The sequence below is a fragment of the Mytilus trossulus genome, chromosome 5 (genome assembly GCF_036588685.1).
Source record: "Mytilus trossulus isolate FHL-02 chromosome 5, PNRI_Mtr1.1.1.hap1, whole genome shotgun sequence".
NCBI lineage: Eukaryota > Metazoa > Mollusca > Bivalvia > Mytilida > Mytilidae > Mytilus > Mytilus trossulus.
In genome coordinates this window covers 6082946-6219576 of record NC_086377.1, presented here as the reverse complement: position 1 = coordinate 6219576, position 136631 = coordinate 6082946, and the positions used below count along the sequence as shown (strand labels likewise).

The 136631-nt window shown below is 32.1% G+C and overlaps 3 protein-coding genes across 3 annotated transcripts in view; 2 read left to right on the top strand and 1 right to left on the bottom strand.

The window, feature by feature from the left end:
- The first annotated feature begins 18087 nt into the window (after positions 1–18087).
- Positions 18088–29050, top strand: LOC134717530 (uncharacterized). The gene is made up of 9 exons (XM_063580020.1): positions 18088–18506; positions 19994–20112; positions 20908–21162; positions 22681–22818; positions 23634–24033; positions 25001–25171; positions 26010–26094; positions 26507–26638; positions 28130–29050. Exons 1-9 carry the CDS (start codon positions 18154–18156, stop codon positions 29048–29050), a joined length of 2574 nt encoding a protein of 857 aa, XP_063436090.1. The 5' UTR covers positions 18088–18153.
- A 13404-nt stretch (positions 29051–42454) lies between these two features.
- Positions 42455–90623, top strand: LOC134717529 (serine/threonine-protein phosphatase 6 regulatory ankyrin repeat subunit C-like). Its single transcript, XM_063580019.1, has 7 exons — positions 42455–42460; positions 42880–42978; positions 50650–50748; positions 68413–68511; positions 80674–80772; positions 87025–87123; positions 90504–90623. Exons 1-7 carry the CDS (start codon positions 42455–42457, stop codon positions 90621–90623), a joined length of 621 nt encoding a protein of 206 aa, XP_063436089.1.
- Positions 90624–135676: 45053 nt separating this feature from the next.
- The window catches only part of LOC134717528 (uncharacterized), a 9239-nt gene continuing 8284 nt past the window's right edge, over positions 135677–136631 (bottom strand). The window contains exon 4 of the mRNA XM_063580017.1: positions 135677–135882. Coding sequence (XP_063436087.1) covers positions 135677–135882 — 206 coding nt within the window. The remainder of the gene's footprint in view (positions 135883–136631) is intronic.

Genomic DNA, 136631 nt, shown 5'->3' with positions numbered 1-136631 from the left:
GGATCTACACCTCTTCATGCAGCAGCGATTCGGGGGAATGTCGAAGTCACAAATCTATTGATCAGAAACAAAACTGATGTTGATGCTCATGACAATGTTGTAAGTTATGAATTGTGTTGAAAATAAGGACATTTGGTCTGAAACTACCAACAGAGTCTCATAATATTGCACATTTATGTTACGGAAGAATCGTATTCAACATGATTAAAGGTTATGATTTTGATAAACATGTGAATAGGAATCATCTATAGAAGTTTGCCTGATAGATTTTAAACCTCAATCATTTATTTGTTTATTTAATTTCGTATGTACCAAGAGAAAAATATTACTTAGGTTTATAGAAAAAAAATCATATAAGTACACTACTAGACGAAAAAAACTGTTCATACCAGCACAATCGTTCTAACACTGAAACTGTGTGTAAAAGTTATAATACTTGTTTAATTTCACTGCTGCAGTTATTTTGTAACTGTACCAACTTTCTACGTGTTTGTCTATTTTAAATCGACTACAACAACGCTTGATATAACTGTCACAGTCATTAAAGGTTCAAAGTTGTTACAGTTGATTTATGAACGTTCGAACTAAAAAACAACGTTGCAACAGTCATACATAAACTAATTAAAAAAATAAAAGGTTGTCACAGTCATCATTTGTAACAGTTATTTGATAATTATCCCAACACGAAAAACGTTAAAACACTCATAAATAAACTGTTTACACGCTGATTAGGTTGTTACAGTAAATATATGATTGTTATACACACACATATAGTTATACCGGGGCCTTGAATGGCTGGCTTCGCTCATTGTTGAAGGCCGAACGGTGACCTACAGTTGTTAATGTATGTGTTTCTTGTGGGCAATTGTCTCATTGGAAATCAAACCCCATCTTCTTTGTATAGCTTATTTATAAGTGTAGTAACTCCCAAGCATTGATCGTCATTAAGACTTAAACGTCACGGATACAAATTTCTGACAGTCAGGGATAGCGTAAAATATTTGTTATTTCATATATTTTACTGTGTGCAATATAAGGTTGTGACAAAGAAACACAACTATCACACTCACTTAATACATTGAGTTATGATAGAAATCGGTTTAAACAAATAGTATTCTGACAAATGGGCCGCTAAACATTTTGATATTCCCCCCTAATTTTTGGAGAGGAATAACTATGTCCATGGTGTCTGACTTTAAAAAATTTAATAAAAAAAAATATATAAGCCGTACGGCAATATTTTTAATTTTGCAAAACAAAAATAAAGCCCAACATTAAAGGTCGACATAACAATGTGAAATAAGCACCGGGAAGAAAAATGCAGTTCAATAGGATAGGTTTAACAAGTGTGCTAATCGGAGTTATCCGCTATAATTACAGTATACTATATCATGTATATTGACCGTTAATAATGTTATTCGTAAAACTACGGGTATTGAAGACAACCTAGTATGCATGACCAATGATGTCACGTCTAATTAATCTAAAAAAATAATCAAACAAGTTTTTTTTAGATAATATTAATAATTGTCAAGTGTTAATACAGTTAAAGATACATTTGATTACAAATATATTGGGTAACCTTTTTCCGATTTATTTGTAAGTAGTTGTACTTGGGACTAAAACTGTTTGAAATAACAGGTATCTATTGCTGATCCTATGTTGTTCTAAGATATGAGAGCGATGGAGTGTTAAATAATTACAGGTTATTTCTTTTGTTCATGTTAATATGAAATACATTGACACTACAGAGAAAAGTTCAAAGAATGAAAAAAAAAAATTAAAATGCACTGTAACTATATAGATGCTTTGACTCTGTCAAGTGCATTTACATTAATAAATAAACCTTTTTTTTTATGTAAATGTAAAATCTTTGTCCTTATGTTAATCAGGAAAATATTAGTTACATCCTTTTAACCCTGCCTGCTAATGTTTTCAATCATTGAGTATACTTTTTCATATTTTTGTTACCCGGTATACTTTTTACTTATTACAGCGTGTATTAAATAAAGCTTTGTAGCTCAGACAACACTTCTTTATTTTATTTTAGTTATTATACTAATTTTATTTTAATAATTCATTACTCAGATTACTTTTACAATAGACATTTTTTTATATCCAGGATAATATTGTATCCTGCTATTTTATATTTTATTTTTTATTATAAATCATTTTGAGGGACAATTATGATTTTTGAACATCATTATAAAATCATTTTTAATATATACCCATGACAGTTTACAATTCATTTCCAATGCAATAAAGTAGCGTGTCTTAATATGTGTATAAGCTTTACAATAGTACACATGACACAACATAGAAAACTAAAGAATAAGCAACACGAACCCCTACAAAGACCAAGGGTGATCTCAGGTGCTCCGAAAGGGTAGGCAGATCCTGCTCCACATGTGACATACGTCGTGTTGCTTACGTGACAACAAATCCGGTAAATAGTCTTATTCGGTAGGTCACATCATGAAAGGGAAGGGGATCAGTGTTACGACGTAAGGAACACATCCGATATTGTAACATGGTTATTCCATAACAGTCAACCAACCCGTGATGACGTCCTTAACATGTATAAAGGTATGATTTAAACTTCACCATTTGGAACTCTTGTTTAATAGCTTCTTTGTGAGCATCAACCCTCTATCAAGAAAATCATGACAGGAAATGCAAGCACGGTGTACCTTTTTTTCTTTTCATTTTTGATTGTCTTCACGAATAACTAGAATTAAACAGTGCAATACGCTTCATAAACGAAAGTACGATTGTCGCTCTTTCTGATATAATCTCTCTTCCTAGAAGTTGATTATCAAAACGTGTAGGTGTTCGGTTTAATTCTATATTGATATTGTAAAAGTTCAAAGTATTGATTGAATTTCTTAAAAGAATTTTTGTTACATTTACAACTGCAAATAACTTTCGATAGACTTTTAAAAGTAAATGGTAAATTCAAATGTTTGATCATTTCCTTATATTGTAGGTCTACTTAACCTAGCATCCGGATGTGTTCATTCAAACATTTACTTAAGTTTCTAAATCAATATCATATCACTTTTGTTACATGTACACATGTTAATGACTTTCTACATATTTAAAAAAAGAAGGTTATTCAAACGAGTCTAGCAAATACAAACTGAGTATATCTTTTCTTAGTTTTGCTGTGACTACTTAAAGACATATACCTTTTTCCTACTTTTTTCTAATGAATACCCTTGCTTGCACTGATTGATTTCATTTATAACACTCTTTGATCAAAGCAATAAAGTTTTCTATCGTTTACTGTTACATAAATACGCAAGATTATACATTTTAGACACGTCCTTTTTATCAATGACACTATTAATTTATTAATTTAATGATACTTTTGCAGGTTATATTTTCTTTTTCGTCAATGCCGAAAATTTAAACTTTTAAAAAAGTTCCCTTATTAAGAAAAAATACCTGTAAGAAAGAGACTTAATAAGATACTTACAGCCAGACTGAGTAACAATTGAATACTGAAACAACATAAGCATTTATGAATATACTACATATCAATTTACAAGATTTAAAAGCACATGCATATACATGTATTGCTATTTTCACATCGTATTGGTAGAAAATTTCGTAATTGTGACCGAATTATGTATGAAACCTCTATTTTTATCTATATGGCTCTTTATAAATCACTTTTTTTAGTAATTCAGCCGGTTAAAAAGAATATATAACATCGTAATGCAACAATTTAGATTATAATTTACACCATAACATGGTGTTAAGGTAAAACCTAGATGCATACAAGTGAAAGATTTAGCTAGCAATTTAACCATATTTATTCAGCCATTTTCTACATAGAAAATGTCTTTGCCAAGTCAGGAATCTGAAATTGTTGTTCATTTGTTTTGATATGTTTGAAATTTTGTTTTGCTATTTCCTGGGGACTTCCGATTGGAATTTTCCTAAGAGCTCATTTTTTGTATTGTTTACTTTTCTATTTTATTTGTTTTTTGTGTGTTACATTTCTATATGAAATTAAAAGGATTCAAGAATGATATACAGACTGTATTCTTTACTGTTCTTTATATGTGCACACATGTATTGATGTTCTTTTTTTTGTTATACATATCCTTGTAATGCTTCGCACTTTTCAATATCTAATTACAATCTTGTTCTTGGTATTCTGTTCCATTATATAAGGATATCACATCATTTGTTAAATATATACACTGATAACTGCTATTGTATATAATTTGTAATTAAGGGAGCTACTCCTCTTTAGAAGGTAACAATGCAAGGAAGTGTTGAGGTCAAGAATATCTTGATTCGCAATAACGCCACAGTCAATGTTACTGACAGTTTTTATAACGTGACTCTGTACTTTTAAAGATCCAGTCAATATGACATTGTTCTATTTTATGTCATTATGATATATTTTTAGTATAAGTTACAAAATACGTTGAATCACAAACGTCAAAATTGTTCAATCGAGTAGTGAAATTAACTATTTGTGGATTTTTATAAATTCTTTATAATTTTTGGACTATTTTGAATCTCGGTCTATTTCTGAAATTTTTTCTTACATACTTTTGATTTTTGAACCCTGTATGCTAACATTGCCTATGTGAAATGTTAGAATTGTTTGTATGCACATTGCATGACATCTACAGGGCATTATTCAATCTTCAACAATAGACAAAATAAAGAAGTAAAGACAATTTTGTTGAGAGTATTCTAATTCTGTCAGATATTTTTCGACCGATTTCGGAATTTTAAACTTTAAGTGAAACATGTACGCTGGAAATGTGAACCGTATATTTAATGGTTTGCTGTTAAACAACTTTTTAAGGTTAAGTCCTCGACATATTCTTTTTTGGACTGTCATGCCGTGGTTTGCGATGGTTTATTCCCTCATACTTTTTTTTTTAAATAAGGCAGTTAAGTTTCTAATTGGAAGTGTTTACATTATTCATGTCATAAACCCATCAAAGATACCAGGACTGTATTTTGTATTTACGTCAGACGCGCATATCGTCTACAAGAGAATCATCAGTGACGCTCGAATAAAAAGAAATAATGTGCTTACGTCTTCGTGATCAACGTTCAGCTGCATAACTTTTTAATTATAACCGGATTCTTCTACAAAAGTTATCGATAGCATAACTAAGAAATAGGTGTTTCAAGAACGGATCATTTTCATGAAATTAGTGAAAACTGTTTCTTAGTCAAGATACACTGATAATTTTATAAAAAAAAAACTGTATTATACTTTACTTTCACTTTCACTTTCCAAAAGCAACGAAAACAGATAACAGTGGTCAGAACAAATTCAAAATATGCACTAATAGTACCCAAAAATTGCACATATGAAATGCTAGTAGATTGTTACATATCACCTGTATATATCAACACCAGAGAGACACGAAGGGAAGATAAAACAAATATCTTAAAAGTCGCATATTTCCTTAAAACAAAATGTCTTCTTACATTAACAGAATATGCCTATTATATTATGTACAATATATCTTGAAAAAGTGTGTTTTGTTTTACATGTTACCTTGAAATAAATTGAATCTAACACTACTTTTATAAGGAACTACAAGTTTAAACGATGACAGGCATCAAGTTTTTTAAAACTATTTCAAGTGTGTAAAATTTCTAGGTTAATATAAAAAAGAAGATGTGGTATGATTGCCAATGAGACAACTATCGAGAAAAGACCAACATGAAACAAACTTTAACAACTATAGGTCACCGTACACAATAAACAAAGCCCATACCGCATAGTCAGCTATCGCATAGTCAGCTAAGTTCTTGATACTTTAAAAATATTTGCTTGGTGTTTGTACTTATTTTTTTACTGAAATTTTACTTTAGCTGAACCTTGGTAACCAATGATAAACTAAAAATCAGTATATCTCTTTAATTCAATCTAGACGATAATTCTAGTCTGACTATGTTCAGATTCAGGACATATGTGCACTCGATTGCACTCGATTGTTTATCAACATAAATACTTGAATACTCATCTGTTGGCTTCTGGGTTAAATGACCATCTATTCTTCTGGAATCAGTTAAATCCAAAGACATACCAGGTTTTTGCTGAAATTAAGCTGACTTCCGCTTTTTTTGAACATCTTGATATATTAAAGGAATCCGGTATACCAACGTTAACGGGGCTGAGGTTTTCAGAAAGGGCAGTTGCTGGATTTTTTGTGTAATATTAGGTACCTCCTTAGCAGAAGCATTTATATAAGTTAAAGATTTATATATTTGACGCCTTGAATTTGCGCATTTTAGAATATGTTTGGCTTTGGTTATTTTGTTTTCATCCCCGGTATCACTTGTAACTAGGTTTGTCTAATATTTCAAGTGGTTTTCAATTTCAACTTTAATTTTGCTAATCTACGAAGCGACAGCTAAACGAGACACCTACACCTCATTAATTTTATTTACGAACTCCTAACGGAGTTAAGAGTTGATATCACCTTGTTGTTTAACAGCTCTCTGAACATGTCCTGTAATAAAACATCTGGAGGTTCTTTAATTGATGTTGGATTATCTGGATCCATGAACAAATTCATATTGGAATTTACTAAGAAAATTTCGAATCTTCAGGTTGTCGCTGTAGTGCTGAATAATTATATAGGCAATAACATACCCCGAAATTTACTTTAAAGCTTGAAAACCTAACGCTCTCTATGCTACATTTAAAAACAAAGATAAATTAATTTCATTCTAATGAAATGCCCGTTTAAACGAATGCAATTACAAGTATTCAAAACAAACGTTAAGTACATGCTGCATAAATATACGGTCGGAATGGTCCACAAAACAAATCATACAATTCATGGTTACCTTCATAAATATGTTAAACTTTAAGAAACAAAGGATGTTCAGAACAAATATATTGATTTGACGACTTTCAGCGAATTCTGCATATGGAATATTTATCTGACTTTTGCACAATGCTCGTTCCTATCATCATTTTCGTGATAAATTATTGCTGTTGATATGGAATATATCTCACATACCATACGTAGTAGTCAAGTCAATGTTATATTGACAAAACCAAATATGCTTGAAGTCATTTAATATGTATGTTACATATGACCACATCATATACTCCCGAATTGTCGCGTAGTTATTGTCGAAGGACGTTACTGGTTCAGAAATCTTCCTGTTCAGTTGACCTTGAGTTGAGCTAAAAAAAAACGTGTTCACAACTACAAAAATTGTATACTTTATGTAAAGCGTTCACTTTAAAAACAACAACAACGTTAGTATATGAATGTTAGCAGTTAAAGGTCAATGTGAAGCCTTCATCACGCAGCTTTGGCTCAAGCTGAACATTATAGAGAGTTAGTCAACAATGTACTTTGACTTTGTTTTTACTCTTTTTGTTCTCGTGTCATTGTATTTAGACTTTCATAAATCAGATACAAAAACAATCGCTGGCTATATATCTGATTTTATGTTAAATTTGCAATTTGCATCATCTGTTTTTTTTTAAAATCAAGTGTTTGTAAAATGTTTAAAATCCTAGTAAATAGATTAAGTTAAAATGTTTTCTCTGTGTGTAAGTATAATTGTAGTTACTATTGTATATCCTTAGGGTGATACGCCTCTGCATAAAGCAATCGACTTATACCAGAGTAACTATAATCATAAGGACATGTTAATTATGGTGGAAAATTTGATTCATCTAGGTGCAGATACGTCAGTCTCCAATAACAAGGTTAGATTTTCAATGCTTTACACATGTATATGTGATAATTTATATTCTCATTTTTTAACTCTTTTTTCGAAATGTGTATGGACATTAACAATACTATGATTATAATACTATATCCTCATCAGTATACGAGTATACATTCTTCGTTTAGAATAAAGTAGTATCACTTAACATCAGTATCAAAAATACAAATAGCAAACATTATACTTGAATAAGAATATAGTGGATTCATTTATTTCGTGGATTGAGTAAAACTTACATTATCGGTGATATTTTATTTCGTGGTTATGAAAAAGTCTGCATATAAGACAATCGAACATTTGTTTTTCAATGAACATTTTATTTCGTGATTCACCTGTAAAATTAAAATCCACAAAGTTTGACATTTACAAGCATAGTAAATCATTCATTTCAAAACAATTCCATGCTGTGGTGAGGTTCTTTTGTTTGCAATAGAGAAATTTAATAAACCTAATTAATTGTGGCTTGCTGTTCGGTATGAACCAATGCTCTTTATTAAAGGCCATACTTTGACCTACAATAATATACTTTTTTTCTTAATTGTGACTTGGATGGAGATTTAGATGAGAGTTGTCTCATTGGCACTCATACCACATTTTCAAATAAATAACCAAGAAAATATTTGTTTAAACAAATTCAGCAATTATTGAAGTAATGCTGCTATATCAAATAGAAACAAATTGCAATCATTCATAACAGAAATATGATTCTTTTTCAGTTGATAATGCGTTAAATAAAAAAGAAGATGTGGTATGATTGTCAATGAGACAACTATCCACATAAGACCAAAATGACACAAACATTAACAATTATAGGTCACTGTACGGTTTTCAACAATGAGCAAAGCCCATACCACATATAGTCAGCTATAAAAGGCCCCGATAAGACAATGTAAAACAATTCAAACGAGAAAACTAACGGCCTTGTTTATGCAAAAAAATGAACGAAAAAAAAAAATGTAACACATAAACAAACGACAACCACTGAATTACAGGCTCCTGACTTGGGACAGGCACATACATTAAGACTGTGGCGGGGTTAAACATGTAATTGGGATCCCAACCCTCCCCCTAACCTGGGACAGTGGTATAACAGTACAACATAAGAACGAACTTTAAAAATCAGTTGAAAAAGGCTTAACTCATCATAAAGACAAAACATACAAGTGGACGTGGCTTTTGTAATCTTGCTTTCATCTTTTTTTCTTTACAACATAATAATATTTATTCATCTAATCTTGCTTGTTACAAGTTTCACCAAGAGTCCAAGCTTCTCTTGATTTACCCTGTTACACTCCACTGATTATGCAGGGAAATAAACAGCTGATCCAACTTATTCAGTTATAAACAATAATATAAAGTTGTATAGTTGTCTTATGCAGAGATTTATCAATGCTAAAACTTCTTTCTAATTGACAATAACATTGAACATCTTGATTTATATGCATCTATTCCTTTATTAAATTCATTTTCTAAAATGCTAAAGACATCAACAGTTTTTGTTCTCTGATCGGATACATAGTATGACTTGTATATAGAAAAAACTTAAATACTGTTAGTATATAATTCAAAAAATAATAATTACTATCTGTGATTTTATATCCAAATACCAGATGTTGCAATTTAATATCAAAATCTAATTTACTTCTTCTAAAGAGTTCAAAGATTGTTTGCCAAGATTTGTTCAAATATCTACACTTAAAAAAATAGTGAGCATACTCTTCTTCTTGCTTATAAAAATTACACTTATCTTTCTAAGTTACTTTCCACTGCAATTACAGATTTTTAGTTGGAACAATATAATGTAATTATTTCCATCTAAACATTTTTAATTTATTTTCAGTCCAAAAACAAATTTGTACAATGAATTCATATTAAGAGTTTCTTGTATTGGTAGGATTTTAAGCCATCTGTTTGTCCCTATTGACGACTCTAGTTTTGTATTTATCAAAGAGTTGTATAACATTTTAATTGTTAATAATGTAGTCTCAATAAAATTATTTTTCCATACGATTTTATTCCTCTTAAAAATTAATTGTAGTTTTGACAGAAATCTCTTTTTGAACAATTTGAATCCATTCTGCTGGTATAGATTTTTTTTTTTAATTTTTGAAATTCGGCGATCCAGTTTATTTTGAACTTTAATTTGTTTAGAATGTAGATTTCCGATAATGACATTTTATCATCTTAGATATCATTTATGTAAATTAGATCACTCATAATCCAGTTCTCAAATATAATTGGTTTATTATCAAATTTTATAGATTTATTTCCCCATATTACTTGCTTTCTAATATCAAAAAAATGGTCTGGGTGTTTTGTTTGCCCCTCGCCAGTCAAATTCCAAGACTTTATTACTTCTTTAAAAAACGCAGGAATATCTTTAAGATATCTTAAAGATTTGATGTCACTAAAATTTTTATTAAATATTGACAAAATATTGTTTGAGACATTTAAGTGTTTAGTCTCAAGTTTACCATTTACCAATCTGTTCACGCATACTTTTTTTAAAGCAACACAATAACTTTTAAAGTCTACCATTCTAAGACCCCCCTTCTCATATGGACCAATCATCATGTTTCTTTTGATCTTGTCTGGTTTCCCATCCCAAATATGTTGATAGCTACTGTTTTCTATTTCTTTTATATAATTTTCTGGGGTTAGACATACGCTTCCCAAGAAAGTAAACAAAGGCAATATTAAAGTCTTTATAATTAGGATTTTTCCTAAAATTGAACGATTTCGCTTTTTTAATATCATATATAATTTATTCGTCTTTTCTATTTAACCATTCCAGTTTAAATTTTTGCATTCATCTTAACACATGAAAGAAACATGTTAAATTACTTGATATACGTTACTCCACCTTTACGTACATCGAAATACAACTACATAGAGTTTATTACTACAAAAACACGTATTGGAAGATTTGTATATGATAATCACATAACGTAAGCAATATTTGCGACAATCACACAATGTATGTATTACATTTTTACTTAGGGAAAGACACCACTAGATTTACTAGAAGATAAATGCAAAACAGCTCACTGGTATATTACAAATGAAGAGGTAGGATGTACATTTGTAATAAAGTAAAACTATATCCCATAAAGTGTAGTTGTATGCTTAATCTACAAAAAACAATAGCATTCCAAATATAACAGAGTTTAAAAACATTCATGTTGTTTAATATTTATAAAAAAGGAATCATAAAAGTTAATGTCTTCTTGTGAATATAGATGTGGGTCAATATGTTATTTAATGTTTTTATTGTAACACTTTTTAACCTATTTCTGCCATTTTGCTTGCAATAAGAATTATTAAGTACTAAGGAATTTGAATGCAAAGTATCACTAGTAGCACGATTTCAGTCTGAAACGGTCATTATGGTCTGATCACATCTTGATTGACTGGATTTACCGCTAGAGGAAATCGTCGAGACTTTTTAGACCGTTCAGACTCCGTTACGATCGATAGCCGCATCAGGTAAATCAGTTCGTTAAGGCATGTCCAGACAGAAAAGACTGAATCGTCTAGCGGGCTGTTTAGACCCGTTAAGACAGTGTCAGACCAACCAGACCATGGATTCAAAATTACGTTAAGATGTTGTCAGACCGTGTTCAGTCGTGTTCCGATTTTATTAATTTGGACAGAAAACGGGTAAAACTTTCCCAGTGTTTATCAGGGGTTGCTCCCCTTTTAAGAATAAAATTAAAATTAAAAAGAAGACGGTTTATGTTAACTGAAAGTCTGCCATGCTTTAATTAAATAAAGAAAATAATCAATTCTAATTCATACCCCTTCCTATTTAATTATTTAACATTTTCTATATTAAAAAAAAAACATAAGTGGTTCAAAGTCATACTGCTGCGCAAACCGTGGTGAATTGAGTTTTAAATCAACAGATTGCCGAAATTATATTTAATGATTATTCATTGAATATAAACATATAAAACTTTATATTTAATGGTTTACAAGTGATTGTAAATAAATATTTATGCAATTACAGACTGGTGCTGTGGGGAAACATGTGTAAACTTGACGTTACAGATAATTTGTATACCCTTAAAAATTACGGATGTCGGGATTAACACTTGAAAACGTAATCTAAATATGTTTAATTTATTAAATTGTTGATGTTACTTTTCTTTAAAATAGTAAATAATATGCATTATCATTTAACTTTTCATGTTTTCTATATAAATTTCATTTAAGTTATTATCATTTAACTTTTCATGTTTTCTATATAAATTTCATTTTAAGTTATTGTAAACTTAAGACAGGAAAAAAACTATAACAGTACTATGTATGTCTTTTGTCGTTTTCTGATTATTGTCATAGCATTGTCCGTTCATTTTTGCCAGACTTGTGCGTTTGATTTCCATTTTTTTTTTATTGTGTCTATAATCCAAAAGCCATTTATAAATTTCTTAAATACCAGATAAAGAAGCGTTCGTAAAAAATAAAGATTTAATATTATTGCAAAAGTCTGTGAATTATTGAAAATATGACGTTCCGAAAACACAAGTCGCTATATTTAATGCGTTACATGTGGTGCGCTCTTTTTTAAATACATTTCTGTTAAATAAAAAAAAGTGTAAAAACAGTTATCGGAATCCAGCTGAAAAAAAGGAAAAACGAATATAGTGACTATCTAACTTAATTTTCAAATATCGAATACACAAATAAATCTCTAACCATCAACGCTTGCAATTTGTTTTTACTGACAGGTGTCTGCTGGCATTCGATTGGATACCAGTTTTATGTAGGCGTAACAATTCATCCCATTTATCCAATCAGCTGTCTTGTGTGCGATCTCATGAGGTCCACATAGTTTAGTTTTTTATACATGTAACAAACGAGAAAACTCACGGCCTTATTTGTATAAAAAAAATTAACGAAAAACAAATTTGCAACACATAAACAAACGACAACCACTAAAGCACAGGCTCTTGACTTGGAACAAAAACACAGCCATAAATAATGTGGCGGGGTTAAACATGTTAGCGGTATCTCAACCCTCCCATATCTTTTTTAAATGATATTTCGTCCTAAATATGCATAAAATTTTGCCACTGGACGTTTTGCAATCAACAATCAATCGATAACATTTTGAACTAAAATATGAATTCAACAATTTAGTTAATTTTCTTAATTCGTTTTTGAGCAGAAATAAATTCCATAGAATAGATTAAGTATGTAAATATATGAAAACAGTATATTGTGGTCTTGTGATATAGTTGATATTATCAAATATTGGTTCCATTGTTTGCAGTTCGTCGCCTCCCCACTTGGCTGTAGTCTGCTCTTTGGTTGTTTTGTTGTCTCTTTCATACATTCCCCGTTTCCATTCTCAATTTCATCTTTTTTTTTAAATTTTTATTGTATATGCCAGAAAATGTATTAGACCAGTTTAAATGAAAATAAAGAGAATAAGGATATTGTTGAAGAGAAATTACATTTCCGTGTGGAATTCGCCTCAGGTGTTTTTTGAAGTTTGATATCCAACTTCTTAATCCGCAATCCACAAATCCTCGACAAACTTGTATATTGTATACCATCATGCTCATGTGACCATCAGGGACTGTGATAAATATGTTATGGTTTAAACTCTGTCAAAACCAAAATGATTGAGTATATATATATCTAATTTAAATTCATTCATGCATGCAGTAATACAACAAAATCATTTCTTTTAATTTATGATAGCTGCAAGTGATAACAATTGTCCAATCTTATAGCCATTGTTCATTATAGATAAGAATATAAAAAATAATAAAAATAGTTACTTTAAGGATGTCTGCTGCTCTAATTTAAAATAACAAGGATTTCATGTGGTTGCTTAAAATGAAAACAACTTTGATATTTAAACTAAATAAAGTAATAAATTCTTTAGTCTCGTGTGTAGTTTTCAAAATACGAGACATTTAAAAAATGGCGGGAAAAGGGTTTTCTTCAGACTTTACTATTTGTTAACATTGGATTTGTTTTTTACCCTTTAAACCAAGAAAAAATAACAAGGATTTCATGCCGCCGGATCACTAAATCTGAAATGATCTATTGAACAGATTTATGAAGACAAAAGTGGGGTGTCGTGTAAAAAAAAATTTAATACATTTGGATGGATAAAACCTGAAAAAATCGAAAATATGACAAGAATTCAAAAACATGACCAGCAGACATCCTTAATATACACATTAATTATTTTTTTTCGTATTCTTATTTATAATATAGTATAGTCTAAAGTAATTTGCTACTCTGGAAAAATATTAATTAAGATTATTATTATTTATAATGTTAATAATCCGAAAAATTTAAATAAAAAGAACTTCGATTTCAACCAATGAAATGTCGTACACCATTCATTCACACCATTCCCGATTGCACGTTACACGATCACACCATTCCTCATACACCATTACACCATTCCCCTTACACCATACACCATAGCACCATACACCTTACACCATTACAACATACACGTTTTTTTGGGGAAGTTTACACCACCTAAGGGCTGAAGTGGTTAGTTCGTATAATAAGTCAACGTTTGGTATAAGCCAGGGACTCATGTTTACACCAGGAACGGTGAAAACTATAGACATCCAAAACCTTTGATTTTAAAAACATGGAACAATTTTATTGCCAATCAGCCAATTATTGTACAACTAAATAATATTTTTGACTTATTGGCACTCATACCACAATGCACAACTTCTTATAAGCGTGATTTTTTATTCAGCGTGCGCCACTCGGCACGTGACCAACGGCTTAATGCAAATTCCCAATCATCACAATAAAAAGGGTGAAACAGCTTGTATACTTTGAGCTTTCAAACTAAATGGTAACCCCAACCCCCAACATAGAATGGTTCAAATTTTGAGTTGGAGCCGTTAGACTGCTCTATAATTTGATATAATTTGTCTCGGTGGATCCAGGGGGGGGGTGGGGTTCCGGGGGTTGACCCCCCTTTTTATGGCCGATCAATGCATTTGAATGGGAGCATATACTAGTACTTGGACCCCCCCCTTTTACTCTGGGTTGGGACCCCTCTTTTTAAAATGTCTGGATCCGCGCCTGATTGCAGTACACTGCACTGTGAGTATTTGTTAGATAATCACGCGCGATTTTATCATTTAAAGGAAATGCTTCACGAAATAACTAAGATCAGTTTATTTGTACTCGTAACAAAAAGGAGAAAAGATGGGACTGCCTCTCTTCAATTGTGTCTATTTACCAAAGTAAAATCAAAATTTAATTCTCTGACAATGCACATGGTGATATATTGTATATGTCATTCCAACACTCACACTTGTTCTTTTATTTGTGTGGCTATTTAATGACCATTTTAATTCAAAGCTTGGATTTGCATCCTTCATTTTCCAGTACTCCAGAATATCTACATACATATCACAGTAAGACATTAAAGTTGTGTGTTAAACGTCAATGCGAAAGCAAAAAATCCATAATTTTTTTTAGAGGGCACATGTGTTTCTTTCGTCTGACAGCAGGTATACATCACAGTTATCGTAAATTATAGAAACATATATAAAAAATCGAAAAAAATCATTATTTTTTTAACACAAAACAAAGAAAAGAACTGATAAGTGCGGGTAATCCATGCGCCTTGCCTCCCTGATGTTTCGATATTTTAAAAATTAATTATTCTTTTATCCATTTTAACACGAGGAAACTACACCAGTGAGGTCCATATATGTCATAAACTTACAGCTGGTCCTGAATATGCATGAAGTATTTGCCACTGGACTTTAAACAACCAACAATCAATAACACTACAACTTATAGTATATATAGTTGCGAAATACAAAACGTATATTATAATTTTACAATTAGCCAAATAAATAGAATACAATGATACACACTACTTTATATAACTGACACAATTTAAAGGAATACTCTCTAAACTATACAAGTAGAGAAGCGAACAGTTTCTTTTGAATATTAAACAAACTTCCGAACAGTACATGTTTTTTAATGGTTTTCTATGCGGGGCTCAAATATTTTGCATGGTCTTTTAGTGTTTAGACATATATGAAATTGTAAGAACCTTTAACGTATAATAGTTTAAAATTCGTTATTTTGCTCAATATAAGAAAAAACAAACACATGTATATTAAAAACTGACGGTCAGAAATCACTAGTACGTATATACACAAATTCATTAATTCTTTATGAACGTTTAGCCCTACGGCACCTTTTTATTAAGAATGATGATGAGAGTAATTGTAAAATATAATAGGCATATACTTTCTTACGTTATGGGTCATTGATTTTGTTACCTGTTGACCCGGTTGATTACTAGCACGTGCCATTGAACTCGACCAGTTTAACTAACACAGATTTTGTTTTAAATGAACGCCATACATATATACTAAGTACTATACACATATTATATGAATTAGAAAATAAATATTATAAGGATACAACATTGTTGAATGGAAATGTTTATACGGTGATACTTTAACACGGTCCCGACAGAGACTGAATGCAGTATCATGATCAGCTTTCGGGATCCGGGAAGTCTTTTTTTTAAATTTCCGGATGTCGAGAATATTTTTTTCCAAGTTTAATAGAGCAACTCGCACGAAAAAAAATAAACATAAAAAAGCAACAGCTTCCACGGTAAACTATGACATATATAAACAGATAACGAATAAAAGCAACTGTAATACTTAAAACAAAAATATGCATGTGTTAATTTGCCTCCGCTGCATTTCTGTGGTTTATCTCATTGGCAATCATACCACACTTCCTTAACTTTTTTAGGTAACGTTTAGGATTTTCCGTTACTTTTTAATCTTCAAATACGAAAAACATTTTCACCGGTGTTCACAACATTTTAAGGTTAAATTTATGGCATACATTTTGGTGTGTATACAATAACATCCGTCCTTGCATTTAATTATCAATATATATTTATATAAACTTAAATTTATTGAAAAATAAACAATTATATAGACGAATAATTTATTAGTTCCTCAACAAAACAAGAAAAGAAATAAAGAATCAACAGAAGATTTAATCTTTATTTATCTTTTTAATTAACCAAAATATACTTCAAATTGTAATATTAAAATAAATATACACATATTAATCTAAAATGCGTTATCGAGTAGAAGGGGCGCAACTCGTGGTATCAAAACCGGTATACTGAACGGATCTAAACAGGGTCTGAAAATTTTGAACGTAATTTTGTATCCATGGTCTGTTTTGGTCTGACACTGTCTTAACGGGTCTAAACAGCCCGCTAGACGATTCAGTCTTTTCCGTCTGGACATGCCTTAACGAACTGATTTACCTGATGCGGCTATCGATCGTAACGGAGTCTGAACGGTCTAAAAAGTCTCGACGATTTCTTCTAGCGGTAAATCCAGTCAATCAAGATGTGATCAGACCAAAATGACCGTTTTAGACTGAAATCGTGCTACTAGTGTATATGGGTCTGCCAAAAAAAAAAAAAAAAAAGGACGAGTATCTTAGAGTTGAAATGTCAAAAGCTGTTGAAGATGTCTTTTATTTTTTAATAATAACATCAATAGCCAAAAATTACATGATACAATTACATGTATGTTTCAAAACAATCTAAACTTTTGATTGGCTGAAAATACTGTATAATCACAAGGCATTCCAATTGAGCGAAAATGATGTTTATAGCGAAAAGTCAAAGTACATGTATAGGCCAATACTTGATCAAAAGGTAATTTATACCTTTTCGTGTATACACCGACACAGACGAATATGATATTCAATTCGCCAAAGATATGTGCATCTAGCCGCTTGACGACTTGCATAGATATTTTATTAAACATTTATTTTCAAATTCGACTGAAATTTATTTAATTAGCTCTAAATAGTGTCAGAGTTGATAGAAATACATGTGAAGTATATGTAACAGATAGTTTTGTTTAAAACAGAATTTAAAAAGACATATAAAGAGAAATTAAGTAATGATCAATTTAAGCCGGTAAGGGCCCAAATTTCAAGTTCATCTAACGAAAGATTGTGGACACTTTCTAAACACTTGAGTGTCTATTTCAAATGATTCAATTACTTTATGTGAAAGATTTTAACTGAAAACTAAAATCGCTCCGATTCAAGCTAAAATAGGGAAAATCTATCAATATGCCAAACAAACGTCTCTTTTCAGATGTTTTTGTCAAAACTGAAAGTGGCCGCATCCATGTTCATCCTCAACTTTTATGTATGTAATGTACATGTATTATCATCAAATACAACTTCCATTTCAATATTATGAATGAACACGAATGCGGCCACTTTCATTTAAGGTAGAGACGGACGGGTATCACATGACCTATTATAGCACGTGCATTTTGCGTAATTAAAATCGGTTCCGATTCTTTTTTTACGCAATCCGTAGACAAGATAAACAACAAAATGGCAGACGACCGCGACCGCCTTCGTGTTCGCGGTCGGTTTATTAGGAAAGACAGATTTAAAAAATCCACAAGGATGGACTCTTTAAATGAGAGTGGTAATTTGATTCAATGGGGAGACCATGAATACGGTTCGAGGGGAGAAATGCCATCGGAACCGACAAAAGAACAGACACCGGTATTAGTTGAAAACATTGCCTCGAATGTTACGGTTTCAACTGATATCGGACAGAGTAAAAACATCTCATGGAATGAAGGCAGGAGGGTTGTTGAGTTGGAAGTTCTAGCGGAACAACTCTTCTGCAACAGATGCAACACCCCACTCCATCTGAAGGATATAGTTGGTGAAATGAGGTAAACAATAATTTTCAGCACCCCTTCATTTTTTACAAAACTATGTAAACCATGTGAAGTTTGTAGGAATATGATTGCAATTCACCTTCAAATATGTCCTGCTGTCAGAAATCATTACAATTTTTCTCTCAATCTAAACCCTTGTACTTTGTAGGAAATACATAATTATTTGGACTAAGGCAAGCTATGAAAAATCAAGTTAGATTTGAAACATTCCTCAGTTCCTGGCATGTTATATAGCTAACCCTCAGTATTAAGATATTAACAAATATAATGCCTACCCATGTTAAAATGAGCATAGAGCATGTCATGAAATAATTCATGTACAGTGCAGTCCGGTGTATCCGTGCACCCAAGACTTACGAATTTACTTCATTCAACTGATAAAACTAATAATTGGATAATATTGTGTGAAGAAATTCATAACATACTTTTATTTCATAAAATCTTCTGTTTGCATGTTTTCATTCTCTAGATTTTGTGTAATGTGTGTCTAAAATTAGGGAAACCCCTGTTCTGAGAGTTTCTCCAATGTCCAGTGAGTTCGTGCATGCCTTCCAAAAATAGCTTATTTTAAATAAAGGGAAGATTTTATACTACGAAATATAGCTGAGTTTGAATCAAATACACTGCCAAGGATGCAGAGAAAAAATTATTTCAATCTGATACAAGTTTGACTTAAATAAAACAAATTTTATCTTATGATGTATTTTTTAAATGGAAAATGGCCAAATATGGCAAATCACAGGATTGCAGTTATTATTTAACTCTTGAACTTATCAATTTTGTTCTTTTTCATCCCTTCGGAAGGCTAAAACAATAACAAGAACGATTTTGTTTGTGTTACTGTGTTGATATGACAAAATCAGCTAATGCGCGATATCACGGACCGCGCGGACACCGGGGACTCCACTGTAATTATTTCTTAATTTTTCTATGCTATATGGGTTTTACTCATTTTTTGTAGGCCCTGGCTGACCTAATATCCTGTAGTTGTTAAATTCTGCATCATTTGGTCTCTTGTTGAGATTTGTGTAGATGGTTGTTTTACTGGAAATCATACCACATCATATATAAATAAAATTTTGTTTCTTTCCTCTTCCCTTATATAATGCAACCTATATATATAACTACCCAACAAAAATGTCCCTACAGACCCTACTCAAAATATTTTGTTTTGACATTCTTAATAGAAATAGTTCTTTTCTTTCAAGTCTATTGATAGACTATGATACATGTAGATAATAAAAATGTAAATTTCTTGACATTTTGGTAAACTTCCCTTCATAAATACAACATAAGTTATTTTTCCTACATGAACCTTCAGGTACATTATTGTATACATGTATGCACCTACCCAGTCCCTGTAAATATATTTTTTGTCTGAAAGGGGAAACAACATATATTTTAAGTTTGGCCTCCCGATAAACCAAAATGATGTAAGCTACTGTTCATTATAATAACTATATCAAATTTTTATCTTACAGGTACGGCTTAGGTAGTCTTTTGGAGGTGGCATGTCAGATATGCTCTGGTATGAAACTGGTATCTACAGGCAAGCGGAATGAGAAAGGAGCATTTGATATTAACTCAAAAGTCGCTCTTGGTAAGTGCAAAAAGCTTTAATATTTTGTACTTCATTTATCATTCTGACATGTAAATGTTTCTAAAGTAGTTTCTTTCAAACCCATAAAAAGGGTAATAGGTGTTGAAATTTTGGTACTGTGTAGTCTTATTTTTTATTTACAGTGTTACTTACACCAATGATTTCTAACATGTCTATAAAGCATCAAATTGACTTATGACTTGTTGTTACATGCATCTTTATTATATTTACAATTGTCTGTATTTGGATCACGCGGCCGCCTCTATTGTGCTATTTCGAATAAACTATTGAATTGAATTGAATAAAGCTTACAGTGTAGCTATTACAAATCACTGCAGTGGCTGTACATATGATATATTGTTCTTTCTTATTAAAAACTTGCCTAACGTAAAACTAAGAAAAATATTTCATCTTTCCCAGGACAACATTTTTTATTCTATTTTTAGAACACTATTTTTTAACTCAGAGGATATTTGGCATCTTTCAGAAAAGAAAATCCTATCTTCATAACCTCACTAGCATGACTAGTTAGTAAACAGCAACCAATAATTTATTTTATGTATGGGCTTAAATTGATTTTAAGTAAGGAAGTTTTTTTTTCTTTGTAATTCTGCTTGAACATTAAAAAAGTCATAATGAATTATGGTATTGAGTTACAAGTAGGTAATAGCGCTATCAATTGTCACCTGCTCTTTTATTGATTTGTAATTGATTTGATTGATAAAGATATGTATATGCAGTATGTACATGTAGGTAGTAAAAATTAATAATTATAGTAAATTATAATGATTTCAGCAATGATGCACTCTGGAATGGGTCCTGATCATGTTGTGAATTTTCTCAGCACATGTAACATACCCCCACCTGATCCTAAGACACTGAAAAAGAAGGAGAAATGCATAGCATTGTCACTTATTGATGAGGCATCTGATTCCTGCATAACTGCTAGTGCAGAAGAAAAAGCTATTTCTCCAAGTGATGAATTAGAATGCAGTTTTGACGCTGGTTGGCAAACAAGAGGCTCTGGTTGGCAATATAACAGTAACACAGGTATCAAGTCAACATCAGCAATATTATACATGTAGAAATAGCAATTGAGGAGTTTATTGATGTGTAAATGCTTCTGAGTTGCTTAGAAACTGAATCAAGTCGGAAGGAAATGATGTAAAACATGTGTGATAATTAATTTTATTATACTTCACGTTAAAATGCCATATTTTGATTGGCTAATACGAGGGTGTCATTCTACTCTATCACATAGCTGAGAGGGTGACAATTTTTTTGAATGTTACCCTCTCGTCTAAACCAATAAAAAATCGACAATTTAAAAAACAATGGATTGAATTTACATCAAGTAGTTCAATACAATGCTTAAGTATGTTTTGGATCAAATTTTATTATTTAACTGTCAAAATAAAAATAAAAACATCTTGTTGTTTATGTCTAATACTCGTAACGTTGTTATGTACGTGACGTCATAGAAAATTCTTTTAAAAGACAAAAACGGTAGGACGTTCAGTATAATAAATTAAATAACACATAGCTGAGAGGGTGATAGAGCAGATTGGTACCCCTTGAAAAAGCATTGTCAGACAATGTTTTCTCGGGGTACCAATCTGCTCTATCACCCTCTCAGCTATGTGTTATTTATATACTGTCACCTTTACACATCAATAAACTTGTCCAAAATAACTATTTAGGTTTCAACTATGAAAATAATTGGTACATATAGGTTTACCACTGTCCCTCTGTATATATGTTTCCTTTCCTCACGATCATGGTTAAGTTTTTTTGTTTAGGGTCATATTCAAACTACTTTACATGGTAGACCAATATACTTGTTCAAAAGATTTTCCATAGGAATAACTAGTAGAACTGTACATTTGGGTTCACTAAAATATAGGCCATTCTATCCTACAGGAATCTGTTTCTGTTAAGTATTAAAAAGAAGATGTGGTATGATTGCAAATGAGACAACTCTCCACAAGAGACAAATCACAAAGAAATTAACAACTATAGGTCACTGTGCAGCCTTCAACAATGAGCAAATCCCATACAACATAGTCCACAAATGGTCAAGAAATGACAGTGTAAAACAATTCAAACCAGAAAACTAACAGCCTAATTTAAGGTCCAATTCTCAGCAACTATTTTATTTCAATGAACTTTGGTAATAAGTTAGATTTTGATATTCTAACAGAAACAGATGTCAGATGTACCCGCTATATTGGAATTTTTAGGTTTATTTGCAACTTACGGCTCAACAGCCAAAAAAGCTAAGCAAAACTCATATTTACATCTGTGTCATATATTTTTTAAAGAAATAATTCATGGGGCTTCAATTAGTTCAATATATCAAGATTTTACCATGGGTTGGCCGGAACTTGGCCCTTATGACCAATATTTTAGCGAGGTGTAAAATGTTGGCGTAAAGGGACAATGCATATGACGTGGGAGTAAAATTTCAGACATTATTCATGTATTTTCATTTTTGAATATAATTATCAGAAACTGTTTTTAACCTTTTCTAATGTGCATAAGAATGACATGGACTTTGTATTTTTGTAGGACATTCCAGTCTAGTTGGTGTAAAGACTGGTAAAGTTCTAGACTATGATGTAAGAAGTAAACTATGCAGTATATGCCAGCATCATTTGGGAAGAAAGGAAACAGTTCCAAATCATCAATGCAACAGTAATTGGCATGGTACACAAACAACATTTTTTTTTAAATGTCTTTTTCAAGCAAAATCCAATAACGATGATTTAGGTTAATCCAGATTTCTGTGAGAAGGTCTCCTTATCCAGGATCTGTTTTAGTTTATGCAAATTCATCATTCCAACAACAATAAGAATATCACAAGGTGTGACCATGACTAGCACCTACAGACAATTTTTTATAGCGAACACTCAAAATGGCAATTGTCCTATAGTATGCCCGCCTCTAACAACTTTTGTCCCCTATATATCTGGAGAATCATTATGATTTCATACATTGGTTTTAGTTGACAATTAATGTCCATAATGGTAAAGATACAAAATATTTTCCACTCATAATTCACAGCAGGCCCACAAAGTTTCATCTGAATGAGTCTAGTTTTAATTATAACAGTTACAAAAAACCCAACTTTTTTTTTTCATTGAAAAAAGGACAATGATATTTAGTTTATGGTTGCATAGTCATAACACCGCCTTATGGCTATGCGCTCACAAACCAAGTATGTATGTTGACCATATCCCAACAGGGGCAGATCCAGCCATTTTAAAAAGGGGTTGGGGGGATTCCCAACCCAGGGCAAAGGGGGGGAGGGGTTCCAACTATATGTCCCCATTCAAATGCATTCATCGTCTAAAAAAATAAGTGGGGTTCAAACACCCTGGATCTGCCACAGTCATAATGTCAAACAACTATATAATTTTTTAAGTTACTTGTAAAAAAAGGGAGATGAAATATGTTTCAGTCATCTTAAATAGTTCTTATGTAAGTAATTGTAGTATTTACAATGTCCTTTTTTGTTACAGGATCAAGTAAAGCCATGGAGCCTGACATGGCTTTATCAATGGTTACTAGGATGGACAACAGAGGGTGCACAGTCGGCATAATTCACGCAGACAATGACTCTACAACATCATCCAGGCTAAAGCAAAAGTTTGCAAACATAAAAAAAAGAGACGATAAAAACCATGTCAAGAAAAATCTGTCGAAACAACTGTATGCAGCAGCAAATAAGTACAAAGAGCTGAAGGGGAAAGGAGTCATTCCATACATACTTAGATGTTATATGTATGCCATAAGTTCAAACCAGTCAAAGGAGAATGATCTTTGTGAAAGATTAGACAGTATAGTTCCTCACCTATTTGGAGACCATTCAGGCTGTTCTGGGGATTGGTGCACATATTCCAAGCAACCAGAAACTTACAGGTTTAAATTTAACTAAATTTAAAGGATGTTATACATATAAAAGAAAGTCTTTTAAATGTTTTTATTATGAGTGATATTATGTCAGAACAAAATTTAAGTTTGGGAGCTGTTCTCATATTGCTATTTCAAATGCTGACAACCAATTTTGTCATAAAACTGCAGAAAAAAACAATATACAATAAAACAAGTACATCCTCTCATTCTATAAAGCAAATAAAATTCCAATAATTTTTTTTTAAATAATGAAAAAAAACCGTTGTTTTCAGGTTAGGGCTGTTCCAGAAAATACTATGCCCCCCCCCCCCCCCACACCCTTTAGTACCCTGTACACCCTTCGGCTCTGCCTCAGGGTGTTAAAATATCCTTACTACAGATATGAACTTAGATAACTTATGGTATAGCATCATTAACTAGGACCTCCTAAATAATTTACAGACAATAAAATGACTTGTAAAGATTTCTTGAAGAACAATTTTTCCTGGAATTAAACAACAATTGTGTTGTATTTGAATATACTAGTATACTTGCTAATGGACTATTCCATCCGTGATATTATTATCACAAAATTAGTTTTCCGGTAACATACATGTAAAAATTGAAGACCAAATATTCAAATACAACACAGTTTTTGTTATGCACATTTACTCTTTATTTTTAAAGAAATTTATATATTTTATAATTTTGAAATGTTATCTGCTGCACAGTGCAAAAAACTTCATCCAACAGGTTCTTCATCAGTTTAACCCCCTGAGGAAAAGGTGAGGTTGTCCAATCAAAATCCTTGTTATAAAAAAATGCATTACAATTCATAATGAATAACACACAGTTCAGCAGCTTAAGGAATATTCAACTATGTAACTAAGTGGTAAATAAAATTGTACAGTTTAGATCTATTTGAAACATTGCCATAAATCAACATACATATAAATGTATGACATTTCAACTATTTTCTTTTTTATCATTTCAGATATAAACATCTCCCAAAAGGTGAACCATTGTCAAATGAAAACCTGCGTAAGCAATTAGAGACAATGACAGAAAATTACAAGAAAAGATCAAGCCAACTTGTAGATTTAGGCTCAACACAGAGCAATGAAAATTTCAACAATATAGTGGCAAGCAAGGCTCCAAAAAATAGGTCAGTAACTAAAAAAAATTGATTATAACCTTTCAGTAACATCCAGCCAAACAAACATAGCAATAAAGAATAGAGGTCTTTCATTTTTGAAGGGAGATGATTGCTGTTTGTCCTTCAAATGAAAATTGACTATTTAAGAATTTTTTATCTAAATTAGCAGAATTCTATTTTTAAACTATGATCAAATGTAAAACAATCCTTCATTTTGATAGCATTGTATAAACAAAAAATAACCAACAGTGCAAACAGTTAAATATAAACTTAAGTTTCATTTTATTAAATTAAATTGTGATATTAGGGGGCAGGGAATGGCAGGTGGCAAACTCCAAAACCTCAAAAGATATAATTTAAAAATTCAAAAACTGATATGAGATCTTATGAAACAAAAGTATACATTTCAAAAATATTTGAAGAGTTATTCCCTCTGAAAAGTTTTATAATAATTATTATACCCCCCCTCCGCTTTGAAAAAAGGGGGTATACTGTTTGAACTCTGTCTGTCCATCAGTTTGTCTGTCCGTCTGTCTGTCAGACCCATGAATATTTTTCGTTACATTTTACTTAGGAGCTACAATACAAGGATTTCTGAAATTTAGTTATAGGTTTTATACAAGTCTGCTATACTGTGTGAGGCGTTTCCAGATTCATCACTTAACAACTTCCTGTTTACCGAACACTTGCATATTTTTACACTATTAAAATTATCCACTTGCAGTGGTGGTATCATCAGTGAGTAGTAGCTCGCAGTTTCACTTGTTTTAGCTAGTTTAAATTTCTGACAGCTGCTTTACAATATTAACTTTAAAATGACTGAAATTTGTGAAATTTCTTTTTGTAGATCATATGGTGGAACCAGCTCATTAAAAGCAAGAGTTTCAGCTGCAGTTCTTCAGAAGAATGAAGGTTATACCTGGGTTAACAAGGTATTGTGTTACAGCTTATATATTATAAATAATGTGTATTTCCTCTTTCATCTTACCCCATGTAACATAAACATAGTATAATGGTTGTGACCTGTCAATTTAGGTTTCTCAACAATAATTTAAAAACTGATACAGTGATTTTTGCCAAATTTGATGCAAAGGTGAATGACCTTACAAAGGTGATCAATTTCAAATTGGAAGTTATTGTATTTTTTTAATCAACTTTTTCTTAGCAATGTTTGTCCACACATACCCTGGTAAATGATGTTAATTTGGTTTTTAATTGTTTGAATATAAAGCAGTGTGTGGTTGACCTTCATGCGACCCGATCTAAAGGTTAAATATAGAATTTAAGGGGATGGTTATGTTTTTTGTCATCTAAAACATTTCTCACTAGTTTACCTTGTTTTAGGTTAACAAGAAAGCATTGTTGTCACCAGGCACAATCTCTGTAAGAGTTGGACAGAGGATTGACAGAAAGAGACTCTGGCAAAAGAAGAATAGCTCCTCAGTTCTTTTCAAACGTGACAGATTTAAAAGAAAGGTAAAACTTCATGGCATATAATTAGTCAAATTAATGACAGCCATATAAATAAAAAACAAAGGATATGGGATATCAAGTACATTTACAACAAAAGACACACAAAGCGAAGGAACAGCTCTTTTATTGCGATTCTTCATCCCAAAGTTACACTAAAGCCTCAACACGGACAAAATTCTCACCTCACTGCAAATTATTTATAATTTGTATACCCCTGCTTTAAAAAAGGGGGGGGGGGTATACTGTTTACCCTCGGTCTGTCCTTCCGTCAATCTGTCAGTCAGTCAGTCCGTCCGTTCCCATGATTATTTTTCGTCGCATTTTTCTCAGGAACTACAATACAAGGATTTCTGAAATTTGGTTTCAGGGTTTATCTAAGTCAGCTTTACCTTGTGATGCGTTTTCAGATTGATCACTTGTCAACTTCCTGTTGACCGAACACTTGTATGATTTTACACATGATAGCCAAGTTGAAAATTTTCATCACATTTTTCTCAGGATCTACAAAACAAGGATTTCTGAAATTTGGTTTCAGGATTTATATAAGTCAACTATACCGTGTGATGCGTTTTCAGATTCATCACTCAACAACTTCCTGTTTCCCGAACACTTGCATATATTTACACTATTAATATTATCCACTTGCAGCAGGGGAATCATCAGTGAGCAGTAGCTCTCAGTTTCACTTGTTAATAATACATACATATATGATTGAATTCTAAAATTGGAGACATATTTAGCCTGTTTCTCAGATATGAAGTGCCTTATTAGGTCATCAAAATTTTTATTTATCAGTGCAGTACCCTCTGCTGTATAAATACAGGTATATCGATCTCGCTTCCACAAAATGTTTTGAAGTGATAATTTCAATGTGGATAGGAAAGAGGGCTAAGAATAGGTGGTGTGTGTCTTTAAAATTGAGTATATCAACTGTTGTACAATTGAAAGCATGATGTGGCATATATAAATATGCACTTGAGTCAATTTCAACATAGTATTCATTGAATAATAATACATTGCTACTATTTTGTTGAGTGTATTTTCTGTGGTATATTATTTTATTTTATTATTTTTATAACACTTGTTATATATCTTTTATTGTGTGTGTATTGCATATGTTATTGTTTATAATAATATTGTCTGTATCATATGCCCTCCTGGGGCCCTAATTTGGAAAATAAATATATTCCATTCTATTCTATAAGAGAAGTTATCTCAATAATGATAACACCATAACTTTAAAATATATAAGCACAGGGACATGGTGAAACTTACGTGAATTTTGTTAAATTGTAAAAAGGGTAAACTATAATATAAATTGACAAAGACAATAGAAATTGCAATTTTGCCAAAAAATAGAAAACAAGATGATGAAAGTTGAAAAGAATGATATGGTTATTAAGAGTTATAACCCATTTATTTTACAAAGTACATGTAACAATACAACCAGGTATAAACAAAAACAAAAAATATGTTCTTTTTGTCTTTTTCTAGAATAAGAAAACCTTTCAACAAATTAAGGCAGCTGTTATAGAAGGAGAAACATATCAACCACAAATTGAAGAAAATGTGTCGGTAAGAGACATTGAAAAAATTCCAACAAAATATTCTTTGGAAGGCATAGACAATTATGTTGTTTTTGATTTAGAAACAACTGGGTTATCAAGAACCTCTGATATTACACAAATATCAGCATATGATGGGACAAACATGCTAAATCTGTATGTGTCTCCACGACAATCTATTTCATCAAAGGCCAGTGATGTTACCGGTATTACTTTCTCTTTTGAAAGAAACCAAATGTATTGCCATGGTGTTCCAGTTGAAAGTGTTTGTATTAGAACAGCCTTACTTCAACTAATTGAAATGATACAAAAAAAATCTCGTCCTGTGCTTGTTGGTCATAACATCCATTCATATGATGTTCCTGTACTAAGAAATTTGTTGCACGAGTTTAATCTGCTGAGTTCTTTTGATGACCTAATTTATGGATGCATTGACACTTTGAAAATTGCAAAACGTGAAATACCAAAAGCTGATGTTCTAAATTATAAGCAGCAAACATTAGTTCAAAAGTTTCTGGAGATTGTTTATGATGCTCATAATTCTGAGGAGGATGTTAGAAGTTTATACAAACTGTTCCATCTGAAGCTGAAACAGACATGTTCTGGAAAGGATTTATTTCCATTTAATTATTTGTCAATTGTAGAGGGTTTTTCTAGTGTCATTGTTAAAAAGATTATTTCTAAAGACACTGCAAGGAAACTGTCCTGCACAGGTCTCAACCTTCATCACCTGGAACTTGCTTACAAAAGAAACAATGACGATGGCGTAAAATCCATCATGCAGGAACATGGTTTGAAAGGGAAAACAGCAAATGTATTCAAGAAGTTTTTTTCTGAAAAAGAGGAATAGACTGTAAATGTGGTTAAAGACTCATAAATTTCATATTTATATGCTATAATTCTATAGAAAAACTGGTTATGCCTATCTAAAAATCTAATCTTTTGAAACAACCCTTGATAATAGTTGATTATGATTAAAGTGAAGTTTTTACTAAATTTTGAGTAACCAAAGAGTAATCACACTTAAAATATATATAAGAATTAGGGATTTGTTATAAAATTGCAGCATCGTTTAATAATTACTCTGTCTGTATGTCTGTCACAGTTTCCTTTTCTGTACAATAAATCAAGTTTGCCTCGACAGAGTGAAAAAAAATAATTCACAACAAGTAAAGTATTTTCCTGTCAGAATAAATATTTTCCATTTAGTCAATAATGGTGGATAACTTCCTGAAGCCTGACGGATTATTTCTCATATAGATTTTTATTTTGATTGACCAATTTTTCATCAGATCATTATGAACTTTTATACAAAAGTAGGTGCTATTGTAACAATATAAGTCCATAGTTATCAAAGTTATCAACTGATTCTTAATAAAGGGGAGATAACTTTAATTTATATACATAAACCAACATAATAAGCATTAGGCTAGGCCATAAATCAGAAATGAGGGGGACTCATAAGGTCTTATAAAAGTAACAATATTGTCAGTTCCAATGCTTTACCATCTTGCCCCATCCCCACCCCACCATTTTTTCCACATTTTTTTTTAAAGATTTGTTGTAGCAATCTGATCTATGGGCAAAACAATTGTTTTATATGAAGTTTTAATGGAATATGTTTTTTTAAAGATTGCAGTTTTCATGAAATTGGACAAACGTTTCAGTGAGTCCCTTGGAAACTGAATCTGCCCCATATTTATTTTTGAGACTAAACACTTTTGCAAGTTTAATCCACATTCTGAATGACATGGATATATATATGTTGATATTATATTATCATACTTCTTATATGATTTGCATAATCATGATAATAGAGAATACTTTTATAAAATTGGTTGAAAGGACCTCCAGTAGTTGTTCATGAAGTTGTTTATTTCTCGATAGAGGACGTTAACCAAACTTCTATTTGTAATCAATGAGGCTAGAGTACATGTAACATAATCTGACTCAATGTTAAAACTATTTATTTGAATACAAACACAAAAAATTCCTTTGATGATCATAATAAGACTTTTAGTGACATGGAGTACATATTTTTGCATGAACCAACAAATTAATTTATGTGCCTGGCCAATTCAATGACACAAATATACTACATGTATTACCCTATTATGGTGATAACGAGTGTGGATTTTTTTTTGTTTTTTTGCCAAAATTAAAGAATAATATTAAGGATTAAACACTTTTTTACAGGAATTTATTGGTTAATAAACTGGACCAAGTCACTCACAAATATATTTTCAGAGAATGCAGTTTTCATGAAATTGGACAAATGTTCTAGTGAGTCCTTTTACAAGAGTCATCCACATTCTCATTCTGGATATGTATTGGAAATTGATGTTATATTATCATAATATTTTGATAAATAATACAGTTGTTTGTTTTATATTATTGAGACATGGTCCGTCTAGATCAAAATCAATTGTTGTCTGTAAAATGTCTGCTCTTGAGTTTTGTTTACATTTATAAATGTGGATGGTAATTACAAAAAAAATATGATGTGAAATAAAATTTATTTTACATATATATTTTCTTTTTTGCTACATCATTAAAATCATGAACAGTGATTTATGTGTATGTTGATTTTTGCACTTCCAAGACTTTCACAGCAATCATTCAGATCAAACATTACACTATTCATATAAAAAAAGAAAGATGTATGATTACCAATGAGACATATCTCCACAAGAGACCATAATGACACAGAAATTTACAACTATAAGTCACCGTATGGCCTTCAACAATGAGCAAAGCCCTTACCAAATAGTCTATATGTTTAGGTGTATTTGTAAAATAAACATCAACAGTCAATTAAAAGATCTAGGTATTTCCAAGCAGTGACCACTCAACAAAACCAATAAACAAGAGCATGAGAATATCAAAAATCATACAATTTAAAATTAAAACATCACGAAAAACACATAATACACTGTAATTATATATATTAATTAGTAGGACAATCCTTTTCACATGAGGTGAAAAAAACAAGGTATGATAAATAGTTATGAATACTTATTGTATGAAAGATTTTTTTTTTTCATCAAGGATTATTAACCATGAAAATGATGTTTATGCTCATAGGTCAACTGTCAACTTCCTGAATATTCAAAACTGATGCAACCTCCTCTCAGCATAAAGAAGGTTAATTGAAAGGATAAAAAAGTATTGCAAAGACATGGAAGCTGCAAAACCAATGATCATTAAAGAAACAATCCCACCTTTAGTTAAGATATTTAAAAAAAAATAATGAAAATTTTGACATTTTTCATGAAATCTGCATAAAAGGGTGTGTGACAGGGTGTCATTCTACCCCCGTAACTTTTTATTTTCCCTGGAAGCATATCTTTATTTTTTTATGACTTGTAGCATGGATACAAAGTATTTTATATTCCAATTTAAAAAAAAAATTCATTGACACAATTTTTTTTTTTTTTACTTTTACAATATTTTTTTGGCAAAATTGTACACAAGACGGTTACAGGCATATTGCAAAAAAGGGTAGCCATTTTGAAAAAAAAAAAAAAATTTAAAATAAATTTTGTCTAAAATATTTTAAAATATTCATTTATCATAATGTTCAGAGAAAAAGTTAAAAAAAAATTATATATGCCGGTTTTGGAAGGAACCTTTATAGCTTAAACAGGCTAAATAATGACATTTTTAGGACTGCAAAGGGAGGTAACTTTTTCAAAAAATATTTCTAAAAATAGCCTGGAAACCTATTCTCAAATTTTGATATTTTGTTAGGTACACCCCAATGAACAATATATGGGAAATTTAAGAAATTTCATTGGCTAGATTTTTTTGGTCGTCAGTGTCCTTCTCTACCTTAAGACGGAAACCGTCTAAATTGTAACTAAAATACTAAAATTGTGAAGATTTCAGTAATTTAGCATGGCTTGATGATGCAAGTACCCGATATATGGGCATTGTATTGTCAAAAACAGCCCATATTTATGTAGTAGAAGAATTCTTCATTCCAGTAAATAACTTAAAGATGACATTTTCACGATTTTGTAAAATTGCTATATTTTGGGGTCAAAAAGGGGTCTTACTGAACCTACTCCTTTGTCAAATTTGGCACTCATAGGGACCCTGTGAAAGGCATGCATATGATCATTTGCCCAAAATATAAAAGAAAAATTAAGATTGAATATTTTCATGATAAAATTGTGAGTGTGTTAATAACAGCGTTCGTGTGATGAGTATCACTAACACAATCGGCACTTCTGTGTTGGCCCGTAGCGGAATTGGCATACAGTGTTACCCTCGTCCGTCAGTCCCATAAACATAAACAAACGATAAACACTGAAGTACAGACTCCTGGCACATACATACAGAGTATTTGGACCTTTTTTCCCAACGTTCTATTTAACACCGCTGTTATGAACATGATTAGTTTTTTTGACGATACATTCTGACTTAACTCAACGAAAGAATACGACTGTTGTACTTCAAGTGGCCATTCTTGTGTCAGTTTATTTATGTATTTTCATAAAACGCTGTTCATTATTCACAAACGTATTTGACACAGAGCCTTCAATATACCTACGATGATGGAATGTAACATTTCCGGTTTGAAATTTAACCTTCTTTTTTGATTTATGTTAAAACAATTAATTACATCTCCCATCATTGGTATTATGAGATTCCTTGGTTACTAATCTTTATTGTTATATACTGTTATTCAGGTAATAATAACATATGGAACAAATAGGAACTAATAGATTTTTTGTCACATGTAGTGATGTACTCATGATCAGATTCGTGTACCTCAACCAAATGGTTTGAAATAATACACAATGGTCACAACACGGTCATCTTTATGTGGAATTTACTCGTGTTTTTTTTTTACCATCAGGAGCATCGGTGCCCATAGATATATTCTACATTTACTTCAATAAACAGCTTATTTACTGTTCATGAGTTATTAAATGTAAGGGCTAGCTTCAAACTAGTCGTAAGAAAATGTGGTACGTATACCAATGATACAAATGTTCAACACAGAGCCTTAAGATAGGAAAAATGCTAAATATGTTGTTTCCAATCTCTGACGTTAGTTGGCCTCAACCAAATGTGTTAAAACAAATACACAGTGTGTATGGTTACAAATGGGTCAAAACTGTATGAATCCTGTATCTATATGTGGAAGTTTGCTAATGATTTTTTTTAAAAACTAGGGCATATGTGGCAAATAGACATAGTCTACCTTTATTTCAGTAAACAGCTAATAACTTCCATTCAACTCTACTTCTAATAGAATTGACTTGTATACTTTTTCAGGATCTCGGTGCAATTTAGCAACCAAAAGTAATATTTTAAGTTGCATGTGAAAAGCATAACAAAGTGTTTCACTAGATTGCGCTCTCTGTCTAAGTGTACTTTAAAGTTTATTTGCACTGACTTCAGTTTATTGATATGCGTATTACGTCTTTGTGAATTTTGAAGATATAAGAACAGACTATCTAAATCTACATGTCCAATGATATCTTAGGTAAAATGATTGAAATATTTTGCATTATCTATTACAACTGGTAGCACATGATGCTTCTGAAGCAGTAAATGTTCTCTAATTTTTCACGGACATTAAATGATTCAGTTTTCCTTTGAACCAAACATTCTTTAAAGTTGAGAATGGAAATGTGGTATGTGGAATGTGTAAAACATACGGTAACATGACAAAAGGACAGAAAGTTGTCGAAGGCCACCAATGGGTCTTCAACAAGGCGAGAAAATCCGTCGCAGTGAGGCGGGCTTCAGATAGCAAACTGTGTACTAGTTCAAGCTCCAAAACATTAAACTGGGCTTGTAATTATACAAGACTAACAAAACAAGTAAAAACTTCTGACTTGAAGTCAAGGTAATCATACCAAGGGATACATCCACTATGCATAGGTCAAGAGTCAAAAAGTCATAGTCTGGTCAAAATTTCCATATCAAATATACACAAAGTAGTCATAACAATGTATTATGAATGTGTAGTACATAACAAATGCAGAAAACCTAATTCAGAGACAGACACACAAGATATATAACTAAACTCAATTGAACGGTACTTGCACTGCAGGTCACTATAAGTTCATTCAGCATAGAACATAAACTCTTGCAAAATTAAAACCATCTTTCACAAAAGTTTGACATGATTTTTTGCAACGATCATCTTACCACAGGTAAAAGAGAATCAAGTCGTGTAGTTATGTCAATACATTAAAACGGCAAAACTCTAAAAACTAGTATTGATAACCTAACCATGTGTAAGTACTATGGTAAACTGAAAGAAACACACGATACAGTCATGAAATTGAAAAATTGCAATAGTACGACCAGAACATTACATCGAAAACAGAGTTATAATCAAATTAAAGTAATGAGACATACGAATTTGTATTCACAAAACACATTATAAGGTACCTAAGTTTTTTTTGTTTTTTTTTTCAACTTTAAGTATTTTTAGTTCACTACTGGTTGTGAACAATGTCCCTAAGCGCTACAACAATGACGCTAAGGTTCCTCCCTGTTTTGTTAATTTGCTAATGAAACCAGGGGACTTGATTAGCAAAATATATCTTATATTGATATCTTGTGTTAGTTGCATTTTACAAAGTATTTATTCGAGCACACAATACATATATATTATTCAGTGTTATTATATATATAAACAATCATATAAGATAGTAATAAAAAGAAGAACACCTAATAACCGAATGTTTGCCCGTCATTTGTTTTGATTATATAAAACTAGTTTAACCGAAAGTAGAATGATCAAGAATGATCAAGCATGGTTGACCTCATGGCCCTCATGGCTTGACAAATAATTTCATGAAATGGTGAGTAATTTATTATTGTCTTCAAGTTACTTATCAAATGTGTAAATTTTTAAACTTATAATAATCGAATATTTCACGTAAGTAAGAATGAAGTATATCGAAGAGATCACAGAAGGAGCTATTGACTCCTGATCTTGATTGATTTGTAAATTATTGATTGATTGATTTTTTTGTTATTTAATTACTGTAATGTTTATATAAGGTCTAATTCACATAAAAAATAAAAATATAATCAAAGTTTTGATATTTTCCTATGAAATTTTCTAAAAAATAGACTATCTGGATGATATAACATTTGTGTTTCAATTTCATTTTTGAGAACTGACAGCATGTTCACAAATTTAGTTCCCTTTTCTGATAAATAAAAACATTTAAAAAACACAAAACAAATCATTATTATGACATGACTAAGTGGATTATATTCAATATCTTCAATTTTATATCCAAGTACAAGATTTTCAAGACAGAAGACATGTTGGTCTATATTAAAATACATTAATATGTCATAAATTATTGACCAATTGACCAATAATTTTTTACCCATTTACATTCAAAGAAAAAATGATTATAGTTATCACATTTGGAACAAATCTCACAATTTGGATTATCAGATATTTCCCAACGAAGCAAGTTATGATTGATTGCTGTAATATTATGCAGTAATTTCCATCTAAACATTTTCATTTCATCTTTTAAAAAATGGAATGTAAAAGTAAGGTTCTTCTTTATGAAATAAATAACGTTATCAAAAGTGAAATGATCTTTCCATACAAAGAATCCTACTGGGAGCTCATTATTAAATTTTATTAACATATTATATATTTCTTTGAATGAAATTTTGTCCAGATTGTAATACAATCCATGGCTATTCATCTTTATATCTGGTTTAAAATTAATTTTAGTATTTGTAGATGTTTTACTCTTTAATTTTTCTTTCCAAGATTTGGGTATAGCTTTACGTAAAATATATGTTTCTGCTATCCAATTTTGTTTCTTTTTAAGCTTGTCTAAAACATTTTGAGACATTTCTCCTTTATCGTCGAGTATGTCATTATATAATATTATATCTTCTTCTATCCAATGTTTGAAATAAAAACTTTTGCCAATTGGTTCTTGATATATTGATTTAACCATATAACTTGTTTCCTGATATCTAAAAAATTCTCAGGGTTTTTTGTCTTCCCGCCACCATTTTTATTCCAGCATTTTAAGATTTCAAAGTAAAAAGTAGGCATTTTTTTTTCTAATGATTTGTGAGAACCCAGATTCATTTTAAATATGAGGTTTCTACCCCAAAACTCACTGAGATAGTAGGTTGGAATAATTTTCCAGTTTGCCCAAGTTTCACCTGTAAGTCTTTTAACCCAATTTATTTTCATTGCTTCTATGTAAGAATCTAGATCTGTCACTTTTATCCCCCCTTCTAAATAATCTTCACTTAGCACTGAGCGTTTAACTTTCTCACTACCACCCTCCCATAAAAAAATATATATCATCTTCTTAAACTTAGATATGATTTCTTTGCACAGATTTATAAGTGATGCAATATATGTTACATTAGGTATGACTAGTGTTTTGATGATATTGATTTTACCAATCATGGTTATTTTCCTTTTTTTCCAATCATTAATTATTTTTTTTCTGATTTATCCAACTGTCTTTCTGTATTAAGTTTTTGATATTCTTTCTTATCAGAGCCAACATAAATACCAAGACTTTTTACGTTATGTTTAAAATAATGTTTTCGAATTTTTCCTTGCAGTGTTTAAGTTTACCTAGCCATATACCTTCTGTTTTGTTTCTATTGAGTTTGAGTCCAGAGAGCGATCCAAAGGTTTCAATTATATTAAGTGCATGCTTTACTTCATTTTTAGTTTAAAAAAAAAATTGTGTCATCTGCTAACTGTGAAATTTTTAGACTATGAGTTTTTTTAATAAATTTTGATTTGTATTCCCTTTATATCATTAGAGTCTCTTATTCTGCAAGCAAGTAATTCAACCGATAAAACAAACAATAAGGCGCTTAAAGGACATCCTTGACGAATTCTGCGCTCAATATTAAAGGTTTCTGAGATCCACCCGTTATTTAAAATACATCCTTTTATGTCTTAATATAGGGTTTTAACCCACTTCTGAAATGATTCATTAAACCCAATGTTCTTTAATGATTCCAACATAAAATCCCATTCCAGTGAATCAAATGCTTTAGAAAAGTCTATAAATAATATAGCTCCTTCAATATTAAAATTTTCAGAGTAATCTATAATGTCTTGAATTTGACGCACATTGACCCCTATGTAGCGATTTTTTATGTATCTATTTTGGTCTCTATGGATTATTAATGGTAATTTTTTGAGCTTTTGAGCTAAATTATATGTTTTTAGTTTAACACATATATCTAATAAAGTTATTGGACGGTAGTTATCCAGGGACAAAGGGTCATTTTTTGGGGGGTATTAGATAAAGATTCTTTATCATAACAAGTATTAGAGACTTTCAAAACTATGTTCTTAAGTTTTGGCCAAAATTGTCTGTAGAACTCTACAGTTAAACCGTCCTTTCCAGGTGTTTTGTTTAGTTTCATTTTAAAAATGGAGGATGTTAACTCTTCTAATGTTAATTTACCATCTACCTGTTTACTTTCAGAAGATGTCAAAGAATGATTTATGTTTGTACCCTCAATATATGATTTTAAGATTTCAGTATCAGGGTTAGAGCTTTTATATAGGACTTTGTAATACTCTTTACACATATTAAGAATTTCACTTTGATCTACAGTTACCTCCCCATTTTGGGAAAATAACTTATTGATAGATTTATTTGATTGCCTGTGTTTTTCTAAAGATAAAAAAGAATTTTTGTATTTTTGTCACCTTCCTCAACCCATTTTATTCTTGACCTAATTTGTGCCCCTTTCGCCTTTAATGAGTATATATGGTCTAGTTCGTTTTCGAATTGTTTAATTTCATTAGAAAAGAATATTATTTGTGTCTGTAGGTAATGTATCTAACCTTTCGTTTAAAGTTTGAATAAAGCTTTCCAAAATATTGATTTCATTTTTTTCTTTCTTTGGCTTTCGAATTACAATATTTAATTGTAGTGTCTCCTGTATCAATTTTGAACAAGTCCCACTGAGTAAGAAGATTTTCAATATTAAATTTATTCTCATACTTATCAATCAATTTATTTAATTTTTTTTTGATATTGAAAGTCAGCTAATATACTATAATTAATTTTAAAGTAACCATTTCCTCGATTACTTGAATAACTATCTAATTTTAAAGAAATAGCTTGGTGGTCTGTACTTGAAATTTTAGCAGGTCTGATGTCAGCTGTTACTGTCAGCATGCGTACTTGTTATAAAAAAAGTCAATCATACTTGCCTCATTTGTAGATTTTTTTCTTTTCCAAGTGTATTGTTGTTTGGTTTTATTTAATAGCCTCCAAATGTCTATCAGTTTATTTATTTTAATTACCTGTTTATGATTATTTACTGTATTTTTTAAAACTTTTTATTAAGATGCTTATTTTTTGTATCTAAACTAGATAGACGGTCATTCATATCTCCTCCTACAATCAATGCACCAAGACTGCGCTCTTCAATTAAAACTTGTACTATTTTAAAGAATGTGTTCCAAGCGTGAACTTCATTTGGTGCATACAAGTTTAATAAAGTAAATATCTTATCTTGAATTTCCAAATTAATTAAAATTATTCTTCCTTTATTGTCACAAAATTCATTTATTAGTTTAAAATCAAGTGTTTTGCTTATAAAGAAAGAAACACCTCTCGAATTTGTTTTGCCTAGTCTGTGGTGGTGTTTTCCATGAAATTCATTATTAATTATCGTTATAATATCTTTAGAGAAATGGGTCTCTTGTGCCATTAAAATGTCACACTTTTGTTGCTGAAACCATGTGTATAGTCTAAAGCGTTTTTCTTTCTTTGCTAACCCTTGACAATTTAATGAACAAATATGAATACACCAGTTTATTTATAGATCTATATATAGCATTGTGAAAGTTTAAATCTATTTTTAGTTTCATTACTGACTTTCCGAAAGTCTCTCTTAATAGGTAATTGAAATGTACCAGATTTAGATAGTTTTGAAGTGTAATTATTTTGATGTTAAAATTGACACTTACGGTATTTATATAAAATATGCTACTTTCTAACTCGTAACAAACTTTCTAATCTTTTTTCAGATTCAACATCAAAGGTTGATGTGTTGACCTTGTATGAATTGACAACTACCTGAATTATATTTACTATCAACATGTGCATGATATGGAATGTAAACAAATGAATAATTCTTGGATTATCGTTTACAGGATTTACATTGCAATATTGTGTGGATACATCATTATATTGTGAAATTGATATTCCAACAGAATTTAACCATTTATGGAAATTTATAAATTGACCTACTAGATGAATATACTTTGACAGTATATCAATCATAAACTTAGAACTATAAAATTGAATTAGTTTGCCGCCTATCTGCAATCCATGTATTCTAAGTGGATTATATTGGACATATCAACAAATTCTTTTAACGTGATGCTGATGCTTTTACAGTTCATGAATACAGTACCAGTTTCAGGCGACTTATAAGCAGTGTTTTTTCCGACAGAGTTTTTGTCCCTTTATTCAAAAAATTGTGTTTACAGTCTAAACAGTCTTCATATAGACTTTTATCTGTTTTGAAATATTTACCATATTTTTAAATAACTCTTTACATGTACTTGTATTTAAATTTTTCTTCTTTGAATGTATTCTATCTGTTATATAGACATCACACTCACAAAGTATGTGTACTGTGGATTCATTTTTATTCGTGGTATACGAATTTTCGTGGGTTTCGTGGGTCACTGTGAACCACGAATTTAAGAATTCAACGAAGAATAATCCCGATAAATGTGTATGGAGTTGGATGTTTATTTCCGGTTATGTTATGCAGTTCTAGTAAAGTGATGACTAGCGATAAACATTGTAACATAACACGTGTTTTTGTATTGAAAGAAGATACAAGTATTTTAATTAAATCAATAATAAATATATCGAATATCAGTGATAATTTACTTTTTAAAATTGATTAAAACATCATGGAAAATAATTGCAAGTTGTAAATTTCCGTGTCATTTTTTTTTTGTTGGTTTGCTAGTGATTGAAAATCAATGGGATTAAGTACGGGGATATTGCCCGTAGGTAATATTGTTTATGACAGGAACATTTTTTTTCACACCTTTTAATTATATGACTGTTTATTTAATCGTGATTAGGGAAATGAGCTTTCAATCATAAAGTTTTGATTGCATTATATAATTCCGACAAGCATTTATAAATTGTAAAACAAACAAATAATTAGTTGTCTTTGTCCATTATTGTAATGGAAGTTTTTAATGAACACTTAAACCTAAAATGACCAAGCGAGGATTTTGACAATTCAAAACTTTTTCAATTAATTCCTTCATTGTAGTTTGTTTTATTATTGATCAAATAAAGGCAACAGTAGTATACCGCTGTTCAAAACTCATAAATCCATGGACAAAAAACAAAATCGGGGTAACAAACTAAAACCGAGGGAAACGCATTAAATATAACAGGAGAACAACGACACAACACCGAAACGGACCAAGCAACAGACAAAACACCACGAGAATAACAAATATAACATCAAAACCAAATACATAAATTTGGGATGGACAAGTACCGTGCCACGTCTTATCTCAATATCTCAAAAATAAGAGAAAACACATACGACTCAACGTTAAAATGCAACACACACAGAAACGAACAATGTTATAACAAGGAGGTTATAGGATCTCCTAAAAGAAATCCTCGAATTACGTATCTGAAATGTCTTTTTTCCTCTATCCACGAAAATTGATACCCACGGAAATAAATGAATCCACAGTATGTTAACATTATAGACAAAGTCTATAGTTACAAGAAAAAATAAACAAAAATATATATACAATTTGAATAAAATTGTAAAAACATATATTATAGAAAATGTTGTTGTTGTTTTTTGAAGTTTTTTTTGAAGTTTTTCTTTTGAGGAATTTAAGAATTTTTTTTTCACATGTTCCTCTCTTGCTTGTAGCTCATCAGTAGGGGTAGTTGCATTTTGTTTGTTGCGTGTTCTTGTCTCATTGTTGGGTTTTTGAGAAGGTGTTCGAAAAGCTTCCTTTAAGATAAGGTCCATACTTTGCTGTTCACTGGAAGAGCGGTGTTGTTTGTCTTTTTTGATTTTTTGTCTTTTAGCCTTTCTAACCTGCCTCTTTTCCTCTGTAGAATTCGTATCAGATGCTTTTGGATTTTCTTTTTATTGATTGTTTTGGTTGTTTTTGTCTTGTTTCTCTACAGTTTCACTCATTTGTTTGTTGAATGTAAATTTGTTTTTTGAATTCGACAAATCTGGTGATTTGGATTTACTATAATTTCCGTTTTCCTGATGCCTAGATTTGTTGTCGGAATCAGCTAGAATCAGATTCTGATTGGCTGTCTTCACTGGAGGAGACAGTTTCAGCATTACAGTATTGGGCTGTATGGCCGGATTTTCCACAAGTTTGACACAACCAGTCATTCGGACAAGTAGTACAGTAGTTATATTTGTGTCCACTGTTTCCACAAGTTCTGCATACCCATTCATTAAGACACTCAAAAAGCTTAGTTTTCATTAAAATTATTTATCTAAAATGTATGCTTGTAAATAAAGGAATAAAAAGATATGGAGTAAATCTTTGTAGTAATAATTCAAAGTAATTTATTTAATCCAGCCTAGTAATAAGAAGTGATTTCAGAATATCATTTACTGCATTAAGTTAAAGATAATTTACTAATTTTTTTTTAAATAGTTTTACCAAACTCAAGTAATCCGGTTTTACTGCAAATATTTGAATGTTGTCTCTTGTGGACAGTTGTCTTATTGGCAATCATACCTCATCTTCTGTTTTATGAGCATTTAGTAATGTATTACGGATTTTCCACAAGGTTGACACAACCAGTCATTCGGACAAGTAGTACAGTAGTTATATTTATGTCCACTGTTTCCACAAGTTATGCATACCCAGTCATTTGGACACTCAAAAAGCTTAGTTTTCATTAAAATTATTTATCTAAAATGTATGCTTGTAAATAAAGGAATAAAATTATATGGAGTAAACCTTTGTAGTAATAGTTCAAAGTAATTTATTTAATCCAGCCTAGTAATAATAATTGATTTCAGAATATCATTTACTGCAATAAGTTAAAGATATTTTATTAATGTTTTTTTAAATAGTTTTACCAAACTCAAGTAATCCGGTTTTACTGCAAATATTTGAATTACTTAAACATGCTGAATCAAAGTAAAATTAAGTAATTGTATCGATTTTTGAACAGCGGTATACTACTGTTGCTTTTATTTTTAGAAGGTTAATATGAATGTAATATAATTACAAAGTACTTTTTGAAAGTGTATACTGGGTCATAAGTCCCCTAATCTGCATTCATGCATAGAATGAGACTTTAATGTGTACGCATCATGTCTCATTACTTGTTACGTTGATGACATTTTCTAAGTTATTTGTCTCCCACCTTAAATTGTATTCTATCATTGAAATGGTTAGATTGAAGCATTTTTAAGCTGTTGTTACAGGCATTTGAAAAAGCAAATTTCCGTAACTTCAATATACACTGTAACTAGATAATATTTCCTGTTGTTTCCTTAGTCTCTTAAGAACGAAGCTTGTTCAACTTATTATAACAGTACACACAAGTAGTTATGTTTAACTTTCGTGATAATTGTCATGCTGAGATAAGATTGTCATGTTATCATGTTAACCCTTATTATTTGTTGTTAAAGGGTAATTCACCTTTGCATCAAGCTGCAAGTAGTGGAAAAGAGAATATGGTTAAAGCGTTGATAGGTCTTGGAGCCAATGTGGCAGCTGTTAATATGGAGGTAATATATTAGTTTTGTTTTAATTTCAAATTGCCATGGAATTGTCTGATTGAGTATTGTTATTATTATTATACTAATTATTCTATATTAACAAAGTGAATGTGTTCTTTTTAGAGTGAAAAGTAGGAAAACATTTTATAAAATTGAATATTATAGGTTAGATTTCAGATAATACCAGTAGTTTTCAATAGTAACTTCTTTACGGTTAAGGTAACACGATACCGAATGACATTACGCCATGAGTTATCGTTCCTGTCGTTATCGTATAACGTTCACACATACATGTATAAGCCAATGCAGCAGGTTTTGCGTGACATTTTTAACAGTAACTTTCCCTAGATGCAGAGTGCCGATAGTTTTGATGCAATATGTAACGGTTATTTGACATAGATTATTTTATCGATTTCCGGCGATCATTCTGCTCATTGTAAATCTTAAAAAATGTTACTTTACTATTTATATATTTTGTCTCTTTGATATTTAAGCATCTGCACGCTTTATCTATATATGTTCTTATGCATAACAGACACAGTGTTATCACTTTAATTTTATTCTTGGTATATATATAGGAAGATGTGGTGTAAGTGCCAATGAGACAACTCTCCATCCAAATAACAATTTATAAAAGTAAACCTTGGTTTATATTGTAATACGTAATTATTCATGATTCACGTCTTATCCCCATGAAATTTTGTTTTAAAAGTAGAAATATAATTAAAGAAGCATAGGATGATGTGTGAAAAAAACGGAAAATTTTACAACTATTTATTCGTAACCATTTTTAAAATGAAATTGAAATTTATTTGGATGAAAATACGGATATAATAAGGGGGAAAAGCACAATACAAGCAGACGTTGGAAATCATACAGAAAACAGTTTGATTGTATGGAATGTAAAAAGTGGTTATTTAGTCGAATACATTTTTCTGTGTTCCATGTGTAAACAGTCTCTGAAGTTCATTGGTCTGTTCATACATTTTTGTAGTAAATTCGATATAGTTTTGGAAATATTTTAAAATACAGTGCCAGCCTTGTAATCGTATAAACCAGGTCTACTTAGGACGGACAACAACATCGGAATGGAGCATTAGAAAGTTAACTAAGGCTGACAAGCACATGGGCATTTGATTCGGAAGAAATGAAATAACAAAATTAAAGTTCTGTTACAGACTGAATAAAGCCAGCCCCGAATATACACTTGCGTCTACAAACAAAAGTTGATAGTCGTGGCTGGCTGTAGTCAGACCGGTTCAGTGTTCCCTGATTCTGTTATAATTTTTATCTCGAAATTAACATGCAAACGACTGACTTTTTATTCAAACGGCAAGAGACTGTAAAAACGCTTGATCTTAAAATCATTTACATTTTATATTCGTGTTAATTTACGCTTGCATGGGTATTCGGTGTTTTTTTTTAGTTTTTAGTTGGAAATAATGTACATGTACAAGTTGGGAGACAAAACGACTGAAAGAAAATTAACAAAGTTACCTTTTATGGCTCTGAGGGGCAAATTGCTCGCACACTAGGCGTTGGAAAAGGCCCAGACAGTTTCTTTCTTAAAATTCGATTTTACAACAAGTATACAAGTATATATATACATGTATAGCGTCAGTTAACATTTTCCAGACCATCATCGCGGATGTCCTGCCTCTATTGCAAAACCTACCTATTGTATTTATTGTTAAGTTGTTCTCGTCCTGAACATGCATGGAATATTGCCCACTGGACGTTAACCAACCAATAGTTAAAACAATCAATCCTACATTTTAAACCCGTCACTTGGAACTTTAGTTGTTAAAATTTAAATCATTGCCTCTAATGTTTTCAAAATATTCGGCAAAGTTTAATCGCAGACCGCGAGGAAGACCAAATTGAACAGTTACGCAAAACTTATTATCTACGTTACCGCTTGCTCATTATGGAAGTGGGAAAACATTAGACTTCATTTGTTAAAGTACAAGTACAAATAAAAAAAAATGTGTACATGTACATGTTATTTGTAAAAAAGTTCGCTGATAGAATGATAAATGGAAATATGTGATATGCAATTTATAAGATAGCAACAGCTGGGCATTAATTAAACGACATCAACACCAAAGACATAAAAAACGTGACTAATTGCTAATTTGAATAGATCTTTACACTTCTAATTTGTAGTTTAAGTAAACGTTGGGAAATTTTGAGTATGTGTAGTATAATTGTAATAGTAATATTTCAGTCCCTTGGTAAATATTAGTTTAAGTCTTGAAACTTTTGCTCTTCTCTAGAAAATTCAAATCATAATGAAATGTAAGGAGATGCGGTAAAATTTCCAATTAATCAAATTTCCACCTAAGACGAAATGACGGAAATGCTATCCTTCTTACATTGCTACTTCATTTCAGATCTCTAAATTACCATTCCATTATATGAACTGCATATTCAAAAATATGCATTGTCACCAAATTACGTTTAGAACACGTATCTTCATATTGTTCAACATTTGTCCTTTCGACCGTTAATCCCGCACTTAGTATATATAGGGTTTATTCGGCTAATTATTTAGGACTACAGTCGTTTATCTTCAGCTTTAAAACTATGTATTTGGTGTTACTACTCATATTATAGGTGCGCATATCGTCTGGATTTTTCTTTTTTGTTTCTTGACATGTTGCTGGATTAGACATTTTGATAAAATAGAAAGGCACACATAGAACAGACTCCGGCTTACATCTGATAGAGGTTGAATTTCAAGCTGAAACCTTTAGATTTCGAAGATGTTTTACTTATATAAAGAATGCATATATGATCTCAAAATTTGTTATGTAAATAATTTTTCACAAATGACAGAATGTTGAAATTTGTGAAATTTTGCATACAGTTTGCTAACCCGAATCATTTAGTCCCTCCCCGTAATCGATCTATCATACTCACTTCATGTTAGTGTAGTTAGCGGAATATAACGACTGAATTATTCGTTAACAATTTGCAAGGTTTGTCCGACTTGCTGAGAAAACAAACAACACATTTACACCACGCAGAGTATACTATACTACATGTATTGTGTGTACCAAGTCAAGAATATGACAACTGTTTATCATTCTTTTGATCTTTTTCAGATTTTGATTTCGTCATTTGATAAGGGATTTGATAAGGGATTTTTTTGTTTTGAATTTTTTTTGGAGTTTTTTTTTTTTTTTTTTTTGAATGTGTATTTAACCTTGTTTGATTGGTGCATCAAATGTGTCTTTTATAAACAACTGTTTTGAAAATTGTATTGTGTCGTCCCGAACATGCATGAACTATTTGCCACTGAACGTTAAACAACCATCAAAACAACTGTTAAATTAATCAATCTGTTTAAAATACTAAATTTCTGCATCATGGGATGCAGTGATGATACCAACATTGTCTAATATGATGAAGTTAAAAATCAGTTATTCGAATGAATCTCACGTGAAATGTTTCGTTTAATTTTTACGTAAACTTAGCAAAAATCAGAAGGTTTTGTTTATGGTGTTAATCAATTTTTGGAACAGATATATTATTTAAATAATTTTATTTCAAATATTTACGTGAATTTAACGTGTACAAAATTCCAGTGATTTATGCATGAACTACTATCATAAGATTTACATGGAACCTATTCACGCAAGTTTCAAGTATAATTATGCTCGTTTGATGTGAAATTAGACGATGTTTGTATTAATTCATATGAGTGAAATTCTATGTTCAGGACTAAATAAATAAATATATTTATTTAATTCAGTAGAATTTTATATTGCATTTCTAGGAACTTTTTGACAGTCGACAGGGGAAATGAAAATAAAATATACTAATTCAGATTACGACAAATATTTTTTTCTCCATTTCTCTGAGAAAGGAATAACGTTATTTTCTGTACACCATAACGTCACACGTTTTTTGGTCAAATTCTAGATCTATCGATCAATTTTGAAGCCATTTATTTCAAAAACAAGGATGGTGACATATGAGTTTCTATACGTGTATGGATTCCCTATGCAATCCTGGATATTAAATTAGTTTTTTGTTTTTTCTCCGTATATAAGAAAATAGGCATCAATTCGAAAATCTAAAAAGGTAAGCCGAAAATAAGGCATTTCCCTTATATACCTAAGTAAATATGTCACCAAAATTGACGTGTTCTAATAAAAATTATAAAAAAACAAAAATGGTGACCCCCATTGTTTAATACAAATTCCGATGTAACTTGATTCAAAGTATACGTATGACAAAAAAAATAGAAATCGGGAAATATGCTATTTGGTATCGTGTTACCTTAAATGTGTTCCACTTATACATATTATAATATGAAGTTTTGACAACATTTATATCCTAGAATGGAAATTTCATATGCACTTCTATTTTTTCAAAGGTAAAAAGATAGGCCTTGGGGGCATACTTTCAACATAAATATGCCTCAAATTTCAAAGAGCTGCAACTTTCACTTAATGTCAAAATGAAACTTAAACATACCAGACGAATGGACAACAAATATCGTGTTTCTGACTTGGTACAGTATTTTCTTATGTAGAATGTATACACTGTTGTGCACAAAGTATAGTTCATCGACGTTTTGTAGCGATGAACGAATCCGTTTGAAGCAACGAATTTATTATCAATAGCGTATAACAAAAAAATGATATGGTGCCTTCTTAACCTGTAATACACACTTTTTCTATATCATTAACATGAATAAGGCGTGTAAATCTTTTTTTTTTCATTTAAAAGAACAACACGTACTTTTTATATCTAATATCGCAATAATTTCTTTAATAAAATTCTAGTAAAATGTAAGAACATGCTATTCAATAAAAAAATGAAGATAGAATAACAAACACAAAGTCAAAATGATGGGAACATGAATAACAAAATTATTCATTTTCAAAAATTTAAAACTGGCTATATCAGGGACGCGCATATGGTTTCCCGAAAGAGGAAGAACGGTGATTGTTCTTATAAAAAAGGTTTTTAATGCATATCTGTTGAGATGACGCTTCGTTTATGTGCATTCGTCATAAAAAGAAATCATTATAGGTCAATGACAGGCCCTCAGCGCTCACACCGAACAATAAGTTATAAAGGGCCCCAACATTACAAGTGTAAAACCATTCAAACGGGAAAACCAACGGTCTATTATAGTATGTCTTGCATTGTCCAACATTTTGTTTTACATACGATGTATCTAATTCCTCTTTTTACAAGTTGTTCAATTCCAATAAAATCAACGGTACCAATTTTGTTGCACCAGATGCGCATTTCGACAATACATGTCTCTTCAGTGATGCTCGTGGCCAAAATATTTGAAATTCAAAGCTTATATAAAAGATGAAGAGCTATAATCCAAAAGGTCCAAAAAGTAAAGCCAAATTCGTGAAAGGAATCAGAGCTTTGCATGAGGGAGATACATTCCTTAATTTATAATAATTTTTAATATTTTGTAACAGAAAATTTTAATAACACAAAAAATCCGCATTTTCATGCCAGTACCGAAGTACTGGCTACTGGGCTGGTGATACCCTTGGGGACTAATAGTCCACCAGCAGAGGCGTCGACCCAGTGGTAGTAATAAAATCAACGGTACCAATTTTGTTGCACCAGATGCGCATTTCGACAATACATGTATCTTCAGTGATGCTCGTGGCCAAAATATTTGAAATCCAAAGCTTATATAAAAGATGAAGAGCTATAATCCAAAAGGTCCAAAAAGTAAAGCCAAATTCGTGAAAGGAATCAGAGCTTTGCATGAGGGAGATACATTCCTTAATTATAACTTTTTTTTAGCTTTTTTTTAGCTCACCTGGCCCAAAGAAAAGAAAAAATAAACAAAAATATATATACAATTTGAATAAAGTTTTTTTTGAAGTTTTTCTTTTGAGGAATTTAAGAAGTTTTTTTTCACAGGTTCCTCTCTTGCATGTAGCTCATCAGTAGAGGTAGTTGTATTTTGTTTGTTGCGTGTTCTTGTCTCATTGTTGGGTTTTTGAGAAGGTGTTCGAAAAGCTTCCTTTAAGATAAGGTCCATACTTTGCTGTTCACTGGAAGAGCGGTGTTGTTTGTCTTTTTTGATTTTTGGTCTTTTAGCCTTTCTAACCTGCCTCTTTTCCTCTGTAGAATTCGTATCAGATGCTTTTGGATTTTCTTTTTATTGATTGTTTTGGTTGTTTTTGTCTTGTTTCTCTACAGTTTCACTCATTTGTTTGTTGAATGTAAATCTGTTTTTTGAATTCGACAAATCTGGTGATTTGGATTTACTATAATTTCCGTTTTCCTGATGCCTAGATTTGTTGTCGGAATCAGAATCAGATTCTGATTGGCTGTCTTCACTGGAGGAAACAGTTTCAGCATTACAGGATTGGGCTGTATGGCCGGATTTTCCACAAGTTTGACACAACCAGTCATTCGGACAAGTAGTACAGTAGTTATATTTATGTCCACTGTTTCCACAAGTTCTGCATACCCAGTCATTTGGACACTCAAAAAGCTTAGTTTTCATTAAAATTATTTATCTAAAATGTATGCTTGTAAATAAAGGAATAACAAGATATGGAGTAAACCTTTGTAGTAATAATTCAAAGTAATTTATTTAATCCCGCCTAGTAATAAGAAGTGATTTCAGAATATCATTTACTGCATTAAGATAAAGATAATTTACTATTTTTTTTTAAATAGTTTTATCAAACTCAAGTAATCCGGTTTTACTGCAAATATTTGAATGTTGTCTCTTGTGGACAGTTGTCTTATTGGCAATCATACCTCATCTTCTGTTTTATGAGCATTTAGTAATGTACTACGGATTTTCCACAAGGTTGACACAACCAGTCATTCGGACAAGTAGTACAGTAGTTATATTTATGTCCACTGTTTCCACAAGTTCTGCATACCCAGTCATTTGGACACTCAAAAAGCTTAGTTTTCATTAAAATTATTTATCTAAAATGTATGCTTGTAAATAAAGGAATAAAATTATATGGAGTAAACCTTTGTAGTAATAATTCAAAGTAATTTATTTAATCCAGCCTAGTAATAATAATTGATTTCAGAATATTATTTACTGCAATAAGTTAAAGATAATTTATTAATTATTTTTTTTAAATAGTTTTACCAAACTCAAGTAATCCTGTTTTACTGCAAATATTTGAATTACTTAAACATGCTGAATCAAAGTAAAATTAAGTAATTGTATCGATTTACGAGTTTTGAACAGCGGTATACTACTGTTGCTTTTATTTTTAGAAGGTTAATATGAATGTAATATAATTACAAAGTACTTTTTGAAAGTGTATACTGGGTCATAAGTCCCCTAATCTGCATTCATGCATAGAATGAGACTTTAATGTGTACGCATCATGTCTCATTACTTGTTACGTTGATGACATTTTCTAAGTTATTTGTCTCCCACCTTAAATTGTATTCTATCATTGAAATGGTTAGATTGAAGCATTTTTAAGCTGTTGTTACAGGCATTTGAAAAAAGCAAATTTCCGTAACTTCAATATACACTGTAACTAGATAATATTTCCTGTTGTTTCCTTAGTCTCTTAAGAACGAAGCTTGTTCAACTTATTATAACAGTACACACAAGTAGTTATGTTTAACTTTCGTGATAATTGTCATGCTGAGATAAGATTGTCATGTTATCATGTTAACCCTTATTATTTTTTGTTAAAGGGTAATTCATCTTTGCATCAAGCTGCAAGTAGTGGAAAAGAGAATGTGGTTAAAGCGTTGATAGGTCTTGGAGCCAATGTGGCAGCTGTTAATATGGAGGTAATATATTAGTTTTGTTTTAATTTCAAATTGCCATGGAATTGTCTGATTGAGTATTGTTATTATTATTATACTAATTATTCTATATTAACAAAGTGAATGTGTTCTTTTTAGAGTGAAAAGTAGGAAAACATTTTATAAAATTGAATATTATAGGTTAGATTTCAGATAATACCAGTAGTTTTCAATAGTAACTTCTTTACGGTTAAGGTAACACGATACCGAATGACATTACGCCATGAGTTATCGTTCCTGTCGTTATCGTATAACGTTCACACATACATGTATAAGCCAATGCAGCAGGTTTTGCGTGACATTTTTAACAGTAACTTTCCCTAGATGCAGAGTGCCGATAGTTTTGATGCAATATGTAACGGTTATTTGACATAGATTATTTTATCGATTTCCGGCGATCATTCTGCTCATTGTAAATCTTAAAAAATGTTACTTTACTTTTTATATATTTTGTCTCTTTGATATTTAAGCATCTGCACGCTTTATCTATATATGTTCTTATGCATAACAGACACAGTGTTATCACTTTAATTTTATTCTTGGTATATATATAGGAAGATGTGGTGTAAGTGCCAATGAGACAACTCTCCATCCAAATAACAATTTATAAAAGTAAACCTTGGTTTATATTGTAATACGTAATTATTCATGATTCACGTCTTATCCCCATGAAATTTTGTTTTACAAGTAGAAATATAATTAAAGAAGCATAGGATGATGTGTGAAAAAAACAGGAAATTTTACAACTATTTATTCGTTACCAGTTTTAAAATGGTCATCAACAACACCGCTCGAACAAAATTGAAATTTATTTGGATGAGAATACGGATATAATAAGGGGGAAACGCACAATACAAGCAGACGTTGGAAATCATACAGAAAACAGTTTGATTGTATGGAATGTAAAAAGTGGTTATTTAGTCGAATACATTTTTCTGTGTTCCATGTGTAAACAGTCTCTGAAGTTCATTGGTCTGTTCATACATTTTTGTAGTAAATTCGATATAGTTTTGGAAATATTTTAAAATACAGTGCCAGCCTTGTAATCGTATAAACTAGGTCTACTTAGGACGGACAACAACATCGGAATGGAGCATTAGAAAGTTAACTAAGGCTGACAAGTACATGGGCATTTGATTCGGATGAAATAAAATAACAAAATTAAAGTTCTGTTACAGACTGAATAAAGCCAGCCCCGAATATACACTTGCGTCTACAAACAAAAGTTGATAGTTGTGGCTGGCTGTAGTCAGACCGGTTCAGTGTTCCCTGATTCTGTTATAATTTTTATCTCGAAATTAACATGCAAACGACTGACTTTTTATTCAAACGGCAAGAGACTGTAAAAACGCTTGATCTTAAAATCATTTAGATTTTATATTCGTGTTAATTTACGCTTGCATGGGTATTCGGTGGTTGTTTTTAGTTGGAAATAATGTACATGTACAAGTTGGGAGACAAAACGACTGAAAGAAAATTAACAAAGTTACCTTTTATGGCTCTGAGGGGCAAATTGCTCGTACACTAGGCGTTGGAAAAGGCCCAGACAGTTTCTTTCTTAACATTCGATTTTACAACAAGTATACAAGTATATATATACATGTATAGCGTCAGTTAAAATTTTCCAGACCATCATCGCGGATGTCCTGCCTCTATTGCAAAACCTACCTATTGTATTTATTGTTAAGTTGTTCTCGTCCTGAACATGCATGGAATATTGCCCACTGGACGTTAACCAACCAATAGTCAAAACAATCAATCCTACATTTTAAACCCGTCACTTGGAACTTTAGTTGTTAAAATTTAAATCATTGCCTCTAATGTTTTCAAAATATTCGGCAAAGTTTAATCGCAGACCGCGAGGAAGACCAAATTGAACAGTTACGCAAAACTTATTATCTACGTTACCGCTTGCTCATTATGGAAGTGGGAAAACATTAGACTTCATTTGTTAAAGTACAAGTACAAATAAAAAAAAATGTGTACATGTACATGTTATTTGTAAAAAAGTTCGCTGATAGAATGATAAATGGAAATATGTGATATGCAATTTATAAGATAGCAACAGCTGGGCATTAATTAAACGACATCAACACCAAAGACATAAAAAACGTGACTAATTGCTAATTTGAATAGATCTTTACACTTCTAATTTGTAGTTTAAGTAAACGTTGGGAAATTTTGAGTATGTGTAGTATAATTGTAATAGTAATATTTCAGTCCCTTGGTAAATATTAGTTTAAGTCTTGAAACTTTTGCTCTTCTCTAGAAAATTCAAATCATAATGAAATGTAAGGAGATGCGGTAAAATTTCCAATTAATCAAATTTCCACCTAAGACGAAATGACGGAAATGCTATCCTTCTTACATTGCTACTTCATTTCAGATCTCTAAATTACCATTCCATTATATGAACTGCATATTCAAAAATATGCATTGTCACCAAATTACGTTTAGAACACGTATCTTCATATTGTTCAACATTTGTCCTTTCGACCGTTAATCCCGCACTTAGTATATATAGGGTTTATTCGGCTAATTATTTAGGACTACAGTCGTTTATCTTCAGCTTTAAAACTATGTATTTGGTGTTACTACTCATATTATAGGTGCGCATATCGTCTGGATTTTTCTTTTTTGTTTCTTGACATGTTGCTGGATTAGACATTTTGATAAAATAGAAAGGCACACATAGAACAGACTCCGGCTTACATCTGATAGAGGTTGAATTTCAAGCTGAAACCTTTAGATTTCGAAGATGTTTTACTTATATAAAGAATGCATATATGATCTCAAAATTTGTTATGTAAATAATTTTTCACAAATGACAGAATGTTGAAATTTGTGAAATTTTGCATACAGTTTGCTAACCCGAATCATTTAGTCCCTCCCCGTAATCGATCTATCATACTCACTTCATGTTAGTGTAGTTAGCGGAATATAACGACTGAATTATTCGTTAACAATTTGCAAGGTTTGTCCGACTTGCTGAGAAAACAAACAACACATTTACACCACGCAGAGTATACTATACTACATGTATTGTGTGTACCAAGTCAAGAATATGACAACTGTTTATCATTCTTTTGATCTTTTTCAGATTTTGATTTCGTCATTTGATAAGGGATTTTTTTGTTTTGAATTTTTTTGGAGTTTTATTATTTTTTTTTGGAATGTGTATTTAACCTTGTTTGATTGGTGCATCACATTAGTCTTTTATAAACAACTGTTTTCAAAATTGTATTGTGTCGTCCCGAACATGCATGAACTTTTTGCCACTGAACGTAAAACAACCATCAAAACGAGCATTTAAACAACTGTTAAATGAATCAATTTGTTTAAAATACTAAATTTCTGCATCATGGGATGCAGTGATGATACCAACATTGTCTAATATGATGGAGTTAAAAATCAGTTATTCGAATGAATCTCACGTGAAATGTTTCGTTTAATTTTTACGTAATCTTAGCAAAAATCAGAAGGTTTTGTTTATGGTGTTAATAAATTTTTGGAACAGATATATTATTTAAATAATTTTATTTCAAATATTTACGTGAATTTAACGTATACACAATTCCAGTGATTTATGCATGAACTACTATCATAAGATTCACATGGAACCTATTCACGCAAGTTTCAAGTATAATTATGCTCGTTTGATGTGAAATTAGACGTTGTTTATATTAATTCATATGAGTGAAATTCTATGTGCAGGACTAAATAAATAAATATATTTATTTAATTCAGTAGAATTTTATATTGCATTTCTAGGAACTTTTTGACAGTCGACAGGGGAAATGAAAATAAAATATACTAATTCAGATTACGACATATTTTTTTTTCCTCCATTTCTCTGAAAAAGGAATAACGTTATTTCCTGTCACACGTTTTTTGGTCAAATTCTAGGTCTATCGATCAATTTTGAAGCCATTTATTTCAAAAACAAGGATGGTGACATATGAGTTTCTATACGTGTATGGATTCACTATGCAATCCTGGATATTAAATTAGTTTTTTGTTTTTCTCCGTATATAAGAAAATAGGCATCAATTCGAAAATCTAAAAAGGTAAGCCGAAAATAAGGCATTTCCCTTATATACCCAAGTAAATATGTCACCAAAATTGACGTGTTCTTATACAAATCATAAAAAAAACAAAAATGGTGACCCCAATTGTTTAATACATATTCCGATCTAACTTGATTCAAAGTATTCGTTTGACAAAAAAAATAGAAATCGGGAGATATGCTATTTGGTATCGTGTTACCTTAAATGTGTTCCCCTTATACATGTTATAATATGAAGTTTTGACAACATTTATATCCTAGAATGGAAATTCCATATGCACTTCTATTTTTTCAAAGGTAAAAATATAGGCCTTGGGGGCATACTTTCAACATAAATATGCCTCAAATTTCAAAGAGCTGCAACTTTCACTTAATGTCAAAATGAAACTTAAACATACCAGACGAATGGACAACAAATGTCGTGTTTCTGACTTAGTACAGTATTTTCTTATGTAGAATGTATACACTGTTGTGCACAAAGTATAGTTCGTCGACGTTTTGTAGCGATGAACGAATCCGTTTGAAGCAACGAATTTATTATCAATAGCGTATAACAAAAAATTGACAAGGTGCCTTCTTAACCTGTACTACACTGTTTTGATATCATATAACATGAATAAGGCGTGTAAACCTTTTTTTTTCATTTAAAAGAACAACACGTACTTTTTATATCTAATATCGCAATAATTTCTTTAATAAAATTCTAGTAAAATGTAAGAACATGCTATTCAATAAAAAAATTAAGATAGAATAACAAACACAAAGACAAAATGATGGGAACATGAAAAACAAAATTATTCATTTTCAAAAAATTAAAAGGGGCTATATCAGGGACGCGCATATGGTTTCCCGAAAGAGGAAGAACGGTGATTGTTCTTAGAAAAAAGGTTGTTAATGCATATCTGTTGAGATAACGGTTAGTTTATGTGCATTCGTCATAAAAAAAATCATTATAGGTCAATGAAAGGCCATCAGTGCTCACACCGAACAATAAGTTATAAAGGGCCCCATCATTACTAGTGTAAAACCATTCAAACGGGAAAACCAACGGTCTATTATAGTATGTCTTGCATTGTCCAGCATTTTGTTTTACATACGATGTATCTAATTCCTCTTTTTACAAGTTGTTTAATTCCAACTTATTACTAGACAATATCATTTGTATAGATTCCTGTTTTACCGCACCAAATAACTACAGATTTATTAGTTGTTGAAAGTTTTAAAATCTATTGTAAAGCCTAAATCTGGAAATTTTTTTTTCTGTGTCAAGTGCGTTTTTGTGTTATACTTTAACATGTTTATGTTAACATTTCGTTTCCCGATTAACCGATAGTCTAATATGACGTGCTTCTTAAGCTTTGTAAAGAAACCATACTTTATTATCCAATAAAATTAGTTTACACATGCGTATATTGACTACGGCAGAAAAATGAATTTTATCAAATTGGTATACGCATTTAATGTATTTCATTAACTTAGGACACTTTCAAACACTTAAATGATACACATTTTGTTACTAATACTCTTACAGTAACTAATGCTTTTACAATGACAACAATGTGTTACAATTCGAAATTGACCTATTTGACCTAGATACTGCCTGGTTCATGTTGGCTGTTCTAACTTCAAAACCCCTCCGTCTGAAAAACACGTTTCATCTATCCTGTTAAAAGGCATGTGCATAATAATTTCCTTGAAACATATGATATGACGATAAAATATAAAATAAAGTATAGGTTAATTATAACTGTTGTACTGAAATGACAAAATTGTTTCATATTTATGATAAAATGGACTGATCCTAGCAGGAAATCGAACACCATTCTCCTATGAAAAAAATAGGCGTAATTACCAATATACCACCAAGGTTTCTAATCCATTTTACAAATGCAACAAGATTGTCACTCAGTATTAGTCTTAATCATCATGTAATAAAGCATTTGAAATCGTAAGATGCACAAAGGCGTGCCCTTTCATCAACTTTACAGGGTGTAGCTACCATGTATAGTCCAAAATTATTATGACGTCTGGCAAGGCTATTTTATTATTTTTTCCGGGACGCCGTCATAGGAAGGCGTCCCAGGAAAAATAATTAGCCTTGCTAGACGTCGTAATTATTTGGACTAACGCAAGTATAAATGATTCTCTGTTAAAGGGCCCGTCCTGCCAAGTCTCGAATATCAGCACATCTTTATCAAGGAATCCTCTATCAGATATGAACATATTTACCAATGCTACAATAACCGGCGAAACATTCACAATTAATTTAGTAAAAAAGATCGACCTACCCTATTCTCTTTGTGTATCCACCGCCACTGACAACTGACTTGAAAATGTGCGTGTCAGAAATTGACCTCAAAGAAAAAGACGTTGAATTTTAACTTTTCTGTTATATCATGTATATTGTGACACAAATAATGTTTAAGTTAATAAATTTGATAATTTCTGTTTTAATTTTGAATTTAAGAAACTTGCAACCATGCGAAACTAAACTAGTTTGAACTAGTTAGATAAAAATTGATAGGGAGGTTGATGGAAGAGCCTACACAAGTACTCTACACTCGAACTCGAACATAGAAATTACCGTAATTGTCCTTTTCAGAATCGAAATAATTGATGTCAGCTATACTTTATTTTAGTTTTAACATGGGTAGGCAATATATTCTTGTTATTTTAGCCCTCGCTATCGCTCTGGCAAAAATATTCACGAATGTAATGCCTACCCATGTTAAAACTAAAATAAAGTATAGCGGTCATCAATTATTTATTAACTAAAATTGCATACATTTATAAAAAAAATAATAAAAAGAAAAATGGACTCCAACAGAAGTACCCGCACAGTAATTCAGCCATAATCTATGTCAGGATTTAATGTATACTTCACATGACAGCAATATTGCAAAACAATAACAAAAAAGTTTGTTCGCACAAATGTAGGGTGCCAGCATGTCCTCCTTTTGTTCAATGTATTAAAATTTAACAACATTTCAGTAGTTTTTATAACTTAGGCAGACTTGTAGAATAACATTATTTGACTAGGCCGCATCGATCAAAACTGATCATATGTGCACTTTAATGTGTAAATATATAGATCCGCATATAAAAATCAGGCATATTCTATGTCAGGATTCCATGAACAATACAAATGACAGCAATATTGCAATTCAATAACAAAAAAAATTGTTTGCATAAATTTAGGGTGCCATCATGTCCTCATTTTATCATGTTTATGCAACATATTGATTTAGATTTCGAAGATGTTTTACTTATATAAAGAATGCATATATGATCTCAAAATTTGTTATGTAAATTTTTTTTCACAAATGACAGAATGTTGAAATTTGTGAAATTTTGTATACAGTTTGCTAACCCGAATCATTTGGTCCCTCCCCGTAATCGATCTCTCCTACTTACTTCATGTTAGTGTAGTTAGCGGAATATAACGACTGAATTATTCGTTAACAATTTGCAAGGTTTGTCCGACTTGCTGAGAAAACAAGCAACACATTTACACCACGCAGAGTATACTATACTACATGTATTGTGTGTACCAAGTCAAGAATATGACAACTGTTTATCATTCTTTTGATCTTTTTCAGATTTTGATTTCGTCATTTGATAAGGGATTTTTTTGTTTTGAATTTTTTTGGAGTTTTATTATTTTTTTTTGGAATGTGTATTTAACCTTGTTTGATTGGTGCATCACATTAGTCTTTTATAAACAACTGTTTTCAAAATTGTATTGTGTCGTCCCGAACATGCCTGAACTTTTTGCCACTGAACGTAAAACAACCATCAAAACGAGCATTTAAACAACTGTTAAATGAATCAATTTGTTTAAAATACTAAATTTCTGCATCATGGGATGCAGTGATGATACCAACATTGTCTAATATGATGGAGTTAAAAATCAGTTATTCGAATGAATCTCACGTGAAATGTTTCGTTTAATTTTTACGTAATCTTAGCAAAAATCAGAAGGTTTTGTTTATGGTGTTAATAAATTTTTGGAACAGATATATTATTTAAATAATTTTATTTCAAATATTTACGTGAATTTAACGTATACACAATTCCAGTGATTTATGCATGAACTACTATCATAAGATTCACATGGAACCTATTCACGCAAGTTTCAAGTATAATTATGCTCGTTTGATGTGAAATTAGACGTTGTTTATATTAATTCATATGAGTGAAATTCTATGTGCAGGACTAAATAAATAAATATATTTATTTAATTCAGTAGAATTTTATATTGCATTTCTAGGAACTTTTTGACAGTCGACAGGGGAAATGAAAATAAAATATACTAATTCAGATTACGACATATTTTTTTTTCCTCCATTTCTCTGAAAAAGGAATAACGTTATTTCCTGTCACACGTTTTTTGGTCAAATTCTAGGTCTATCGATCAATTTTGAAGCCATTTATTTCAAAAACAAGGATGGTGACATATGAGTTTCTATACGTGTATGGATTCACTATGCAATCCTGGATATTAAATTAGTTTTTTGTTTTTCTCCGTATATAAGAAAATAGGCATCAATTCGAAAATCTAAAAAGGTAAGCCGAAAATAAGGCATTTCCCTTATATACCCAAGTAAATATGTCACCAAAATTGACGTGTTCTTATACAAATCATAAAAAAAACAAAAATGGTGACCCCAATTGTTTAATACATATTCCGATCTAACTTGATTCAAAGTATTCGTTTGACAAAAAAAATAGAAATCGGGAGATATGCTATTTGGTATCGTGTTACCTTAAATGTGTTCCCCTTATACATGTTATAATATGAAGTTTTGACAACATTTATATCCTAGAATGGAAATTCCATATGCACTTCTATTTTTTCAAAGGTAAAAATATAGGCCTTGGGGGCATACTTTCAACATAAATATGCCTCAAATTTCAAAGAGCTGCAACTTTCACTTAATGTCAAAATGAAACTTAAACATACCAGACGAATGGACAACAAATGTCGTGTTTCTGACTTAGTACAGTATTTTCTTATGTAGAATGTATACACTGTTGTGCACAAAGTATAGTTCGTCGACGTTTTGTAGCGATGAACGAATCCGTTTGAAGCAACGAATTTATTATCAATAGCGTATAACAAAAAATTGACAAGGTGCCTTCTTAACCTGTACTACACTGTTTTGATATCATATAACATGAATAAGGCGTGTAAACCTTTTTTTTTCATTTAAAAGAACAACACGTACTTTTTATATCTAATATCGCAATAATTTCTTTAATAAAATTCTAGTAAAATGTAAGAACATGCTATTCAATAAAAAAATTAAGATAGAATAACAAACACAAAGACAAAATGATGGGAACATGAAAAACAAAATTATTCATTTTCAAAAAATTAAAAGGGCCAATATCAGGGACGCGCATATGGTTTCCCGAAAGAGGAAGAACGGTGATTGTTCTTAGAAAAAAGGTTGTTAATGCATATCTGTTGAGATAACGGTTAGTTTATGTGCATTCGTCATAAAAAAAAATCATTATAGGTCAATGAAAGGCCATCAGTGCTCACACCGAACAATAAGTTATAAAGGGCCCCATCATTACTAGTGTAAAACCATTCAAACGGGAAAACCAACGGTCTATTATAGTATGTCTTGCATTGTCCAGCATTTTGTTTTACATACGATGTATCTAATTCCTCTTTTTACAAGTTGTTTAATTCCAACTTATTACTAGACAATATCATTTGTATAGATTCCTGTTTTACCGCACCAAATAACTACAGATTTATTAGTTGTTGAAAGTTTTAAAATCTATTGTAAAGCCTAAATCTGGAAATTTTTTTTTCTGTGTCAAGTGCGTTTTTGTGTTATACTTTAACATGTTTATGTTAACATTTCGTTTCCCGATTAACCGATAGTCTAATATGACGTGCTTCTTAAGCTTTGTAAAGAAACCATACTTTATTATCCAATAAAATTAGTTTACACATGCGTATATTGACTACGGCAGAAAAATGAATTTTATCAAATTGGTATACGCATTTAATGTATTTCATTAACTTAGGACACTTTCAAACACTTAAATGATACACATTTTGTTACTAATACTCTTACAGTAACTAATGCTTTTACAATGACAACAATGTGTTACAATTCGAAATTGACCTATTTGACCTAGATACTGCCTGGTTCATGTTGGCTGTTCTAACTTCAAAACCCCTCCGTCTGAAAAACACGTTTCATCTATCCTGTTAAAAGGCATGTGTATAATAATTTCCTTGAAACATATGATATGACGATAAAATATAAAATAAAGTATAGGTTAATTATAACTGTTGTACTGAAATGACAAAATTGTTTCATATTTATGATAAAATGGACTGATCCTAGCAGGAAATCGAACACCATTCTCCTATGAAAAAAATAGGCGTAATTACCAATATACCACCAAGGTTTCTAATCCATTTTACAAATGCAACAAGATTGTCACTCAGTATTAGTCTTAATCATCATGTAATAAAGCATTTGAAATCGTAAGATGCACAAAGGCGTGCCCTTTCATCAACTTTACAGGGTGTAGCTACCATGTATAGTCCAAAATTATTATGACGTCTGGCAAGGCTATTTTATTATTTTTTCCGGGACGCCGTCATAGGAAGGCGTCCCAGGAAAAATAATTAGCCTTGCTAGACGTCGTAATTATTTGGACTAACGCAAGTATAAATGATTCTCTGTTAAAGGGCCCGTCCTGCCAAGTCTCGAATATCAGCACATCTTTATCAAGGAATCCTCTATCAGATATGAACATATTTACCAATGCTACAATAACCGGCGAAACATTCACAATTAATTTAGTAAAAAAGATCGACCTACCCTATTCTCTTTGTGTATCCACCGCCACTGACAACTGACTTGAAAATGTGCGTGTCAGAAATTGACCTCAAAGAAAAAGACGTTGAATTTTAACTTTTCTGTTATATCATGTATATTGTGACACAAATAATGTTTAAGTTAATAAATTTGATAATTTCTGTTTTAATTTTGAATTTAAGAAACTTGCAACCATGCGAAACTAAACTAGTTTGAACTAGTTAGATAAAAATTGATAGGGAGGTTGATGGAAGAGCCTACACAAGTACTCTACACTCGAACTCGAACATAGAAATTACCGTAATTGTCCTTTTCAGAATCGAAATAATTGATGTCAGCTATACTTTATTTTAGTTTTAACATGGGTAGGCAATATATTCTTGTTATTTTAGCCCTCGCTATCGCTCTGGCAAAAATATTCACGAATGTAATGCCTACCCATGTTAAAACTAAAATAAAGTATAGCGGTCATCAATTATTTATTAACTAAAATTGCATACATTTATAAAAAAAATAATAAAAAGAAAAATGGACTCCAACAGAAGTACCCGCACAGTAATTCAGCCATAATCTATGTCAGGATTTAATGTATACTTCACATGACAGCAATATTGCAAAACAATAACAAAAAAGTTTGTTCGCACAAATGTAGGGTGCCAGCATGTCCTCCTTTTGTTCAATGTATTAAAATTTAACAACATTTCAGTAGTTTTTATAACTTAGGCAGACTTGTAGAATAACATTATTTGACTAGGCCGCATCGATCAAAACTGATCATATGTGCACTTTAATGTGTAAATATATAGATCCGCATATAAAAATCAGGCATATTCTATGTCAGGATTCCATGAACAATACAAATGACAGCAATATTGCAATTCAATAACAAAAAAAATTGTTTGCATAAATTTAGGGTGCCATCATGTCCTCATTTTATCATGTTTATGCAACATATTGATACGTAACAGAATTTCAGTAGTTTTAATACCTCAGGCTGACTTGTACAGCAAAATTATTTGACCGTATCGACCAACTTTAATTTGTTAATCTATATACCAGCCTAGTTATAAATCAGCCATTTTTTTTTATGTCAGGATTCAATGCGTAATACAATGGCCAGCAATATTGCTATACAAGAACAACAAAGGAGTAGGCCCGGTAAGGACCGATTTTTGCCTCAAATTTCAGGTTCATCTGACGAAGGATATTGATCACTTTTTAAACACTTAAGGAGGCTCGCGGGTCTAAATCATTTTTTTTAAATTTAATATAGGATTTCGTTTTATTTTTCTATAAATTAACTTTAACTTATACTTAATAGAAAAATGAAATAAAAAAAATGGGGTCACCGTTCATTTACGCTCACAATCTGCCTTCTTAAGAAGCATACATTTTTGTCAATGTCCTTTTTTTCTGTTGAACTAATAGGAGAAAAAGCGGTAATATCGAAATAAAAAAAAGATCTAAATTACAGAAATTGCTTAAAATTTACAATTATTCAGTTTATGTACAGCTTATTCGAAAAAAGCAATAAAATACATAGATCACCGATGAGTTAAAAAAGATATTTCAATTTTAATGCCAAAAAATGACATTTTTGCACCAAAGGGAGATAATTTGGAGCTTTTTCAATGATATCTACATTATTAAAGTCACCTGGGGCCAACATGCATTGAATTTTTGGAATGATTTTTTTTTTCTGAAAATCTTATACCCGCAAGCCTCTTTAAGTGTCTATTTCATTTGATTCAAGTAATTTATGTGAAAGATTTTAACTAATTTAATAATTAAAAACGATTCAATTCAAGCTCAAATATACAAAAATCTACCGAATATGCCAACAATGTCACTTTTCAGATGTTTTTTTGTCAAAAATGACATCCGTGTTCATCCTCAATCTTTATATATGTTATGTGTTATCATCAAATACAACTTTTATTTCAATATTTCTGGATTGTCTTCATATGTAAAAAAAAACATTATTTGCAATGTCTCACAACAGAACTTGGAATAAATAAAACTACTGGTAACCCTACATATTCTTTAACATCATTTAGCAAGGACGCAATTTAACAAAATCATAAATGTGTCCTTTTTTCTTTTTCTATCAACATCAAAGAAAACGAAGAAAACTTACCTTCATTATACTGGATACCTAAATTACACAACACTTAATAAACATATAAAGAACGATACAAAGCTGGGTCTTCAAAATTGTACACAAGAAACTAAAATAAAAATAGTACAAGACTAACAAAGGCCAAGGGCTCCTGACTTGAAACAGGCGCAAAAATGCGGCGGGGTTAAACATGTTCATGAGATATCAACCCTCCCCCTATACCTCTAGCCAATGTAGAATGTACACATGAATCAGGATATACTACTTGCACATTTTGTATTATGAACTGCATTTACTATTTCAAAAGTTCAAAGTATGGATTACATTTGTTATTTTTCTTTGTCCCTTTATTTGATCATTTCCTTATATTGTAGGGCTACATAACCTTGCATCATTGTGTTCATTTTAACATTTACTTAAGTCCTAGGACCAAAATCTAGTTAACTTGAAAAGCAGACTTGATCCTAGGACTGTTTTTATGTCTGTCAAATAGTTAACTTTGAAACAGGTTTGCTTTTGATATAAGTTAACTTGGAACCAGTCCTGTCATAAGTTAACACAAGTTACCTTCGAAACAAGTCCTGCCGTAAGGTAAAAGTCATTAGAAACCTCAAATTAAAAAAAAAATATGCATATATAGATATAGGAAAATGTGGTGTGAGTGCCAATGAGACAACTTTCCATCCAAATAACAATTCAAAAAGTAAACCATTATAGGTTAAAGTACGGCCTTCAACACGGAGCCTTGGCTCACACCGAACAACAATCTATAAAGGGCCCAACATTTACTGGTGTAAAACCATTCAAACGGGAAAACCAACGGTCTAATCTATATAAACAAAACGAGAAACGAGAAACACGTATATATTACATAAACAAACGACAACTACTGTACATCAGATTCCTGATTTAGGACAGGTGCAAACATTTGCTGCGGGATTAAACGTTTTAATGGATCCAAACCTTCTCCCTTTTTCTGAAACAATAGCATAACATCACAACATAGAAAAACACACGATAAAATATCAATTGGCAGACTTAAACTCAATAAAAAAACGTTAGATTACACAATGAACGACACATAGCTGGGTCTTCAAAATGTTCGACTAAACATCTTTCTTAAGTACTGACTACTATTCTTTCTAATGTTAAAGATGGGCTTGATGATATAAATTCTACCAGTGGTGTTAACCAGATGTGGATTCTCAAAAATTCGAAGGATCTACTGCTTAATCTTCGATCACAATCTTTGCAATTTTGCAGCAACATAAAAATGTTTGCTTTCTCTTCGCTATATACTACTATTCCCAATGCTCAGTTGAAAGACCGACCTCACCATCTCATTAAACAGAGCTATTCTATAAAAATTGGAATCGTAGATACACATTTCATGTTTTGGGTAACAATAATTCATATTTTTTTAAGAATCACACTGAATCTTCCACAAAATATACTGAAGATGATATTATCAAAATGCTGGACTGTTTGATCTACAATATATTTGTTGAGTTTGGAGGATTTATATTTCAACAGACAGTCGGTATTCCACATGGGTACTAATTGTGCACCCCTGCTGGCCGATTTGTTTTTGTTCTCGTATGAAGCAGAATTCATTCAGAACCTTCTAAAATACAAAAAGAAAAAGCATCTTGCGAAATTCTTTCATTTTTCTTTCCGATATATTGATGATGTTCTATCATTGAATAACCCATATTTCAGCCAATACTTACATCTCATATATCCCAGTGAACTTGAAATTAAGCATACATCTAATACTAGAAGGACTGCTTCATACATTGATATTTTCCTTAATATTGACGCAGATGGACGTCTTCACACGAAAATCTATGATGAACGGGACGATTTCAACTTCCCAATCATCAATTTCCCATTTCTCAGCAGTACAATACCCTCTGCCCCTTCGTATGGTGTTTACATATCACTATTGATACTTTATGCTCGTGCTTGTTCACACTATACAGACTTCATATACAGAAGTGTGCTTCTTACGCAGAAACTGCTCCAACAAAGTTATGAGGAGTACAGATAAATATTGACACTCCGTAAATTTTATGGACACCATCAAGCATTGGTGGATCCCTACGATGTGTCTTTGACCAAACTAGCTAAGGAAATTTTTACCACATGGTAGATTGTGGTTTATCATTACGTCGTCTAATCTTTTAATTTCCAAACGTGACTTTTTCCTGATTGTGACTGTTTTGCTAAATGTGAATTTGCATTACTATAAGACGTGTTACGGTACTTATATATCTCAAATTCATGAATTTAGTTTAAATGTTTAATGTTATATTCGTAATTCTCAGCGGATTTTGTCAAATGTGTTGACGTCTTTTCTATTATATGCATGTGTTATGGTAAAGAAAACTAATCACCGCCTTCATTTATTAGATTTCATTTTGTTCAACGTCATCTGTACGATGATTTACGTTTGAAGTTAGATTCAAAACAAACCGGACATAGATTTATACTATAGTTAATTGCTACCTTAGTTTGCTATTAATACGTATTGAAATGTGTGTTGTTATTAAATGTAATATCAGTATTTAGTTCATATATAATCTTAAATCAATCCTAATTCTATCTTATTCATTCAAATGTGACGTCATTTTTTTTTCATTTTTATGATGATCTGTTTTACAAATTCAAATGTGACGTCATTTTTTTGTCATTTTTTACAATTTCAAATATGACGGCACTTGGCGTTTAGGCTTTAACTTATTCGGATGTGTCTATGTTTTGTGATGCATTTTGTCGGGTTATGTAATGCATTTCGGTTGTTTCCTGTAGTTAAATGTAGTTAATACTTCAGTTTTATCATATATCTTTTGTATAGTCATTTTATAAAATTTACTGTTTGCAAAAGTATACATTATTTTAAATAAAAGGGATGTTCTGGTACCTAACAGAAAACCCTGGCCGTTTTTGGCACAACATTTTTGAACTTTTGTTCCTCGATGCTGGTCAACTTTGTTCTTTTTTCGGCTTGCAAGCTTTAGGATCTGGGCGTCACTTGTAAGTCTTGTGCGGACAAAATGCACTTCTGACGTATTAAAATTTTAAACGTGTTGCCTTTTGTTAGCTATTATTCGTGTGTTTCTTTGTCAATTGTGTTCTCCTTTTTATTTATATTGTAGTCCAGTAATGTTGTTTTGTCTTTTTAATGTTATATTTCACATGGTCATAAAAGAGGGAAGTTTGGCATGCCGCAAAATCAGGTTCAACCCACAATTATTTCCTTTAAAATATGTCCTGTACCAAGTCAGGAATATGGTCATTGTTATATTATAGTTCGTTTCTGTGTGTGTTACATTTCAACGTTCTATTTCCGTTGTGTCGTTTGTTTTCTCTTATTTTTTATTTTGAATTTACATTACTATAAGACATGTCACGGTACTTATCTATTCCAAATTCATGTATTTGGTTTTGATGTTATATTTGTTATTCTGTTAGGATTTTGTCTAATGCTTAGTCCGTTTCTGTGTGTGTTTCATTTTAATGTTGTGTCGTTGTTCTCTTCTTATATTTAATGCGTTTTCCTCAGTTTAAGTTTGTAACCCCGATTTTGTTTTTTTGTCCATGGATTTATGATTTTTGAACACCGGTATACTACGGTTGCCTTTATTGGATGAACACCAATGCGGCGACTTTTGTTTTACACGGAAACCGTCTTAAATTTAACCAAAAGGCTAGAATTGTGACGATTTCAGTAATTTAGCATGACTTAATGTTGCTAGTACCTGGTATGTGTACATCGTATTGTCAAAAACAACCCATATTTATGTAGCAAAAGCATTCTACTGTCCAATAAATAACTAAAAGTTTACATTTTAAGAATTTTGTAAACTGCTATTTAGAATGTTTGTAAACCATGTAAACTGAGTTTAAAGTTTTCATTCAATTAGAAATACGATTCCGAAAAATAAATAAATAAATAAATAAATATGGAGTAGACTTTTGTAGGAATGATTCTGAGTATTTTATTTAATCCAGCCTAGTAATAAAAAGGGATTTCAGAAAATAATTTTCCTCATTAAGTTAAAAATAATTCAATAAGATATTTTTGGAATAGTTGTACTTAATTAAAGTAATTCGTTTTTACTGCAAACTATGTGAATTACTTAAACAGGCTGAATCTAAGTAAAATCAAGTTACGGTATATTATAGAAGGTTAATATGTTTGTAATTATATAATTTCTTAGTACTTTTTAGAGTGTATACTGGGTCAGAAATCATATAATCTGCACTCATGCATAGAAGTACACTTTACTTTGTCTCTTTACTTGTTAAGTTGATGATATTTTCTAAAGTATTTGTCCTCCACCTTAAATTGTATTCTATCATTGAAATGTTTAGATTGAAGCATTTTCAAGCTATTGTTATAGGTATTTGGAAAAAGCAAATTTCCGTAACTTCAATATACACTGTAACTAGAAAATATTTCCTGTTGTTTCCTCAGTCTCTTAAGAACGAAGATTGTTCAACTAATTATAACAATACAAACAAGTAGTTATGTTTAACTTTCGTGACAGGTGTCATGCTGAGACAAGAAAATCGTGTTATCATTATTAACTCATTTTTTGTTGTTAAAGGGTAATTCACCTTTGCATCAAGCTGCAAGTAGTGGAAAAGAGAATGTGGTTAAAGCGTTGATAGGTCTTGGAGCCAATGTGGCAGCTGTTAATATGGAGGTAATATATTAGTTTTGTTTTAATTTCAAATTGCCATGGAATTGTCTGATTGAGTATTGTTACACACTATACTAATTATTATATTGTGGCACAGTGAATGTGTTTTTTTTAGAGTGAAAAGTAGGAAAACATTAAATTATAGGTTATATTTCAGATAATATCAGCAGTTTTCAATAGTAACTTCTTTTACGGTTAAATGTGTATCTCTTATACATGTTATAATATGAAGTCTTGACAACACTTATAACCTAGACTGAAAATTTCATATGCACTTCTATTTTTTCAAAGTTCAAAATAAAGGACTTGGGGGGGCATACTTTCAACGTAAATATGCCTCAAATTTCAATGAGCTGCAACTTTCACTTAATGTCAAAATGAATAAACTTAAACATACCAGACGAATGGACAACAAATATCGTGTTTCTGACTTAGTACAGTATTTTCTTATGTAGAATGTATACACTGGTGTGCACAAAGTATAGTTCATCGACGTTTTGTAGCGATGAACGAATCCGTTTAAAGCAACGAATTTATTATCAATAGCGTATAACAAAAAAATGACAAGGTGCCTTCTTAACCTGTAATACACACTGTTTTGATATCATATAACATAAATACGCGTGTAAACCTTTTTTTTCATTTAGAAGAACAACACGTACTTTTAATATCTAATGTCGCAATAATTTCTTCTATTAAATTCTAGTAAAATGTTAGAACATGCTATTCAATAAAAAAATTATGATAGACTAACAAATACAAAGAAAAAATGATGGGAACATGAAAAACAACATTATTCATTTTCAAAAATTTAAAAGGGGCTATATCAGGGACGCGCATATGGTTTCCCGAAAGAGGAAGAACGGTGATTTTTCTTAGAAAAAAAGGTTATTAATGCATATCTTTTGAGATAACGGTTAGTGTATGTGCATTCGTCATAAAAAAATCATTATAGGTCAATGAAACGCCATCAATGATCACACCGAACAATAAGTTATAAAGGGCCCCAACATTACTAGTGTAAAACCATTCAAACAGGAAAACCAACGGTCTATTATAGTATGTCTTGCATTGTCCAGCATTTTGTTTTACATACGATGTATCTAATTCCTCTTTTTACAAGTTGTTTAATTCCCACTTATTACTAGACAATATCATTTGTATAGATTCCTGTTTACCGCCCCAAATAATCACAGATTTCAAATTCATTAGTTGTTGAAAGTTTTAAAATCTATTGTAAAGCCTAAATCTGGAAAAAATAGATTTTTTTCTGTTTCAAGTGCTTTTTTGTGTTATACTTTAACATGTTTATGCTAACATTTCGTTTCCCGATTAACCGATATTCTAAAATGACGTGCTTCTTTAGCTTTGTAGAGAAACCATACTTTATTATCCAATAAAATTAGTTTACACATGCGTATTTTGACTACGGCAGAAAAATGAATTTTATCAAATTGGTATACGCATTTAATGTATTTTATAAACTTAGGACACTTTCAAACACTTAAATGATACACATTTTGTTCCTACTACTCTTACAGTTACTAATACTTTTATAATGACAACAATGTGTTACAATTCGAAATTGATATATCTGACCTAGATACTGCATAGTTCATGTTGGCTGTTCTTCAAAATCCCACATTCTGAAAAACATGTTTCATCAATCCTGTTAAAAGCCATGTATATAATAATTTCCTTGAAACATATGATCTGACGATAAAGTATAAAATAAAGTATAGGTTATTTATAACTGTTATACTGAAATGACAAAGTTGTTTCATATTTATGATAAAATGGATGTATCCTAGCAGGAAATCGAACACCATTCTCCTATAAAAAAATAGTCGTAATTACCAATATACCACCAAGGTTTTCAATCCATTTTACAAATGCAACAAGATTGTCACTCAGTATTAATCTTAATCATCATGTAATACAGCATTTACAATCGTTACTTGCACAAAGGCGTGCCCTTTCATCAACTGTACAGGGTGTAGCTACTGCAAGTATAGTCCAAATTATTATGACGTCTGGCAAGCTATTTTATTATTTTTTTCCGGGACGCGGTCATAGGAAGAAAAAAAATAGCCTTGCCAGACGTCGTAATTATATGGACTACCGCAAGTATAAATGAATCTCTGTCAAAGGGCCCGTCCTGCCAAGTCTCAAATGTCAGCAAACCTTTATCATGGCATTATCTATCAGATATGAACTTATTTACAAATGTACAATAACCGGCGAAACATTTACAATTAATTTAGTAAATAAAGATCGACCTACCCTGCATCCACCGCCATTGACAACTGATTTGAAAATGTGCGTGTCAGAAATTGACCTCGAAGAAAAAGACGTTGAATTTTAACTTTTCTGTTATATGGTGACACAAATATTGTTCAGGTTAATAAATTTAATAATTTCTGCTTTACTTTTGAATTTAAGAAATTTACAACCATGCGAAATTAAACTGGTTTTAGTCCGGCGGCTACAAGCATATTTTAGATGAATGGCACATCCTGTTACAAGCATGAAATTTGGCATAGACCTTCCTCAACTATTACTCTTTTATTTCAGATAGGGAGGCATTTGAAAAAAATGTCTCACTTCCGGTAAAATCCAAAATGGCGGACGTCATACTTAAATCAGCCCAATATCGAAGGCTAGCGTGTAAAAATGTGTTAGTATCATGCTACTATCATAATATTTGGTACAGACCTTTTTTTTTTACTTCTTTTGGATAAATTAAATAGATAAAATGTCTTCAGAAACCCAACATCCGGTTTAAATCCAATATGGCTGACATTTTACTTACATAAGCTTTTTTTTAGGGAGGGTAGTTGAAATGTGTTTTAACGTATTGCTACTAGCATTACATTGTGTTGAACCTTTCTTTGGTGTTTCTGGTGGATACAATGCATAAGACATATGTCTTAAAAACCCTTTCTTCCGGTTATATCCAAAATGGCAGACATAGAAATATCCATTTTTTATTCAAATTTTCATTTTTTTCAAAATGTAAAGAAAATGATTTTATTTTGTGCTGGTCATTCAACTTTTAGCTTAAAGTTATCCTCAAAACCACTTATTCTAGCATGTTGTAAATATTTAGATATAAAGTTGACACTTCCGGTAAAAATATGACGTAAATTTCAAAGATGAGTCCTCAATCTATTTCTTCGATGTAGAGTTTTGGATAGATTGATTAAGAAAAAAATCACTATAGTACTAAAAATTATTTTAAATTATTACTATTTGGCCAAGAATACATGTTTATTCACAGTCACTATGACATGCACACATTGCAGTGCACGGGATTCCCGATTTTCCACACTAAAAATGACCGCGGTATCCTTTCTTCCATCCACAATGTATAAGCTTTTGACAAAATGATGAGGCCTCAAAAAGAGTTTTTCAAAAGTCATCCTCTTTGTCCCTGCCTGGAGTGGGTAGCATAAGAGCCAATCCCAAGCTCGTCTTCCTTAACACTCACCTAAGTATATTGCATGAGTAACATGCTGGAAAAGACTAGACCAAGTTGAGGAAATAGCATTAAAAAGCCGTCCCTGTTGCCCAAATAGTTATTTTCTTGCTTCGTTAACAATGTTAAACCAATCTGTTAAGTTTGTGCGAACTTACAGTAAAACCCCGGTGATTTAGTCTGATTAATCATCATTCTTTTTGATAAAGTCACATCTTCAAATGCAATCAATGTCTCCCACATAGTCTTTTGCCCCCTTTCAAGCAAAGAGAGAACCATATCACAACAGGTAAAGACATGGATAACAATAAGTGTTTCAGATCACTCAGATCACTCATTGCCTAGTGCATTTGAAAGGCCATTGATAGATATAAATCCAAAGTCTTTTGCCCTCCCAAACACAATCCATAGTTCGTCTACCCCTGTGTCACGGAATAGCGAAACAGTAGTTACAGCATCATCATTAACGACTGTTCGAATCATGACTCGTTTAAGTGAGTGTTTCACTGCATCAGACACAGGGACCATGATTTTAGTGTCTGCCTCTAAATGTGAACTTGTTGCTGAACTTGAAATACATTACGTGGTGGATAAGATAGAATATCCTGACCATTTGTTGCTATAACTACCATACGCATCCAATACTTCATCCACTCGTATTTCAGTTTCAAGGTATTTTATTTAGGTAAGGACATAATACCCAATCAGCATACTCAGTAGGCCGCAATTCACAATCGGAGAGCTGATTTCCAACATTTACAAACACTGTGGTATTGTTTCTCACATCCATAAATTCTGCAAAAACACAAATTTGCTTCCCTTGTTAACCTAATCTGTTTTTTTTTATCTTCCAACAAAACCACGTATCGTTTTCAATGACATTAAACATCAAATCCATATGTGATGTTGACTGGTCAATCATCATTCTAAATGCTATAGTCACAACTTCAAACTCCATTAATGTCACCAACGCAGTTCCTTTTCCAGCAAAAGTGTTATCTTTTAACGCCTAGTGCATTTGAAAGGTCATTGATTGATATATATCTCATACTTTTCCCCTTCCAAATGCAAACCAAAGTGTGTCTGCCCCCATGTCACGGAATAGCGAAACAGCAATGACATTAGTATCGACTGTTTGAGTCATGACTCAGTTAAGTCTATGTTTCACTGCATCAGACACATCTATCTTGATTCTAGTGTCAGTCTCTTCGTGTAAATATGGTGCTAAACTTGAAACATCATCAAGTGGTGGATAACACTGAACATCCTGAGCATTTGTTGCTTCATCTACCTTGTATTCAAACTGATTGAGCAAGCTTCTGTGAATGAAAACTTAAAAGTTCTTTCTTACTGTCGTCAGCTCTCAGAAAACTTTCCCAATTTTGAGGATATTTTTAATCCTGGGTTCGTCTGTGTATTCCCTTTCCCCTAAATGTTGCCCTTGCTTCTTCTAGCAGCTTTCAAACTACCAGTATTGTCTATGTTCACATCCAACACTACATCCACTGTTGTTACAGTTTCAAGGTGTTTCCTAACGAGTAAGATGATTGGGTATTATGTCCTTACCTTAATAAAATACCTTGAGACTGTAACAAGAGTGGATGAAGTCTTTGATGAGTATGGTAGTTGTAGCAACAAATGCTCAGGATATTCTATCTTATTCACCACGTGATGTATTTTAAGTGTAGCACCATGTTCACATAAAAAGACTGACACTCAAATCTTGGTGCATGTGTCTGATGCAGTGAAACACGCACTTAAACAAGTCATGATTAACAGTCACTGATGATGCTGTCAATAATTTTTCGCTATTCCGTGACATAGGGGCAGACGAACTATGGATTGTATTTGGGGAGGCAAAAATCTTTGGATTAATTTCTATTAATGGCCTTTCAAATGCACTAGGCAATAAGTGATCACACACTTTTATTTCTAACCCATACCTTATGAAGGGTTGTGATACTGTTCTCTCTTTGCTTGAAAAGGAAGAAAAGACTGCGTGGGAGACATTGATGGTATTTGAAGATGTGACTTTAACATAAAGAATGATGATTGATCAGACTAAATCACCGGGGTTGTACTGAAAGATCGCACAAACTTATTAAATCTAACATGATTAACGAAGAAAGAAAGTCAATTTTTGCACGAAAGTGAAAACTCATTTTAAGTGAGGCTATTCCCACGACTTGCTCTAGTCTTTACAAGCATGTAAAACGTGTAATATACTATATATAATATGCAGGTGTTTAGTGAGACGAGCTTTGGATTGACTCTTATGCTATCTAGTCTTGTCACTAATGGATTGCGAAGGAACAAAAAGGGTTCCTTTAAAAAAAAACTCTTTCTGAGACCCCCTTTTTTTTTTAGAAGCCTGTACATTATGGATGTAAGAAAAGATAACGCGGTTATTTTTTATGTGTAAAATCGGGTCTCCCGTGCACTGCCTTGTGTGTATGTCCTAGTGACTGTGAATAAGCATGTATTTTTGGACAAATAGTAGTAATTTTAAATATTTTTTAGTACTATTATTATATATAATAGTGATTTTATTTTGTTTAAATCAATCTATCCAAAACTCTACGTCGAAGAAATAGATTGAGGACTCATCTTTGAAATTTATGTCATATTTTTACCGGAAGTGTCAACTTTATATCTTAGCATTTACAACATGCTAGAATAAGTGGTTTTAAGGATAACTTAAAGCCAAAAGTTTTATGACCAGCACAAAATAAAATGTTTTTCTTTACATTTTGAAAAAAGTTGAAAATTTGAATAAAAAAATGATATTTCTCTGTCCGCCATTTTCGATACTTCCGGGAGTCAGGGTTTTAAAGACATATGTCTTATGCATTGTCTCCATCGAAGCACCAAAGAAAGGTTCATGCACAATGTAATTATAGTAGCAATACGTTAAAACACATTTCAAATACCCTCCCTAAAAATAAGCTTATTTAAGTACAATGTCCGCCATATTGGATTTTAACCGGACGTGGGGTTTCTGAAGACATCTAATCTATTTAATTTATCAAAAAGTAGTAAAACACAAAGGTCTGTACCAAATATTATGATAGTAGCATGATAATAGGACATTTTTACACGCTGGCCTTCGATATTGGGATGGTTTAAGTATGACGTCCGCCATTTTGAATTTTACCGGAAGTGAGACATTTTTTTCAAATGCCTCCCTATCTGAAATAAGAGAGTAATAGTTGAGGAAGGTCTATGCCAAATTTCATGCTTGTAACAGGATGCACACAATTTTTCACAAAGCCGCCGGACTATTTGAACTAGTTGGATAAACATCGATAGGAGGGTAGATGGAAGAGCCTACACAAGTACTGTTCACTTATACACAGCGAACATAGAAATTACCGTAATTGTCCTTATCAGAATCGAAATAATTGATGCCAGCTATATTTTATTTCAGTTTTAACATGGGTTGGCCTTATATTCGTGTTATTTGAGACCTCGCTATCGCTGTGGCAAAAATATTCACGAATGTAATTCCTACCCATGTTAAAACTAAAATAAAGTATAGCGGGCATCAAATATTTCTAAACTAAAATTGCATAAATCTATAAAGAAAATAAAAAAAAAATGGACAGAAGTGAACCCCAGTTCCTCCTTACAATAAGCGAATATATGCATTAAATGTTTTCAAGAAACATTTATAAGTCAGCCAAAAAAGAATGTAGAAAAGAGGAATGTCTATAAATGTGTCTTTATTACATGTATTATGCATGTGTAAATATATGAGGGTCTGGAAAGGGTTTACAAAAAAGAAAATAATGAACCAAAAAGAAAAAGGGGTAAAAGAAAATTTGAAAAAGAAAATTGGTACCATTAATTATATAAATTACATAATGATAATGAATCTATAGTTATTGCAAACACATGTTTATAAAAAATAGTTGCATTGTATGTAAGTTGATTAAGTTAAATCTATTGTCTTTTAAAAAGACAGTAATTATCTCCCCAAAATCAAGTTTTAATAATTCATAGTAAAGGAGATAAATTAACTAAACGCATACATATACTGCTGAGAATAATACATTTTGCCTTTAAGGTGGAACCTAACACTACAGGGAGATAACTCGGTAAAATCAGTTAAACAATTTAATAACGTTGTGTCGTTAAGTGAATATTAAGCTTTTCAATGATTACAATAACTATTTGTCAATCTGCTATATAACCAGTGTAATTTTTTTGATAAAATGGTTGGTTCAAACCATAATGTGAACACTCATCAGATAACACATCAAATAAATAGACACATTTCACATTCCTGACTTGCTGAGACATTTTCATGTAGAAATCAGTATAATCAAGAGTATTATTCAGATACAAGCAGGGAAAACTTATATGTCTTTTATTTGTCACAGTGATAGTACGAAATAATACACTCAGTCTGTATTTGTAAGACTCACTTGAATTAACAATTTACTTTCCAAAGTCTGTCAAAATAAATTTACAGTTGCAAGTGTAACAAAAGTTCTTAAAACAAATGTAGTCAATACTGAAATTTACGATATCAATATAGAATGGAGATAAAACCGAACACCATCACATTTTGATAATTGAATTTTAGAAAGAGAGAGAGAGACAATTTCAGTCAGAGCAGCAATATAAGTTATCTTGGAACCAGTCCTGTCATAAGTTAACACAAGTTACCATCGAAACAAGTCCTGCCGTATAGTAAAAGTCATAAGAAACCTCAAATTAAAAAAAATATGCATATATAGCTATAGGAAGATGTGGTGCCAATGAGACAACTCTCTATCCAAATAACAATTTAAAAAGTAAACCATTATAGGTTAAAGTACGGCCTTCAGCACGAAGCCTTGGCTCACACCGAACAACAAGCTATAAAGGGCCCCAAAATTACTAGTGTAAAACCATTCAAACGGGAAAACCAACGGTCTAATCAATATAATCAAAACGAGAAACGAGAAACGAGAAACACGTATATATTACACAAACAAACGACAACTACTGTACATCAGATTCCTGATTTAGGACAGGTGCAAACATTTGCAGCGGGATTAAACGTTTTAATGGATCTAAACCTTCTCCCTTTTTCTGAAACAATAGCATAACATCACAACATAGGAAAACACACGATAAAATATCAATTGGCAGACTTAACTCAATCAAAAAACGTATGATTACACAATGAACGACACATAGCTGGCTTTAAAATGTTCGACTTAACATCTTTCTTAAGTACTGACTACTATTTTTTTCTGTAGTTAAGGATGGGCTTGATGAGATATATTCTACCAGTGGTGTTAACCAGATGTGGATTCTCAAAAATTCGAAAGATATACTGCTTAATCTTCGATCACAATCTTTGCAATTTTGCAGCAACATAAAAATGTTTGATTTCTCTTCGCTTTATACTACTATTCCCAATGCTCAGTTGAAAGATCGACTTCACCATCTCATAAAACAGAGCTATTCTATAAAAATTGGAATCGTAGATACACATTTCATTTTTTGGGTAACAATAATTCATATTTTTTTATGAATCACACTGAATCTTCCACAAAATATACTGAAGATGATATTATCAAAATGCTGGACTGTTTGATCTACAATATATTTGTTGAGTTTGGAGGATTTATATTTCAACAGATAGTCGGTATTCCACATGGGTACTAATTGTGCACCCCTGCTGGCCGATTTGTTTTTGTTCTCCTATGAAACAGAATTCATTCAGAACCTTCTAAAAGACAAAAAGAAAAAGCATCTTGCGAAATTCTTTAATTTTTCTTTCCGATATATTGATGATGTTCTATCATTGAATTACCCATATTTCAGCCAATACTTACATCTCATATATCCCAGTGAACTTGAAATTAAGAATACATCTGATACTAGAAGGACTGATTCATACATTGATAGTTTCCTCAATATTGACGCAGATGGACGTCTTCACACGAAAATATATGATAAACGGGACGATTTCAACTTCCCAATCATCAATTTCCCATTTCTCAGCAGTAACATACCATCTGCCCCTTCGTATGGTGTAAACATATCACTATTGATACGTTATGCTCGTGCTTGTTCACACTATACGGACTTCATATACAGGAGTGTGCTCCTTACGCAGAAACTGCTCCATCAAAGTTATGAGGAGTACAGATAAATAGTGAGACTCCGTAAATTGTATGGACACCATCACGCATTGGTGGATCCCTACGATGTATCTTTGACCAAACTAGCTAAGGAAATTTTCTACCACATGGTAGATTGTGGTTTATCATTACGTCGCCTAATCTTTAAATTTCCAAACGTGACTTTTTCCCGATTGTGACTGTTTTGATAAGTGTGAATTTGCATTACTATAAGACGTGTTACGGTACTTATATATCTCAAATTCATGAACTTAGTTTAAATGTTTAATGTTATATTTGTAATTCTCATCGGATTTTGTCAAATGTGTTGCCGTCTTTTTCTATTATATGCATGTGTTTTGGTAAAGAAAATTAATCACCGCCTTCATTTATTAGATTTCATTTTGTTCAACGTAATCTGTACGATGATTTACGTTTGAAGTTAGATTCAAAACAAACCGGACATAGCTATATAATATAGTTAATTGCTACCTTAGTTTGCTATTAATACGTATTGAAATGTGCATTGTTATTAAATGTAATATCAGTATTTAGTTAAAATATAATCTTAAATCAATCCTACTTCTATCTTATTCATTCAAATGTGACGTAATTTTTTTTTCATTTTTATGATGATCTTTTTTACAAATTCAAATGTGACGTCATTTTTTTGTAATTTTTTACAATTTCAAATATGACGGCACTTGGCGTTGAGGTTTTAACTTATTCGGATGTGTCTATGTTTTGTGATGCATTTTGTCGGGTTATGTAATGCATTTCGGTTGTTTCCTGTAGTTAGTTAATACTTCAGTTTTATCATATATCTTTTGTATAGTCATTTTATAAAATTTACTGTTTGCAAAAGTATAAATTATTTTAAATAAAAGGGATGTTCTGGTACCTAACAGAAAACCCTGGCCGTTTTTGGCACAACATTTTTGAACTATTGGTTCTCGATGCTGGTCAACTTTGTTCTTTTTTCGGCTTGCAAGCTTTTGTATCTGGGCGTCACTAGTAAGTCTTGTGTGGACAAAATGCACTTCTGGCGCATTAAAATTTTAAACGTGTTGCCTTTTGTTAGCTATTATTCGTGTGTTTCTTTGTCAATTGTGTTCTCCTATTTTTTTATTTTGTAGTCCAGTAATGTTATTTTGTCATTTTAATGTTATATTTCACATGGCCATAAAAGAGGGAGGTTTGTCATGCCACAAAATCAGGTTCAACCCACAATTGTTGCCTTTAAAAAATGTCCTGTACCAAGTCAGGGATATGGCCATTGTTATATTATAGTTCGTTTCTGTGTGTGTTACATTTCAACGTTCTATTTCCGTTGTGTAGTTTGTTTTCTCTTATTTTTTATTTTGAATTTACATTACTATAAGACATGTCACGGTACTTATCTATTCCAAATTCATGTATTTGGTTTTGATGTTATATTTGTTATTCTGATAGGATTTTCTCTAATGCTTAGTCCGTTTCTGTGTGTGTTTCATTTTAATGTTGTGTCGTTGTTCTCTTCTTATATTTAATGCATTTTCGTCAGTTTTAGTTTGTTACTCCGATTTTGTTTTTTTTCCATGGATTTATGACTACTGTTGCCTTTATTGGATGAACACCAATGCGGCGACTTTTGTTTTACACGGAAACCGTCTTAAATTTAACCAAAAGGCTAGAATTGTGACGATTTTAGTAATTTAGCATGACTTAATGTTGCTAGTGCTTGGTATGTGTACATCGTATTGTCAAAAACAACCCATTTTTATGTAGCAAAAGCATTCTACTGTCCAACAAATAACTAAAAGTTTACTTTTTAACAATTTTGTAAAACTGCTATTTAGAATGTTTGTAAACCATGTACACTGAGTTTAAAGTGTTCAATCAATTAGAAATACGATTCCGAAAAATAAATAAAGGAATAAATAAATATGGAGTAGACTTTTGTAGTAATGATTCTAAGTATTTTATTTAATCCAGCCTAGTAATAAAAAGGGATTTCAGAAAATAATGTTCCTCATTAAGTTAAAAATAATTCAATAAGATATTTTTGGAATAGTTTTACTTAATTAAAGTAATTCGTTTTTACTGCAAACTATGTGAATTACTTAAACAGGCTGAATCTAAGTAAAATCAAGTTACGGTATATTATAGAAGGTTAATATGTTTGTAATTATATAATTAGTACTTTTTAGAGTGTATACTGGGTCAGAAATCATATAATCTGCACTCATGCATAGAAGTACACTTTACTTTGTCTCTTTACTTGTTAAGTTGATGATAGTTTCTAAATTATTTGTCTTCCACCTTAAATTGTATTCTATCATTGAAATGGTTAGATTGAAGCATTTTCAAGCTATTGTTACAGGCATTTGGAAAAAGCAAATTTCCGTAACTTCAATATACACTGTAACTAGATAATTTTTCCTGTTGTTTCCCTAGTCTCTTAAGAACGAAGCTTGTTCAACTAATTATAACAGTACAAACAAGTAGTTATGTTTAACTTCGTGACAGTTGTCATGCTGAGACAAGACAATCGTGTTATCATTATTGACTCTTTTTTTGTTGTTAAAGGGTAATTCACCTTTGCATCAAGCTGCAAGTAGTGGAAAAGAGAATGTGGTTAAAGCGTTGATAGGTCTTGGAGCCAATGTGGCAGCTGTTAATATGGAGGTAATATATTAGTTTTGTTTTAATTTCAAATTGCCATGGAATTGTCTGATTGAGTATTGTTACACACTATACTAATTATTATATTGTGGCACAGTGAATGTGTTCTTTTTAGAGTGAACAGTAGGAAAACATTAAATTATAGGTTAGATTTCAGATAATATCAGCAGTTTTCAATAGTAACTTCGTTTACGGTTAAATGTGTACCCCTTATACATGTTATAATATGAAGTCTTGACAACACTTATAACCTAGACTGGAACTTGCATATGCACTTCTATTTTTTCAAAGGTCAAAATAAAGGACTTGGGGGCATACTTTCAACGTAAATATGCCTCAAATTTCAATGAGCTGCAACTTTCACTTACTGTCAAAATGAATAAACTTAAACATACCAGACGAATGGACAACAAATGTCGTGTTTCTGACTTAGTACAGTATTTTCTTATGTAGAATGTATACACTATTGTGCACAAAGTATAGTTCATCGACGTTTTGTAGCGATGAACGAATCCGTTTAAAGCAACGAATTTATTATCAATAGCGTATACCTAAAATCTGACCAGGTGCCTTCTTAACCTGTAATACACACTGTTTTGATATCATATCACATAAATACGGCGTGTAAACTTTTTTTTTCATTGAGAAGAACAACACGTACTTTTAATATCTAATATCGCAATAATTTCTTCTATTAAATTCTAGTAAAATGTTAGAACATGCTATTCAATAAAATAATTAAGATAGAATAACAAATACAAAGAAAAAATTATTGGAACATGAAAAACAACATTATTCATTTTCAAAAATTTAAAAGGGGCTATATCAGGGAAGCGCATATGGTTTCCCGAAAGAGGAAGAACGGTGATTTTTCTTAGAAAAAAAAGGTTATTAATGCATATCTGTTGAGATAACGGTTAGTGTATGTGCATTCGTCATAAAAAAATCATTATAGGTCAATGAAACGTCATCAATACTCACACCGAACAATAAGTTATAAAGGGCCCCAACATAACTAGTGTAAAACCATTCAAACAGGAAAACCAACGGTCTATGATAGTATGTCTTGCATTGTTCAGCATTTTGTTTTACATACGATGTATCTAATTCCTCTTTTTACAAGTTGTTTAATTCCAACTTATAACTAGACAATATCATTTGTATAGATTCCTGTTTACCGCCCCAAATAATCACAGATTTCAAATTCATTAGTTGTTGACTGTCCCTTTGGTATATTTCGTCCCTCTTTTTTTAACATGTGTATGCTAACATTTCGTTTCCCGATTTACCGATATTCTAATATGACGTGCTTCTTTAGCTTGCAAAGAAACCATACTTTATTATCCAATAAAATTAGTTTACACATGCGTATTTTGACTACGGCAGAAAAAATGAATTTTATCAAATTGGTATACGCATTTAATGTATTTTATAAACTTAGGACACTTTCAAACACTTAAATGATACACATTTTGTTCCTAATACTCTTACAGTTACTAATACTTTTACAATGACAACAATGTATTACAATTCAAAATTGATATATCTGAACTAGATACTGCATAGTTCATGTTGACTGTTCTTACCTCAAAATCCCACATTCTGAAATACATGTTTCATATATCCTGTTAAAAGGCATGTATATAATTATTTCCTTGAAACATATGATCTGACGATAAGAATTTCATATTTATTATAAAATGGACTGATCCCAGAAGGAAATCGAACACCATTATCCTGTAAAAAAAAATAGGCGTATATACCAATATACCACCAAGGTTTCTAATCCATTTTACAAATGCAACAAGATTGTCACTCAGTATTAATCTTAATCATCATGTACTACAGCATTTGAAATTGTTACATGCACAAAGGCGCGCCCTGTCATCAACATTACAGGGTGTAGCTACTGCAAGTATAGTCCAAATTATTATGACGTCTGGCAAGCTATTTTATTATTTTTGTCCGGGACGCGGTCATAGGAAGGTGTCCCAGAAAAAAAAGCCTTGCCAGACAACGTAATTATATGGACTATCGCAAGTATAAATGAATCTCTGTCAAAGGGCCCGTCCTGCCAAGTCTCAAATGTCAGCATACCTTTATCATGGCATTATCTATCAGATATGAACTTATTTACCAATGTACAATAACCGGCGAAACATTTACAATTAATTTAGTAAATAAAGATCGACATACCCTGCATCCACCGCCATTGACAACTGATTTGAAAATGTGCGTGTCAGAAATTGACCTCGAAGAAAAAGACGTTGAATTTTAACTTTTCTGTTATATTGTGACACAAATATTGTTCAAGTTAATAAATTTGATAATTTCTGCTTTAATTTTGAATTTAAGAAATTTACAACTATGCGAAATTAAACTTGTTTGAACTAGTTGGACAACAATCGATAGGGAGGTTGATGGAAAAGCCTACACAAGTACTGAACACTTATACACAGCGAACATAGAAATTACCGTAATTGTCCTAACCAGAATCGATATAATTGATGCCATCTATATTTTATTTTAGTTTTAACATGGGTCGGCATTATATTCGTGTTGTTTGTGCCCTCGCTATCGCTGTGGCAAAAATATTCACGATTGTAATGCCTACCCGTTTTAAAACTAAAATAAAGTATAGCGGGCATCAAATATTTCTTAACTAAAATTGCATAAATCTATAAAGAAAAGAAAAAAAGAAAAATGGACTCCTACAGAAGTGAACCCCAGTTCCTCCTTACAATAAGCGAATATATGCATCAACCATAATGTGAACACTCATCAGATAACACATCAAATAAATAGACACATTTCACATTCCTGACTTGCTGAGACATTTGCATGTAGAAATCAGTATAATAAAGAGTATTATTCAGATACAAGCAGGGAAAGCTTATATGTCTTTTATTTGTCACAGTAATAGTACGAAAGAATACACTCAGTCTGTATTTGTAAGACTCACTTGAATTAACAATTTACTGTCCAAAGTCTGTCAAAATAAATTTACAGTTGCAAGTGTAACAAAAGACTCTTTGATTAATGCAATATAGTTTTCTATCGCCCATCGTAACATAAGTGGACAACATCATACATTTTAGATGTTAAATCATTTTCTTCATTTCCATTTTTTATGTAGTATTTCAATGATACTTTTGAAGGTTCTAATTTGTTTATAGTATTTGCCCTAACTTTGAATCTTTGTAAAAGTGCCTCCATTAAACAAATTCCTGTAAAACGTGACTTAAAGTAACAACAGACTTAGTTGATCCAATTGTAATAGAAGGATAAGCAGATTCAATACGTAAAAAGAACGTAAGCATTGAGGGATACACTACATGATAATTTACAAGAATTAAGACTACAAACAAGATATTGCTATGTTTACACCGTATAGGATAACAGTTTCGCGATGGTGACCTAATTGTGTATAACGGTAAATATAATTATATTTTGTTTAGCTATTTCCATTGGACTTTCGATTGGAATTTTCCTCGGAATTCAGTATTTTTTTGTGCATCAAAACAGCTGATCATGTACACATGAATCAGGATATACTACTTGCACATTTAGTATTATAAATTGTATTAACTATTTCAAAAGTTCAAAGTATTGATTACATTCGCTATTTTTCTTTGTCTCTTTATTTGATCATTTCCTTACATTGTATGGCTACTTAACCAAGCATCCGGATGTGTTTATTTTAACATTTACTGAAGTTTCGAAACAATTTCATATAAGAACTTTTGTAACATGTATAACTGTGGTTAACATTCGACAAATTTTAATAAGAAAATTGTAAATTCAAACGAGTCTAACAAATACAGACTGAGTTCATAATTTCTCAGTATTGCTGTGACTAATTAAAGACATATACCTTTTTCCTACTTGTATCTGAGGAATACCCTTGCTTGCACTAATTGATTACATTTAGAGCACTCTTTGGTCAAGGCAATATAGTTTTCAATCGTTTACCCATAACATAGATGTGCAACAGTATACATTTTAGATAAGTCCTTTTTGTCAATGACACTTTTATCTATTAATTTAATGATACTTTTGCCGGTTATAATTTGTTTTCAGTTAATGCCTAATAATTAAACCTGTAAGAAATTGCCCCTATTAAGAAAATACCTGTAAAATGACATAAGAAGATACTAACCGAAGTATGTATGGGAGCTCTATTTTAAACTGTATGACTCTTTATGAATCTGATTTTAAGTAATTCGGTCGTTAAACGTGAAAATACAACATCGTAATGCAGGAATGTGAAAGTTATTGTCCATTTGTTTGATGTGCTTGATTATTATTTTTTTTTTTATCAAACAAATATAAAAATACAACATTACTATTATCAAATAGGAATACAATTGAGAAAGGAAATGGTGAATATGTCAAAGCGACAACCACCCGGTCATAGAGCAGACAACAACCGAAGGCAACCAAAGGGTCTTCAATGTAGCGAAAATTCCCGCACCCGTAGGTGTCCTTCAGCTGACCCCTAAAAATATTCATACTAGTACAGTGATAATGGACGTCATTCTAAACTCCGAATTATACACAAGAAACTAAATTTAAAATCATACAAGACTAACAAAGGCCAGAGGCTCTTGACTTGGGACAGGCGCAAAAATGAGGCGGGTTTAAACATGTTTGTGAGATCTCAACCCTCTTTTATACCTCTAGCCAATGTAGAAAAGTAAACGCATAACAATACGCACATTAACATTCAGTTCAAGAGAAGTCCGTGTCTGATGTCAGAAGATGTACCCAAAGGAAATAAACAAAATGACAATAATACATGAACAACAGCAGACTACTAGCAGTTTACTGACATGCCAGCTCCAGACCTCAATTAAACTGATTGAAAGACTATGTCGTCATCATATGAATATCAGGCACAATCCTTCCCGTTAGGGGTTTAGTATCATACTATCATAAAATATATGAGAAGAACATAACCCGTGTCATGCCAACAACTGTTTTTTTTCTTCAGAAAAACATGTTTTTAGTTCCGATGCAAAGAAGTTCATATATAGAAATGTAATATAATAAACTTATCAGAAAATGTATAGAACTTGAAAATAACATGTTGTTTGGATTTTATAATGGTATCTAATTAAAAAGGACACAAAAAATATAGAAAATTAATTAATAAAAAAAAGGAAAGATGATTCAGAAAAAGAAAACAAAACAAAAACAAAATGAACCAAAAACAAAACATAAATTATGTTCATGTCTGCTACTTTTGTATAGATGCTAATTCATCAAATTATTCTGTAAAGCCTCTTGGTAAATGTACCTAGATTGATAAACATTTATTTTTAATTGATATCTTTTTCTCCAAAATATAATGATGTTTTATTTTTTCAATCAAAGCTGTTAAACTTAATTCTCCTTTAAAATATATTGTATTTTATATATATTGTTTAATCCAGAGAAAAATATTGTGTTGAGGGCCACCTTTGTACATTTGTGATACATTTCCAAACAAAAAAAATGTTTGTGTAAAAGGTATACTAATACCATTCTGTGTAAACCACAAGTCAGTGCTACAAATTAACTTTTTAATAATGAAACATTAACATATCCTACTATTTTGCCGATAAAACACCAATGTCTAAAATCATTGGATGAATACAAGCAAATCATACAACCATTGATTGTGGTTTTGTGTTCTAATGTTTACACCGAGTGGGGAAACCCTCAAAGTAAAAAGAAAAAAAAGAAAAAAGCTGTTTCATTCACAAAATTTGGTACTTTGAATCTTAACCCAAAACAAAGATAAAGACATAATTCTCTTGTCGATCTGTTGTAATCCGGTTCTCTTCAATCAAGATTACAAAGTATAAGCTAAAGTTTTTGTGGAAAACAATCAATTATTTCTTCCAAAACTTATAAATCTGGACCAGAGGGGATATTTTGTTGATAGATACATTGGTGAAAATCTGAGACTCATTGCTGAAATTATAAGTGTTACCACAAAACATAATTATCTAGTTATCATATTACTTGTCGATTTTTAAACGGCCTTAGATACGCTAGAATCAAACGCTTCATAAATAAACATAATTAAACAATGCAATACAGTTTGACTTTTTTGTATTTCTTATTTATATAGGTAGGTACGATTGTTCCAAATGTCTTTCTTTTAAGTATTAAAAAAAATTGGTGTTGGATTTTTATCTTTATTCTATATTGATATCGCATCCTTTGTTTATACATTTTTCATTAGTATCTTATTCATCTCATTTAAAGGGACGAACTCCTCTTCATGATGCAGTAATAAAAGGAAATATAAATCTCACAGATCTTCTGATCAGGAATAACGCTGATGTGAAGGCTACTGACAATATGGTATGTTATTACATAAATTGAGAAATACACTTGTTTGGCAACAAAACAGATGATCATGTACACATGGATCATAATTAACTGCTTGCACATCTTATATAATGAATTACGTAAATTATTTTAAAAGTTCAAAGTATTGATTACATTCGTTATTTTTCTTTGCACCTTTATTTGATCATTTCCTTATAGTGTTGGGCAACCTAGCATCCGGTTGTGTTCGTTTTAACATTAAATTCAGTTTCCTTAGCAATATCATATACGAACTTTTGTTACAAAGATATTGGAAGATGTGGTGTGAGTGCCAATGAGACATCTCTCCTTCCAATTTTGTACATAACTTTCTACAGATTTTAATAAGAAAATTGTAAATTCAAATGAGTATAACACATATAAACTGAGTATTAATGTAAGACTCAAATCGATGTCCGATCCTTCATTGACGTCTGTTCCTCAAATTGACGTTCAATTCTGATGTCACAATAACATAACTTTACAATTCGACGGCCAATTTTATGTCCGTCTAATCGACTTTATTTAGAATATAACATTTCCTATGATTAGTTGCATTGCTGTTTGTTTATAACGAAGAAATTCATTATTCAATGCAATACAATTCAATTCAGAGTTTCATTTACAGTCGATATTCAATAAACTTCAAAAACACAAGCTCTAGTAAGCTTTTCAAATATGGCTTAATAGCAAAATACAATACACATATACACAAGTAATGAAAATAATTCAATGTTAAACATATAGTGCACAGTAAGTAACAATAAATGACATATATAAGTTAAAAGCATAGTACACCTAAAACATATCACAATTTAATGATAGGATTGCACAAATCAAATAGTCACACAAAACCAAACAGGCATGCACACTATCTGCATGCACTGCACTGGCACGAGGTGTTACTTTGATCCAATGTTTTTTACCAAATTTATTAATTGGTCAAAAGATGTTTCCATTGGACAATGGTGCGGTAATGCATTCCAGAATTGTGCAGAATTATATCAAAACTATCTTAAGCCATACTTATTCGGTAGTTGTTCTTACTCTTGGGAGTATTGCTGAATCTTAATATCTTAAATCATACTTTTTTTATGTTAATCAAATCATGAAGGTAGCTAAATGTTTCTATTGCAATTTGTTTTTTATTCTTCTTATTTTTAAAGATTGTAATTTAGAATTGTCTAGCAGTTTTAGTATTGACTATCATAATATTCATGTATGAATCTAAGAGCTCTGTCTTGATTTTTTTTCCATTTTAAAGGAATTGTTATCGCTACAGTAGTACCAAATTACTGGATAATAGTTAAAATTCGTAAGAATAAATTAAAAGTATGCTGTAACCTACCAACCCTGTTTAAATATTTACTTATACGATTTAGAACATTTCATTGTCTTGATGCTTTTTTACATATTTAAGATATATGATTGTTAAATCTATAGTTTCAGAATCTGACCTTATGCCCCCAATTTAAGTAAAAGTAAATCGTGTTGTTAACAATCAAATGCTTTAGATAGATCAATCAAAATTGTACCAATATATTTGTTTTCGTCCAAAGCATTTTCAAGTCCTCTATTATTTTAAAAAGTGCAGTTTGGCAACCAAAACCTGACCTAAATGTCGACAGAAGCGGATGGAAAGGTTTATTTAATAATTTAATAAATTGGCCATGTATAGCGCTGCATTAATTTCAGAAATATATGATAATACACTTACAGGTCTACAGTTCTCTTTATCAAGAAATTTATTTAAAGTGGGGAAACTTAAGCAGCTTTAATATTATCAGCAAAAAATGAGCTTTCATTTGATTTATTTACTTAAATCTTAATAGCATTTGATATTAATAACGTTTGATGAAATATTGTCATATTTAGTAGCTTTTCTGATCTGTAACCTATTTATTTGTGAACTCATAAACTCTCATGTACAAGTTTGTAAACTCATTATAATCAGTTTTATTTTCTTCTTTTTTTTATTGTCTATATTTATTTTTTCATCCTATATCTTTAGCTAGATTGATGAAAAATGAATTGAACATTTCTGATACCTCTTTAAGATCTCTGAAACTTGTTTTATTTTCATATATAATTAAGTTTATATAAAGGTCAAGTCATAATCACTTTTGTTTGCTCATCCTACATCTCATGTTAGTCATCATTCATATAACTAATTATCACAGCAAAACAGTAAAGGCGACGATGATGTTCAAACGATAGAACAATAAAATTGAAACAGGAGTTCGCAGTGCAACTTTAAATCCCTATTAAAGACGCAAAAAAAACATGTTGGGAAAGTGGTTCGGAAACTTAAGGGCAGTTTAACATTAAAATTAACTGAATGTATTGCAATTCCCAATATATAGACAATAGGTAACTGACAATAATTGGTGGTTAAAACTGTGTAACAAAGCGCATCATATCAAGTTTTAGTTGCATAATCTTCTGCTGGGATATAAAACAAGTGCTGTAAAACAAACAGTTAGGTTTTAAATTTTAGGATATGCGTAGTTGTTTTAGCCTAAGTGTCCACACGCCCCTAAATATGTCAAAAGGGTGTTGATTTGTCGTTTTTTTTTAAGAATCTATTTTGTGCAGTACAGATGAATATTTGAGTCAGAAAACACTTATTATATTTCCTTTTATCAAGATCTAAAGATGTTTTCTTAAAGAAATGCATTTCACAAAATAAACTATGAAACAATTAAACATAAACAGGCTGTTTTGGTACATTGCTGAAATTCTAAGTGTTACCAGTTAACATACTTATCCAGCTCTTATATTACTTGTCGATTTTGAAACAGCCTTTGATACTCTAGAATCAAACGCTTCATAAATAAACATAGACGACCAGTTCTGATGTCATAATACAATAACTTTACAATTCGACGGCAAATTGTATGTCCTTCTAATTGACGTCCAATTTTTTTATACTTGGTCTGTGGTCTCGTGTTCGCATGCTTGGATCAAGTGCGGAATGTCTAACAAAAACATCCTAACATCTTTTTTTTCTTTTTTTTTTGTTGCTGTGGAACTGCTGCAATTAGTATTCGGAGGAACAAGCAGATATCTGTTATAGAAATTGGGGACAGTGAATAAAGATTTCACTGTTTGCTGATGAAACCAATTTTTCTGAAAGATGTATTTTCTGTGCAATTTGTAATGGAATGAGATGATGGCAATGAACTGTTTTTACCTACCGATAATTAAGAAAAGAAAATAAGAATGATCTCTTTTATCCTAAATTTTGTTTTTCAGTTTTCCGTTTGAATTATAAATATCAAGACCCATGAATCGTCAGTGATCATTATAAGTATCAGATATCGCATCTTCTGTTAATACATTTTTCATTGATAACTTATGAATCTTATTTAAAGGGAAGAACTCCTCTTCATGATGCAGCAATGAAAGGAAATGCACAACTCATAGATCTTTTGATCAGGAATAACGCTGAAGTGAATGCTACTGACAATGTGGTATGTTATTACATACATTGAGAAATATATTTGTTTGGCAGCAAAACAGATGATCATGTAAACATAAAACAGGATATACTGCTTGCACATGTTGTATAATGAATTGCAGAAAACATTTTAAAAGTTCAAAAAGTTAATCACATTCGTATTTTTTCTTTGCCCCTTTTTGGGATCATTTGCTTACATTGTAGGGCTACTTAACCTAGCCTGCGGATGTGTATATTTTAACATTTCCCAAAGTTGCTAAGTTTGTAAATAAAATATCATATAATAACTTTTGTTACATAATAACTTTCGACAGATTTTCAAATCGACATCCAGTTCTGATGTCACAATGCAATAACTTTACAATTCGACGGTAAATTTTATGTCCTTCTAATCGACGTCCAATTTTTGGATTCTTTACCCTTTTTTTCTGAATAACGCCACGGTTAATGTTACTCACAATGATGAAGTAACACAAATGGTTAGAATAATTTAATCAATAAAAGTAAGTTTTGTCATTTTAGTGGTCTTTTGTGGATAGTTGTGTCATTGGCAATCATACCACGTCTTCTTTTTTTTTTATACTTACAACAAGTGTCTGTGACCTCGTGTTCGCATGCTTGAATCAAGTGCGGAATGTCTATCAAAAACAGGCAGACTTCAAATTATGTTTTTTACGACAACAAAGACATATCCAGTTCTTATACTACTTGTTGATTTTGAAAGGGCGTTTTATACGCTATAAAGGTGTAACACCACTATTTCGGGCCCAGCCAGAAAGCTCATAGTAAGTAATACATTTTTAACATAAAATAGTTCCTACGCATGAGTGTAACTTTCAAAATATGTAGGATATTTAGATATATTTTGGCATCACATGAAAGCTGGTGATCATCGAAAAACACTTATGGACTTTAAATTTTGAATATAAAATTAACTGCACCAAATTTAAAAACGAGGGTACATTTTGTCTGTTTGTCAGACCTGAAGTACCTGTTTTGGTACATCTGAAGTCCGGGAGCCAGTTCTTTCTTATATGTCACTAAAGGTATGTTGATTTTTTCAGTACAAGACACCATAAAGTATTGCTTTGACATGCAATAATTGCCACTTTATTTTAACTTAAAATAAAAGAGGTGTGTCTGCTCGAAATGGATAATCTTAACATAGAAAGCAATGGGACCATGCATTAGTGGTGTACTTCCTAAAGGAAATTCATCCAAAAAATATCGTTTGTTTTAATTTTGGTAACGGGTTTTGAAAATGGGTCTAAGCCTTATACACAAATATATCTAGTCTTGCCGTTAGTACTGGAGTTACTTCTATTTAATTCAAAATAGAGAGAAGAGTTTGGCAATTGTGACTTTTGATCTTTTTTTTGTGCTGTGGAACTGCGGTAATTAGTATTCGAAAGAACAATCAGATATATGTTGTAGAAACTGGGGACAGTGCATAAAGATTTCACAGTTTGCTGATGAAACCAATTTTTCTGAAATATGTATTTTCTGTGCAAATTGTAATTGAATAATATGATGGCAATGGTCTGTTTTTATCTATCGATAATTAAGAAAAGATCATAAGACTAATCTCTTTTATCATCAATTTTGGTTTTCAGTTATCCGTATAATTATTAATATCAAGACCCATGAATCGTCAGTTATCAGTTGTCAGTATCAGATTTATTTAAAGGCAGTTCACCAGAATTAATCAATTAGTGTATAGTCGTTTCTGAGAGTCACAATATCATAGGAATAGCTAAAACTACAATTACATTTTTGTCTCAGATAATGAGTCTAAGCTGTTTGTAGTCATTAATTGTTAGTCTGATTTTTTGTGAATTCCGTACAACACTCGTTCCAATTAATAGTTGACCGGGGATGATATTTAGGTCGTTTACAGATGAATGTTATCTCGAATATGAAAAATGTTTATGTGTCCTCTTATACAATGGGAAGTTGGATTATACATATAAGTTTAACTGACACAAATCTATGAATATTATTTACACTTAGGGAAAGACACCACTAGTTTTACTTGAAGAAAATTGTCAAATAGTACACCAATACAAGAAAGACGACAAGGTATGATGTACTTTTATACTCGAATAAATATGTATCACAATCAATTTCCAGTTGAATATGTAATGTTAAGATAAAATTAAATACACTTGTCATCACGTTAAACGACTATGAATGTTATTCAATTATAAAGTTGTCGTATTTGATGAATGGTGGTCTTATAAGGCCATCAGTTAAATAGAATAATGCACACTAGCTCATAACTATGTAATCATGAGGCACAAGTTTGAGTTCTTAAATGGTCTGTTTAGCATATAAATATATGAACTGTAGATAACATGCTGTAAACATTCGTAACATCGCTATGTTGATGTGACTACAATTACGATGAAACGTCAACATGCCAACATTCGGTGTCGCTCAGTCATATACAAACATAGCTTGTTTAACTGATCATTTTAGAAAAAAATATAGTTGATATTGTTTTACACTTTCGTGAATGTTATAGTGCTAACAAAAGACAGTTCCTCATTAATGATATTAAAGTCATTGTTGAAGGGTGAGTCCGGCTTGCATCAATCAGCAAGCAAAGGGGAAGACATCGTTGCTAAAGATTATGTGAGTCTTGGAGCCGATGTATCAGCTGTTGATAATAAGGTATGTCATGATTTCATTATACCAAGCAGTTAATATGGAAAACCATTCCGTTCTACATGTATCTGACAACTCTTTCTTAAACACATATTTTGTTTATTTGTAAATATTTTTTTTTTGAGTGGACAATACCTTAGTAACAGTCCTAATTTTAGTTCCTAGTTATTTTTGATAATTTTCTAAATATTTGAAATTTGACAAAAAAAAAAAAAAAAAAATAATTAGTATTCTTTAAACAATTTGACACACATTTCCAATTATCTATGTCTGTATATTTCTTTAAGCTTCTTAAGTGTAAGAGAAAACAGCTATACTTTTTAAATAGTTATCAGACGTCGTTCCAATCGACAGTGAGTGTAGACGATACTGTCTGTTCAGTAATATCTGGACACAAATCAACCCGGATTGTTCTCCCCATTATTGATGGATTCGGCAGAGCCATGCACAGCCTTTTGCATGGTTTTTATATGTAAAAGCTTATGTCTGTTTTCAAATATTTTGTTTATGGAAATATTCTTTATAGAGCACAAAGGTGTCAGTATTCACCTCAGAAACTAACAAAACCTTTGAATAGACTTATTAAGAAGGGATATAGTTATAATACTGTTGTCAGGTCATAAAAGATTGCATATTTTGGCGTTAATATTGATTCACTTATAGGGTCTTTGCATCGGAACTTAACACATTTATTCCAAAAACAGTTATTGGCATAACACGGGTTATATTCTTCTCATATATGTTATGATGGTTTGACACTAAACCCCTAACGAGAAGGATTGTGCCTGATGTTAATATGATGAAATCATAATCTTTCAGTCAGTTTTATTTAAATCTGGAGCTGGCATGTCAGTTAACTGCTAGTAGTCTGTTGTTATTTATGTATTATTGTCATTTTGTTTATTTTCTTTGGTTACATCTTTTGACCTCAGACTTCTCTTGAACTGAATTTTAATGTGCGTATTGGTATGCGTTTACTTCTCTACATTGGCTAGAGGTATAGGGGAGGGTTGAGATCTCACAAACATGTTTAACCCCGCCGCATGTTTGCGCCTGTCCCAAGTCAGGAGCCTCTGGCATTAGTTAGTCTTGTATTGTTTTAATTTTGGTTTCTTGTGTACAATGTGGAAATAAGTATGGCGTTCATTGTCACTGAACTAGCATATATTTGTTGAGGGGCCAGCTGAAGGACGCCTCCGGGTGCGGGATTTTCTTGCTACATTGAAGACCTGTTGGTGACCTGCTGCTGTTGTTTTTTTTCTTTGGTCGAGTTGTTGTCTCTTTGACATATTCCGCATTTCCATTCTCAATTTTATTTTGGAATACTAGTTTATTCGTATGATGAAGCAACCATATGCCAAGGACCACGACGTTCGTTTGATGTAAAATCTATCCATAGGACATCCCCTTTTTATAATTAAAAGGGTGATGATCTTTCCCTTGAGATTAATTTATCCAGTTCTTCTGCGTTATAACGTCAGACTCCTAAGTAAGAAAAATGTCGTGTCAGAATTGTCAATATTGGCCGATGCTTATCTGATAAACTCGTAATGGTTAATCACAATTGTGCTTGGTGCAGACCGAATTACTTACCCTTAGTGATATGTGGAGATTATCTGGTCGTTGGGAGGTCTGTGCATTGTTTATAGCACATCGAAATGATGTTTAGCGAGACATTTTTTTCACAGGACAAACGAATTATCTTTCCGCCAGTCGGGCATTATTGTCCTTAGAATGAGTTTAACAAACAACAAAAAAACACGCATTTTCGAAACAGAATTTTTCACCATATGGTGAAAAAAACCTTCCAATTAACAAATAAATCATTCTAACTTGGATATGGTCAGGTGTAGTCAACAACTTGTGACGGCTTAAGAAGATAGACAGTCGCAGGTTTGACAGCTGGACGTATGAAGCGTCCACTGGGGAGTGTTGGACTTTAATAGTTTTATTGTCTCTACATTCAAGGTTCATGAATTATTTGGGATAAACTAGATATACGACATGTAAGAGGCAGTGTCGCAGTACATTGTATGGCAAAATATTGAAAAATTGATCTCATCGTTTGGGAATAAAATTCAGTATTTTTGGTGATTTCACTTCTTATTGAACCATATGTTGACTCCGAAAAAAAAGTTGACACAAGGGGTAAAAAAACGGACCAACGTATAATTATCGGATATCAACACTATCGAATACGATATTATTCAAAAAGCTCGTAAAAAGAAGACCTTATATCGATGTAAAAATGTGACGCATATATATCGTGAAGACCGCAAATACTTGTACAACTCTTGTGATGACCACTGCTCAAGTGGGAAACATTTAGACAATCTAGTTTTCCCACTTGAGCAAGCTATCAGTAATGAAATCGCAAAAGCACGTTTTGGTAAAAATAGAAGTAAAATGAAATAAAACAACACTTGCACTCAATGTTGTCATGTTTGAGTGAAATTGGCTTTGCAAAAATAATTCCCGAAAAATAAACTTCAATTTGGGTTTAACTGACCATGTAATTTATTTCTACGGTTTGATGTGTAAACGTTTAATCATTTTATTTAACTTTGATTTTAGTATCCTTAGATATAGTCATTATGTGTAGACAATGTCCTAATTGGAATGTGTATATCACGCCTTATTTGTTTTTTTTAAATATATTTATTGTATATAAACAATAATAAATCAGTATAGTAAATAGAGTACAGGTCATTGGGAAGTAAGGAAATGACTTAGTGTAGTTGAAAAAGGCAAACATTAGTGTGTATTTTTTATTTGAGACTATACTTAGTTTTCATTCGTTATATATAAACAATTAAGATTTTGATAGTATATCTGATGTAATATATTAGGAATGTACACAAAATTACCAATGTGAATATATCTAGAATAGAATAAAACAAATGCAGTTACCATGGTTACGCACTTACGTTTTAATCTCTAAAATCACAAAAAATACTGAACTCTGTATTTTGATCATGAAATGGATTTCAGAATTAAGCATCGTCTAATATGTTTTTATGTGCTTTATCCATACAAAACTATCGTTGTTTGAAAGATTTTGTACAGTCGTCCTTCAGCTGGCCCCTCAATAGATCTTTATACTATTTCAGTGATAATGAACGCCATGGACGTCTGTGGAAAATGTTAATAAGACAAACCCGTAAACATATCGAACGAATGAATGAAAACTGATATATACCTCACTTGTATTTCTTTATGTAGAAAATGGTGAATTTAACTTGGTTTATCAGCAGGCTTAACATCTCAATTGCATGACAGTCGCATGCAATTCCAATGTTGTTACAACGATACGTGAACAAAACTTGCAGACTTCATAAGTAAAAATGTCAAAAAAAGGGGTACATCAGTCAACATTGTATTATACTGTTAATCGTTATAAAAAAAAAACATACAAATATGTAACAAAGAAGCATAGAGAGACATCTATCAAATTTGACAACCTTATTCATTGCTTATGATTACATTAACTCTGACGTTATATCGCGCGTTTGACATACATCATTTGATCAGCATGGAAACGTCACATCGGTAGATATAAACTAATTGTGTCGTCCATAGTATGAAAAAAATCAAGAAAAATCGTAAACAAATAAAAATGTGTATAGCCTGTGTTATGATATTGTAATTATTGTATTTATTTATGCTGGCCTAATTTGTGTTGTATGGCCTGATAGGTGTTTACCAAATAATCCTATAACTGTGCAGTTTAGAATTCACTGGAACAATCACAGATACTTACAAAAATGTATGGAATGATTGGAACTTTCTATTTGACGATTCTAGAATGATCCTTATAAAAGATACGTAATTTAAACTTCTACATTTTTCCAGAAACTTCCGTTATCCTTCTCTAGAACTTTCCATTTATATAATGTTCTAGAGATTTCCGTGGCAACTATATATATATATACAGACACTAAAGTTAAACTCTCATAATTAGGATTAGATTTAGACTTAGACATCGATAGACATTAGTATTCACAGCATTTGGATTGACAGTTTTATTCTACAAATAACATCATACTGGATTGTGACATTAGTAGTGAATGTAATATTCAAATTGGATTCCGAAAGATTTCCGGATACAGATAAAGATAAAAGATTGGATTCATATTTTGACAGTTGACAATAATATTTGTGTAATACCTTTTGTAAACTTTTGTATATTAAATATTGTTAAATTTTACTATTGATTTGTGTCTTCTGTTTGCTACAATTTATAGGCGATTTCTGGCCGTAGCAGAAATTGGGGACTCGTCCGGGATCTTAAAAATATTTATTCAAAATTTGTTTAGTATTTTTATCATAACTAGCCAACAAAATTCTACAAAATGGCATTTGATGCTTGTCAATTTTTGAAAACGCCAGACCTAGAGAGTTTTGATAATTTAAAGAAAGAGGAATTATTGTTGCTTGCTAAACAACTGAAATTAGTTTTTAAAGTATATATGAGAAAACAAATTATAAAAAATATATGTTATAGACAAATTAGTTGACGCAGAAATTATAGGTGAAGAGACTCTTGATCTTAAGGTCGAAAATGTTGATGCTATCAAATTAAAACAGCTTGCATTAGAACATGAACTCAAATTAAAAGAACTGGAAATGAAGGAAAGGTTGGAGATGGAGAAAATTAAAGAAAAAGAAGATGAGTTCAAATTAAAACAAGATGAACTTAAAATTAAACAGGCAGAGCTGGAAATGAAGGAAAGGTTGGAAATGGGTAAACAAAAATAGGAGATGAATTTAAATTAAAAGAACTTGAAATGAGAAAAGGGCTAGAGATGGAAAAACTGAAAATTGTAATGGTCAAAGAAGAAAGCAAGACTAAAGTCCAGTCAAAATCAGAATATTTTGATGCAGCAAAAAATAAACGTTTGGTTCCAAAATTTAGTGAAAAAACAGTCGATAAATATTTTCCACAGTTTGAGAAAATTGCTAATAATTTGAAATGGCCAGTGCCGTATTGGACTACGATGCTACAAAGTGTTTTTGAGGGTAAGACCGCTGAAATATATTCCGCACTTCCATTAGAAAAAAGTTCTGATTATGACACGGTCAAACAGGAAGCTTTGAAAGCCTATGAGCTAGTACCAGAAGCTTATAGACAGAAATTTAGATCATATAAAAAGTTTGATTCACAAACCTATGTGGAATTTGCTTGAGAAAAAGAAGATATATTTGATAAATGGCTTACGTCAAAGAAAACAGATAACAATTGTGATAACATAAGGCAATTGATATTATTAGAAGAGTTCAAACAATGTGTTAATTTGGACTTAAAACACATTTAGACGACAAAACTGTTGAGTCAAAACATGATGCAGCTGTTATTTCAGATAATTATACTCTTTCACATAAAAGAAGTTTCAAGGGTCAAAATGTTAATACCTCCAGCGGAAATTACTAAAATCAAAGCACTGAGCGTAATATGTCTCGTTCAAAATTTGATGCTTTTCAGAAAAAGTCACTGATTTGTGCTTATTGTAAGAAGAATGGTCACCTGATGGCTGATTGTTTTAGACTCCTAAAGAAGAATGAACGAGGTAATAAGCCGAAGACCAGTGCATGCACGATACCTTACATTTCCAGTGCGTTGGAATGTCCTGCGAGTCTGGCTTTTAAGTCCAGTTTTTGTGATTACATGGAAGAATATAAACTCTTTGTGTCTGATGGGTTTGTTTCTATTGTTGATGATACCACTCTTCAGCCTATTAAGATTTTACGGGACACTGGAGCTGCTCGGTCTTTTTTGTTAGAAAGTGTGTTGCCTTTGATCGAGAAGACTTCTGTTGGTGCCTCCGTTTTGTTACAAGGTGTAGAGTTAGGTTGTATAGATGTTCCCCTCCATCGTATTTATCTGAAGTTAGATTTGATAACTGGACCAGTTATTGTGGATGTTCGTCCTAATCTCCCTCTTGTGGGTGTTACATTATTACAAGGAAATAATCTAGCTAGGACCAAAGTGGTTGCTGAACCAATTATTACCAGTGAACCGGTGGTGGATGTTAAATCACCTGAAGATGATGCTGAATTATATCCAGATTGTGTTGTTACTAGGGCGATGCCTAGAAAACAAGAAGAAGAGAATTTGCAAGAAGACAAATTTTATTACATGGACCTTTCTGACACTTTCAGAGCTGACATTGAAGGTCCTGGTAGCTCAGAAAAGACCATAGTAAGACAACCTAGTGTCAACAAGAATGTTATTATGCCATGGTCAGACGTAAACAGCCATTCATTAAACAGAAAGAATATTTTCGAAGAACAAAATAAAGACATTGAAGTTCTTCAGCTCCTCAAGAGGGCTCAACCACAGGAGGAAGCAAAAAAAGTGGCTGAATACTATTTCCATCAGGACGGCATTTTAATGAGGAAGTGGAGGCCTCCTGATGCTACCCCAGAGGAGGAATGGAATGGAGAGTGGTATACCAAGTGCTGGTGTCTAAAGTTTATCGGCAAGAAATTATTGGTCTTGCCCATGACACCCCTTGGCTGGACACTTAGGTATAAGGAAGACTTGCCTAAAAATCTTGCAGCATTTCTATTGGCCAAGACTTAGAAATGATGTCGCACAATATTGTGTTTTTACTTTTTACAATACTGCAAAGCATGCCATATATGCCAGGTTGTTGGAAAGCCTAACCAGAAAATACCACCAGCACCTCTTCTGCCTATTCCAGCCTTTGACGAACCTTTCAGCAGAGTTCTAATTGAAGTCGTGGTCGTCCAATGGTGGAGCGAGCTCTGCATAATTATTGTCTAGGATCTTACTCACAAATGTAAGAAAGTGTTCCCGCTTAACTGGGTTTCTATTCAGACTGGTGTCTAACATATCAGCACGATCAAGAGCTTGTTGTCTATTGCTTGGCAAGGGCTGTCTTGGCACTCGGAACGGCAACGGTGCTACCCAACTTCCTTCCGAGTCTCTCACAAATTCGTTGTCCATCTGCTTTATGAACATTTTGTCCTCATATGACTGTCCAGGCTTATCATCGTCTCTTGTTTTTTTCAAAGAGTGGCGTTTGTAAATCTTTCGTTACAGGGTCTGCGTAGTTATCTCGGATGTCAAACTTGCTTGTGCATGGTTGAAAGGTTGAAGGTTGTCCCGTAGGTACATTGTAAACTGTTGGTTATTTTGACATTTAACTCGAGAGGCACATGCTGCAGGTTTCTCCTATCACTACCCATCCCAGTTTCAATTGTTGTGCATATGGAGTTCTTGGTGGCCCTATGCGCTGGTCGAGGACATGGTGTGCCTCTATAAAGTCTCTGCACATTAAGAGAAGAATTTGGCAATTTTCCTCTATTGGTGGAATGCTATCCCTAAGTTCTTTTAAATGAGGGTGATTGTTACTTCAGGGGTAGGTATTTCGTCTCTTTTATTGGGAATATGATCACATTCAATCAGTACAGGAAGATCAAACTTGTCATTACCATTGATTGATTCCATGACAAAACCTCTCCCTCTTTTCCCGGAAGTAATCACTTTGCCGGAGCATGTTGATAAAGTATAGTTCTCCAGTTTATCTTTGACGTCGAAAAGATGAAAGAACTCGGGCGATGCAAGTGACCGGTTGCTTTGGTCATCAATGATGGCGTACATGCAAATAACTTTGTCCTGGTTATCTTTGTGATAAACATTCACAGGAAGTATTTTAGCACAAGATTTCCCACTATATGTATATTTGTAGATCTCAGTACAGGTAGAGTTAACTGAGGTTGCCTTAGTTTCAGCCGATTCTATAAGCTCCCCGCCGTAGGCTTGCTTAGGCGAGCTAGACTGTGAACTTGCAGGTTGCTGTGGTCCAATGACGTGAAGTGCGGTAGTATGTTGTTTACTTCCACATTCTTTACAACTAATGCGTGCATTGCATTCCCGGCTCATATGTGTGGTAGAATCACAACACTTGTAACATACATTGTTTTCTTTTAAGAGACCTTTGCGCTCCTCTATTGACTTGGCTCGGAACGCTCGACATTCATTTAAGGAATGCTTTGTATTGTGCAGAGTACAAACACCTTGTTTGCTGGCGTCTCCAGATTGCTGCTCAAGTGCTGTTTTATGAGCACCAACTTTAGTCTTAGGGTAAGACGAAGACCTTGGCGCAGCACCTTTTGTATTTGGTGTGGCTTTTGCCCAAAGATGAACCCATGATCGTTCTTTGTTTTGCTTATTTCCCTGATGAAGGCAGAAAATTCTGTGAAAGGTGGAAAGGCAACTTCATATTTGGACTTGTATCTTGTAGCCCTTGTGGTCCACTTTTCTTGGAGTCTGTACGGTAATTTTTCAACAATAGGATTAATCCCGGATGAGGAGTCGAAATATCCTAGCAAACATCCCAGCTTGGGATTTTCCTTGTGATATTCTATTTCTGATAGAATGTCAGATAGTTCGTAGAGACATGTGTTGTCCTTATTTGTTAAGGTAGGGAATTTGGCAAGTTTACTCATGAGAGAGGCTTCCAACATTTCTGGAGCACCATACTGCTCGTCAAGCCTCTTCCATTATCTCTGTATCCCTATGGTAGGTTTATTGGCGTTCGACGCTCTCATGCTAATGGCGTGTTTAGCAGACTCTGGACCGAGCCACTTGATCAGTAAATCGATCTGTTCTGAGTCAGAGACTTGTAACTCATCAGTCACATTCTTGAAGCTTGCTTTCCAAGTATGGAAGGATTCTGCCCGATCGTAAAAGCTTGTTAAGCAGGAGAAAAGCAGGTCCTCACGTAACAGGAATCAGGCTATCTCTGATGTGAGGTTGATTTGTTGCTGGTGTGCAACAGGGATCTCTTCTATTACGCCTTGTTTTGGTGTGAAACAGGGATCTTTTCTATAAAGTCTTGTTTTGGGCGTAATACAGGGATTACTTCTTTAACACCCTGTTTTTGGTGTTCAGTAGGGCTCTCATCTGAAAGGCCTAGTCTTTGTATGCCGGTTACTAACCCCAGATCTGGGATAAAGGTAACTTCCGGTGACTTAGTATCGGAGGGTAAGACAGCAGATGTTTGTGACAGCAAGTTCAGTGCCACGGACGACACGAACGCTGGTGCTTCGTGGCTCAGCTCGGTCTTAACAGGAATTTGTTTTTTTCTGTTGATGTCCTGTTACTTCCATTACAACAGTTGATACAGGAAGTTTATTGACAAAATCTTGCACACGCTGGAGCGGGTCTTCCTTTTCGTCAGGTAGTTGGCTAATGGCTTGGCTGCCGTCGTATTCCAGGACACGAGCCTTGGCTTCTGCGGCGGCAGCTTCTTTTTGTACTTCTAGAATGTTCATAGCAGCTTTAATTTCGGCTTTTTCCCGTGTTGCACGTGCAGCCTCCTGTTCCATTAAAGTTTTCTGCGTATGGCCTCACGTTTCATTTCAGCTTTCTTGTGTGCAGCCTCGGCTTGTCTGTTTGTGGCTTCTTGATCTGCTCTGATAACTTCTTGTTCCGCCTCGGCATTAATTTCACTTTGCTTGAAAAGAGTCTGTTGTGCTATCATTACCTCCTGTTTTAGGAGCAAGGCCTTTTTTTCAGCACAGGCTATCTGAGTTCTGGCAGCCTCTGCTTTGGCACGCTTCTTCCGTGCAAGACTTGACATGTCAGAGACATTAGAATTACCGCTGTGCGAGCTTTTCTTACCCTTTGAGGTCTTTGTTTTTGTAGATTTAGCCTTTGTAAGGGCAAGACGATGCTCATGTTAGGTTTCAATGACTAACTCCACTCGGGACAGACGAAAATCCAATGAATGATTACACGCGTCTATGTCTTTTTGACTCTCGAATGTCCTGGGCCTTTTCAGAAAGTCCAGATATTCGTCTGTGAGTCTACGATAATTCGTACAGGCTTTTATGAGTTTATCCTGTAATGTTAGAAGTTGTTGGAGTTCTTTTGGAGGCTTGGTGGTCTCCAATAACTGTGATTCTATATCTGACCAAAGGGTCTATATTTCCTGACATAACTTGTCACGTTTCTCTGTGAAAACTCCTTTACCTTTATATGTGAGGTCACGCACTCGCCTAGTTTCGACATTTTCATCTGAAAGTGTTGTGTTAGACAGATTTTATAATAGTTCTAGATCTGGAACATTTTCCTCTGGGGGCTGTGATTCTTCTTTCTGTTCCGCGTGACTGGGATCCATGATGAAAATCAATAAAATGTAGGCAGTGTTTGTTCAACGTTGTTGGTTTGCTGCCTAGGACGCACAAGTTGTGTTACGTAGTGTCAAGGTAACAGCTACGAACGATGCTCCGTTGTATTTCCTGTTCAAGAGATGTGTAGACAAGTTGTAGTCAATTTACTATGCTGAGCCGGACTCAACTAGTTTAACCAGGTGACTGTATTGCAATCTCGGCAAATATATAAAGAACACAACTTGTTTTGTAAATTGTAATTAAAATGTTCCACCAGAAAGGTTTACAAAGTAGTCAGTAGATTGGTAAACTGAAAGAAATAAAAATACAATATTTTACAATGTGTACGAATAAAAATGGAAGTTAAATACAAGATTATTAATCGAGTCAAAAACGAAAGTAGAATTTACAGTTCATTTCTCGGAAATAAATAACTTACAGTTCGTATGTATTTATAAATCACTTATCCAAAAGTATCGGAGTTAAAAAGAATAATTTATCACAGTTTATGAATGAATTAAACGTACTAGACAGTGGTATGTCTCGATTTCGTCAGAAAGTAGAAATGTCGTCCATTTTCCATATGTTGTTGCAATATTGATGCGGATCGACGGTGTCACATAAATTAAAGGTGGTCGATAAATACGGTGATTTAAGAAATCGGTCCAGGTGATTTAAGAAATCGGTCCAGTTCAATTTGTTCCGGATAATATGGAAAACATGTAATAAATATTGAATGTTGAACAGAATAGTTATGCTTATATTGATGATCTTATTGAATGTACTGATAGCTGGGAACAGCATATAACACATTTGTATGATACTTTTGATAGATTGTCAAAATCAAATTTGACTGTTAATTTTGGTACAATTTAATTTTGTCAGGCCACTGTTGATTATTTAGGGCAAACAGTTGGTCAAGGTAAAGTAAATCTATTTTGGCTAAAGTGGAAGCTATTTCAAAATATCCACCTCCTACAAATATAAAACAACTTATGAGATATTTAGGGATGATTGGATTTTACAGGAAATTCTGTTCAAATTTTGCCACTGTTGTTCAACCATTGACTCATCTTTTACGAACAGATTCTAAATTTATCTGGAGTGAAAATTGTCAAAACGTTTTGGAAAATAGTAAATCACTTATAACTAATAGTCCAGTTCTGATTACTCCAGACTTTGAAAAACAATTTAAATTTGCCGTTGATGCAAGCGATGTAGGCATTGGAGTTGTTTTATATCAAGAGACAGATGATAATGTCGAGAAACCTATATCATACTTTTCTAAGCAATTAGACAAACATGAGAAACATTCTTCAACTATTGAAAAAGAGTGTTTTGCAATGTTGTCAGCACTTCAACATTTTGATGTATATTTGAAATTCTGTGCATCCTATTCTTGTTTATACTGATCATAATCCTCTCACCTTCATGCATAACATGAGAAACAAGAATCAGAGGTTGACTAGGTGGAGTTATTGTTACAGGAATATGCTGTAATTGTAAAACATATTAAGGGTAAAGATGATGTAATAGCAGATGCTTCATCTAAAGCTTATTCAATCAATTTGTATATATTATATATATTTGTTCATATTATTCATGATAAGTTTTTGTTACACTAAAACTTCTTTCAAGGGAGGAGGTGTTATGATATTGTAATTATTGTATTTATTTATTTTGACCTAATTTGTGTTGTATGGCCTGATAGTCAGGATAGTTGTTTACCAAATAATCCTATAACTGTGCAGTTTAGAATTCACTGGAACAATTACAGATACTTATGGACTGATTGGAACTTTCTATTTGACGATTCTAGAATGATCCTTATAAAAGATGCGTAATTTAAACTTCTACATTTTTCCAGAAACTTCCGTTATCCTTCTCTAAAACTTTCCATTTATAAAATGTTCTAGAGATGTCCGTGACAACTATATATATATACAGACACTAAAGGTAAACTCTCATAATTAGGATTAGATTTAGACATCGATAAACATTAGTATTCACAACATTTGGATTGACAGTTTTATTCTACAAATAACATCCTACCTGATTGTGACATTAATAGTGAAAGTTATATTCAAATTGGATTCCGAAAGATTTCTGGATACAGATAAAGATAAAAGATTGGATTCATATTTTGACAGTTGACAATAATATTTGTGTAATACCTTTTGTAAACTTTTGTATATTAAATATTGTTAAATTTTACTATTGATTTGTGTCTTTTGTTGGCTACAATTGATAGGCGATTTCTGGCCGTAACACCTGCAACTATGCCTTTATCAAACTGCAGGGGTACGTTTTCGCTCTTCGGTGATCTGTTTAGCACAAATATATGAACGCTAGGTAACGTTCGATAAACATATTGACGGCAATCGAACTTAGGTTGATGTGACTACAAATGCGATTAAACGTCAACATGTCCACATTTTAATTTCGCTCAGTCTTATAAAAAAGAGCTTTTTCAACTGATCTTGTTAAATTAGTAAAAATAGTTGATATTGTGTAACACTTTTGTGACAGTTGTAATGCTAAGAAAAGATGATCAACTTCTCATGAATGATTCTAACCTTATTGTTTAAGGGTGATTCCCGTTTGCATCAAGCAGCAAGCAAAGGGCAAGACAACGTGGTTAAATATTTGGTGAATCTTGGAGACGACGTATCTGCTGTTAATAATGAGGTAGGTAATTTTTTTAATATATTTATATGGAATTCACATATTTTTCATTTATCTGATGGTAATTTTTAAAACACATTTTTTGTTTATTTGAAATAATGTACATGTTTTTATTTTAGAGTGGAAAAAGAATTACACAACATTCTCACTATTAGTTTTCAATTATTTTTGAACATATGAAATAATTGTGTCTTTAAAACAAAAAAAACAAAAAAATAAGTAAAAAATTACAAGAAAAAAATAGATACACATTTAACAGTCTTCTCTATACCTTATATTCCTAACATAGCAACACTTCTACCAATAAACAACTAAAACTCAAACGTATGTTTGTCGACTAGCTTGAATTTCTGCTTGTGTATATTCTGAGCTGCCGGATTTTATTAAATACATATGTACAAACATGTCACATCAATACACATACAAAAATGTGGCAATCATAATGACTTCTAATATCTACTACTAATATCCAATGTTTCGTGGCCGTCCAGGAAAACCTACTTTTATAAACCTGTGTTCGTTTGCCAGATGCCAGGCGCAACCCCAAGTGTTGGACCGCACTTGATATAAGAATATTTAAAAAAACATTTAAGAAAACATTTAAAAAAAAATCTGCTTTCAGTCAAAAGACTGCAACTAAATAAAAAATAATTTGAAGACGGAAATAAGTCTGAAATAACCAAATCCGATTACGTTTGTATAGTCATACCACCAATATATATAACGAAAATTTTTAATTTTTACATGACTGTTAAATGCTAATTTGAACATACTTATACATGTATATAAAAATATTTAAAAAACGTTTCTAAACGTACAGCTTAAAAAATTTGATGTTCACTCAAGTAAAGCAGGGCTAGAAATGACCATATATACACCTATCATTTACCACAATAATGTTTCCCGCCCAAAAAATGCATACGCTTTCGAACTACTACGTGAGAAGACAATTAATTCCAAAACATGTCCACTTCCAAGTTATTAAAAAATTGCATGTGTATTGAAAATGACAGAAAAGTCTCGACCAACCGAGGGGAACGGGGGAATACATGAGAATAAGTATTACATTCCTTTATGTTACTAATTTAAATTTAAGTTTATTGTCGACGTTCTCAACAGAAAATTCAAAATGCTGCTATACTAATGTCTACCATTTTTCATTTTAAGAGTCTGACTAAACTCGAGTTCAGTTTTCACTTCGATTATGCAGGGTGGTGCACATGCTCATTAATAACTCCAGTGTAAACCCCGCGGCCATCTATTCAGCAACACATAGGTCAAAAGATTTTGGAACTCGAATAAATACTAAAGCATTTGGCACAACCGTTGTAAAATTTGTAACTTGTTATATCTCACATGAGAGCAATTTAGCCGATAATTTATTTAACAAAAAATAAAAATAAATACATGTGTTGTCATTGTAAGAGATTGAAAAAATACACGGAGGGAGAAATAAAGTATTACAAATCGAGCAGTCCCATTAGTCTGAAGTCCCATTAGTCCGACACCCAAATCGTCCGATACCCCAAACAAACAGTACGACATGCAATAACTAAACATATTTTTTTAAATAGATAATTTATTTTCAAGAGAATTATCCCATCAGTTAAAATAATTCCTGCTGAGAGTCCTCACAATATTGATACTTGTAACATATCATAAAGTACTTACACTATTATGATTTTGCATGATGACCAGTGGCAAATATAACTGACATGCATGTTCAGGCCGAGAACAATACGTTGACAGTAATATTATTTGATAGGCCCTGTAAAAGATGCCTTCCAGTATCAAGGTGAAAAGAGGATGTGTTGGTTGCTATAGTAATTTTCGTGTCAAATTCGAGCTTGAGTTGTTTAAAATAGAACCAATAAGTTGTAATTGAAAGATGCAGCAAAGTACACAAATATAAATAACTACTTGACGTATTATAGACAAAAAATATAAGGAACAAATGAATATGCAAATACAAATAGTATTGAATTAGATTTCACGGTCCATGGAACATGCAAAAGGTAAATGCGAGTGGGGCATCCGTGTACTTTGGACACATTCTTGTTTGTTTTTGCTATACTTAGTGGCAAATCAGAATAGAATCAATATGCCAAATTTTCTAAAATTGTGATTGTATGTAAGAGTGTTTGTGATAAAAATAAAACAAAAAAGTGTGTGTGGTGTAGTGTTTTTGAGCTTGTGTTTGAAAACAGTTTATTGTTTAGTGATAGTGCTTGTGTCTGTATTGTAATAGCGTATGCGTACATCAATTCCTATGCAAGTAGTAATATATACATAGATTTTTATTTATTGATTTTTTGTTGTGGTATTAAAAATGTATTAGATGGCCATTACATAAAATTGAGAAAGGAAATGGTGAATATGTCAAAGCGACAACACCCCGACCATAGAGCAAACAACAGCCGAAGGCAACCAATGGGTCTTCAATGTAGCGAGAATTCCCGCACCAGTAGGTGTCCTTCAGCTGGCCCCTAAAATAAGCATAATAGTACAGTGATAATGGACGACATACTAAACTCCGAATTATACACAAGAAACTAACATTTGAAATCATACAAGACTAATAAAGGCCAGAGGCTCCTGACTTGGGACAGGCGCAAAACTGCATGTATGTTGCAACCTATCAATATAAACACAAATTCTTTGGAACAACTTAAACCTTTATCAGGAATATGTGACAGAAGAGCACAACAGATTATTAACAAAAGAGAAGAGAAAGGTTCCCCTCTTATTTTGGAAGACCTAAAACTTATGACGGATATTCCTAATACCATATGGGATCCACTGCTGAAGACTGGGGTTATGATATTGGAATCATCCGAAGAAATCCAAGAAGGAATCCAATAAAATGTTAGGGGAAAGCAGAGGAAAATACCAAACAAATTAAGAAGAAATCAAAAACAAGTTTTTCAAATGCAGAGAAAGACAAAGCACTAATTAAAGCAGATTATGACAGATGAAAAACAGAGAACACGATTACGAACAACAGTATGATAACCGTGCCAAGAGACATAAGGAAGAAATGGAAGAATTGATTAACAAATTTAACGAGAGAGAGCTGAAATTAAATCAATCTATAGAAGAACGAGACAAACAGATGAAAAAAAATACAGATGACTATGAAGACGGATACATATGATAAATCGAAGTTACAGGAGATGATTGAAAAAATGGTCATTACCAAAAGAGAAGCCTAGCATTAAAATGGCCGAAACTAAAGATAAACCTATAAAAAAGAAGATGTGGTATGATTGCCAATGAGACAACTATTCACAAAAGACCAAAATGACACAGACATTAACAACTATAGGTAACCGTACGGCCTTCAACAATGAACAAAGCCCATACCGTATAGTCAGCTATAATAGACCCCGATAAGACAATGTAAAACAATTCACTAGTTGAAACACAAAAACCAATACACACACACAAAACAGGGCAGTAAACGACAAGATGGTCCATTGCCACATAAGATGAGCACATATGATGGTAGGAGTGACTGGCGACCGTACCTTGTTAAATTCAATCATAATACCAAAAGATATAACTGGACGAATCAAGACTGGACAAGCTTATTGAATATTTGAGAGACAGAGAGCTAAAGTTTTTTACCACATTGCCAAAGTCAGTCCAGGAAGTATTCCAAGCTGTTTGTAAAAAGATGGAAGACAGATTGGAAAGAAAGGTCTTATGATTGTATTCAGATAGTTGCCACTGATGCATTTCTGAACGGATGCATGGGCAAAAAGGCAGCTTTAACAGCAATGTATAAGGATCCTGATAGTTTGGACAAAGAGCTTAAGTATGTGAAGAGTGCTGTTACCAATCACAAAGTTATTTTTGGAAATAAAAAGCCTAAGGTTAAAAGAGTGACATTCCACGAAGCAGAAACAGGCGTGTATGATTCACATGGGGATCATGAATCTACACAAAGTGAAAGAGCTTTGTACAGAAAAGGAGCAAGTGATACTGATGTAATTAGCAGATTTGAGTCAAGACTTAAAAAGACAGAAGAAGATGTTCAGGACACAAAGTCAATCATCAAACAGACATTGGACATCTTGAAAAGGGGTAATTCAACCAATAGATTCGGTTAATCACACAGATTATCAAGTCCAAGAAGAAGTCATATGAGAGATAATAAATGCGTTAATTGTGGTGAAGAAGGACATTTTATTGCACAATGTGAAAAAACAAAGAGTAGATCGCCACAAATATATGGAAACAGGTCATGGTCATCCTCACCAAATGTAAACAGAGAGTCTTTAAACTCCAACGCGTTGAAGCAGTAGGCCGACCATCATCCCATCCAGGTGATACCGGAAGGCCACCAACTCTCTTTTTAGACTACCAAACTGATATCAATCTATATGAGACAAATATCCAAGACTCAGACACCAACACATTATATATGCCTGTAGTGGTGAACAGTAAGCAAACGTTCAGAGTAATACACACAGCCGTACAGGTGTCGGTTATAAGTAAGACATTCTTTGACCAGTTAGCTTCCAAACCCAAACTCAAAGGTAACATCGTACTTAAAGGGGCTGGAGCTTATTCAGAAATAATGCAGGAATAGCAGACAATGTAAACTTGAACATAGGCAGTCCACAGTAAATTGGAATATGGTTGTAGCTGAAATGACCAATAATATCATTATAGGTATAGATTTTCTCGAGAGCCAAAAAGTAATTATTGACTTAACATACTTTTCTATCAAACTTAAAGGTGAAAAAATTCCATTCTTCATGAATTCAAACAGACAGGACCAGCAATTGAAAATATACAGAATAAAGATAAAAAAAAGACAGTCATACCACCTGGCTCTAATAAAGTCGCCAGTGTTGAGTTAGATGAATGATATTGTAATTCAACCAACCAATTTCATGAAGGGACTGTTGGTTCCAAATATGCTCTGTATGGGTAAAAAACCAAAATCCTGTAATGCTAAGAAATCTTACAGAGCAATTTAAAACTCTGAAAAAGGATTTTCAGATGGATATAGGATTGGAGATTAATGCTGTAATGGAGAAAACAGACGAAAATAGCTTAAAGTTGAATAAAACAGATATTGATCCAAAACAGTCTTTTTTGGATGGAGAGTTGTCTCATTGGCACTCACACCACATCTTCCTATATCTATTTTGACCTGAACCAGCTACGAGAGAAGCTACCAACACATTTAAAAGAACTGTTCAACCGATCATTTGCAAATTTGAACAACCAACAGTCATTGCACCTAAGGATGACCTGGATGCTTGACTTTTCAATGGAGATATCCAACATAAGATTGATACTGGAAATTCCCATCCTATTAAACAGAAAATGCACAGAACACCCCTGGGATATTAGAAAGAAAAAAAAATAACATTTCAAACAATTGGTCGATAAAGGAATTCTAGAACCATCTACATCAGAATGGGCATCGCCATCAGTTTTAGCAAGGAAGAAGGACGAAAGGCTCAGATTCTGCATATACTTCCGGAAGTTGAATGACTTCACTGTAAAAGGCGAGTTCCCGATTTCGAATATAGACCCATGTTAAGACACATTGAAAAGAACTGTTTTCATGTCAACGCTTGATATGGCCTTTTGGTATTATCAGGTGAACTTAGACGAAAATGTCAGTCACAAGACAGCATTTATTACTATATACGGTCTATTTCAGTACACATAACTTCCATTTGGTCTATGTAATAGTCCTGCAACATTCAACTGAGTAATTCAGCTTGTTCTTCATGGCCTTACCTTGATAGCATGTTTAGCATATCTTGACGATGTAATTGTTTTAGGCAAAGATTTTGATGACCATATCTGTAGTGTTTTCGAGGTTCCAGAAGTACAAAATCATACCACGTCTTCTTTTTCATATTAAAGTTAAAACCGAGCAAATGTCTGTTGCTGCACACACAAGTGAAGTTCTTGGGGAAAATAGTAAGCGCCGATGGAGTTGCGGTGAAATCCGACAGTATAGGATCTGTAAAGAAATGGCAAACACCAAGGCACAGAAAAGAAGCAGAATCCTTTTTAGGGTTTGTTAACTATCGTCGTGATCACATAGAACAATTTGCTGAAATTGCGGAACCTTACATTGATTTACTGGTCCAAAGGCAGAATTTGCATGGAAGGAAGAACAAACACAGCCTTTTCAAAGTCTTAGAGAGGCTTTGATAAATTCAATGATATTAAGTTATCCAACACCTGATGACCTATTTGTTTTAGAAACAGATGCTTCACAAACATCTATAGGGGCAAAATTAAGCCAGATACAAGATAGAATGGAAAGAACAGTAAGCTTTGCAATTAAAGTTTTAACACCGGCTCAGCGGATTTAGTGTACAACTAGAAAGGAATGTTTGGCCATTATATGTTTTACAATTTCGTCAATATCTATTAGGTCGGACTTTTGTGATAAGATCAGACCACAAGAGTTTAACCTGGTTACTAAATTTTAAAAATATTGAAGGATAACTGGCAAGATGGATAGAAGAACTGGCTCAGTATAACATGATTATCCAACACAGATCTGGAAAGAAACACATTAACGCAGATGGATTGTCAAGAACACCTGATGACATTGAAGCATGCCGTAACTACAGACCCGATGTCAATTTAGAAGAGTTACCTTGTGGAGGTTGCAAGTTTTGCTCAAGGGAACGACAACAGTGGCAAGCATTTGAGAAAGAAGTCGATTGTGTCGTTTCCTAAAGCATAAGGAGACTTGTTGACGACAGCTCATATAATCCGTCATACTCTCCAGTAGAACTTCATAAGGAACAAATACAAGATTTTGATCTAAAAACTTTAAAGAGATGGACCGAGGATAAATATTAGCCAACTAAAGCAATACTCAAACTGTGTAGTGAAGTAGTCCGGCATGTTTGGTCATTATGATAACAAATACACATAAAAGACAATATTTACTTTACAAATGGGAAGAACCTAAAACTTATGAATGAATGTCATCATGTCAAAATTAAACAAGGGGCATGACATCGCTAGGGATAATTTAAAGGCTTCACAGGAAAGACAAAAAGGCATATATGATTTGAAATATAACCAGAATATGTAAAATGCCGGATATGTCGTTTATAAACCCAGTTGATATTAAAATGTGGGACAGTCTGCGAAATTGAATTTCCGTGGAAAGAATATTTGATAACAGCTTGGCGTTTTCCTGTATTATACCAGATTAAGGATAGGAAAATACAATCTTGAATTCATCCTGACAGAAATAAACTTTGCGAAGACACATAACTTCCAATCTGGATAAAAAGGATGAGGAATCAAATTATGGATCAATCGAAGGATGAAGAAACCAACGAGAATGACGAATGCACAATTTCATTGCAAGATATAATTAAAGAAAAAAACAGTGTCATGAGTTTGTCAGATCCTCTGATGTCTCATTTTATTAGTGATGCTGCTATTGTGAGTACGCCAGAGACTGGTTTCTCACACAGTCAGCAATTCCAATTCTAAAAGCTCTAACCGACATGTGTGAGAAGAATACCAATGAGGATCTTCATGTTCATGAAATGGACGCATCTGCTGTTGAATCCGATATGTTAAGTAGGAGGAGGCAAAAGAAAAAAACCTGCTAACTTATCAGACTATGTCAAAGATAAATGGTTATGTTGCAGATAATCATTATTTATGTATAATATTGTAATATAGTTTGTTGTCCACTATTGTTACTTAGAAATGAAATTTTAAGCCAAAGTGTAACATATTTTAAAGCTTTACTACATGTATTTTTATGTGTGCCCAATTTTTGCTTATAATGTTTGCTTATAAAGAAACTGAATAAATTTTGATATTTTTCTATGTTATCGTGTATGTCTCATCTCAATGTTTTACTTATTCCTACAATATGCATGACGATGATGAATTTGAGCCAGACTATGGACCTTTTGATAATGAACTACCGAAAAATGATGCAATGTAAATTCGTGCGAGTACAAACATATACAATAAGAAAAGAAAGTGTCCGACGTGTGCGGGAATTTTCACTAATGTCAGCAGACATGTGTTAAGAACGCATCTACCTTGGTATGTTGCCGCGCGAACTGCTTGTTGTCAGTGCAAAATACAATTAGCCCAGAACAGTGTTTTAGATGCTCATATTGCAGAATTTCAATCTGACATTGAGAATACAGATATAAAATTCTCGAAAGACAAATATGAACGTTGGGTTAACCTTATGACTGGTATGTTGGATGTTGTTTCTGAAGAACTGGAATGTGATACGCTACAAGATCTCTATAATTTAGTTGACAAGACCTGTGTTTATCCCAATCATTCAGAGCCCATTTTTCATGAAAAGGATTTAAAACTGGTATCCATATTAAAGCAACGAATGAATATGTATTTCAATTTAAGAGTTAAAATATTATAGTTCAACCTCCATACAGTATACCGTTCTTGTTGCATTGGCGAAAATTAGTTTGAGGATTTTGGCTCACCGTTGATGATAATGGATAGCTGTGAAAAATTGGAAAACATTTTCTTTTGAAGCGTAACCAATATTACGACCAAGAACGCTACAGATGTCTACAATATCATTTAAGTCATGGCAGATATTTTGTATATAGTACCCATTTTGTACATAGTTATTGTACATAGTTTTTTTTGTGATCATTGTGTGACATTCCGGCGTAATAGCTACATGCATCTACTTCAATTTACAGACGACTGTATTCTAAATTAAGGATTTATTTCCCTGCATCAAACTTCAAACCGTGTGTATCATTTAGTGTTAAGATATAACAGGAATATCTATAACTTTATTCTACATAACGGGTTTGTTTTTACGAAAGTGGGAGGAATGTCAAGACTATGGTTTTATACCAGCAGTTTATTCGGAACTAAAATGTACTTGGCTTTATCGTTATCCATTTACACTACTACGCCATACAAAGGAATTCCGGGATACCCCATGGATTATTTGGCAGTCATATCAAAATTGTTATCCTGATCGGAAGTCCCCATCTAATGAGCGGTCTAAAAGATAACCATTTATTCAAGTCTAGGATTGTGATATTATAGGTAATATATTACATCCGTATAAATTCATTACAGCACTGTTCTGTAATTTATGTCTCCCATGTAATCTTAATGTATGGTTTTATCCACAATATTATGTGTAATGTGTGTCCAAAATTAGGCCTGGAAACTCCGGTTTTCGAATGTCAAATGTTTTCGTTCATGCCTTATAAAAGCTGTTAATTTTGGAAGACGGATTTTTTACATAGAAACACAGTTAAGTTTGAACAAAGCTTCAAAGGATGTTTTTCTTCAGTTAAATCATAGAATGTCGGATCACCGGCTGTACGAACCTCTTAGTCCGACAAATCATCGAGTTGAGAACGCGATATTTTTTTGGCTGATTTTAAGGTACAAGTAGTCCAAGCACCTGTATTGCATTTATTTCAAATGTGCAATTAAGGACTTTATTCAAATTAAATTTAATAGTGAGTTAATATACGTTAATAAAATGTTGTACAACGCCAGTAATAGACTATTAAATGTAAGTGTACTTTTAATAGACTATTAACTTTAATAGACGTTTGTGCAACCCTGGTACATAATAGTTTGATTCATTTGATTTCGAATACATTCAAATATAGGCCTGAAAACTGTCTTATATTTATTTTAATTGTCAATCCCCTTTATTGTATAATATACTGTATGCATACAACAGCAAATAGAGAATATTATATGTAAACAATTGTATATTTTGAATAGTGAAGTAGAGGTGATTTGGTCCAGTTTAAAAAGGCAAACATAATTATATGTATGTATTTCGTTCGTGACTATACTTGTTTGCATCCGTTGGATAGAACCAATTGAGCTTTTGACAAAGTATCTGACGACATCAGCTATGTACGAACAATAATTAGTTTACCAATGTAAATATTTCTAGAAAAGACTATACAATTAAATGTGTCATTTTGGTCTATTGTTAACAGTTGTCTCATTGGCAATCATACCACACCTTCATTTTCATATGAACAATTAAATTTACTCACTTATATTTTAAAAACTTTTTAAAATGATCGGTGATGATCGGAAGGTTTTCCTGTTTGATAAACCTATATAATACTACTCATTTTAGAACAGTCGTGTTAAGTACATATACATAGTTTTACATAATAACAGCGTATACTTATTTTGTTTCATACAGGATAATTCACCTTTACATATGGCAGTGATATATAAAAAGGAGAACATTGTGACAACTTTAATTACATTAGGTGCCGATCCATCGGCGAGAAATAATGAGGTTAGCTTTTCTAGAAGAGTCATCTTTTTCTGATTCTTATATCATGATTGTTTCAAATGCCCCCATACATGCTTAACAGGAACTACTTACCATAATGACGTTTACGATATCACTTCTCATTGAACTTTTTACTTGATATTTTGGAATTGTTTATTTACTCAAAATCTAAAATAGATTAAATAATTTTATGTAAATGTTATCTATAATTTTAAATTGTCGACAGGACAATTCTTGAAGGTTTAACGTTATGAATATTTGTGTATTCTTATATTGCGTTGTAATTTTGACCACATTAATACATGATATAAACTTTTTTGAACACGTACTTTTTCTGTTGTTTATTGTATTAAATAATCAAAATCGTTTTGTTACAGGGTAAAACACCTATCGATATAGCTGAAGATATATATGCACAAAAAAAGAATGGTATACATGAGTATAAATGTCGAATGATGCTGAATGTACTAAAGGTATTCACCATACGTTTTTATCCATAACATATATTGTTATGTTACAGTTTATATTTTGGTTCATATGTTACCCACGAAATCAACATTATACATTTTTGTTGTTTTTCAGGAAACCACATATAATGTCTTTTTGTGTTGCAATTATGATAAAAAAATAGCTAAAAACTATAAAGATATGATAAAAAAAAAACAGTTTACGATAAGGGAAACAATGTGTAAAGGATATTATAGCACAGCTGAACATTTGTACTTTCTTTTGTGAATGAAAGTTATTAAAGGTACCAGGATTATAATGTATTACGCCAGACGCGCGTTTCGTCTACATAAAACTCATCAGTGACGGTCATATCAAATTATTTGTAATTTATTAAGCCAAACACGTACAAAATTAAAGAGCATTGATGATCCTAAATACTAAAAAGTTGTGCCAAATACGGCTAAGGTAATCAATGCCTGGGATACAAAATCCTTAGTTTTTCGAAAAAATTCTATGCTTTGTAAACAGGAAATTTATTGTCATGACCACATTACTGATATTCTTGTCAACACCAAATTGTTGACTACTGGGCTGGTGATACCCTCGGTGACGAAACATCCACCAGCAGTGGCATCAACCTAGTGATGTAAATAGTTATCAAAGGTACCATGCTTATAATTTAGTACGCCTTACGCGTAGGAAATAAACTCATCATAGCTACCAGGACTAAATTTAGTATATACGCCAGACGCGCGTTTCATCTACAAAAACTCATCAGTGACGCTCGAATCCAAAAGAGTTAAAAAAGCCTAGTAAAGTACGAAGTTGAAGAGCATTGAGAACCAAAATTCCTAAAATGTTTGCCAAATACAGCTAAGGTGATCTATGCTTGAGGTAGAAAAGCCTTAGTATTTCAAAATATTCAAAAATTTGTAAACAGTAAATTTATAAATATAACCATGGTAATGACAATTCATGTCAGCACAAAGAGTGCTGACTACTGGTCTTGCGATACCCTCGGGGAAATAAATCTCCACCAGCAGTGGCATCGACCCAGTGGTGGTAAATAAACTCATCATAGATACCAGGACTAAATTTAGTATATACGCCAGACGCGCGTTTCATCTACAAAAGACTCTTCAGTGACGCTTGAATCCAAAAGAATGATATTAAATATGACGCTAGAATCCAAAAGAAATGATATTAAAAAGCAATATCATCAAAATCAAAAATCTGAAGCATGTCTAGTTGTATTTAAAAGCCAACAGTTATTTAACTCAATTGTTGGCATACACTATTTGTATGTGTTTTAGGAAAACTATCATAACTTGGATAGAACAAGACAACAGTCCCGTGTCATCGCCAACACAAAAGCACCAACTAAGGAAACAATGGCGTCACCAACTACCATGCAGTCAAAAAAGTCAGAAGGTCCATATATGTATAGCAATTATGTTTAGTTAGGTCTAAATTTACCGAAAAAATCAATATCAATAACAAAAGAAAACAACAATATCAAAATATTAATTGATGACCATCAAGAATGATATAATTGATAATGAAAAGGAAGAATGTGTCTTACAGACAACAACCCGCGCAATGGGCAGAAAAGAGCATAAGATCACAATAAGTCTTTAACACAGCGATCTTAATTTAGTTTTAGTAAAAGGACTATCGGCTACTTTTATATCTCCGGTCAATATTCAAACGGTATTCAGGGGAGATAATTAGCTGTTCCGAACCGGTACATGTTGGCTGCAACAAAACTAATTTTACAAAAAAAGACTCATTTATTTATATCGGAAGTAAATTCATGAAGTTTTGTAATTGACGATCATCTGTATAGGGTTTGTAATTGCTTCATATATTAAACAAGAAATTGTTTTAAAAGTTGTATTCAAACATATAGATTTCCTTCCTAATGTTGTAGAACTACAATTTAATGTTATTTTAATGCTGGAAAAATATCATAGATAAATATTCAATTAATGAAATGTCATTCAATTAGTCGGTTTTCTTAGCCAAATAGCAACTGTTAATTGTATATATCAGTCTGAGTACTGTTTAACTATCATTTAAGTTGAACATATTTATAAAATTGAGAATGGAAATGGGGAATGTGAACCAGATGATCAAATTTTAAACTATTTACAGCTTTTAAGTTTACAACTGTTTTTTGTGTTCGACAATCTATAATCTTTGAAAAATCTTATTGATAATTGTTTGTTTCAAATTTAGTTTTACTCCTTTGTTTTTTTTAATTTCTATCTAGAAAAGGACATTCAACTCCCTTGGTTGGTTGATGGTGAAGAATTCCAACGCATGCTTTCCCAAGGAACATTTTTATCTTACGAGAACCGTTTGAGTCTAGGTAGTATAGTTATTAAAGATAAAGAAGATTCAAAAAGTAAAAAAAAAATGCAGAAACGAAGATTTAGGAAACTGGTTTTACATGTGTCATTCTTTATTGGTATGTCATATGTACCATAGTATATAGATATCGTCAATAATTTCTGGGATATGTTTTGTATATTTTTAGTTGATGGATATAAGACACTGTCGTGTAGATCACAAAAGACACACGAAGATGTGGTATGCGTGCCAATGCGATAACTCTCCATCTAAGTCACAATTCATAAAAAAATAAACCATTATAGGTCAACGTACGGACGTCAAAACGGACCATTGGCTCACCCCGAACAACAACCTAGAAAGGGCCCTTAAAAAACAGGGAAAACCATTCAAAAGTATAACCAGCGATCAAATCTATATAAATAGGAAACTTACCAACCACATCAACAATAGACAACTACTGAACATTAGATGCCTGACTTAGGACAGGTACAAACAATTGCAGCAGGTGTAAATATTTCAATGGTATTTAATCACCATTATCTGGAATAAGAGTGTAACATCTCAACATTGAAAGACAAACTATATCATATCAACTAAAATGGCTAAACCCAATCAAAAGACATATTAACACAAATGAGCATACACTGAAGAAAGTCATTTGATAAATTATAAATTTAAATACAAAAGCATATTTCTTTAAACAAGTGTTATTTACCTTAAGTTAAAAGTAGATAAATAATATCATAACAAATCTAATTGTATTGCATTCTACAATGTTAAGTCATGTTAGGCGTGTTTAAGTATCTTAAACGCTTTTCTTAAATCAGCTAGGCAAGCAAAAACCCGCACATTTTTGTATGTTTTTTCCTGTATTTTTATTATATCAATATATGTTTTGTCTGATAGGTGGCCCATGTAGAGCAGGAAAAAGTACCCTAGCAAGTGTGCTTATTGGTGAGAAAATTCCCCTTAAATGGAATTCTACAGATGGACTGGTCATATACTTTGGTAGAAATGGTATTGATATTTGCCAGAAAAAAATGGTTCCGCTTAAAAAAGGTATGTTTAAGATAAAGGAACAAATGCATCTTGTCTTTTTTACACTCAATTAGCACGCCGTTTGTATTTTAAAAAACTTTGTTACTTATGTCTTTTTTTTATTTTGGTCTATATTTTTTAATGAATATCAATTATATTATATCATATTCAACTTTTTCATAGCAGTAACATATAATTGATGTCGTTCTAACGCTTTTAGTACACACCCGTGGTAAAAAATGAATATATTGCCCAGGCTGTAACGAACGTACTCCCACGTCTTATGTTTTTTATTTATGAACGAGCATCTCGACGTCATAGAACAATGACGTAAAAATGTAAGAATTTTAAATTACACGCTTGTGAAACCGAAAATCATCACAACAACAAAACGTTATCAAACAATGATGTAATGTGTTATAAGCCATATTTTGTTATACATTTAAGACAAGTCATATAAGGACATTATTATTGAAATTCGTCCTAAACTATCCATCTACATTATTGTATAAAATTGAAAATGGAAATGGAGAATTATTGTGAATAGTTTAAGCAAGTGACTAATTCAGTTTGCTTCATTCTTTTACGTCAATTTTATAATGCGTTTATTTAGTGGAAAGGCAAATATTAATCTCCAACCAAAGCGCTTCAAACCAAAATGATTGCCGTATTTTCATATTAAAATCAAATTAATTCATGCGATCTTGTATATATCGTGGTTTTACCACGAGTTTTCCCTTGCTATCGTTATTGGTAAAATATTTTGCATAAAGGGCCATTCCGTGATAAAATCACGATATATTCAAGCCACCATGCATTATTTCCTAATCAATCAATGGAACAATCTAACACGCGTTGTGTTGATTTCTTTCCCAAACTCGGAAGACTTGGTAATTATTCGGATAACTTATTAAAATAAATAAAATAAAACTTATTCATGTTATTACTATAAATTTCATAGGTGACAGGGGTCATGATGTTTTGGCTAAAATTCTCAGAGGGAAACCAGATGTTTTTAACAAATCAAAACCGAGAGAATTAGATCAAAGGGAAACACTGGTCAGCAGAAACACTTCAAAGAATCAAAATGAAAACAACACCTCCAAATCATTGAACACAGATATGCCAATGCAATATTCAGTTACCAGGACAATAACAAACGAATTGTCAAATCAGACGCATACTTCCGTTGCTAAATCTGATCTGCAGGCTGAAGGTACAGAAGCGCCGGGCAAAAAAATATCTAAAGTAAGAAATGACATCCTAACGTTAGAATGTCAGAGGCTGAAACTTCAATCAGATATTTTGGACGAAGTTAGGACTGGACAATATAAAATAGAAATAGCCCCATCAGACCTGATTGATTTTGGTGGACAGAAATCATATGATATGACCCACCAACTGTTCATACAACACAAAGGATCATTTTTGTTGATGTTTGATGGTAGATTTGGTTTACATAATCAGTTGGAGGATTATCCCGAGGGAGTTAATGCTGCGTGTAAGTAAACTCATCATGGATACCAGGATAAGTATATAAGGATTGCACAACACTAAGTATGCTGAGTATACTGCCTTTGTTAACTATTGGTGATCAACTTTTTTTTTCTACAGGCTTAAAGCTCCATGAGATTGTATATATCATAATGTCGAATTGATGGTTTATTTAGACTCAACATGCTATGGTATTAAAATTCTTTAACATATTCTCTTATCATTCAAAACTGTGCCTTTTTCTCGTCAATTATAAATTGACAATGGTTGTAAAGTTTTAGCTTCCTTTATTTGGTATTTCATAAAATGATGTATGCTTATCCTAAGATATTACTAGAAATATAATATCATTCATGACTCTTTTTCTAACAAATTGTGAAACAACTTTTATATTGTGATTGTAAGTTGTTCGATTGAATCGTAATGGAGATAGGATCTTTGATTGGCTTTAAACAAACAGTGGACAACATAACAATTGTGATATTTGTATATTGTACAAAATTAAATGACTTACTTTTTTTCAGCTATACTGAAACATTGGGTTGATTCAATTTTGACGTACACTGCAGATACGGATGAAATAATGCCAATGATATTGTTTGCAGCAACACATAGAGATATGTGCGGGGTATATATATATATTGAATATTATTCAACAAACGTAAAATACATCTATCACTGGATAGGGAAAGAACGTCAAAAACTTTACATTATCAAGATGCCTTTTGTCTTGATTACATCGTATTTTTTTTTACATTTTGAACACATGATTGAGACAGAAAACATTTATTGTCGAGGTCCTTAGAGCTACAGCTAAAAGTGAAGTTATATATTAGGAATGATACTGTCATTTATTGAGGACAGTGGTAAAGGAGGTATGCTTGCACGGAAAAATTGTGAAATAAGACATATCACCCTCATTGAGTAGTCGTTATGGTATACATATGTATCATCTGATGGTAGATATGTCCTATTGTTGTATTCCAAATCACGTGTTCATTTTTGAATGTGAACTCACCAATCGAGACATATTACACATGTATGAACACCATTGATAATTACTATCTCGTTTAACGTCTGTCTTCAAACAACACAATAATGAATTCACGCAACAATTCTTCAACCTAATATATATATCCAATGAAATTAATCAGTCAAGTCGTTCTCTCAAGTCACATCGCTCTCTCAAGTCACATCAAAGAGCCAATGCCGTACCATTACCTTATATTAAAAATCTGTACTTACACTTTTTAGGGAGATACAACAAAGATGAAGGAATGCTTTTTAGCAGATATTAAAGAGATGTTTTCCAGTCACGAGAAAAAGAAACACATACATCTGGACACGCTATACTTTATTAATGGAGTAGATAAAAACGATGTCGACATACAAAGAATGACAGATCAAATTGTCATATTTGCGATGAGGCAGACGTCTTGGGGTCAAAGACGACCCATGCAATGGGTTCCTTTAGAGCTACAAATCTCCACCATGAAAATGAAGAACGTTAATATCTTAACAAAGGAAAACCTCCAACAGGTCAATGAGCTAAATGCAGACCTCGCTTTGACTGAAAGTCAAATGGATGACTTTCTTTTAGTTCAACACTCGCTCGGAAAGCTTATGTATTACAACCTCCCCGGGTTGGACAAGTTCATCATAATCCATCCTCCTGCATTGGTGAATATACTTAGGTCCTTCGTGACAGACGAACAATTTTGGCCGGCAGAAATGGACCTGAGATACATACTTGAAACAATGACCAAAACGGGAAGAATCTACAAGAGAGATCTTTTAAAGATTTGGGAACAACCCCAATTCAATCAGTATATGCAAGACGATGCAATCAAAGAGTTCGTTTTAAAGCTTCTTGTCAACTTGGACATATTAATAGTTCCTAAAGCGTTTAAACAATCATCAGCAGATGTGTACCTCGTACCATGTATGATCAAAGCAATACGACCTGATTTCAACAGACTCGGAAGTCTAACCGATAAAACGATTTGCCTGCAATACACACTAGCGCATAGTTCTATACCTAGTGCATTAGCTTTCAAAGTTATTGGAGCTGCAGTTATCGCTTGGCCATTGAAAGAGGAAGACAACAAACCATGTCTTTATCACAAAGCTGCAGTGTTGAACGTAAGTGAAGATGAAGAACTCCAAATATGGGTAGAAAACAATCGCGTGAATGTTTATCTGACAAACAAGAAATCATTACTCTCTATCTCACCGGATGTTGCAGCAAGCATACAAGAATGTTTGACCAAGAATATTGAGTCGTCCCTCCTTTTTTATCATAGGAGCTCCGGTAATAAAATCAAACTTACAAATGTTTTCGAACTGTACACGCTTGCAGTAGGCGTTCCATGTGGGAATGACGTTTGCTTGATACCTGTACAAGAGGTCAATGACGATGATTTTTGGAAATGTGACAAAGGCATGATACATGACACTAGATATTTACGGTACTGGATCTTTAATAAGGTAAGGTTATTGAATAATACATTTACAAAACACTATAAGTTATATATAATACCAGTTATGATTTAAACCACATCATGTAAAGGCATTTCCCTAGTTCTTATAATTCATCATGTTAAGTACTTACTTCAATGAAGTCAGATAGAACAGTGACGGTATCATATGCTGGGCGTTGAACTTGAGTCAAAGGCAATTGACACATATAACATCCGTAAGATTCCGATACGCAAATTAGATAAATTTGCAACTTTCAATACATGCTGTCTATGGAATTGACATGTACACATTGAATTTCTTGCATTTTGCGTAGTCCTGCATAAACCTCCAAAACGGATTTATTTTATGATATTATTATTACTATTCTAAAACGACTTTAGGCTTAACCTAAAACATGTGTACCAATATGTTATATTGTGTTCAATATACTTACTTATTAAGGCCTGAACTCAGCTCTAATTTTATCCAAACTATGTTTAAACTTACTAGATTAGGTAAAAACACTTTTAAGGACATAGGATATAGTATCGACTATAATCGATAACGTTGATACCGTTATCAGTTTTTATTTTAATGTGACCAAATGATTGATCCCATCCTACAATGCATATAGCAAGTTTAGTGTACCAAAACAACATATCATTAACTAACGAGATATATTAATGAAACTCTACGAAATAAATAAATATTTTAGTTATACGTATTAGATACTGGATCATTTTGCCTTCCAATCATTATTTTTTTCGTAATAACAGTCGTTTTTTCAGCACATTAAAGGTTAAGCAAAAGACAATGTAAATAATGCAGTCGTCTTACCAAAAACAACCGTTTACCAAATTATAAAACTATACTACATTTATGGTATATACTTTGTAAGTGCCAATTGTTTTCTTTTATTAAATTGTATCAATCAAAAATATCTGTTGTCGTATATAAACGACTAGTTTCATTTTTTTGTTGCAGTTGTTATAAATAACATATAATATATATTTACAGAAGCAACAGATGTGTCCAACTGGGTGTACAGGTAACTGACAAAAGAATATAGTTAGACAGGCCTTCGCGTTTAAAAAGATTAAAAAAAAAACCGACAATGTAATTCAAATCAACAAATATTAAACAAGGTTGCATATCAATTGAATTCCTTCAGGTTGGTGACGATTTTTTTTTCTACCAACGTATATTCAAATTTTTATAGTGCAAAAATATCAAAACAGTGAAAACAATTTAAGTTAAATATGCTTTTTGTAAATGATAAAAGAAAACATCATATACAGTAGCATAACATATTGGTTTATTGCATTTATTAGAAAGGAGAGGTTATGTGGCAAATTATGCGTATTTCTTAAGAGAAGAAGGCAAAGACTTTATTACTGGAATTTGTGTTATACCATTTCAATCTGATTTGCGTGTTTGTCAATGTTGTATTAGCGATAACTTTTTTTTGGCAAAACGTCTTAACGAAACTTTCAAACCAAAACGAACGTTTCGCCTTAGTCGAATACATCATATCAGGTGTACTTGAATAGGTCCACCTGTACTTGTTTGTTTGTTTTTAACTTTTTTCTGAAACGTGTATAAAAGAATGTCTAGCAAGCAAAACATGCAGTAACCAACCATTTATCTTCTTCATACACAACTACCAAATTTAACAGTACACGGGGGAAAGTTGGGTAGTATCTATAAAATGCATATTTTCATGATTGAAACGAAAAAAGGGTATCTAATCATTACTTGTAAAGAATTACATACATATCAAAACTACAACTGAATACAATTACCATAACGGTTGAAAATTCCTAATCAAAATGTATGGATTTAATGGTTGACTTTTATAAATTGTTATTTAGATGGAGAGTTGTCTCATTGGCACTCACTCCACATCTTCCAATATCGATATGCAGCATGCATCATATACATAATGGGTAGTAAACGAAGTTTATTCTTAGTAAAGAACAACTTTTTTCTGCAATTTTTATATTACTAATTATGTAATCACTAAAACTGTTATAAAGTATAATTTATCAAAGTATAAAAACAATCGTTGATTGGCAGTAAAAAAACACACGTTTGAACGATAACATTAAAAAACTATCTCATCGATCAATTTCGTTAAGTTAAACATAAAATATCTTGCATATTTTTTTTTTCTTTCTGAAAGACTCTTGATAATGCTCATTACAGTAATAATATTTGTTTAGGTCTTAGAAGCAACGAATTAGGAACAAAACCAAGCGATAAGCATCTAGTTCGTTTGGCATCTCGAATTGGAATACATTCATTTAGAGAGATTTTCATACTCTTGGGAATGACAACAGTGAACTGGGAGAACATCGTTGACATGTATGGTGGCCAGAATCGTGAAGGAATAATTGCAATGGCTTTAGTTAAATGGAAGGAGTCAAAAATCTCAAACCTTGAGGAGCCGACATTGAATGATCTTTCATATGCCTTGACAGAAGCAAATTTTGATAAACACACTATTTGCCAGGTACATCATAATTCTATAATGACTCTATGTATCACCAATAAATATGACTCAATCAACCTTAAACAGAGTTAATGAATTTAAAAACCGTGATTTAAATAAAAAATAAACTTATTAAACTATTCTTTAACTAATTATGTGAAGTTTTGATTTGTTGATATATACGACTGCTAAATACTTGGATTGTTTATAAATCATCACAAAGTATTTTCATGAAAATAAAAAGGTAAAAGTTGTAAAGCAATAAGCATACTAAGTTATTTTCTTGTATAAAACAAATATGACGAAATACTTCATATGTATTTTCAAATGCTGAACATAAGTCATAAATAACATACAAATGCGTTTGAAATGTATGCAACTAACTACCACCATCAATGTTGAATCTGGAACGGTAATTTTGATATAAGCAGTCCAAAAATTACCTTTAAATCAGCAATTCAGTCTTAACTAGTTATGCTTTATAACTTCAGACTTGTAAAGACAAAATCAATAATATATATCACCGTAAAGTGGGCTAAATTTGGCAGTTTGTTAACTCATTTGATTTGTTTTTACATTGTCATGTCTCGGCTATTCATAACTGACTATGCGGTATTTGTTTTGCTCATTGTTGAAGGCCGTACGGTAATCTATAGTTGATAATGTCTGTGTTATTGGAATATCTTATAAATATAAAATGAAGGAACAGCAAAAATGTAATTGATTTCGGGAAGTTTGACAAGAAGTTTACATGTGTTTGATACTAAATTTGTTTACAATTTTACAGATTTTCAGAGAAGAAACGAAATTACTTGGTAAGAACAAATTTGAAACAAATCTACATACTAGGCTTATTCTCTGATACTTTAATACAGTGTTCATAATGTTACTATAGTATATTTGTTTAATATATCGAATAATTCATACTATCTCAATCCGTGTTGTTATTTCATTATTTGTGGAAGTTACAAAACATATCTAAGCAAACACAATAAGCAACATTATTAAAATTGAAGAGTTGGGTCAACTAAAGTCTTCTTGTGTGTAGAAATTTTGTGGTTTGAAAATTTACTTGTTTGAAAAAAAGACAAAACGTATTAACCTTGTCTACTCTGCATTTGTCTCCTAAGATATGCGGCATACAGTCTTGTGATTGTTAACTAATCCTTATATTTTGTATTATAATAAACATTTGTATCGCTGTTTTTCTTTGATTTTTTTTTTGTGATAATTTTTCGTATCATGGTACTCGCTTGAACATTATCGCTAGAAACTAAGCAGGCACGTTGCGTTGGTAACAAAATTAATATTAAATTGAGAACGTCGTCCTAAGTAAGAAAGCGATATACATATTAGCATTGGTCATCTCAACTCGATTGCATTCTTACTTTAGTCATGCTGGCTCAAGCGAGAAAAGTAATCTCGTTGAGATGATAAACGATAATCTATAAGTACATTACAATAGCATTTACAATACAGATAACATTTTTGGCAAATATTTTTGGAATTTTGGTCATTGATGCTCTTTAACTTCGTAATTTATTTGGCAAATTTCAACTTTTTGGGTTCGAGCGCTACTGATGATTCTTTTGTAGACGAAACGCGCATCTGGCGTATATACAAAATTTAGTCCTGGTATCTATGATGAGTTTATTTACATATTATATGTGTAATTTATATTACAGTTATTATCAAATTAGTGTATGCATAGTCATTTATTGACATTACAGCATATGATAATAATGCGACTTAGTTGTTTATCGATGTGTGCTTACTATTTATTATTATGTAGACAATTAAAGTATGAGCTGAGTGCATAGACTGTACTATACAGAGGATACATTATATTTCGTCATTTATTTATAATTATATGTTCGGTTAACACAATAAATCTATCAATGCGTTATTTAAATTAACATATTCTATTAGACATTGCAGATTTCAAACTCCAGGAAACCCCACGTGACGATGTGTTAAAGGAGTTATCCCACCGTATAGGAAATTGTGCTATGCAATTAGGGATAGAACTAGGAATAAGCTTTAATGAAATTGAACGAAGCTTTGTGAAATATCCAAAAGACTTGTTTGGTTTGGTAGAAGATATATTGAATACATGGAAAACTACTTCAAAAGTAAAGACAATCCATAGCTTGATGATGGCACTTCAACGCGTTAATGGAGGTGGAGTGGATTATCTATACGAAATGTCAAAATGACATGTTCAGTTTATGTTCCGTTTTAGGATGACTCATCGGCTTTGACTTTATTTTTCTAATTTTGTAAAAGAATCATAGTGTGTCTTTTATTAACACGATAAGCTGATGGAAACCATCATACATTTTAGAAACGGGACATATTCTTTATTTATTCTTAATTAATTTCATTATGATCCATCAATTGATTATCATTTCGGTCTTCCAAACATATGAAGACGCATGTTAAACTATTAGTAAAATTATGAACTAAAACATATGCACACGTTAATGTGTTTGAGTCTTGCAAAGAGCAATATGGCATGTTAAGGTACAAATCATACGTATAAGGTTTTATTTTATCTACGAATACTAGGAACTTGAAAATCTGATATAAGTAAAAGAACTATTGTTAATTTTATAGGTACATTTTGAAAGGATTTTCAGCATGAAAAACACACATGTATGTTCCTGAAGTGACTTTTCGAAACATTTGTAGGCATATGCAAATACCATGATAAAGACAGAATATTTCAGTCAGTCTGGAGCTCGCATACATTTATACCAGTAACTGCTAGTAGTCCTTTGTTAATTTACGAACTATTGCAATTTTGCTTTTTTTTTCTGTTACCTATTCTGACATCGGATTCGAACTTCTTTGAATTGAGTTTTAATGTGCGTAATGCTATGTGATTCGTCAGCCTACAGGGGTTAGATGTATAGGATTCAGATTTCAAAAAAACATGGTTAAGACCGCCACATTTGTGTGTCTTTCCCAAGTCAGGAGCCAATGGCCTTTGTTATTCTTGTAGTTTTTTTTAATTTATATTAATTCATATGTTTTTTGGGTTTAGTGTGATGTCCATTTTCACTTAATTATGTTTTAACAAGACGTGTTGATGTAGATTTTTTGTTGAATGTACATCTAAAAATAACAAGTAGAATACCATTATGCTCAGATAAGTCCGTATGATATAAAGTATTTGAAATTTCAGCATTGGACATGTTTAGATTTAGAAATGTCTATAGATATAGATATGTGTATGCCCCACCTACGATAGTAGAGGGGCATTATGTTTTCTGGTCTGTGCGTCCATGCGTCCGTTTGTCCGTCCGTTCGTCCGTCCATTCGTCCGTCCGTTCGTCCGTCTGTCCCGCGTCAGGTTAAAGTTTTTGGTCAAGGTAGTTTTTGATGAAGTTGAAGTTCAATCGACTTCAAACTTAGTACACATGTTGCCTATGATATGATCTTTTTTATTTAAATGCCAAATAAGAGATTTTACCCCAATTTCACGGTCCACTTAACATAGAAAATGATTATTCGAGTGGGGCATTTGTGTACTGAGGACACATTCTTGTTTTCTACTATAACTTTGTTAAAAACTTTCAGATATTTGAATCAAGATAAAAAGGGTTCATTTTTGTATATAGTTATCAAAGGTACCAGGATTATAATTTAGTACGCCAGACGCGCGTTTCGTCTACATAAGACTCATCAGTGACGCTCAAATCAAAAATATTTATAAACCCAAAAAAGTACAAAGTTGAAGAGCATATAATTGACATTCTACATATTTTTTATAAGCATAACAAATTGTATGTATCAAAACTAACAAAAAATAACCGCTGTATAAATATGTTATTTTCTAATATTAACCAGGCCGGAATAAGATACAAAATTCAAAATTTAATAGCCCAGAAATCCAAACTGTTTTTTTCTACTTTCTGTATAATGTTTTTACTAGGTCGCACCACTTTTAGTAAACATGATATTAATAGAAATATATGATTTAATTACACCTTAATCTTTTAACATGTTTAATCCAATAACAAAGAACATTTAGAATGTTTTGTTCACTCCATGTTTTAACATGCACCGGAAACGGCAGTTGTAATACAATACTAGTACCTATATGGCATGTTACCTTTTTGGTTAAGATTGCTTTTATGAGTTTGCCTATTTAGTTAGATAATCAATATAACTGTCATCATATTACTATTACTATATATATGGAATGTCTTCATAACCAGTGTTCTTTTTTTAATAGTTTTAATGTGGTAAGACTAGACATAGTTTATAGAAATAAAAGTAATGCACATTTGATAGTTTTCTTATGTTATGTTAAGTTTTACTTCGTCGAACTAGGTTTGCAAGAAATCAACATGATATAAGAAGAAGTGGTATGAGTGCCAATTTGACAATTATCAAATCAAATCACAGTTTGTTAAAGTTTTAAAACAGTTATAGGCCAAAGTACGTCAACAAAAACTTAAAATTTAGGGGCACAACGATGCAGAATTTGTTCTTGATGATACTTATTTCTGTCCGAAAAAAATCTACATTTATTTACATTTATTTTTAGGGAGACATATGCTCGTGTTACTAAGTGTATTATGTAAAGTATGCTTTTTTGTAATAATTTCCCTTTACATTTACCAATTTTAACAAGATGAAACAATACAAAATAGTATAAAAAAAGATGAAACTTATACGAATCGTTTGTTTTATACTAGGTCAACCGTAAATTTATATTCCATTTACTCGTTTTGGTGTAACATGCCAACTGTTTTGTTTAGGAAAAGTGTGCCCAAAATTAGATCTATGACTATTGTTTTTAATCGTTCTGTCAATTAACTAAAACAAATTGTGCCGTTTTTGCATGTCATTTCATGGCAAATTAAGAACACACTTAAAATGCCTTGGCTAAATACAAAAATAAGTTATACAGTCTATCAACTTGAAATAAATGATATCGACAAAGCTGATCTTGATTGCCGATTTTTACTGCACATACACCGAGTTTTGCAACTATTATCAGTGTGAATAATGCAAACACTTAAACAGGTTGTACTCACCTTTGAAACACATTTAAAATAAAAATGAGTAAAAGGAAAAATGAAACTGAAATCTGAATCAAAATAAAGTGACTATTAGTAAGGTTTTGAATAGCATGATAAACCAATATACGTTCATGACGTTTGGTATGCCAGTACAGTATTCCCTATGAAATGTCTAAGATAACACCATACATACATTTAAAGACATTTGTACTTAATACAGACACCTTTAAATAGACGTATCTGTATGTGTATGCACCTGTCCTAAGTCAGAAACTTTTTCTTCAGTAGTTGTCTTTGCTTTTGTGGTTTTTAGGTTTCTTGCTCGGTTCTCTTTTTGAAATGATTTGTACATGTTGTACAACTTATTGTTTGGCAATTTATAGCTTGCAGTTCGGTGTGAACCATAACTCCGTGTTTAAGATCGTAATATGACTGAAGAAAGGGTGTGTATTTTATTCGCTTGAGCGTATCGTGACAAATATTATTCTTATCCAAATATTTTGTTCAAATTCTGTTAAAAAAATAACATAAAGTATGGGGGAAATCAGCATTCAAACTTTATTTTCCTCAATAACATTGTGGCTTGAATGAAAAATGTTCATGTGAGCACTCATATCCAACCTTGATATACAAAGTCCCAAAACTGAAAAAGATTAAGCAAACAATGAGAACATCAAAAACGGCGGAAAAACCACAAAAATAGCATATAACATAACAAACTAATAATATATGCACATTAACAAAAATCATCTATTCCTAAAACATAAGGTGGAGTCAGTTTCGGGAAGGATGAACATTACCTGCTTCTTAGTGAACAGGAACAAAATCATCAAGAGAACTAACGAACGTACAGTAAAACATTATTGTCGAAAAGTTTTACGTTTGTACCAACTAGAACAAAATTAGACTTCAAAAATAATAGCCGATCTGATAATATGGAGAAAGAAGAATACTTCTTCGCAAACATTTTTTCGAAGAAAACGAAGAAAAAAAATGTTGCCAAACGAGTATTATAAACTCAAAAAAATTAAATTTCACATCCAACGATGGTTAGACGAGTATATTAAGATCGTAATATATAAAATTTTAAGTAGATTGAGCCGAACATTCAAAATGAATATGACTATAGAAGAAGAAAAGACAATACAGGAACTGTTGCAAGCATCGGGATACTACCTAGCCATAAATCCACCGGCCTTGTAATAATGATCACAGAAGATTATAAACTACAGGAAGACAAAGAATTCTAATGCAATTTGTAAGTAATTTTTTTTTTCATTGGCTAAAAGTTGCTGTCAAATCTACAGTTAACTAGGCGTTACTAAGGATGGACCCGCCATTTTGAGTTGTTGAATCGATAAATGTTGGATTACTACAATATAATCGAAAATAAAACAACACCTACCTCGAATTCGCCGTTTTAATGTATTTTATCCGAATTTGAATCGTACAGCAGGTAACGTAACAATCTCAACTTTGTAAGTTTTCATTTGTATGACGTCATGTTTAGCCATGACGTCTTTGTGCCAAAATCATTCATGAAGTTTCGCAGATTTTTTTTATTTGTAAAAATTAAGACCTTTTTCTCAAGTTTTATCGTATTATTTCCTTTTATAAGCATAAGAATCGGAATAAAATTTAGATTTGACGGTCGCAAATCTCCGTTTTACTGTCTCCGCTACGCGTCGCCAGTAAAACTGCATTTGCGACCGTCAAATCTACAATTGACAGTGGCAACTCTTCAATTACAGTAATGTTATTCCTTAATTAGATAACAACGATACGTGCAAAGCAATGTATAAGAATACCATACAGAACAAATAAAATAAAGTATAAAAAACTTATGGAGAATTTATGCAAAATTAAACAAAAAATCATTCAGTTATAGCTTTTATTAATGGGCGGAACCATATAACAGAAAAATTCGAGGAAAAAGTGGAAAACGAACTTTCGAAAATTGTTTGAAACTTGCAGACCTATATCATGTATATTAAAGACATACAATATTTTTAAGCAAACTAAATGCAATCCAACAGCCATTACCAGACAACGCAATAATGCTTTGTTTAGATGTAACTAAATTGTTTCCAAAAGCACGAAAAACATACAAAACAGCACTTGAAAATCGATACGATACATCAATACCATCTGAAGTCATTGAAAAAAATAGTTTTAGCCTCAAAGAAAAACACGTTTAGCAAACCAAAGAAACAGTAATTGGTTCCTATCTAGGCATGGTTAATGCTTGTACCTAATTTTGAAAATAAGAAGACAATTGATTTCAAAACTGCAATTCCACGAAGATATGTTGATGACATCTTGGGAATCTGTGAACATGGTTTAAATGAATTAAAACAATTTCCCATAATGTCCAATAATAAAATCAGCGAATTAAAACAGAAATACGTTACTCAACAAAAAAGCATGAATTACTTGATGTGTTTGTCCGCATACAAAACGAACAACTTAAAACAAAATTAACAGACAAACAACAGAAACTACAAAATTTGTCAAGCTATCCAAATTCGGTAAAACAACTCAGATAATTTGCTTAAAGGTGAAATGCCAAGGTTTAAAAAAAAAAAAAAAAAAATATTTTAATAAATTTGTCATAATAAATACTTATAAAATATTGGGAGTCTTTTGTGTGTCCTCGTAATACATATAAAACAGGCAATTTCATGGTTCATCCGGGAAAGTGCAACATGATTAACTCCCTTTGTTCAGGAATGCTGGTGACGTCATTCGGGCCCAACCATTCGGAAGTTAATATACAAATACAAACGACAATACAGCTAAAGCTACCGATTCACAGACGATGAACTTGAACAGATAGACATTCCCGAGCTGAAACTAGCGATGTTAATACAGTTAAACATGTATGAAACATGTAAGCCAGAGAATTTCCGGTGCCGAATCGGTAAACTAGAAAAAGAATCCAACATTTCTTCATCCGATGGTAAAGATGGTACATAAATAAATCTTTAACAGTCTGCTGGGTTCAAGATCTCGCATGGTGCGGAAATCAAATAGTAAAATTATGTATTTCGACATACTTTTTGTGAGTCCGTGATTACTTTTACATTCAACGCCTGTTTTGTCAGACAAGCTTAGGCCCTCGGCACGACCCCAGTTTGTCTGGCAAAACAGCCGTTGGACGTCAAAGTCATTTCGGACTTAAATTTTGTAATAATAATGATATAAGTTGGTTGATCTACACAGTACATGTACATTCCTAGCTTTAGCTGTTGAGGGAGGGGTTGACAGGGGAACATGATAAATTGAAGGAGAGTAGGGAGATGGAATTAGATGGGTTAAGAAAGAGACAAATTATTAAGGGAACCTGTCCAACCCTCTTTAGTTTAAGTTAATATGAATAGGGAAAGAGGGGGCTGTGGTGGGTGATATTTTGTTTGATTTAATTGAAACTATAAGTAAAAGAAGACCTTAAATAGGAATGTCTATAAATTATACTATCTGGTTATTGAATGAATATTGAAGAATATTGTCCCGCGTAGAATTTTATATTGCACGAGCTTGCGAGTGCAATATTTTCTACGAGGGACATATTCCAAAAATATTCATGCAATAACACTTTTATTGTATAGAAATATAAGATTTGAAAGTAAAATTTTGTTTAAATTAAAATTTTGTTGTTGATGAAATCATGAATTTTGAAGATTTATTGCATTATTGTAATATTTGAATTTATTGCATGAAAACGTTTGGTTACTTTCTGTTTGTAATATTATATTGATATGCAGTAATACAAATTGTTCCCTCTCTGTATGATAATGAACGATACACACACTAACAACACGGTTTGTTTTTGGTAAAGTGCTTTCGCAACTATCTTTTGAAACTTCAAAAGTATTAATAGCAATTTGGCATTTTATTGTTTTAGTATTATAATTTGTTGTAATGAATATTTCATTTATCTCGTAATAGCATATTTGATACATTTTTAATCATATTTATCCAGAACGTATTGTCGTTTTACAAGCTGGCAGAAATCTGGAAGCACATGAAGTGGACTCCAAATGATAATGCACACTTCCACATTGTCCTAATCGTGCAGTACCTAAATCATGGGTAAAGTCAGAGGTCAAATGATTACCCGTGCTATCCCATACCCAAATACTTCCAAGATGTGTTGTTGCCGCTGACCAATAACTACCATCTGCAAAAATATGAATTTTATCTTAAGGCTAGCAATGTCTCAGAAGACCGATATCTGTAGAAGACATATTATATAATTGTATATTATGCATTCCAAATGCTGTGAAGAACATTATATATGTAGGTTTAAAAATGTCATTTAGTCGTACATTGTTATCCAAATGACGACTCAAATGTTAAAGAAGAAGAAAATCTGTAAATGTAAAGAGATTATTTATATGTATAGTATATATTTATCCCAATGCCTCGAATGGCACAAACGTACACATTCTATAGATATAAGAAAATGTGACAGGAGTGCTAATGCGACAACTCTACATTCAAGTCATAATTTGTAAAAGTTAACCATTACAGATCAATCAATAGGTATTTAGCACGGAGCTGTTGCTCACACCGAACAGCAAGTTGTCAAGGGCCCCACAATGACTAGTGTAGACCATTCAAACATGAAAACCAGCGGTCTAGTATAAATAAAAACCGATAAACGATAAACATTTGTGAACCACACCGACAAACGGCAACCACTGAACAGCATGTGCCTGACTTAGGACAGGTGCAAATAAATACAGCGGGTTAAAACATTTTAATAGGTATCAACCTTCCCCCTTACCTGGAATAATAGTATAACATCACAACATAAAAAAAAAACGACAAATATCAATTGACTGCTATGATTGCTAGGTATCGTATATCAGCTACATATGAGTTTATTTTGTGACAAAATTGAACACAAACTGACTTCTAAATGTG

What these genes read in the sequence shown, in the direction of transcription:
- LOC134717530 (XM_063580020.1), top strand. Translation starts at nt 18,154, where the DNA reads ATGGCAGACGACCGCGACCGCCTTCGTGTTCGCGGTCGGTTTATTAGG. An exon ending in TAACTCAAAAGTCGCTCTTG is followed by an intron (nt 20,113 to 20,907) that starts GTAAGTGCAAAA and finishes TAATGATTTCAG; the next exon opens with CAATGATGCACTCTGGAATG. An exon ending in AAGCAACCAGAAACTTACAG is followed by an intron (nt 24,034 to 25,000) that starts GTTTAAATTTAA and finishes TTATCATTTCAG; the next exon opens with ATATAAACATCTCCCAAAAG.
- LOC134717529 (XM_063580019.1), top strand. An exon ending in TGGCAGCTGTTAATATGGAG is followed by an intron (nt 68,512 to 80,673) that starts GTAATATATTAG and finishes TTGTTGTTAAAG; the next exon opens with GGTAATTCACCTTTGCATCA. An exon ending in TGGCAGCTGTTAATATGGAG is followed by an intron (nt 80,773 to 87,024) that starts GTAATATATTAG and finishes TCTCATTTAAAG; the next exon opens with GGACGAACTCCTCTTCATGA.